This window comes from Carettochelys insculpta, chromosome 25 (genome assembly GCF_033958435.1).
Source record: "Carettochelys insculpta isolate YL-2023 chromosome 25, ASM3395843v1, whole genome shotgun sequence".
Taxonomy (NCBI): Eukaryota; Metazoa; Chordata; order Testudines; family Carettochelyidae; genus Carettochelys; species Carettochelys insculpta.
The window spans coordinates 6,829,761-6,967,250 of record NC_134161.1 but is presented as its reverse complement, the minus strand read 5'-3'; the positions used below and the strand labels follow the sequence as shown (position 1 = coordinate 6,967,250).

At 58.0% G+C, this 137,490-nt stretch overlaps 5 protein-coding genes across 10 annotated transcripts; 4 read left to right on the top strand and 1 right to left on the bottom strand.

The window, feature by feature from the left end:
* The first annotated feature begins 21,574 nt into the window (after nt 1-21,574).
* THY1 (Thy-1 cell surface antigen) lies at nt 21,575-31,684 on the top strand. Of its 2 annotated transcripts, none has more exons than XM_074976864.1 (4): nt 21,575-21,686; nt 26,261-26,346; nt 27,244-27,579; nt 29,331-31,684. In XM_074976864.1, the coding sequence occupies exons 2-4, from the start codon at nt 26,310-26,312 to the stop codon at nt 29,441-29,443; spliced, it is 486 nt and encodes a 161-aa protein (XP_074832965.1). In that variant the 5' UTR covers nt 21,575-21,686; nt 26,261-26,309; the 3' UTR covers nt 29,444-31,684. The 2 variants fall into 2 exon arrangements, with proteins under 2 accessions (XP_074832965.1, XP_074832966.1); XM_074976865.1 differs by lacking the exon at nt 21,575-21,686 and adding an exon at nt 22,287-22,306.
* A 6,099-nt stretch (nt 31,685-37,783) lies between these two features.
* On the top strand, nt 37,784-89,540 carry USP2 (ubiquitin specific peptidase 2). 2 transcript variants are annotated; one of them, XM_074977214.1, is made up of 13 exons: nt 37,784-37,852; nt 44,608-45,365; nt 64,597-64,647; nt 68,342-68,465; nt 82,500-82,611; nt 82,703-82,813; nt 83,842-83,906; nt 84,731-84,834; nt 84,924-85,004; nt 85,908-85,986; nt 86,226-86,333; nt 87,550-87,670; nt 88,076-89,540. In XM_074977214.1, the coding sequence occupies exons 1-13, from the start codon at nt 37,789-37,791 to the stop codon at nt 88,161-88,163; spliced, it is 1,866 nt and encodes a 621-aa protein (XP_074833315.1). In that variant the 5' UTR covers nt 37,784-37,788; the 3' UTR covers nt 88,164-89,540. The 2 variants fall into 2 exon arrangements, with proteins under 2 accessions (XP_074833315.1, XP_074833316.1); XM_074977215.1 differs by lacking the exons at nt 37,784-37,852; nt 44,608-45,365 and adding an exon at nt 57,871-58,092.
* A 4,186-nt stretch (nt 89,541-93,726) lies between these two features.
* Nucleotides 93,727-103,245, top strand: MFRP (membrane frizzled-related protein). The gene is made up of 13 exons (XM_074976734.1): nt 93,727-93,780; nt 94,655-94,781; nt 95,332-95,460; nt 95,799-95,954; nt 96,444-96,678; nt 97,664-97,794; nt 98,152-98,277; nt 98,815-98,891; nt 100,591-100,739; nt 101,225-101,532; nt 102,189-102,323; nt 102,646-102,773; nt 102,979-103,245. Exons 1-13 carry the CDS (start codon nt 93,727-93,729, stop codon nt 103,231-103,233), a joined length of 2,010 nt encoding a protein of 669 aa, XP_074832835.1. The 3' UTR covers nt 103,234-103,245.
* Nucleotides 99,917-134,999, bottom strand: RNF26 (ring finger protein 26). 3 transcript variants are annotated; one of them, XR_012642559.1, is made up of 3 exons: nt 127,923-130,442; nt 107,467-107,798; nt 99,917-100,389 (listed from the first exon to the last, which is right to left on the bottom strand). XR_012642559.1 is itself a non-coding variant. In XM_074977217.1 (2 exons), the coding sequence occupies exon 2, from the start codon at nt 129,845-129,847 to the stop codon at nt 128,336-128,338; it is 1,512 nt and encodes a 503-aa protein (XP_074833318.1). In that variant the 5' UTR covers nt 129,848-129,888; nt 134,968-134,999; the 3' UTR covers nt 124,258-128,335. The 3 variants fall into 3 exon arrangements, 2 of the variants coding, with proteins under 2 accessions (XP_074833318.1, XP_074833317.1); XM_074977217.1 differs by lacking the exons at nt 99,917-100,389; nt 107,467-107,798 and adding an exon at nt 134,968-134,999 and having other exon boundaries at nt 124,258-129,888; XM_074977216.1 differs by lacking the exons at nt 99,917-100,389; nt 107,467-107,798 and having other exon boundaries at nt 124,258-129,888; nt 130,359-130,449.
* Nucleotides 108,664-113,501, top strand: C1QTNF5 (C1q and TNF related 5). Of its 2 annotated transcripts, none has more exons than XM_074976944.1 (3): nt 108,664-108,793; nt 111,049-111,275; nt 111,830-113,501. In XM_074976944.1, the coding sequence occupies exons 2-3, from the start codon at nt 111,068-111,070 to the stop codon at nt 112,345-112,347; spliced, it is 726 nt and encodes a 241-aa protein (XP_074833045.1). In that variant the 5' UTR covers nt 108,664-108,793; nt 111,049-111,067; the 3' UTR covers nt 112,348-113,501. The 2 variants fall into 2 exon arrangements, with proteins under 2 accessions (XP_074833045.1, XP_074833044.1); XM_074976943.1 differs by having other exon boundaries at nt 108,712-108,793; nt 111,005-111,275.
* Nucleotides 135,000-137,490: the final 2,491 nt, after the last annotated feature.

The window sequence follows — 137,490 nt, the reverse complement described above, 5'->3', positions numbered from 1 at the left end:
GGCTGCAAGCTTGGAGAATCTGCAAGGGATACAGTGGGGTGCGTTTGAATGGGGGACCAGAGGCACGCCCTGTCAGGGCAGAGGATTTATGATGGAGTCTGAGGAGGAGACACATCTCTGAATCATAATGGGGAATATGTTGGGAACTGGGGTGGGGTTTGTCACTGGCAGACGAGGTGTGATTAACTACTTAGCATGCATTTGCTATTAGGTGCGTATTTTGTCTTCAAGCTCCAGCTCCCAGAGTCAGGGGATTGTGCAAGTCTCTTTTTCCATTTAAAAGGGAGAAATCTTGCCCTTGGGGTTGCAAAGAAAAGCTGAAAATGGTAAAGGCCTTACAGGTCCCAAAGTCAGAGACAAATTTAAGAAACCAGCTTATAGAAAGAAAATAAATCATCATCATCTCATGAGGTTTAGGCCAATGCCATGATCTGCAGAGTTGACAGGGAATGCCTAAAGTGTGCATGGGAGATGCACTTGATCTCTCTTGGGTGTGAACCCTTGAGCTGCAGTTGCCCCTTCCGGCTTCAGCATGGACGTTCCCTTAGCTTGACAGCTCCATGGGACAGGCTCTGTGATTTTTGTTGTGTTTGTACAGCACCTAGTGCAGCAAGGCTCTGGTCCTCAACTGGGTCTCCAAAAGTAGTACTGTCACCAATAGTGGCCTCTGGCTGGGAAGATTTACCCTGGGGTGGGGGTTGCCTCGGGACTGGCAGCAAAGGCAAGAGAGGCACAGGACAGCCGCACTGTCCTGGGCATTTACAGACAAATTCTGGGGTGGACCTGAAGTTTTCCCTTGCAGTTCCGAGGATTTGAACAAACGGATGCGACTCCCAGATCCCAGCACCCACTGAGTCATTTGGCAAGTGGGTGCTGTCAGAAGGGAGCTACCTGCCTCTGCCTGGGGCTGCCGGACCTCCCCACCCTCCTATCCCTTGCTGGAGACTGGCTGTGCCCCTGCCCACCAGAGGGAGTTGCACTGGTTTGACTGTGGGTTGTTTTTAAACCAGCCGAGTGGAACTGGTGCACAAAGCCGGCAGGAAGGCAGGGTTGTAAATGCTGAATAATTTAGGCTGCATTGAAAAAAGTCTGGTTTCAATGGAAATCACAGCATCTGCAAGACCTTTTGCACTGGTTTCGCCTGGCTGGTGTAAAGTAACTCCCTTCATTACATCGGTGTGACTCTGGGTGGCCAGGGGAGCATGCTGGTCTCTAGGCTTACCTTCCCCATCAGCTGAGATGTCCTGCTCTTCCAGGGGCTGTGCACTGGGTGTCAGCCTTGCATTGCTGATGAACCTTTAGCGCTGCGCTCAGTCCTGCTTCTCTCCTTCTCGCACCCGAGTCAAGGGAGCCAAACCCTCCAGTCCCTCTGCGAAGGGAAAGAAGCTTTTCAATTCAGAGTCCTATCCCACACTTCCAGCAGAGGTAGTGGTTTCTGGACCTGCTCGGCTGGGAGCTTTATACACCCCCCCGCAAGCAGTCAAGGACCCTGTGCTGCGGGCACCTTGGTCCCTGCCACATGCCCCGCCAGAGGCTAGAAAAAGAGCAGCTGAGTGAGGCAGCCTGCAGCTTTCCCAGCCCTGGCCAGCATGCCCTCTCTGGCACTGTGGCCCTGAGCAGTAGCAGGTCATCAGAACCACCCAAGGTGAAAGTAACTTACATTTCTTACAGGTGCTGTTGTAGCATAGCCTCCAGCGGGGGAAGCGGGTAGGGGATAGACAGGGCAGGGGATGATGGGGCAGTAGGACCACACCTGTAAGAAATATAAGAGCAGTTAGCATATCTGATGAAAAGTAGGACACAGGTGTGATCTTGGGTAACTTCTGGTGCCTTCCTGTGAGAGCTCATCATCAGCTCTTTGTTTGGGGGACACTGCAGGCCGTTGATATTTATTTTGATGTTTAGAGATGAGGACTTTTTCAGTCTTCTTAGTAGCCATTAGACCACATGCAATTAACTAAGACGCGGTGAGGAATCTGGGAAATTTGCTGTATTTGAAAGAATTAATAGAAAGTATGAATCATAGAATCCGAGGGCTGGAAGGGACCTCAGGAGGTCATCAAGTTCAGACCCCTGCCCAAAGCCGGATCAATCCTGCCTAAATCATCCCAGCCAGGACTATGTCAAGACGGGACTTAAAAGCCTCTAGGGCTGGAGATTCCACCACCTCTCTAGGCAACGCATTCCAGCGCTGCACCACCCTTCCGATGAAATAGTTTTTCCTAATAGCCAACCTACACCTCCCCTTCTGTAACTTCAGACCATTGCTCCTTGTTCTGCTGTCTGTCACCACCGAGAACAGTTTCTCTCCAGCCTCTTCAGTCCCCCTTCAGGAAGTTGAAGGCTGCGATCAAATCGCCCCTCACCTTTCTCTTCCGCAAACTAAATAAGCCCAAATCCCTCAGCTTCTCCTCGTAAGCCATGTGCTCCAGCCCCTTAATCATTTTCATTGCCCTCCGCTGGACCCGCTGCAATGCATCCACGTCCTTTCTATACTGAGGGCCCAGAACTGGATGCAATACTCCACATGTGGCCTCATCAGTGCCCAGTAGAGGGGAATAATAACTTCTCTAGAACTGCTGGAAATGCTTCTCCTAATGCACCCCATATGCCATTAGCCTTGTTGGCGACAAGGACGCACTGTTGACTCATATCCAGCCTCTTACCCGCGGTAATCCTCAGGTCCTTTTCTGCTGCACTGCTCCTTAGCCAGTCGGTCCCCAGCCTGCAACAGTGCTTGGGATTCTTCCGTCCCAAGAGCAGGACTCTGCACTTCTTGTTGAATCGTATCAGATTTCTTTTGAAACCATTGATGGACCCAAATTACAGACCAAGTGAGTGAAATAGCTCCTTTCGTTGCACCAATTTTGGTGGGTGAGAGAGACAAGTTTTCGAGGCAAACGCAGCCCTTCCTCAGATCTGATTGCTTGTGTTTGGACGTCACACAGCATCCACGTGCCAGGTGATGGACCCACGGTTTCTTTTGCATGTTCTCTGGCTTGTGGCCGAATGAGCATTGGTTTCACTGTAAGATCAAAAGCTGGTCTTTCACCAGGAGACGTGAGTGTGTTACATAGGCAGGACATGACATCTTTACCCTTCCAGGAGCTCAAGTCTTAACCCCGTTAATTTAAACTCCCTATCCCTTTCCCAGTTCTCAAGGCTGTGGGCAAAAAGCACCTACCCTCGCCCAGCGTGACAGTCCCCTTCCAATGCTTTATGAACATTGGCTTATGAATATGAATAATTTGGCATTGCACTCGACAAAATACCTCATATAACCGTGTTCGTCTGTAGGTTTGAGAACAACAAGAAGTCCTGTGGCACCTTGTAAATTAACAGATATTTTGGGGCATAAGCTTTCGTGGGCAGAGACCCGCTTCATCAGATGCATGAGTGGGGGGGTTTTCAGAGGTCTATTTAAAGAGTGGGGTCCCAGTAAGAGGGAGGGCCAGAGCTGACAAGGTCTATTCAGCAAGGTGGAAATGGCCCAGTATCAGTACTGGGTATCAAAGAGGAAAAAACAAGTTAGATCAGACAGGGGGATGTGAGCCTTTGTCAGACACTCACCACTCCCAACAAGGCAGTCAGGATCAGGTCAAATGAGGACTCCATCTTCTGCAGGGTGTGATTAGCAGGGTGCTGAGATCTGGCAGCTCTGACCTGGGCCTGTGTCCTGGATTTGGGTCCCAAACAGTTTCCTTCTCGACCCATTTAAATAGTGAAACTTGAGTCCTGCTTAGCTGTAGGTTACCAGTCATTTTAAAGTCCTACAAAAACGGTGATTTTCACCAATTCTAGTGCATTAGGAAACAATTCCTTAAACAATCATATCCCACCCCCTTTGCGGATTTCAATCTGGCAAAATCAGTTATGTAATAAACAAAAACAACTAAAAGCAAACAGAAACCATCTGGATACACAATAGAGAAGTGGGGACTGTAAAGGCAAAACAATAGACCTGCAGATTTCACAATCACAGCTGTTGATAAGTGGTTTCTTGCCAGACAGAATACTGTCAAACAAAGTTTTCTTTGAAGACCTTTTGACCTATTTCTTTGTGTGGTGAGGGTAGGTAGCAGTGTGCCCGGGAAGCTGAGCACTGGGGTGGCTGGCCAGCCAGGAGAGATTCAGGCGCTGCTCAGTTGATTACCAAAGCGCCCACAGCCAGCAGCGTGTGTTTCTACCGGTGGTGCACAGCTGCACCTGACTTGGTTCATGTCACAAAATTTATTCTGCATTTGGGTGTAAGAAATTAGGGGCTGCATCGGTGGCTACTATTCGGGTAGAAGCCCCTGTTTAACAGTCCCAACAGTGGTTTGTTTTTGTGGAATGTGAAGGTCTGATTTTCTGCTTCTTAGCTCATGGCTGCTGCTGTCCTCATGTGGCAGCTGCAGCTTAAAGGACAGGGCCTCAAACCTTAGAGGTCCAGTAAAAGATATTCCTGCACCCACCTTCTTTCTCTCCTACCCTGGAACCAATGCGGCTGCAATAACACTGCCTACAAACGGCTTAGAAATGAGCAGTGCAGAGTTAGCCAGAATGATCCATTTTGGAAAAGGTGAGCAGGTGTGGCCAGGATCATCCTTACGCATCCTTCCCCCCAGGTGACTTGTTCCCACGCCCAGCCCAGGGCCCCCTCTCCTTTCCCCTTCTCCCCAGAGGATGTTACCTGGGAGCGTCCAGGAGGGAAGGGGTTAACCTGGCTGCTGCGGAGGCTCTCACTCTGCTCCCTTGCTCGCTGAGCACGCCAGCCTGAGGGGAGCCGGGTTCAGGCAGGGATATCCCCAGGGGCCGAGGGGGCAAAAGGGGCAGCTGCCCCAGGGTGTGTGACTTGAAAGAGCCCAGAGCTCCTGGCCACAGGCGTTGCTATTACAATAGCATCCAGAGCACCAGGTCCTTTAAATTACCGCAGGAGCCCTGGACTGCACAAAGTAAGCGGTGATGAAGAGGGCTGGCGGAGACTAGCCCCCAGCCCTGCTCCCTCCAGCCAAGGCCATGCCGCTTCTATGTCCTGCAGCTGCCTCTCGTGCCCCCTGTCCAAAGCTCGGTAATTCCATCCACAGCCCTGGGCTCAAGTGGCCTGTAGCAGCAGATTACGGCCCCCAGCCCCATCTCCCGTCACCAAGACTCTCCCTAATTTGCGGCATTGCCAGGTGCCCCAGATTTTCAGATGCCCTCCACAGCCGCATATCCCACCTCTGGCTAGGGACGGCCCTGGGCATTGCCATATCTGTGTGGCCTGGTTCAGCCCAGGGGTATAAAAGGTCCCTGTTTCTTTGAGCAGAGCCTGGACCAGGACAATCTTCTAGTGGGCTTCACTGACTGCTCTTGTTTTCCATGGCTTAGTAGAGGGTGTGAGCAGTATGATGCCTTGTTGCGTAAGACCACTTGTTTCCTGGGCAGCTTTTATGTTGGGTGCTGATAAGTGGGATGCATTGAGTATTAACACAAGAACAGCCATAGTGAGTCAGTCTGATGGTCCCTCTGGCCCAGATTGTCCTGGTTTCTGACAGTTGCCCATGCCAGATGCTTCAGAGGGAGGAAACAGAACAGGGCAATTATCGAGTGATCAACCCTCTGCAGCCCAGTCCTGGTTTCTGTCAGAGGGTTAGGGACGCCCTAGGGGAACGCTTCCCTGACATTGAGACTCAGAGCGATGGATGGAGCTAGCTGTCTTAAGCTTGTCTAATCCCTTTTTGAGGCCAGTTACAGTTCTACCCTTCACGACATCCCTTGGCAAGGAGTTCCACAGGTTGCCCCTGCCCTGTGTGAAGAAATACTTCCTGTTGTTACTTTCAAACTGGCTGCCTATTAATTTCAGTGGGTGACCCCTCATTCTTGTGTTATGAGTACATAGCATGTCATTATTCACGGTCTCCACATCAGTCATGATTTTACAGACCTCTGTCCTTTCTCTGTGCGGGGAGGGACAGCTCTGTGGGGGGAGGGATAGTCTTGAGCATTGGCCTGTTAAGACCAGGGTTGTGAGCTCACTCCTTGAGGAGGCCACTTCGAGATCTGGGGCAAATGGATTCAAGTTAAAAAAAAACCCAAATCCATCAGGGATGGTGATAGGTCCTGCTGTGAGTGCAGGGGTATAGACTCAACGACCTCTCAAGGTCTCTTCCAGTTCTGTGAGATAGGCATGTCTCTTCCAAGCAGAACAATCCTAGCCTTTGTAGTCTCAGCATAAAGGCAAGCTATTCCATACCTTAATCACTTTTGTTACCCTTCTCTGCCCTTCCTCCAGTTCCAGCATATCTTTTGTTGAGACAGAGTGATCTGAACTGCATGCAGGTATTGGAGCTGTGGGAGTGCTCTGTACTTATGTAGTGTACTTTTATGTTTTTTGTCATATAATCTATCCCTTTCCTAGTGGTACTTAACATTCTGGGCACTTTTTTGGTCTCCTGCTGCAAGCTGAGCAGCTCTTTTCAGAGGACTGCCCACAGTGACTCCAAGATGTTTCTTGAATGGTAACAGCTCATCAAAACCCCATCACTTCATATGCATGGTTAGGCTTGGTTCCCGATGTGCATTACTTTGCATTAACAGTATCAGCATTGAATTTCATCGGCCATTTTGTTGCCCAGTCACCCACTTCTGTGAGATCACTTTGTAACTCTTTACAGCCAGCTTTGCTCTTTACTATCTTGCGTAGTTTCGTATCATCTGCAGGTTTTGCCATCTCACTGTTTACCCCTTGTTTCAGATCATTTATGCATATGTTGAACAGCACTAGCCCTGATGCAGGGCCTTGAGGGACCCTGATATGTAGCTTTATCCCCTGTCAATACAGACAATAAGAACATAAGAAGGACCAGACTGGGTCAAACCAAAGACCCATCTAGCCCAGTATCCTCTCGTGTGACAGTGGCGAACGCAAGGTGTCCCAGAGGGAGTGAAAAGAACAGGGAATCATCAAATGATCCATCCCCCATTGCTCGCTCCCAGCTTCTGACAACCAAAGGCTCAGAACACCCTCCCTGCCCATCCTGGCTAATAGCATTGGTAGCCGTATCCTCCATGAATTTAACTAGCTCTTTTTCTGACCCCTGTGCAAGTCCCTGACTTCACACTGTCCTCTGGCAAGGAGTTCCATGAGTTGTCCCTCGTGTGAAGAAATATGTTCTGTTTTGGTCTTAAACTTGCTACCTGTTAATTTCATTGGACTCCCCTCATTTTTGCGTTACGAGAACAAGCAAACAAAATTTTTCCCATATTCACTTTCTCCACACCATTGATAATTTTATAGACCTCTGCCATATCCCCCCGTCTCCTCTTTTCCAAGCTGAAAAGTACCAGTCGTATTACTCTCTTCATATGGCAGCTGTTCCAACCCCCAGTCATTTGCATTGCCATTTTCTGAACCTTTTCTGATTCCAATATGTCTTTTTTGGGATGGGGCGATCGCATGTGCATGCAGTATTCAAGGTGTGGGCACACCATGGATTTATAAAGAAGAAACAAAATGGTTTTGTCCTATCTGTCTCTTTGTAATGATTTCCAACCATTCTGCTTGCTTTTTACTGCCTCTGCCAGTTGTGGGGATGTTTTTTTCAGAGAACCATCCACAATGACTACAGGATTTTTCGTGAGTGGTACTTGCTAATTTGGACTCGAGCATTTGATATCTACAGCAGGGATTATGTTTTCCAAAGTGCATTGCTTTGCATTTATCAACGCTGAATTTCATCTGCCACTTTGTTTCCCAGGCAACCCAGTTTTGTGAGATCCTTTTATAGCTCTTTGCTCTCTGCTTGGGACTTGTCTATCTTGAGTAGTTTTGTCTCATGTGCAAATTTTGCCAGCTCACTATTTACCTCTCTTTCCAGATCATTTATGAATATGTGGAGTAGGACTGGTCCCAGTACAGACTGCTGTAGGGGACACCACTATTTTATCTCTCTCCATTCTGGAAACTATTTATTCCTACCCCTTGTTTCACAACTTTTATCCAGGTGCCAGTCCATGGCTATGTCTACACTAGCCCCTTCTTTTCAGAAGGGACATGGTAATGAGCAAGTTGGGAAGATGCTAATGAGGCACTGCCATGCTTATGCAGCACCTCATAAGCATAATAGCAGCCATGTGCAATTTGGTTTTAGAAAGAAGGGACTTTCAAGGTCCGGGGGGTCCTTTCAAAAGGCCCCTGTCTACGTGGGCAGCGCGATTCGAAAGCGGCACTTTCAAATTGTGCACAGCCGCTGTTATGCTAATGAGGTGCTGCATATTCACGGCAGCACCTCATTAGCATTTTCCCAACTCATCCATTACCATAGACATAGGCCATGAGTGGTCCTTCCCTCTGACTGCATGGCAGCTTACTTTGCTTGAGAGCCTTGGAGGAGGAACCCTCTCAAGAGCTTTTGGAAAACGCTAGCACAGTTTATGCATTGGATTCCTCTTGGCCATATGCTTGTCGATCCCCACAAAGAATTCTAACAGATTGAGGCATGATTTCCCTTTGAAAGAAACAAGTTGATTCTCTCTCCAATAAATCATGTTCATCTACATGCCCAACAATTTTGTTATTTACCATAGTTTCAACCCATTGCCCAGTACAGGTTGAACCTCTCTAATCTGGCACCCTCAGGACCAGACGAGAGAACTTGCCAGACCATGGGAGGTCAATGTTGTGTATCACGTTCCCAACACTTCCCCTGCTTACAGGGCTCTTGGAAGACATTTAGGGGTAAATTACAGATGAATAACAGCACAGACACTAAGAGCCAAAACGGGTGGCTGAAAACAAATTTTATGGGAACACAGGAAACTTGGCCACACCCATGATAAGTGGTCATCCAGCTACCTAAAATCATGCTGTATTACAAATGAGAGAGTTCCAGATTAGAGAGATTCAGCTTGTACTGAAATCAGGCTTACTGGCTTGTAATTACTGGGATCGCCTCTGGAGCCCTTTTTAAAAATTGGCATTGTGTAAGCTACTCTCCAGTCATATGGTAGAACGACTGATTGATTGATTTAAGCAAAAGGTTACACCCAGTAGTTCAGCAGTTTGATCTTTGAGTTCCTTCACAACTCTTGGGTGAATACCATCTGGTCCTTTTTAATGTTTAGTTTGTTCCCAAACCTCTCCTGTTGATACCTCAATCTGGAACAGTTTTTCAGATTTTTCACCAAAGAAAACTGGCTCATGTGTAAGGACAAGAAGTCCTGTGGCACCTTATAGACCAACAGATATTTTGGAGCATAAGATTTCATGGGCAAAGGCCCACTTCAGCAGATCATGAAGCAGGTCTTTGGCCGCAAAAGCTTATGCTCCAAAATATGTTGGTCTATAAGGTGCCACAAGACTTCAGGCTGGTTTTGAAGATACAAACTAACTTGGCTCCTGGGCGGGAATCTCCCTTAAATTTTCTGCAGTAAAAACTGCCACCAGGAATTAATTTTGCTTCTCCACAATGGCCTCCTGGAGTCTTCCTTCAGCACCTTGATTCTTTGGTGGTCCCGCTGATTGTTTGGCAAGCTTCCTCCTTTGGATGTGCTTAACAAAATCGTTGCTAATTTTCGTATCCTTGGGTAGTTGCTCTTCAAATTCTTTTCAGGCCTGTCTAAGTTATGTGTTCACCCTGACCTGTCAGAGGCTGTGTTCCTTTCTATTTTTCTCAGTAGGTTTTGACTTCCAATTTTTGAACTTTGTCTCTAATGGCCTCTTTTACTCCATTGTTTAACAATAGTGGCATTTTGGTTTGGTGCTATTATTGTTTGTTTTGATTTTTTGGGGGGGAGGAGATATTACATTTTATTTCAGCCTCTGTTGTGGTCTTCTTTAAAAGCTTCTGTGCAATCACAGGCATTCCACACTTGTTCCTTTTCATTTCAAATGCACACGACTCCTTTTAACTTGCTTCCCAGGCACTCCTGTGGTGCATTTCTTTATTTTTCCCGCTACAAGGACATTAAATTAAATTATGATGGACCCTATGGCCGTGTCTACACGTGCCCCAAACTTCAAAATGGCCACGCAAATGGCCATTTCGAAGTTTACTAATGAAGCGCTGAAATGCATATTCAGCGCTTCATTAGCATGCGGGCAGCCGCGGTGCTTTGAAATTGACGCGCCTTGCTGCCACGCGTCTCGTCCAGATGGGGCTCCTTTTCGAAAGGACTCCGGCTACTTCGAAGTCCCCTTATTCCCATGAGCTTGTGGGAATAAGGGGACTTCGAAGTAGGCAGGGTCCCTTCGAAAAGGAGCCCCGTCTGGACGCGCCGCGCGGCGGCGAGGCGCATCAATTTCAAAGCGCCACGGCAGCCCGCATGCTAATGAAGCGCTGAATATGCATTTCAGCGCTTCATTAGTAAACTTCGAAATGGCCATTTGCGTGGCCATTTCGAAGTTTGGGGCACGTGTAAACGTAGCCTATAAGTGATATCCCAATATTAATATGGTATTAGTTTGCATCTGGTATGGGTCGCACCAAACCCATAAGTAATCTGTGTCACTCATTCCTGGTTAAAACCAGCGATGATCAATAAATGGTACAATCAATTGAAGCAACTTAGTTTGATGATTGACAAGGCTCCATCTTGCTGTGCTGGTCCATGCTGATGTATTTTAGGGGAGACCCAGTCCTACCTTGATCTCCAGTGGATCAGGCTGCAGTCTCTCTCCAGAGCCTGCCTTTGAGATGGGTCGTGATGCAGTACCCATTCCAGCAAGGACAGGCTTATGCAGAAGCCTCCCGTGGGCAATTAGGGTGGAAGCAGTCAGCCAATCAGGCCCAGGCTGGGCCCTATAAAAGGCTGCAAGGGCAGAGAAGAGCTCACTCTTGTTCCATCCATGGAGCAGGAGGGACCAGGCCATCTGGGAAGCTAGAGAGCAGTGATGGTTCTAATTTAAAACTTTTCTCATTTCTTTCCTGGCCAGTAGGACTGACATGCTGCCCTAACTACATCTGTGCAGGAGCTGCTGCGGTCTCCCTTTAGTCTCACAGCTGGCCCAGCCTGAAGCAGCCAAGAGGCTGCTCCGAATTACCCAACTGGCAGAAGCTCATTAATCCTCGGGGAGGATTAATATAGTTCTGCACTGCCCGCCCGCTCTCCTTTCCCACTCTCTCTTATCACATCTGCTGGGCCAGGAGAGAGGCGAAAGGGGGAGAAGGGCTGGCACAGAGAAGAGGTCATTCCCTTCTGCTGACGGAGCTCTCTGGTGGGCACCTAGAGTCGGGCGACAGCCCCTTGGTGCAAACTGAGTGTTTGGCAAACATGGGTCAACACCGCCCGATGTCAGTGAGTCTTGTGAGAAGCCCTTAAGAGGGGGAAAAGCCCCATCACTGCTTCCTGGCCTCCCTCCTTAGCTGGCTGGCACTGCTGTGCCTCAAAACACTGAGGCAGTCAGCGTGTGCTGTGCACGCACCAGCCGCTCGGGCTGAGCGCCAAGCACGGCAGCCCCTCCCGCGTGTGCTGATGGAGCGAGTGCCCCTGCAGTTACTGGGCCTTGCCCGTGGCTTGTGAAGCCATTGACAGGAGCCAGATGCACGCTAACCACAGGAGCTGCTGCAGTGTGCAGTTATTACAGGGCGTCCACAGGGGAGGGCCGCAGGGAGCCGGGCCGCGCTGGAACTCTGATCTTTACTCCCTGGGTGGAGGTGGAAATGATTCCCGGGTTTTGAAAGGGCCCCATAAGTCAGTGAGTCTGACTCGCCTCAGACAAGCAGGAGAACATCACCCAGCAAGTCCCAGAGCAGGCCTGGATCTGGGGAGAAGACCTCCCCAAGGGTGTACCCTGGTGCTCCTGCTTCCATTCACCTCTGGCACTGTCAGCGTACTTGAGCAGCTCGCTCAACAGTGTCCACCAGAGGAGGATGTCCTGCAGGGAGTGGTCCAGTGGTGTTGGGGTGCTGCGGGGGAAGCCGTTAAAACAGTGAGTTGGTGGTTATTGGCTGCAGGAGAAGAATCTGCCTGGCAAGTAGCTTTTAGCATGGTGCACGCAGCAAATGTTATTAGCTGCCAGTCAATGAGGGGGTGAAGGGTGGAGTGCTCTGCAGAACACACCACACTGATGGGTGGCAGCACCTGCAGTGTCAGGCGAAGACCCAGCAGCAGGGCCTTCCCGCACAGAGGGCCAGGCCCTGACCTAGAGGCATCTGACCTGGAGGAGACGTCCCTGGGACAGCAGCACTAAAGCTCACATGCTAAAAACAGGAGCATTGCCCCATTGGAGGGGCTAACCGCCCAATCACAGACCTGCCCAAACCCTCGCCCCCACCCCTGTTCCATTGCTTGTGCCCTGGCAGCTCCACTTCTGTCTTTAGCGCACCAGTTCAATCAGAGCTGGAAATGACACCCTCCGCCCCAGTGTAGACATGCCATCCATTGCACTGATGTAAATCAGGAGTGACTCCATCCAGGCTCCTGGCATTGCCCTGGTTAAGGCTGACATAAGCAGAATTGGGAGACACTCATGGAGCCAGATACTGAGCTGGTGTGTTCCTACGGGGGGGAAAAAAAAACAAAACTTTTGGCACGTGTGAGAAAATAAGTCTGAAGAATGTAAAAACTGAATTCACCAACATGTAAACATGAACATGCACACAAAACCAGTGACAAAGCTCAATGTTTCCAATGAGATAGATGAGCCTGAGGCCCAGCAGCTGATCAAGCTGCAGCCCCCTTACAAAATGGCATGCCTTCACCCCGGCCAGGGGACACACCCCCACTTTTTACATCCCTGCCCTAGAGGACCTGGCAGTGGCTGCTGTCAGAGGACCGACGACTGGGCTAGGTGGACCTTTGGTCTGACCCAGTCTGGCTGTTCTTCCATTAATCCCAGCAATTATACTCTGGGTAAAGGATCAAATAGGATTCCCTTTTCTTTGGGTTCATCTGTTCTCCCAGGTGGTTTAGACTGCATCAGGAACTCCTTTCTGATGAGCTCCACTTACTTTCCCTTCCAACTGTCTCTTTACCTTACAAAACACACCAGCAGCCCTGGAGCGCTTTAAAGACTAACAAAATAATTGATTAGGCGATGAGCTTTCTGAGGGCAGCCCCACAAGAGCTCATCACCTAATCAATTACTTTGTTAACCTTTAAAGTGCTCTGTGACTGCTGGTGCGTTTTGTCAGAAGACATGCTATTCTACAAGGCTGCCTCTCTGTTGCTTCTCTTTATCTTGTCAGCATGCAGGAAGCAGCTGGCTGGAAAGTATGAACAGTTCAGGAAACCACGACTGTCCTGTCCTTCCCCCATTGCAGGCCATCCCACCCATCTTCCTACCTTGGTTTCCTTTTGAGCAGGATGGTTACAGGCAGCGTTTCCTGTAAGCTGAGAGCTTGGGCGGCCGCTCCGGAGAGGCACATTCAGCGTGGCTGTGGATCCTTGGCTCTGAAAGAGCTGTCTGTATTAAATACAATTTCTGGGTATGTGTCGCCATATCGTCTTCTCAAGTCACTTGAATTAGCTGCTCAGAAAAAAAAAGGCAAAAATCCTTCAGCTGTCACAAGCGCATGATGCAGCTGAATACACACTCGTGCAATACAAGTTCAGGCTACAAGTAATTATGTTCAATCACCTCTGTAGCGCTCCACTAATCAGATCTCAAGCTTCAGGGCAGTGTGTGGCAGGAAGGAATATCCCTCTCCCTCCTCCCAGCACAGCCCAGCCTGCCCTGGTCAGGGGGCATCCATGGGGCGGGGCAGGGTTGGGAGATGAGGCCAAGAGTGCCTCTCGCAAGACAGGCACCAGGGGACTGAGCTGAGGCCTGAGTGGCTGACGTTGTCCCAGTGGAACGCACAGAACAGGAGGAATCTCTCTCCCCAGTTAAATGCCCCCATTGTCCCGGCTCACAGTCATGGAGATGAGAAAAGCTTGGAGCCGGTGGTGATGCAAACCCAAATGTAAGGAGCAGCTGCCCAGCTTCTGAAGAGCACCACTGTGTGTGCTCCAGTGACACAGCTCAGCTCACTGCCCCACCAGTGCCCCCTCATGGACTCTTCATCCCCTCCCATCCTCTCTCCCTCCTCCTGTCTGGCCATTCCTTGTCTGACCCTTCTGCCTTACCCCTGCCTCGTTCCTTCTGCCATTGTGCTGGGAGGGTTACTCAGCAAATGTTTCTGGTCTTTTGTTTCTGTGGCTCTCTCCCCAGCACTGAGATGCAGCCAGCTCTGGGGCAGAACATGCAAGCACAGCACACAGCAAGGAAGTGTCTCGTTGCCAGTGGGAACTGCTGGTCTCCGTGCAGGTGAGAGTCCCAACCCCAGTGGGGCCACTGAGCAAGATGTGTGTGTCTGGCTCCATGCCCGGGAATGGGTGGGGCCTCGGGAGGAAGTTTTTGCTTCTGTTTGGCGGTGCCCTTGCACACATGGGCTGGTGCCCATAACAAAATGTGTTCCACACACGGCTGGAAAAGGTTAGAGGGAACATCCGTTCCAGGCCAGCACTATCACTAGGTAGCAAAAGCTGTGCAGCCATTGTGTCCCTAGGGAACGGCAGTGCATGGGGCAGGGGAGCATCACTTGCCAGCCCCGCCCACACAGGTGCAGAAGCGGGAACCACCAGCTTGACATAAGAGACCCGTGCTCATCCCGTCTCCATTCCTCCAGGCCCATCAGGCCAAGCCTTAAGAAATGGAGACCATTTTCATTTTACATCCCCTGCATCACGCCTGGCTGCAGGCCCAAGGGCTGGGAGAAGAGGCGGACAGCCAGGCGGGGAACAGAAGGATGCAAGCTGTGCTACATGCCGCTGCCAGGTGCCCCCACTTACAGTCCTGCAAAAGCAACAGGAGTTTGAGTTGCCCCCGGTGATGCCATTGGGCTGGTGACAATCGGCATGGCTACACCCACTTACGCCAGCTCTGCCTCTGCCCTACTGAGGGGGTGTCTGTTGGGATGGGGGCATTTATCCAGTAGGATCTCCGCTGCCCTGCATACAGGCTTCTCAAGGGAGCCCAGATGCCCAGGTGTAGAGAAGGCTCCGCAGCCCTAGCGGCCGAGCACAGCTTGGGCATGAGTTGGCCCAAAGAGGGAGGGGACAGCTGGCCAGGACGTTGCTTCCTCTCCAAGACTGTGCACCCCTGTGAATGCCCATAGTGGGCACTGAACGAGAGCCATAACTTGGGCTTCCCTGGGCTGCCCCGGAGGAGCACCAGAGCTGCTGAACAGGGAAGGCATACACTGCTTCCCCTCTGTCCTTGGGCTAGGAAGCATCTGCTGACAGTCAGCACATGCCTCAGCCTGGGTCTGCACCCTCCGCCAGGGGTTTGCTGGCTGGGTGTGCCACCCCCCACCTGGAGCTGGCTGCTGCAGCCTCCTCCCCCTCCTGGGCTTGCAGCAGCTGCGAGCGGGTGTAGAACAGTCAGGCTGGGCTGCATCCTGCTGGAGCGCTCCCAATTCATGCCTGGCTGTGGCTTTCCGCAGCTCTGTGGCTCTGGGGATGGCTTGGCATGCAGCTGCTGTGGCTCTGAGCGAGCCCCACAATGCACCTGTGTGCTGAGATTCATGGGGCTGGGGCAGTTTCCCTTATCCATCATAACAGCCCCATGGGGAAGCCCTCGTGGTGAGTTCTCAACTGGCCTGAGCAGCAGGAGGGGTTCTCCTGTTCCTTTCCAAGCCCTGGGAGCTGGTGGGATATGTCGGCACAGGCCCTCTGCGGGTGGACCCTGGGCACATGGCGGGGAACTCCTCTGAGAAGCAGCAGGGTGTGTCCCTCTTACAGACAGATGTAATATGTGCTGCAGTCCAGCTCAGTCTGCCCAGCATTCATGGTCAGGCATGGGGAAGCCACCTGGGTACTTCCCTTTCCCCCTTGAATGGGGTTCAGGGTCCCCAAGCTCTGCACCCCATCCGCAGGCAGGAGTGACTCTCACTCAGCAGGAGATCAGGGGGTTTATTAGCCAACGGGCACAGCATCGTACAGAGGAGTCAGTACAGCAGGCAGAGACAGCCAGTCCAATCCATTCTGGGGAGAGGAGGCCCCAAGGGGGCACCCAAGCAGGGGCCTTGACCCCGCCTTTGTCTGTCTGTCCAGACTAACTGCTTTACAACTCCCAGTTCCCATTCAAAACCCTCAGGCTTCACCTCCCCCTTTTGCTGCAGTACAGATGTGTCACCTGGTCACCTGGGTTGCCCTCAGCCGGAGCCCCACACCCTCTGTGAGCCCCACGCATGCATAGGTATCCCCGACTGCATCACACCCCCACAGCCAGCCCCTGGGCCAAGCACCTTTGTCTTTCCCCCAAACGGGTAGCAAAGGTGCTTGCACCTGCTCCCACAGTAGGGCAGGGGAGAGCAGGGGCATCTCCGGATCAAGACCCCAGCCCTAAGGCAGCCTGACTGATGGCTGGGGCATGCCAGCACCAGCAGGATACGAGTGACTCTGAGCCCCCTATGCAACCAGCATGGCAGAGACACTCCCCCACCCCTGCTGCCCTGAGATGGCTTTCTCCCGACAGGGCCAGGCAAGCAGGCAGCGAGGGAGAGGCCTTTTCCTCTGAGCAGGCTGGAGATGCGACCTTGGGCGAGAGCTTTGAGGCATGCAGGCTGATCTAGTCTTCTGGACTATCTGTCCCACCATCCCAACCCCCTCCCTCTCTGTCTGTCTGTGCCCTGGCCTGCCCCGCCAGCAGCAGACTTCTGCTGGGGGAGAGCTGCACCAGCAATTTGCTTTTGCTCTGTCCTGTCCTCCTTTGCCTTCTGTCTGGGGCTATTTCTCCATCCACCACCGCTTTAGGGGTACCTGCTCTCCCCCATTCTATCCTCACCTCTAATGCTTCAGGTCTGCCCCGCTGCCTTGGGCTGGCCTGGATGAGGTTCCTCCACTGGCTTGGGAGGAGGGACGACTGCTAAGCAGGCACCCTGCCCTCTCTCCTCCCAGGACAGCCATGTGCCGCCTATATAGAGCAACCTGGGGAGCTGTGACGAAGTGGGGTGTGTGGATGGATTTTACTCCCCTGCTTAGGGTGCAGGTGTTTCCTACTGTCCTGTAATAACCCGAGGGGGGTGCCTCAGTTTCCCTAGACACAGCATCGGCGCTTAGTGGTGGTGGGAGTTTTGGTGAGATGACTTCTCACCCGTACACGATGGGCCTCCCTGCGCTTTGTAACCCAGGCCCCCAGGTGACACCTTTCTTCCCTGAGAAACGGGACAAAGGCGGGAGGAGGGGCCTGGCTGGTTGGAATTGGAACTGGGCTGTTGAGTGGGGCAGTCTGGTCTGGCTGGAGAGGCAGGGAGGAAGGGGAGAGGGCCATGGCCCCAGCTCAGTGATCCTCTCTGGACCCCTCTCCCCGAGATGGATTGTACTGGCGGCTTCTGGTCCCTGTGCTGACAAGTCTGTTCTATGCTGTGTCCCTGTCGCCCCGTAACCCTCCTGTTCTCCCTGCTGAGTGAGAGTCACCTCTGCCTGCCGACGGGGTGCAGGGCCTGGGGACCCCTATACTCCATAACAGGGACCATTGCTGGCAATGTATCTACTCACTGTGCCAGTCCTGCTCTTTTCATCCAACACAGCCAGGAGGCCTGGGGTGGCTGCTGCTATTCCCTGGTATATGCAAAGGAGCCAGTTTCTGATCTGCAGTGAAATCTCCAACCCATAAACTCCTGCAAGAGCCCAGCATCCATATGGCTGCAAAACACCCAGTAATGGAGGCGCTGATTAAAAACAGACGCTGCTGCCCAGAAACTGCACACTCACTCCTGGCTACAATGCACTTGGTGCTTTTCACTTCCCATTCCCATGGCGGTGTGTTGTACTGCTCTCAAGGCTGCATTAGCTTGGGTTGTTCTATTCTGCTCAGTGTGCGCAGAGATTGTGGCTTGTGCATGGCCAGCCATGTGCATGTCGTGTCTGATTTTTTTTTATATTGCCACGGTATTGGCTCTCTTGTTTCTCTCTGTGCATTGTGCACATGGCTGCATGTTAAATTGCTTTGCATCTGTGCAACACGCACATGCCCAGGCAGGCGTGTTCTCTGTGGCCAACTCCTTTCTCAAAAGTTCACCAACATCAGTCACCTGTGGTCTTTGCCACAAGCTAAGAATTAGATTTAACAATAGCCCTGACTAGAGCTACGTCATGGCCATGTATCAGAGAGGTCGCCGTGTTCGTCTGGATCTTTGAGAACAAGAAGAAGTCCTGTGGCACCTTTTAGACTAACATATTCGTTGAAGCAGGTCTTTGCCCACAAAAGCTTATGCTCCAAAATATCTGTGAGTCTACAAGGTGCCACAGGACTTCTTGTTGTAACGTACGTGGTGCCCCAAAGAATCAGCACCTGGGAAGCCAGCCCATGTCTTGAGCTTAGATGTGACCTTGAGCCTTTACAAACACAAAAGAAGCCTCTGACCAGGCTTTCCCCTGGGCTTAGAGAGGACACAGGAAGTGGAGGTGAGGCTGGCAGAAGGCAGCTTGCAGCTGGCCAAGCGTTGTCAGGACTGATCACTGGGTGAAAAATACCTTCTATGGCAGCATCCCCTGTAAGCTGTACACTGGTGCAGCTGCTCAGGAGCGAATCAAAGGCCACCCAGCGGATCAGCAGAGCAGAGCGCCCATGACTTGGCTTTCAGTTCTACTGGGGGTGTACATTTGCCAGGCCTCGGTGCACATAAAAATTTATTCCACACAGAGTTGGAAAAGATAAGTGGGAATGTTGTTTTTCAGATAGGAAAATAACTTGCTAATAAGTACAGCCTAGAGAATGTGCTTTGACCTGTAACCCTTGTGTTTCCAAACCTTACACTGGCTTGTATTTGAATCGCTGTGACATAAACTTCAGTTGGGTTTTATCACAGGTAGGTGCCTTGTGTGAAAGAGTGTGTTGGACTGAGGTGAAACCACCAAAGTGGGGGCCCTGCTTCCCTGGAGGCAGCAGATTATTGCACAGGCTGAATCTCTCTAATCCGAAATCTCTCATCCGGCAACATCCATAATCCAGCACAATGCAAGTGAGAGGACGACTTATCACGGGTGTGCCCATGTTGCCACAGTCCCATAAAGTTTGTTTGCTGCCACCTATCCTGGCGCTCAGTGTTCTGTGCTGTTATTTAGCTGTAATTTACCCCTGAACATCTTCTAAGGGCCCAGTAAGCAGTGAACATATTGGTAATGCTGCTAGATAATATCAACCTCCAGTAGTTCGGCAAGTTCTCTTGTTCGGCACTGGTCAGGTCCCAAGGGTGCCGGACGAGAAGTTCAACCTGTACATGTTGCATGTCCAGAGGACCACAGGTCAGGTAGCTGGAGGGTAACAAATAGGTGTGACCTGCTAGCTTGCTTTAGGAGGAAGCAGAGCCAACAGAGTCCACACCATGGCACCTGCAGTTTCACCTGGTAAGCACAGACACCGGCCCTCTCACTATGGTTAGGGTCTACTAATTCACTCCACAGCCCTTGGGTGACACTGAAAAGCATGCCTGGGCATTGCAGATCACTGCCTGGTTTGTCGTGGTGTCAGTGCGTTGTGTTTGTGTGTATTCCTTACAGCTCTGGGCTCCCATCAGAGCCATGGATCAGCCGCTCCCTCCGCAGGGAGAGCTCTGCCTCTCTTCGGAGGTGTGCAGTTCAGACTCCCCTCCAGGGCCAATGAGGCCAACATCATCTCGCCCTCCTACCCTTCTCACAACAATGCTGTTGCAGTGTGCTTTACAGCCTCTGTCCCCAGCAAACAGCTGCCTTGGGAGTCCACAGCTGTGGAAAGACTCGCTCGGTCTAGCAAAAATCCTGCTGCTCAGCCAGCCTGCAAAACTCCAGTGCCAGGGTGGCACCAGGGTACCAGCCTTTGCTAGAGCAGAGTCTGACTTCCGTATCGTCTTTTACAGCACAGACTAGCTCAGTGGCTTGTCCAGGGGGGCCCTTGCAGGCTGGTCAGCTCTCGAGGTTGGTGCTGCCTCATAACATAGTTGTGGCCCAGGTGCAAAAGACCCAGCACTGTCCGAACTCTTCAGCTTTGCCAAGAACAGGGAGCGGCTCCTGTTTATGTGCAAGCCCAGCTGTGCCAAAGTGTTCTGAGCGCCTTGCTTGCCTTAGAGCATGCTTCACGGGTGCAAACTGCTGCTTGCCTGCATGGACTTGGGGTCGCACTGGTGCTGCTGCAAACCTGATGGAGCCCGATGGCTATGATGGAGGCAAAGTCTTTGTTACTTTCACGCCCCCCTGCATGTGCAGGACCATCCACCTGTCGTCCCAGTCCCTGTCAAATAGAGCGGTCTCAGGGCTACTCTATTTTATTCCCTTTGCTTCTGGTTAATGCCACAGAAACCTTCTATCACCAAAGCACTCTTCCCTCCAGGTCAGCTAGGCAGGTCCTGTGCGCGCACGGCTGCTTTTACACCGGCGGGCTCATGCAAACAGCACAACGGGGAACCAGGGCTTCTTGGGAGTGAAAACAGGCCTCTCTTCTGCCAAGAGCCCAGCCCGCCTGTGGGCATGAGATGACTGCCATGCTGTTGAGATGTGACACATTTGCACTGGGGAAGACCAACATTCCCATGGAAACCAGGGAAACGTCACCTCTTTGGAGGAGGGACCCAGCCATTGGCAAAAAGGGGCCCAAACAGACCTAGGAGTTGGGGGTGGCTGAGCAAAAGGCAACGGGGGGGGCGCGGGTGTGTGCATGTGTTTGTGAGCTGCCCAATGATGGAGGCGGGAGTGGGGGAGGGAGGGAGGGAGGGATGTGGCTAAATTAAAATCGATAGTTACCCTTCCCTGATATGGGGCTGCAGCAAGTGCAGCTGGGTGCTGCATGGCCTTTACCTTGCAGCCGGTGTTCTCAGTGCCCCCTTTCAAACACCAGACCTCCCTCCCCCACCGCTGCCTTCACATGCAGGGCGGGTCTGAGGCTCACTGTGCAGAGCAGCAACTGCCAACTCGAGGTGCAAGGCAGGGGACGTGCATCCACTCAGGTCACTTCCCAGCCCCTTTCCTGGGGGTGGGGGTGATCTCCATGGCCCTGGTGCTGGCATGAGGCTGGAGCAGTCCAGTTTACCCATCGACATGAGCCGGGGCCAGCAACCCAGTCAGCCTCGTCTCTCTGGTCAGCCAGGGCTCCCCTCCGGCGTGTGCCGTGGGGCGGCGTTGGCCTGGGAGGGCTTTTGCTCATTGGTTCTCCCTGTGTGCTTCAGCAGTCCGAGGGCACCAGGGTGTTCAGCCCATCCAGCCCACCCTGCAGGATTTAGGCCCTGATCCTGCAGGATGCTGAAAGCCCCACCCCAGCTGCCAGCAGGAGGCTTGTTGCATGACAGAGGCCCCCTGGCAGATGGCAGCATTGGGCTTTTCATGGCTCTGCCAGCAGCACCCTTGGTGGATGGGGGACGGACTGCGGAGAGCAGCTGGGCCCCCACCCCCAGGCTACACCCCACGTGGGCTGCCCTTCCCCTAACCGCCCCAGGCCCCGAGATACCCCACCCTGCGGGCAGTGGGCACCCTCATGGCAGGGGCTGCAGGGCAAGTGTGCTCAGCACCCAGGGGAGCGGCCCGAGCCTGCCAGACGCTGACAACAGGCCTGGGGAAGCAGCGAGCACTGCGGAGGCCCGGGGCAGGGCCGTCTTCACTGCAGGGGCTCGCAGGGGGCGGGGCTGGGCGGGCACCGCGCTTCTGATTGGCGAGGCGACCGGCGCCTCCCTTCCCCAAACGGCAGGCGCAGCGCGGCGCGCAGCAGAGCCCAGGGAGGCGCCGCAGCAGCAGACGGCGGGCGGAGACAGAGAGCGGCAGCCGCTACCGGGGAGGTGAGGCGCAGGCGGGGACGCGGCGCTGCTGTGGCGCAGCCCGGGCGGGGGGATCTGAGCCGGGCAGGGGCAGGGGCAGAGGCAGAGGCAGAGACAGGGCGGCCCAGAGAGGCGGGGGCGGAAGGGGCGAATCCGCACACCCGATGGTGGCGACGCCAGGGGCGCACGGCGGGGAGCCCTGGCGCGCCTCGCCGGCTCGGCTGCGCCTTCTCCCGCACCGTGACGCCCTGGGGCGGCCCGACTGCCCGGGGCCTGCCTGCGCGGGGAGTGTAGACGGCCCGCGGGCAGAGCGCCGGCTGCAGCCCCCGCAGAAGGACAGCGGCAGGGCCGGGTGAATGACTGGGGAGCGGCTCCCCCCCGGCCTGCAGCAGCCGCCCCCGGAAGCCGAGCGCCGGCCGTGGTGCCCTTGCGGCAGTGGCGAAGCGCAGCCCGGCCCAGCGGGCTCTGCAGTGCAGTGTTTTGCAGTGCGGTGGAGTCAGCGCGCTGCGGTTGCTCCGCGCCGCGTTGGAGTGTCTCTCTGCTCGGCCGGCGCGGGGCTGCAGGGCTGGTGCAACGGGGAGCCGGCAGTGGTGGGACGCAGCGGGGTGGGCGGCAGATTCTGGGAGCAGCCCCGGGTTGAGGTGGGGATCCGCTTCCTCCCCTCTCTGCCCCATCATCCCCCCCCGCCTTCCTCTCCGCCCCCGCCCTGCTCCTGAGTCTGACTCACCGCCGCTCCGCGCCTGGGAGAGGGGGGGCCGGATCCCTGGAAGCGGGGCCCTGTGGGGCCCCAAAAACCCTGGCGTGGAAATAACAGTAAACCCGGCCCTGAAAGAGCTGGGACCAGCTGGGGTGGGGGGTAGACCTCGGGGAGCAGGACAGCCGGGGGGGGCTGGAGGACCCGAGGCATCAACCTGCCAGACGCGCTGGCCATCAGGGTCCCCGGGCTGTGTGCAGAGCCAAGCGGGTGGCCCTCCCCATACGCCCCCGTGGGAAATGCTCTGGGGCCAGCTGCTTTGCTTGTTGTGCCCTCGGAGGTCAGTGCCTGCTGCTGGGGGCAACAGGGTCAGTATTTTGGTGAGCAGAGGCTGGCTGCTGGGCCAGAGATGCTCTCGTAAGGCCGGTCCCCTGCACCTGGGTCTCCCCTTTTTTTCCCAGCCAGGATCTGAGCTGTGTGCTCTGCTTCTGCAGCCCCAGGGGCATGAACACAGATCCCCGGCTGTCTCCCTGGGGACAAGGGGGGTGGGCTCTGGGCCAGGCTGAAGTCAGCAGCTTCTATTACCACACCCATCAGAGTGCTGGCTGAGATGAGAGCTGACCATGGCCAGAACTCTGGGGTGTCCCCCCAGCTCTGGGAGGCACATGGCTAGTGGTTTGGAGAACCCCAGGAGCCAGAACTCCTGGGCTCTTTACCCGGCCTGGCTACGGGCTGGCTGTGTCGCCTGGGTGGGTACATCCCCTCTCCGAACAGCAGGGCAGGTGCTGCCCGCCCTCTGCAGTAGCGCACCCGCAATGCTGCTGCTGACTTGTGGTAGGAGCAAAGGCATCCGTGGGCTTAGCTCGTTGGCGCGGGGTGTTTTCAGGCCCGCTGGGGCAGGGCCGGGCCGGGCCGGGCCGGGCCGGGCCGGGCACCTGAGGAACCTTGCTGCACATGCTCAGGGCGTGACTGCTGGAGGAAGGGGATGTTTTTATATGTAAACAGCCCAGTGATAAGGCGGTGGGGGAGATTGAAGGGTGTGTCCATCAAAGCGCATCGTCTGCTCCCGGATTCGGGGCTGGTTGGAGTGAGACTCGCATGCACATACATCAGCACCCCCCGGGGCCTGGGCCCTGCTCAAACCCGCCAGAGCAGTGGAAGAGAGCAGCCTGTGCTTGCAGCCGCGAGGGAACTGGGCCAAGCATCACTCCCACAAATATCCTCCTGCAAGGGCATCCAGCCCCATCCTTGGTGCCTACATCCCTTTCTGGCACTTACCCACCAGCAAACCCCCTGCCACACACAGATGGCTTGGGCTTCCCAGCCCCCACGGCTGCCCAGACAGCTCCCTTCACACACCATCCCTCCCTCTCCAAGCCGCTCCGTGAGTGACGCTGCTGCAGGGCAAAACGGAGGGCTGCAGCTCTGACTGTTGCTGGCCAGAGCTGGGGTGCAGCCAAAAGGAGAACTAGCAAGAGCCAGTACACATTCCTTCAGGGGCCCCCAACGAGGGACCTGCAACAGACGGGTGAGGCCAGGGGCTGTGCTGTCTCCAGCATGACCTAAAGCGCGAGTCCAGCCTGCCTGCAACAGAGGGACTGCTTCCGATGAGAGCTGGCCGTGGACCGCCAGGCAGGGAGGGGTGCTGCACTCGTGAGGTCATACAGCTTCTTGGCACAGCAAAGGGGCGGCTCTTTGTGGAGCTAAGCTAAGTGGAAATACCGCTGCAGGGAGGATGCAGGTAGAGAGGGGAGCAGGGACTGGAAGAGCCCCAAGGCTTGATCCATCCCTACCCCTGGTGGCTGAGGTTAGAGCTCTGTTGGTGGGGAGGGGGCAGGGCTCTGGGTGGGTCAGGAGACCTCTGGGAAGTGGGGGGCTTTGCTGCAGCTGGTGGGGCATGCAGAGGTAGCGTTTGCCGGCGCAGGAGAAAGGCGAGGGTGTGGGAAAGAGCAGTGTCATGTGCACCAAAGGGGACACGTGTGATCCCTGCAATTTGCAGGCAGCATTTTCAGGCCAGGGCCCTTCTCTCTGGTGGAAGAAAATGAGTGATGCCAACTCTACCCGGCACTCAGCGTGAGTGAATCGTTTGGGTCTTGGCTCGCTCGGGGTGGCTGCGGGAATTTAACTCCCCCGCTTTGGAGGGGCGCATTGTGCACTCTCTGTTCCAGCAGGAACTCACTCCCCCACATCCCACTCTGCCCTCCCTCCTTTCCCCTGCCCTGGCTCCTGCCTGCAGCCCCCAAGGCTGGAAGGCGGCTGCTCTCCCCACCACAGTGGTCCAGGGGCTGGAGGAGTTCTGTGCCTCTGATGATAACTAGGGATGTCCCTGTTCATCCCTCCCGCCCACCTCTGTGCATGCCCCAGTGGTACTCTTGCAAAGATACGATCCTGGTGCCTGAGCACTAGACCTAGCCAGACTGCATGGTCTCCTAGGCAGCACCTCCTGCCGGCTCAGATGGACCGTCCCGTTCCTGCCAGACCCGCCCCCCGCCATTGTGCACAGCCCTTCTCTCTCCTGTGCAAACACAGCTTGGCATGCCATGGGCTTGCATGTCCTTCCTACCCCGGTCCCTGATACTTCGGCGGAGGGTGTTCGCACTCCAGCCCCCCGCTGCGTCCCCATGACCCACGTGGAGCTGGATCGTCTGCTCCTGGGACCCATGCTTGGCTCTTTTCTGCAGTCCCCTGGCTTCCTGGCAAGCAGCTTAGTCATTCCCCTCCCAAGGTCTCTGTTGAAAAGGCTCTGAGGGTCACACTGGCCAAAATGGCCACTTCTCCCCTGCACACGCTGCAGGAAACCCAGCAGGAAATCCTGCCAGACACAGGATTTTTCATTCTGAGTTGTCGCCGCATGGCTGCCTTCCCGCCTCCTTCTATTGACTGCTGGCCCTGCCTAGCCAAAGCTCGGTGGGTCCGGCTGTGGCCCCGAATGCACGATAATGGTGCTCCCTGGCTGGCTGCCCCCGCCCTCTTCTTCTCACCCTGCCTCACTCCTCCCCGCTCAGCCTGCTGCCAGGGGTTGGGCCATGTTTTGTGCCTGGGGGCATGGAGGCGAGTCATGCCAAAGAGAGGAACCGAGTGGGCTGGATGTGTCTGATGCTCCAGGCCAGCCCTCAAGCCCCAGTTCTGTTCTGGAGACGGTGTGGGAAGACGCCAGCCTGCCAGGCGTGCCCCAGCACGGAGAGCGCTCGTCAGGTCAGACGAGGAGCCCGAGGAGATCAGTGGAGCTGGGTGTGGGGGATGACGGTGCCCGTGTATGTGTATGACCTGGTTTAATAGTGAGTGGCGAAGGGACTCATCTGCCGTGGGGACAAGCTCTGTCCATGGTGTTTCCCAGGGAGCCTCAGGGATTTAGGAACTGAAACGCTAGAGGCATTGGGGACACAGTCTGCTCCGGCTCCCTTGAAAAATCCCAGCCCATGTCTGTCCCTAGTGGCATCCAGATACCATGGTGAGCGGCACAACGTCTGTGTGATGAGGAGAGAGAGCCCCTAGCAAACACGAGTGTGTGGCAATGCCCAGGGCTGCGTGTGCTGCTTTGACGGGTGTGCATCTGCTCTTCTCTGATCGTGCGCACGCTCTGGCACGTTGTGTGAAAGTGGCACACCCGTCTCCCTCTTCGGTTGAGCATGTGGCCCTGGAGGACCAGCGCCAACGCCCCTGGAGGTCAGCGGGAGGCCTTCACTTGCTGCAGGGGCGACAGCTCATGTGCCGAGGGTCACCCGCTGCGTGCATCTGCGGTGGTGTGTGAGTGCACACGCCGGGCACGGAGCCTGTGTGTGCCCAGACGCCTGCGTGGGCTGGTGCAGGCAGCCCCAGGTGTGGCCACGTGCCTGCCTGCGTGTGCATCAGCCTTGCACAGATCTGTGTCAGTCACTAACCAGCATCTTCTCCTGCTCAGGCCCCTCTCGCTCTTCACCACTGAGGGCCCCAGCACAGAGGGCAGAGCCATGAACCCCATCATCAGCATTGCTGTCCTCCTGACAGGTAAGGCCCCAGGTGCGATTCTGCTGCCATCTAGCGGCCATGCTCCGAAAGTGGCACTAACTGGAGAGCCCAGACCTGGTAAATAAATAAATACTGCACTCCGGAGGCAGCCAGGCTGCCTGCGCCCCCCCGGGGGGCACATAACGAACCAAGGGCAGAGCTAGATGTGCGCAGCTGGCAACGCAGGGACCAAGCAGCAGGCTTTCCTTGGCCCAGGTGTGCCCAGTGGATGGTGTGATTTCACAGGACATAGCATCAGAAGGGACATTCAGAGGTCATTTTCTCCAGTCTCCTGCACTCGTGGCAGGACCAAGTACCCCTAGACCATCCCTGACAGGTGTTGTCTGACCTGCTCTTAACAACCTCCAGTGAGCTGCCATCCTGGGCAGCCTGCGCCTCATTGCATGGATGCGCTTCAGTGCAAGCGGCCTCAAAACGCAGCCCCCTCCCATAACAAAGGCGCTCATAAGGTACAGCAGTCACTGGTCTTCCCTCTGCCCAGCCTGTCTCCCTGTCCTCCTTTCCTCTGTGCGGGAGTGGCTGGTGGTTCGCAGGAGGGGGCTGGGTGGGCCGTGACGGCAGGGGGAGCCGGAGGAGGGCGAGTTACCACCTGCCATGCTTTGCAGTGAGCTCTCTGGGGTGGAAAGCACTGCTCTGGGGGGCGAGAGCTCACTCACTGGCAGCACGACCACAACGGTTAAAGGCAAGCTCCTGCTGCAGGCTCAGAACCCTAAATCTCAGCTTCTCGAGCATGCCTGGAGTCCAGCCAGAAACTGGCGTGTCTCCGTAGCCTGTGGAGTTCCTGCTGTCTCTTGTGGGGAGCCGGGGGAGCCGCTGGGGTGGTGCCTTTGCCTTTCTGCTCCCCCATCCCAGTCTGACCCTGTCGGCCTGTCCTAGTGCTGCAGGCTGTGCACTGCCAGAGGATCAAGGACCTGAGCGCCTGTTTGCTGGGCCAGAGCCTGCGTGTGGACTGCCACTATGAAAACAAGACGGCCAACCCCCTGACCTACGAGTTCAGCATGTTCAAGGACAAAAGGAAGCGGGTGATCCAGAGCACCCTGAACGTCCCTGAGAACAGCCTCAAGGTGCGGGCCAACGTCACCCAGTCCAGGAACCTGGTGTGTCTGCACCTGCACGAATTCACCACCGCCGACGAGGGCACCTACAGCTGCGAGCTGAAGATCACCGGAGACTACACCGGCGACCAGCTCAAGAACATCACCGTCATCAAAGGTGGGCAGGGAGGGGAGCCTGGAACCGCAGGATCCCCATGCCGGGCTCCGGGGCTTCTCACTGACTTCACGTTGCCCCGAGAGCCCCCTCGGCATGCCACCCTCTGCCCGCCAGGGCTGTATTACCCTGCCCAAGGCACCAGCCCACAAGGGCACTGGGTCCCTCTGGCCCACCTGCTGCCCTCTGCCCATGTAAGTCCCATGATCCTCTTAGATCGGGATGGAGAATCTATAGCCAGGCTGTGGCCTGCCTCGACCCAGCACATGCGACAAGGGGCTCCCCCAACCCCACAGCAGCACAAGCCAGTGCCAGTGACCCAGCCCCACGGGGGCACCGTGTCTGGCCTGCCAGTCCCAGCTCCCTGCTGTGGGGAGCCCTGCGCCTTGCAGGCTGGATCAAGGGCAGCTCGGGCTGCACCCAGCCCATAGGCTGGGCATGGCAAGGGGAGAAAGCGCCAGTGGGAGTGGCAGGGGCAACGCAGGCAGGGAGAGCTTCCCTGCAGCAGGCACCAGGCAAACACCCCAATCCCTTGTCCCTTCCCGCACCCTCCTGTCTGCCCACACTTCTCACCCTCTCCCCACCCTGCCCCTGCATCCTCCTTCCCACCCAGACCCTGCACTGCCCCCAATCCACTCCTGTGTCCCCCCTGCTCCCCCTCCCACCCAGACCCCGCCCCTAACCCCGTCCTACTCCCTGGCAGTGCCCCCCCACATTGGAACCTCTCATTTTTGGCCCCCAGGAGAGTGAGTCCGGCCATTTTCTGTGAAGGTTTATTTTCTCCTCCTCCCCACGTGGGCAGGGAGGAGTTTTGAGGGGGTTTCCTCTTCCCTGGAGTGTGGCCCTTGACCCAAGAAAGGTTCCCTATCCCTGTGTTAGATGAAGGCCTGTAAGCTCCCCACCATCCATCTTCCCACCTGGCCCAGAGATCCTAGGGCCAGCTGGGGAATGGGCCAGACTGAGCCTGGTGCCTTCTGGCTGCCTGTTCACACCTGGGCCCCCTCTGTAGTGCTGGCTGCTCAGGGCTCACATGTGGGCTGGGTTTGATGAATCTCAGTGGACAGTTGCTCGGGCCACGCCAAGATAACCCATTGTCGTTGGTATTAATTGGCCCCTTTTGCTACCCTGGCTCAGCAGAGACCACGGACTGAAGGAGCCAGGATTCCTTGTTGGGGACTCAGCCCAGACCAACAAGGGGGCAACTAGCCCCACCTCTGCCCAGCCTGTTCGGTAGGGAAGGGACTCCAGCCTCCAGGGCTGCCCATAGGGAACCCGGTGCCTGTATGTTTCCCTCTGGGGAGCAAAAGCACCCTGCAGCCCACCCAGAGTCAGGACTGTACCCCCCGATGGGCAGGATCTTGCCTATTTGGCTGTCGGGGTTGTGTTTTCCACTAGTTTGTGCTGGCCACTATCTGAGACAGGACACGGGTGGATGGAGCATTGACTGGATCCTTATCCTTTGTATTGCAATTGGACCGAGAGGGCCCCGGTCGAGAGCAGAGCCCCCCTCGTGCCTGGTGCTGGGCAGAGAGCGGGAAGTGCTCCCTGGCCCCAAAGAACTTGCAGTCCTGCTAGACAAGCCAAAGGTGGAGGGGAACAGAGCCCCAGGGAGAGGGAGTGACATGCCCAAGGTCACGCAGCTGGCCCCTGGTGGAGCTGGGGAGAGCCCAGGTGTCTTGGTGCCCCATCAATCTTCTCTCTCTCGGGATCTCATTTTTGCCTCTTTTCTCTCCCGCTCCCTCCTGCCCTGGCAGACAAGCTGGAGAAATGTGCTGGCATCAGCCTCTTGATTCAGAACACTTCGTGGCTGCTGCTCCTGCTCCTGTCCCTGCCGCTCCTGCAAGCTGTGGACTTCGTGTCCCTGTGAAGGGAACAAGCGCCCGGACCGACCGGCTGAGCCCCTCCCCTGCCCCTTCCCCGCCCGGACGTGGCCCTTAGCGAGAGGAGACGAAGAACGATTTGAAAGCAAGGAAATCTCTCTGTGCATATCTATATATCTGTATAGCTACCGATCCTGCCTGCCCCGCACTGCCATCCCCAGCTCACCACATGTCCCAAGCACGCAGGGGGGGAGGGTGTTGGGGTTCTAAGCCCTATTACAGGACCCGACGCATGGTGGCATTCCCTCGCTCTCCGCTGGATGGCACAGCTTCTTCCATAGCAAGTTTGGTTGGGTTGTTTTGGGTTTTGGTTTTTATTTTTGGCAGCAGGGGGAGCGCTAGCCTGGAGGGTGCAGCTTTTCTTGTCCTGCCTTTTGTGTTTTGGGGGGAGAGCCCCCCAGACCCCCAGACCCAACTCTGGCACGAGAGAGATGATCACCGCTTTAGGGGATGAACGGGGATGCTGAGCACCGCCCCAGCTGGGGAGCAGACGCTCGCTCAGCCGGGGAGGGTTGCCCTGTGTAAAGGCTTGGCCCGATGTGGGCAGCATCAGGCCAACAGGACACTGTGGGGTATCATGTGATGCCTTCACTTTTCACCACTGAGGAGCGGGGTTTGGCTTCTGCCTAGGGAGATGAATTGGATGAGCTCTTGCCCAGTTCTTTAACAGCCACATCGCACGCAGCCCCAGTGCTGAGTAGGACTGGCTTCTGCAGCGCTGGCACAGTTGTGGGGGCAGGGCAGCAAGGAGAGCCCAATTCAGAGACAGCAAAGAGTGCTGGATGCCTCCAGTGTGGGATGCAGGGATGGACGGGGAGAGGGGCACTGCCCTGATGCAGCAAGCGGAGCAGAAGGGTTAGGACAGAGGTGCAGCGGGAGCCCTGCACACGAACACCTGCCCATTGCTCAGCCATGCGCTGCTGGGCTCAGGCCCTCGCTGTAGAACAGGGGTGACAGTTTGCTTCGGAGTGGGGGGTGTAAATTAATCCCCCACCAAGGGACTGAGGCAGCCTGATGTCAAAGCCTGGAGTTCCCTTGGCATCAGCTAATCCCGCTCCACAGAAAGGCGGCTCCTTGCTGAGCGAGTGCAGCTGGGCGATGTGCTCGTGCTCCCTGGGCAGAGATGCAGGTGCTGGGTGCATCTCCCCCCCAGCAGGTGCAGGGCGCGGAGCGGGGACAGAAGGACACTGGGGTCAGTGGCAGGGAGGGAAGTGTCCTTTGCTCTTAAAGGAGTCAGCCTGACTGCCCCCTCTGGGCCCAGGCCAGCCCCTGTCCTCGGGGAGAGAGAAGCTGCACCACTGGGGGAAGGTGCTGCCGCCTGCAGTCAAAGCTGCTCTGTTTCCCCCCCACTGGGCCCATTCGTACAGCAGTGTCTCCCCCTGGTGGTCGCAGGTAGGCGGCAGGAGATGCCCCACGCCACAGGCGCCCATCTCTGCATGCCACCCTTCGGGACTGTCAAGTGAGACCAGCTCAGCGCCTGGTGCGGTTCCCTCCGACAGGCTAGGGCGGGATGTGGGGATGGTTGCAGTCCCCCCCGCGCCCTCCACCCCCCCGTGCAACAGCCTTGCCTCTGGTCAGGGGCTGAAAGGGCCGTGGCAGGTGCTGCTTGTGGACCTCGGTTTGCTGCGTACCAGGCCCAGCGCCCCAAACCACACCATGACCTCCAGCTTCCAGGGCAGCCCCAGCTCAAGACGGGTCTGAGAGCAGCTGGCATCGAGGCCCTCGGATGTGCCAGGGAAGACACTCAGCACAGGCAGCTGGGGCAGAGACGGGCGTCACCTAGCTGTCCCCTGAGACCAAGTGCCTCTTCCCCGGAGGGACTGGGGAACGGAGCACCACGGGCCCAGACCGTGCGTCCAGACTGACCGGGTCAAGGCCTGGCAGCTCACCTGGTGGAGCCGGAAGGGCTAACGGGGCCCGGCTGCGGGTTCCTGTAACGTGCCCCCTGCTCCCACGGGGTGCTGAGCTCGTGGGGCGAGTCAGGGCTGGCACAGGGGAGCTGTGTCCCTCCCAGGCACCCCTCGCTCGCTCGCTGGGCTGTGCGCTGCCCCACCCTGTGCATTCCCCCCGCCAGGCCTGCCCCCAGGGGGAGCGCAATGGGGGAGGGGGTCAGCGCCCCCCCAGCCCTCGCCTTGTTTCGTGAACATTTGTAGTGTTTGCACAGCTTGTACCCGGGGAGAAACCAAACCAGACCCTCTGCACAATAAAGCCCTCGGCTGCGTGTTGGACTCCCAGCCGCCTGCCTCTTTCTTGCAGCCTGGGCCTGCCCTCTCGCGGAGACAGGCGGCAGTGTGTGTCCTAGCACCTGTACGGCGGGGCGCTCCCCGCGGCTGGGGCTCAAGACCCGGCCCTGAGCGGGAAGCGGCGGGCTCGGGTTGCTGCGACCGCAGGGGGTCCTCTGGGGTGGGGCGGGGCTCCCCCTCCCGCAGGGGGTCCGCGCCGCCGGGCCAGGGCCAGGGCCAGGGCCGCGGCCGCCTCCCCGCCCTGCGTCAGCTGCGCCCGGATTGTGACATCAGGCTCGGCCGGGCCCAGCGGCTCCACCGCGGCGGCTCCGGCTCAGCCTTCGAGCCAGGTGAGTGCGGCGCGTCCAGCCCGGTCGGCCCCCGGAGCTGTGCGCATGGGCCTCCCGGCAGCGCCGGCCCCACGTGGGGGGGGGGATATTCAGCCCCCGGGCAGCGCCGGCCCCACGGGGGGGAACGTGGGGGTACTCAGCCCACGGGCAGCGCCGGCCCCACGGGGGGGGACGTGGGGGTACCCAGCCCCCGGGCAGCGCCAGCCCCATGGGGAGGGACATGGGGTTATCCAGCTCCTGGGCAGTGTCAGCCCCACGAGGGGGAGGGCATGGGGGTACCTAGCCCCCAGGGCAGTGCTGGCCACATGGGGAGGACATGGGGGTACCCAGCCCCCCAGGGCAGTGCCAGCCCCACAAGGAGGGGTCATGGAGGTACCCAGCCGCCGGGCAGTGCCGGCTCCATGGGGGGAGACATCGGGGCATCCAGCCCCCGGCAGCGCCAGCCGCATGGGGGGGACATGGGGGTACCCAGCCCCCGGGCAATGCCTGCTCTGGGGGGGACATGGGGGTACCCAGCCCCCGGGCAATGCCAGCTCTGGGGGGGACATGGGGGTTCCCAGCCCTCGGGCAGCACCAGCCCCATCGGGGGGGGGACATAGGAGTACCCAGCCCCTGGGCAGCACCAGCCTTGGGGGGGGGCATAGGGGTGCCCAGCCCCCAGGCAATGTCGGCCCTGGGGGGGGACATGGGGATACCCAGCCCTCGGGCAGCGCTGGCCTTGGGGGGGATATAGGGGTACCCAGCCCCTGGGCAGCACCAGCCCCACGGAGGAGTAAGCAGGAGTATCTGGGTGCCTGGGTCAGTGGCAGCCCCACTTTGGGGGGGTTGAGGGCGTGCCTGGCCCCTGAGCAGTGATGGCCCCATGTGGTGGTGCTCTCGGGATCTTGGCCCCTGGGGCAGTGGTAGCCACACCTGGGGGTGATCTAGGGAATGCCTGGTGCCCCCAGCCAGCGCCAGCCCAACCTGGGGCTCTGTGTAAGTGGAGGGCCTGGGGCTTGCGCCTAGCTCAGAAAATCTTTTTACCCCCTGCCAGAGTCATCTCAGCAGGAGGGGTGTGCCCAGCCCTGCCTTCCCTCCCACAGGTTTGGGTGGGCACAAGTGACAGGGCTGCTCCCCCTTCTCCCAGTAAAGGCAGCGTCTGGTCAGTGGGCGGCCTGGGAGCCTGTTTGCTTCATTCTTCATTGCCCCAGATCAGCCCCAATCTGCATGTGCCTGCACCAGGCCTGCAGCCCCGCGTGTGCGCTCGTGCCTGGCCTGCATATGAACACCCATGCCTTGCCTCACACCGGTGTGTGCACGCATACTCTTTAAGTGTGCCCTGTGTCAGTGAGAGGCCCAGGCCTGGGTCCTGCCCCCCACGCCTGCCGGCTGCCTAGCCATGGTGTCTGCGAGCTGGGCTGCCCAGCTGACTGGCCTGAAGAGGAGGCTCTCTGCACCCAGGGGGAGTCAAAATCCATTCCCCCTGCTCTGGGTGGAGCTGCCCTAAAAGGCCCTTAGCAGTAACCCAAAGATGGGGGGCTGGGCCCCATGGCAAGGAGTGAGGCCGGGGATTGCGTCTTCACGTACCCACTTTGCTCCGGGGGTTTGCAGTGAAGGGTTGAGCTTCTGTGTTGGCTGCTGCCAGCAGGAGGCTGGGGAAGGGGTAAAGCCATAGGTGTAGCAGCACCAAATAGATCCTTGGCATCATCCCATTGGTATTGCTGAGGTGGAATTCCATCAAGGGGAATTGATCCCTGGATCTTCTGGCCAGGCCCCTCCCCGGCTCTCCTGCCACCATGTCCGTGCAGCCCCTGGAGTACCTGCACCCCTCTCCCTGGAGGGGCCAATGGCTGAGCGTGCTAAAAGCTGCCTTGGCCCCATCCCCATCCAGGAGGGATGTCCCACGGCTGCCAGGCTGAGCCAATCAAGAGGAGCCAAGACAGCTCTGGTCACGGATGGCCGGGGGTGGAGCTGTTGTTGCTGGCCAGAGGATCCCTGGAGCACCCTGGGTGCCATGCAGCCCCCCACCTCCACCCCGCAAAGCCAGCCCAGGGTTGTGCATTGTCCAGGCATCCATTCTGTTGTGTGTCAGTTCCTGTCCCTCACTCCGCACCGTGGTCCCAGCCTGCCTGCCTGGTCCGTGGCTGCTCTGTCTCCTGTTCTGCTGCTGCTCCTCCTCCCAGCTGGGGCTGGGCGCCAGGGAGCTGCATTTCCAGGGGCAGCCGCCTGCCACTTCTCCTTCTCCACGCCTCCCGTTCCGTGATTCCCTCCAGCACCAGGCATCCTCTGCCCTTCCCCCATCCAGACCCCATTAGACCCACAACCCCCATCGCCGCTCACTCCCCAAACCTGCCTTTTTCCTCCCCTCAAAGTCCCTTCTCCCATTGCCCCAGCCCCCTCTCCTGGCCAGGCCCAGCCTCCAGGACCCATGACAGCCCCTCTGGCTGTGCTCCACGCAGCTGCCCCTTTAAGCCTCCTGGCTGCTGGAATGCAAGAGGAGGGCTCCAGCTCCCTGTGAGGTCAGATAAGACGCTATATTTATCTAGCCGGTAAGCTGAGCTGAGAATTTCTGCAGTGACTTACTCAGCCCCAGCCCTTAGGCTCTGCCCCTCCGGCCATTTCACCAGATCCCCTCTGTGCTCACTGGAGACGCCTGGCTCAGACAGGGCCCAGCCAGCTGCTAACAGGTGAGTGGCAGCTCTTTATTTTCCATCCTTCTTTTCCGTCCTAGAGCCAGTGCCTGGTGTGGACATCGGAGCAGCCAGAGCGTTACTCCATGACAAGCCACGGCCCTTCGGCCTTGCTGCCCCCCAGGCAGGTACGTATGGTGCTGCTGGAAACTCGAGGACGGCCTGAGAGTCCCAGGGTAGAACATGAGCTGAGAGGCTTCGGGGGGACTTAGCAATATTCCTCAGTGAGATGGAAGCTAAGATCTGGGGGCTTGGGGCTGGGATCAGCCTTTCTGGCCATGTTCTACTCGCGTGGCCAGTCATGTCATTTCCTTGAACTATGCTCGCTGCAAATCAAGTCTTGGTCCTTTTGGTTCCACCGAGCGTCAGACCGGTGCTGATTGGCCCAAGCTTTTCATCTGTGGATCTCAAAGCACACGGTGGGCGAATAATTGACTCCACTCATGTTCTTTTCCGTTCCCAGCTGCTGGCCGGGGTTTAATCCCCCATCGTTCTGCCTGTTTTCACCAAGGCTGCACAGAAGGGTTCGTAGCATGGGTTTTTTACAATGGGTGCTAGGGTAGAACTCAGCAGCTCAGGACCCGTGGAGATCAGTATTCCCTGTAAGCTCAGTGCTGGTGTGGCCCACCCAGGGGAGATTCAGGTGCTGTCCCTGCCAATCAGCAGAGCACCCACAGCCAGCAGCGTGTAAGCTGTGGGGCACACAACAAAATTTATTCCACCCACGGATGGCAAAAAGTTAGCGAGAACGCTGCCCGCCATGGAGAGTTAGCCCAGCTGCTGGGCGGCACGTGTGAAGAGAGTTTGCCATCCCCGTGCTGAGAGCCACCATTACAACAGATGCTAATTAGCAGCTGCAGCAGAGGAAGGATCGTCAGTCAGTGGCAAAGTTCCCTCTAATTTTTTCCATCCGTGTGCAAAATGAATGCGATGTGCCCTGCGGCAAGTACAGATGGGCTCCACCTCGTCAGCTGGGCGGCATGGGAATCTCTCCTGGGTGGCCAGCCAAGCACACAGCTTACTGGGAACACTGGTCAGCACTGTAAGCTGAGCACATGGGCAGCTGCCCGGAGAGATTCGGGTGCCAGGCAGCTGATTACCAGGGTGCCTGCAGCTAGCCTCAGTGCTCATAAAAATTTATTCCACACATGGGTGGAAAAAATTAGAGGGCCCTTTGTATGGGCGACCCAGATGTCGTTCCCTGCTCTGCCATAGATTTCCGGGGTGACTCTGGACAAGTCAGGGCCTCAGCAGTGTTGCCTTGGGGGTAATTCACTGGCCTGGGACTGAGCAGCCCCAAGGTCTATTCCCAGCTCTGCTGCTGACCTGCTGGGTGACCTTGGGGAAGTCACTTCACTTGCCAGTGCCTCAGTTTCCCCCTCAGATACCAACGGCCCTTGTAAAGCAGTGTGGGAGGTACGGCTGACAAGAGGTGGCGGTTGTAATAACAGTGCCCCCGGCTCCCTGAGGAGGTGGGGAGGGTTAGTGTGGTGAAGGTTGTGAGGTGTCCAGCAGTTCAGTGAGGGAGGCCGGAGACACAGAACAGGGCATGGAACTGAGCTGGACTCTGGTGCCTGCTTCTAGGGCAGAGCAGGGCACAGGTGGGGAGTCTGTCCTGTTGAGGTCCGCCTGGTTCTGTGGCTGACCGCGTCCAGGGGTGTCCCCTGCCGTACTGCGGCAATCCCTTGCAGCCCGTCAGGTCCCTGCTGTCTCCCTGAAGCCCGGTTGGTGGGGGGCTGGGTTCGGGCCGTTGGCAGGGAGCGTTTAACTGTGTTCTCCTCTCTGTTGACAAACTGCATCCCCTTGGCAACGCTCACTGGCCACCGGGGCAGGTCTGTGCTGATATTGGGAGCAGCCGTCCAATGGACAAATCAAACCACCAAGAGGAAGTGCTGGCCTGGCTCAGCCCAGGGGAGCTCTCTGCTCCTCCCCGGCCCCTCCAGGCACTGGGCAACACGCCCTGGAAGGGCTGCCCTGCAGTGAGCTAGTGATGCTTGTCAGCCTGGGGAAGGGAAGGGGGCTCTGTGAACTGAAGGGCCCATGCAGACATTTGGTCCCTCTGGGCCCTGCCCTGTGGCTCCTCTGAGATTAGCTGCTGTGGGTGTTTGCAGTCCAGCCTCGTTTTCCCTGCTGTGGGTTTGCAAAGACGCAGCAGGGTCACCTCTGAGTCCAGCCCAGCAGGCTGGCTCCCCTCACGCCCTCCGGCTGGCTCCAGGGAGACACCAGCCTTGTGCTTCCCCACTCTCCTGCCCCAGGAAGCGATCTCCAGGCCCTCATCAACAGGGGCAGGAGTCCTGGACAGCTGGGGGAGCTCAACCCCTGTCTGGGGAGCGGGTGCATGGCCTGAGAGGAGAACAAGGACGTGTGGGGTGATAAAGGAGGCAATGGGTGTCCCCTACCTTCTGGGGCCTTGCTGTCTAACCTCCCTCTGAGCTTTCCCCCAGGCTCCAGAGAGAGCACACGGCAGACGTGGCAGATATGGAGGCAGGACTCCTGGGTTCACTTTGTCCCAGTCCTGCCACTGATTTCCCCCATTAGCCCAGAGGCTTCATCTCTCTGTGTGTCCCCTTCCCCACCTGCTGGATGGGGTGGCCCTGCCTCCTGGGGACAGTAGCAGGCTGTCACCGGCATGGTCTGGTGACGAGGGGCACCACGTATGGGCAATATTGTGGCTAGAGAGAGACGCTTGGCCAGACGGTTTCTCAGCTCCCCTCTCCCAGGTCTCACGCTGCACTCTGCTTCCCTCTTGCAGCCCTGGGCCCCAGGATGGAGTGACATGGCCCTGTGAACCCCACCGGGAAGGCAGTTCTCAAAGAGGTGGCAGCCGTCGATGGTAAGCGGGAAGGGGACCCTCCCAGGTAGGGTGGGCAGAGCAGGTCCCATGGGGCAGGACTTTGCTGAACACAGAGCATTTCCCTGGGAGTCCAGATCTGTAGGAGCTGTCCCTCTGGTCTGGGATCTCCTGGCACAATTTGCAAGCATTGAGGAGTTAGCATATGTCCTGGGGCAATTACCCCTTCCCTGACCCCCTTTGGCTTCCAAGGCCTCGTGTTCTGTCTAAGAGCCGTTTTGCTGTTGTAGATGAGCTGCTATGTTCCACCCCAGAGGTGGCTGCTTTTTAAGGGTGAGGGAAGTGACCCCAGCATGCCGAAGGGGTAAGTCCTGCCCTGCGTTTATCCCCCCCACGTCCCTGGGCTTTGGCAGGGTGGCCCGGAGGCGAGAGTCTGGCAGGAAAGCTGCCTTTGGAATGCAAGTGGATGTCAGAGACACGGGCACAGTAGGGCAGAGCGAATAAGCCGGGGCTGTGACCACGTGCTCAGCCCACAGCCAGACAGTCCCTGTCACACACACCTGCGTGCCAGGACCTGTAGCTGGGGCGCAGCCAGGTGTCCGTTCGGGGCCCAGCACGACAACATCTGAGCTGGCTCCGCGCGTGGGTGGCAGATGAAGACCCAGCTGGGGAAGGGAAGCATCGGACCTGCCCCTTCCATTCCAAGCCATGCCACACCACTTCTGCCCACGAGGCCTTCCCCCCTGGAGCCAAGCAACCCCAACCCCCACTCAAACCTTCCTGACCACCTGGAAGGCTGGGGTGGCTGTGCTGTGGCCCCAGCTTTGCTGGGGGATGGGGAACACAGGCAATTTTGGGAAGCAATACCTTCTCTTGCCACCATGATCTGCCACCCTGCCTCAGGCGTGGCAAGCAGAGGGTCAGTGCTGTGTTCCTTTAGCATTTAGCTCATACCTGAGCCATGCACCCTGTGGTGGTGCTCCTTCATCAGGGCCGTGTCACCTGTGTAGCTACGATGCAAAATCCCCACTGTGCGGCTGCAAGCTCCTGCGGGGAGCCCAGCCCCATGGCCTGCTCACAGCAAAAGGGGCTGAGCTCCGGCAGGGAAGAGCTGGGCGTCTCACTGGAGTGTTTGCCTGCAGGGCAATTATTCACCCCCGAAGCCTCCTGGCCCAACAGGTTTGTGCGCTTGGGTTTGCTTTTGCTCATAAATAGTTTCCTACTGACTCCGGGATGACGGCTGTGTGGAAAAAGCAGGTCGCTAAGAGAGCTGGCAACCCGGCCAGAGAGCCAGTGTGGCTGGATGGGGCTTCACAGCTCATCAAAGGCGCTGGGTTAGAGCCACTTGGTCCCCCAGACGGTTGATATGGGGATGCGAATCTCAGGTAAATTCCTGGACCGGAGTTGAAGTGGTTCCACAAGCGAGGATAGATGGGGGCTGAGCCCAGCGTGAGCCGGACAGAGCTCTCACAGGTCTGCGTGTAAGCCTGACCGGGGTGTGCTCCCACCCTGCCTTCCGTCACCGTGCGGGCTGAGGCTGGGAAACTCATCTCGCTGGTGACTGGCAGCTCCCCGTGGCGTTGCTGGGCCTGGACCAATGGCACGCCGGAGCTGGGTTAGCACAGCAGGTGAAACGGCTCATCTCCCTGTGGATCTGTAATGTTCCCTCCGGCTGACTCCAATTTCACACCCGGCTCCGGCTCAGTTTCGCTCGGCTGCCAGTGGAAGGGCAGGAGTGTGTGTTCTCCGCGTAGGCGGTGCTGAAGGGTGCAGCTTTGTTTCACCGAGTCCCCGCCTGCGGGAGGTGCGGCAGAGACTCCGCGTAAGGGGCAGGGGTGAGTGCGCACCGGAAAATGGGGCCCCCCGACCTGAGTCTCACGCTGGCTGGGCTGCAGGGTGAGGACAGACTGGGGCTGACTGCCAGCCGGAGTCTCAGGGAGTTGGGTAGGAAATGGGAGCTGAATTTTGAAATGTGAGACCCTGGCAGTTCCCAGCCGGACGGCCCAGCCCGTTGGCAAGCAGGGCAGGTGGGAGAGAGGAGCCCCTCCTCCGGCGCGGGTGCAGGGATGGATCCTAGCTTCCCACAGCCTCTCCACAGCATCTGCTCTGGGAATGACCTAACCAGCTGAGCAGGCTAGGGAGGGATGGAGCCATCCGCTGGGTGAGGTCAGGAGTGCCTTGTGCAAAAAGTTTCTCTGCCCGCAAGTGGTTTGTCTAGAGAGACAAGGAGCTGTATGGGGGAGGCAGTGGGGTCTGGTGGTTAGAGCACAGGGCAGGACCTCTGCCTTCTTGTCCTGGCGCTCGGATGTGTGTGTGGGTTGAGGGGGGGGTGTCTAGTTGTTGTGAAGGCCAAGACTATAGCCGCGTTCAAGACAGAACCAGACAAATTGGTGGAGGACAGGCCCATTGGTGGCTGTGAGCCAGGATGGGCAGGAACGGTGTCTGTCAGAAGCTGGGACTGGGTGACAGGGCAGGGATCACAAGATGACTGCCTGGAGTGTTCACTCCCTCTTTCGGGAGACGGGATACTGGGCTGGACGGACCTTTGGTCTGAGCCGGTCTGCCCATTCCGATGCTCTGAGTGGTCGGAGCACAGAGCTCGGCGCCTGGCCTCCGAGAGGGAGTGCCCTGGGAGTTGGAGTCTCCTAAGCACTAGTCTCTGCTTTGTCGGTGACTTACTATGTGTGCCCAGGCCGGTGACCTCATTTCCCTGGGCTTCACTGGCTGCCCGGGCAATGAGTGTGCAAGCAGCTTCCTCCCTTCCTGGGTGTGGGCCAGCCCCACAAACAAACGGCTTTGCAAAGCGCTGGGAGATCCCCAAAAGAAGGCCCCGTGTGAGCCTGGGGCCTGGGCCACGTCCCCTGGGCTGTGCCCCGAGTCGAGCAGAGGCCAGCATGTCTGTGCTTGCCACCCGCAGCCAATGGACCAGGCTGGAGCCCGGCCAGGCGCACGGAGAGCCCGTCTTGGAAGGGCTTTGAATCAGGGTGGTTTCCCTGGTGACTGGAGACTCTTAGCTTTGTGAGCGGCTGTCTGTCCTGCAAGTGAAGGGAACCAAGCGACAGGGCTGGAGGAGCTACCTGGGAGTTCCCTCTGCCTCCCAGCCACCAGGTAAATCCCGGGAGCCGGTTGGGGACCAGCTGGAGCCCCAACTGGTGGAACTCCGCTGTGAGCACCACTTTGTGACCCGCGCGGATCTGCACCCAGAGCAGAATGCCCTCCTGGTTCAGGCCCATTCCTGAGGCTGCTCCAGCCTGTCCCTGGGGTGAAGCTGCTTGGCTGGGCTAGACAGGACTTGTACCCGAGTCTGGGATTGTGTTTGTTGGGGAATCAGCTCTGCAAGGGCTCAAGAGCCACTGATGGGCTTGGCACAGGAGTGGGTGTCCTATGCTAGTCGCGGTCGAGCCTGGGGACCCGGTTGTTCGTGAGCTGCTGGGATGTGGTGAGATGAACGTGGGCAAGCTCAGGGGGTACCCGGGGGAGAGAGAGCCTCTGGCATGTGCAGCATTCACCCCGAAGGGCCTTTTCCCATATCACTGCAGTGTGTAATGTGCCCTTGGGCACTGTGATGCTCTGCCACTGATTCTCCAGGCAGCCTTGGGCAAGTCGCTTGCATCGCACCATGGATAGAATGGGGCTAATGATCCGAGTGGGTGGAGCATTGGCTGAGCGTCTGTGTGATGCCTGGGGATGCAGCCCACCCAAACCCTGCTGTTCCACAGGCCCTGTGCTGTCTGGGCTCAAGTTCCCAAGGCTCGACCTGGGACAGCAGCCCTGCCAGGCATGCGGGCACAGGGGAGGCTCCGCTGGAGGCTGATCCTGGCTCTCCTTTGCTCTCTGCGCAGCACTGGCTTGGATGCAGCCCTTCCACATGGAGCAGAATGCTCAGGCCAGAGATGAGCCTAGCTGGCCAGGCCCTCCCCGGCTGCTGCTTGATTGCCCCCAAGAGGTGCAGCTCCCCCATCCCCACGAGGACAGCAGGCTGAATGGAGGCATTAGCTTCTGGGCAGCTGAGTTTCCCACTGTTCCAATGCACAGTCCCAGCTAGCCCCTGGGCCTCAGAGGGGCCGTGTCCTCGTGCTGCAGCAGCCACTGGGGCTTGGCCATCCGTGCCTAGCTCTGTGCTTGTGAAGGCCAGCAGCGCTTCCACCCAGCTTAGCACGCTTGTCCTGCAGCTCTCCTGCAGGCTCCGGGCCTCTGGCCACTCGCTCTGGCCGGGACGGTGCTTCGGCCCACTCGGCTGCGTGGGAGAGTGGAGCTGGCAGTTGCCAACAAGCTCGAGGATGCTGCCTCTGGGATACCAATGCCCAGGGCAAGGGCGGCGGGGAGAGGGGAGTCTGTGCTGCTGAATTCGTCCCCAGTGCACACCCGCTTGGGCTGGGCATCCCCTTGGCTGGCTCAGGAGGGTGGCGGGGGGGAGGGCACTGGCTGCCGCTGCTGGCTGCAGCCTGGAGTTTGTGCGTGGTGCTGAATTATTGATGGGAGCAGCTCGCTCTCAGCAGGGCCATGTGCAGTGGAGCAGAGAGCCTGCACTGGGCAGCCCCGGAACACAAGTCCTCACACTGGGGAACAGGCCCACCCTCCAGTCCCAAACCTTCCCCCGTTCTTCTGCCTGCCTGCTCCTTGCTGCCTGCCCCGTGCCCCTTTCCATCCATGCCCATACCAGCTGCACCGTCCTGCCCCTCCGCGTGACAGGGAAGGGAACACACCGTACCTTGCGGTCACATTGCACACACAGCTGTGAGACCAGCAGGCTCCTGCTAACACGGGTGCCATGGAGAGGGCAGGAGGGAGACAAGGACAGAGGGATGCCTCAATCTCTCTCCCAGGCTGGCTGCAATGACTCTAGGTGTGCCCATGACACCTGTTCATCTTCTCCAGGCTCCCAGTGCCTGGGCATAGGAGCCTTTGCCCCGGAAGGCGGCTGTGGGGTCCTGGGGATGAGGGGAAGGAGCTGAGACCAGGGTGAGTCGGGGACTGGCAGGGGCAGGACAGCAGCGGCTGGGTGGCCCATGGGAAGAGGCAGCATTCGCGGTGGAGGAGGATTAAGGCACAGAACTGGGGTTCACATCTGGGTTCTTTTGCTCGTTCTGCCATTGTCTCACCACATGACCTGGGGCAGATTGTTTCCCCTCTCTGAGCCTTCCTCTAACATGCCAGCCCGGAGCAGGGAGCCGGAACTCCAGGGTGCAGGGCTGGACTCTGCCGCCCATCAGATGATCTATCTCTCTGCCTTTTGGCGTGCCTCAGTTTCCCCACCTGCAGGAGGGTGCTACCACTAGAGATGGGCCTGACGCCCCAAACCTGCCTCAGCTTGGAGTTAGACACATGTCAGAGTAACCCTCACGTAGTAAAGCCAGACTGTTATTTCTGTTCTCCAGAAAACACTTCATGTTGTAGGGCTCCCAGGAGGGGGCTGAGGAAATCTTCCCCTGCTCCTAGGGGAGATTTTCTGGGGAGAAGAGCACGGGGTGACCTCTCCTCCACTGTTTTCTGCTTCCCTGGGGCACTGGGCAGAAGCAGGCCCTCTGCCTTGTGCAGTGCGGGACCCTGGCAGCTGTACACAAACCTGCTGCGAACCCAAGGCCCTAGCTTTCTCTCCAGGCTCCTGCTCTCCGCTGCCATCGGTCCCTGCAGCTGGGTGGTGTGTCTGCAGCACCCCCCTGTGGTCACTGTCTAATGGAGAGGACAGAGCTTCCCAAGCAGTTGTGAGGTTCTCACCCCCATTTGGGGGGGTCGTGGGGAGGAGGAGTGTGCTGGGAATTGGGGGAGGGCACTGCCAAGCACAAAGGAATCCCCCCACCATTGTGCCAGACAGAGTGGGGTCTCAGCGACCGATTCTAGGGGGGAACCTCGGAGCTGTAGATGGGCTGGGAATGAGAGCGGGGTTCGAGGTCCATTCAGTCCTTGGTTTCTCTGCCGAGTGCACCCAAGGGTCAGCAGCATTTCTGGTGGTGCTGTATATCCCCTGGGGACTGGCTTGAGACCTGACAGACTCATCTCCCATGTGGCCACTAAAGAGCTGCCAGCTGGGACCAGCTCTCGGTCACCCCCGGCCCTCCGGGCTGTCTTTGAACCTGGCAGAGATTAGTGAAGTCGTGAGTGACTGTATTATCTCTGAGCCTCACAGGTTACTGAGTACAGTGCCGTGGCTGTACTGGAGAAGGGAGTCTGGGTTATCCTGGGCTAATGATAGTACAAGAAGCCATAAATGCACATTATGGAGTTGCCCAGCTCGTTGTCCTCTGAATGGGCGGCTCTGCCAGGCACGTTGGGTCACTGGTGGCCCCAGACCCAATGGACAGTCCCGCGGAAAGGTGGGTTCCCTCCCTGGCAGGCGCTTAGTGCCACTCATGTTTGTAGCAGGGGGTCGCATGGCACAGTCTGGTCTGCTCACCCTCTGCTGAGTGCCTGCCCCAAATGGGAACTGGATCCTGTGCCACCCAACCAGTGGGGACTTAGGAGCGGTGGGTGTTCCAGCTACATTGGTGGCGGCGGGCTCTGGCACCCAGCTGTGCCACTCCTGGGCTGACCCCGGCCAGCTCTCAGGACACAGAACACCGACGTGTGTCCCCACTCACTCAGCACCCCCCACCCCAATCTGTTGCTGCCCGCCTCTGGCTGCCTGGCTCACAGCCCTGTTGGATGCAGCTGATGGAGGAGGCTTCAGGCAGCCCAGTCCCACTGCCGCGGAGTGAGCCCATGCTGCTGTGCGAAGCGTTTGGCCGCACCCGGCCCAGCTCCAGCCAGCTGGCACGCGGGGCATGCTGGGCCCTGGCCTCTCGCAGGCCAGCCCCTCTGGGGCCCGGCTCGGTGGGTTCTCCCCGTGTGCTTGGAGAGGGGTGTGGGTCACTCCTGTTTGGATATTCCGTCCCCCACAGCCATGTTGGCTGAGTCCCGTCCTGCCTCAGACGCTGGCTCATAGGGGCCTCTCCAGGCTTTACTCGGGACAGGGTGTGGGGCGGGGGGGAAGCCAGGTGCCTGGCCCCGGCCCTGCCTGTCTCCAGGACAGGGCATCCGGCCCGCCAGCTTCCGAGCGTGGGGCAGGCTGCAGGCAGCGGGTTGGGGCAGGTGCACCTCAGGGCAGGGCCTCACGGCACCCACTGTGCTCTTGCTTTGCAGTCAATGCCGCCAGCAGTGCCCCTGGAGCCCCCACCTCCAGGATGTCCCAGCTCTCCTCCCCCCTGAAGCGCTATGGAGACACCTCCCACTACCCAGCGACCTCCTACAGCAAATCCCCCACCAGCTACGGCTCCTACTCCTCTTACAGCTCCAGCTTTGCCACCTCTTACCCGGACAAGCTCAGCTACAGGCCGAGCCCCCCCAGCAGCTACCCGGCCTCCAGTCGGCTGCGGACCCCGGGTGCCTCCCCGACCAGTAGCTACGATGCGGGTCGGCTGGTGCTGCGCCCGGACTCCGGCCCCAGGCTGAGCGCGAGCTATGGCCACACACTGGCCAGGTCTCTGGGCAGTGGGGGCTTGAGCGGGGGAGCGTGCTACGCGTACACCGGCACCTCCAGCAGCCCCACCAGCTATGCGGCAGCCCCCTCGGCGCTCAGCCGCAAGAAGTCCAGCAGCCACTCGGACCTGGCGCAGGAGTTTGCCGCACTGCACCTCTCGGAGCCTTACCGCGTGGACTCGCCCACCCACGCGCCCCTCCTCGCCCGCAACCGCCAGGAGCTGTGCGCCCTGCAGAGCCTGTACCAGGCCGCCAGCCGCTCCAAGTACGTCAAGGAGTACCTGGAGTCCTGCAGCAGGAAGGGCGGCCGCAGCCCCACCCAAGAAGTGCTCACCCCCACGCTCCGGCCCGGCAGCCACTGCCCCAGCCAGCCCTGGGAGAGGAGCGAGAGCTGGACACACTCACCCGTCAGGGACTTCTCGGTAGGTGCTGCCGTCTCGCGCGTGGGGCGGGGCAGGGCAGGGCAGGGGCCAGACCCCTTGCGGGAGAGGGAGGACAAAGGCTCTCCGTGGGGCACAGGTGGAAGAGCAGGAGGTGTTGGGGGAAGGTCCAAGAACAGAGCAGCCTGAGCCAAACCCACTGGACAGCTGCTCCCCACCCCTTGGGCCCTGGGGAGAAGCCATCTCTGGAGCCCAGTGCTGTGCCTGACCCCACCCCCAGCTCAGTTCACTGCAGGGGGGTGGAAACTTGCCTGCCATCAGGGCAACAGGGCCACATGGTTGTGCACCAGAGAGGGCTGGACTTGCTGATGGGGCTGGCAGAATACACCCCTTGCCCGTGGCTGGCCCACCCTGGAGCTCTCCTAACTGGGCTCTGCAGCCGGGCCTGGCTCAGCTGCGTGCGATGGCTTGGTGGGCAGGGCACTGGGGCTCATGAAGGACCTGGCTTCTCTTCTCAGCTCTGTGGCTGGGTGACCACGGGTAAGTCGCTTCAGCCGTCCCCTGACTCAGTTTCCCCAGGTGTGTAAAACTGGCATCTGTGGCAAAGCGCACTGAGATCCGTGGCTGGCCGTGTTAGATAAGGGCTGGGCGGCGGAGTCAAACAGTGCCAGACAGTCAAACTGCTCTAAAACCCCTGGGGTCATTCCCGGACCCTTTAGCATCCCACAGGCTGCACCTTGCCCAGGATAGTCCCGGAGCCATGGGGATGGGTGGGCTATTCACACAGCCTCTGCACGTCTCCAGGGTGATAGGCCCTGGTCTCCGCACAGCATGCCCTGTCCCCATGGTGCTACTCCCTCGACCACCCTGCCCCGGGAATTCCTGCCCCCTCTGTGAGCAGGAGGTTAAGGAGGGGCCGCCGCAGCCGGGGCCTTTGCTCTCTCTGGTGTGCAGAGGTGTCGGCAGGACAGTGTCCGTGGTGGGCGCTGTTGCTCCGTCAAAGGCAGCAGCAGGTTTGAGTCTCGTCGGCACTACAGCCAGGCGGGGTTTGGCAGTTCGGCCTCTGCAGGAGAGAGCTGTAGGGCTGCTGCATTGCTATCTGCCCGGGGGGCCTGTGGTACAGCTTGACAACCTGCCGCCAGACCGGGCGAGGCAGTGTTGGGCCAGCCCAGAAGAATTCTTGGGGACACTTGGATAGCTCTGCTGGCTGGGGGAGCTCCCCCTCCCTGTGCGGGTCACCCTGTGTTGTGGCTGGGGCTGCAGGGCTGGGTGCTGAGCAGCAGACTCGTTGGGAGTTACTGGTTCCAATCCTCGCAGGGCCCAGGCTTCTCTGCTGCAGTGTGGCAGGGCCCTGTGAGTTTCCTCTGTGCCTGAAGGGGTGAGCAGCCAGGGAGGCAGGAGCAGCCAGTAGTTAGAGCAGCAGCAGCCGCAAGGGCAGGACTTCTGGGCTCCGTTCTCAGAACTCGGGCGGAGACAGGCAGCAGGACTCTTGGGTTCTGGTCTGGCTGTGTGACGCTCTGGGGGCCCAGCAAGTACCTGACCTGCAGCCCTGGGATTGCAGGCCGACGAGTCCCTCCCTCCTGGGGCGGAGATGGACTGGGTGAGCAGGGCCGCCCTGTTCTGCTGCCGGATGCTCTGAGAGCTGGGCAGGGAGCGGGGCGGGATGGGCAGGCACAGAGCACTGCACACGCCCGCTCGCTGTGTGTGCGCTCAGGTCAGGGATGCACTCAGACCCGGGGATCCTGCAGAGAGGCCTGGGCAGGGCCGGGCCCAGCCCCCAGTACTCCAACTGCCCCCTGGTTCCGAGGGGAACTGGGCCCGGAGCAGTGGGCAGCATGTGCTGGGGTATCGGGGTCTCTCAGCAGGCATTTGGGAGGCGTGTCTGGATGCGATGTCGTGCCCCGTGTAAATGTCTGGCCCCTCTTGGTCCCCAGCTCGAATCCAGCCCAGGCCAGCAGCACCTGTGGCAGGGGCTGGTCCGTGTGCCATGAGGGCACCGGCTCCGTCGAGTTCTCCCCACCGGGCCCCCTGGGCAGCGCGGCTAAGCACTGCGAGGGCCTTGCGGAGAGACCAGCCTCCCTGGCTGGAGAGGGGTGGTGGGGAGTCCCTGACCCCAAGCTGCATGGTACCTCTGGGTGGGGGGAGCTGGATTTGTGGAGCCTTTTGGCTTTAAACCACCTGAGCACCCTTGTGTGTCCGTCCCCTGCAGTCGTCGGAGGACGGGGCAGGACAGGTTCATCCCAGAGTGATGGGGGCTGGGCTCTGCTCACAGCACCTCTTGCTCCCTCCCACTGAGGAGGGGTTTGCCCCCGGGGGAAGCGAGTGGCGGGGGTGGGGGGCAGACTCCTCAGCACCCCTTCACTCCTGTGATCTGGTTCTAATCCCCCACAGGACTCAGCCTGGGACAGTGGGGGTGGTCCCCGTCCCAGGGCCCAGAGCCTGCTGGGGCAGCTCTGATCCAGGACTTATGGTGCCTGGCCCAGGCCCTGGCTGGAGTAGCTGGTTTCTGGCAGCCCCTGGAGCCGAGCAGAAAGTGGAGAGTCCATCAGATTCTCTGCTGAGTGCTTCCCCCAGCAGGCTCACCTGCTCCCCCGTGTCGGTGCACATCCAGAGACGTGAATGCACATGCGCTCGTGAGCCTGGACAAGCGTGTGCACAGCGCATTGCCCCTGCACGCACGCAGATGCGCTCCCGCATACCTACGCTTCCATGGGCATACGCACGCTCCTCACATGCCTGGGCGCACACCCTTCGCCTCCCTCTCCCTCTCCCTCCGCGGGCAGAGCTCCCGGGAAGAGGCAGGGCAGAGCAGAGCAGAGCAGGGTCACTGGGTTCTTGCTGTGACGTGCGCCACAGAGACTTCTCGGCATGCCCGGAGCCAGCCCTGGCACTGTTGACAAGCTGCATGTCTGTGTGCGTTCCCAAGCGGGTATTAAACAATTAGACCTGTTACGTAAATCCTGGGGACTGGAGCCTGGCAGAGAGTGCGAGACGGACACCGAGACCTGACGAGGGGGGGCTGAGCCGCACAGTCACACACCCTTTGGCTGCCGAGCCTTCCCATCTGCTCTAGGCTGTTGCATGGGCCCAGCCCAGCCAGACAGCCTCACTGTGCCTGCCCTGCCCAGCTGGGGGGCCAAACCCACCCTTCCCACTGCTGCCAGCATGGGCGTCAGCTGCTCTGGCTCTGCAGCCACGTACCATCGCAGCAACCCCTGTGCTGCCAGTTTCTGGGGGTGAGACGAGCCTAGCTGCAGGCTCTGGCCTGCTGGTCACAGCAGGCTGGGCAAGAGCAGGGTGGGAGGGAGAGCCATGGCCGAGCAGTGCATGGCCTGAGATGTCTGTACTGCAGCTACCCCCGCCGCCTCTGCCCCCAGCACAGTCAGTTCTTTGCTGGCACGGCCACCCAAAGCAGCCTGGCTTGGAAAAGGCGCTCCGGTGACATAGCCTGGGCTGGGCAGCGCTGCAGCTGGAGACACCCATCTACGGCGGCTGGTTCGGCTTGTGCCGCTCACCAGAGGAGATGTGATGGGGACAGCAGCCTGTTCCCGGAGCCCTGCCACACACCTCCCAGCAGCAGGAGGCTGGAGCTCCCTGCGTCATATTTCCCCCCGGGGCCGGGACCCTGCAGCAGATAGCAGAGCTCCCATGCAGGGCTGATGGGAGGGAGTGAACAGGGTGGAAGAAGGGGTCAGTTGTGTAAATTGAGTGAAATAGGAGGTGAACGTGCTCTACCGAGGCCTCGGATTTCTCTCCCGGGCCTGTTCCCGTGTGCCTGTCTCCTCTCCTCTCTCTGAGACGCTGGGGCTGCACGCCCTGGGCTCCAAGAACTCCCTGGGGTTGTTGGCCAGGGGTCTCCCTGGCAGAAGCTGTGCCTGGGAGCCTTGGCTCAGCATGTCCTGTGGCTGTGGCTCAACAGAACAGGACTGGGTGCGGCTGTGTGAGACAGTGGATCCATTCAGTGGCAGTGCGAGCCAAGGGGCTTTCTGGGCAGTGGTGCTTAGCTTGTGCCCTGAAGGGAAGGCAGCTTCTGTGTGGGGATTGCAATGTGATTGGGGCTTGCCCGGAGGGCTGCTAGATGTCAAGGGCTATTTGTCCACCTCGCTGAGAGGTTTAACCCCCCTGTGCCCACTCCTGGGGCCTGGGAGCAGCTCAGCGGAGAATCTCCGGGTCTGATCTCTGCCCAGCAGTCGTGCAACCAGCCAGGGAAGGACTGGGTCTGTCTGTGGGGCTGCACAGGCAAAGGGGCCAGGTTTCAGAGTCTCGGCCAGTGATCTACAGCCAGGTGGCTTGGTCCTTGTGACCAAGAATCCCCTGGAGCTTGGCGTCTCTTGCTGCTGGGACATCTGCTGGCTCTCCCTGCCCGAAGGCTCTCTTACGTCATGGGATGGGGCAGTCATGGGCTCTTGGTCATGGCTGAGTACAAGAGTTACAGGGCTCTGCGGCTGATCTGAAGGGGGACAGACTGGGGAAGGTGTGTGAAAATGGCCAGCTGTATCCTAGACTCATCTCCTCGGGGGGCCCAGCTGTCCTGCACCCCCGTACCTCCCCAGTCAGACGTCTCCCCGTCATGCGCTAGCCAGGCTGTTCAGGCAGGGGCGCTGCTGCTTTCTGGCCCTGCAAAGCCGGGTCTGTGCCCTCCCGCTGGGGGCTGACAGTGAAAAAGACCAGTCAGGGGAATGGAGGACTCACCGTTCCCTGCCTGGCGAGAGGAGGCTTTGCCAGCTGCTGGCTTCTTTTGTCCGTGCGTCGCACCATGGGCGCTCGCTGAGACCGGTGTCTAACAGCTCTGCCCCCCCACACCAACACTGGCTCTCACACCAGAGTGCATGCAGGCCTGCAGCTCGCCAGGGCTGGCCTCCACAGTAGTGGCACTGTGCTGGGCTGGGATCAGCCCGTCCCTGGTCTCAGGCTGAGGCCAAGCCTCGTTAGAGGGCACGGGCCTGGGCCAGCGGGCTGCCTGCACTGTCCTGGGCAGCTCCCTGGCATGGACAGACACCCCAACCCCCTGCTCCTTCTTTCCCCTCAGGCGTGACCCGTTCTATCCTTGTGCAGGAGCCTGGCTTAGGAAAGCAGAGGGGGCAGGGTTCTCTGCCACTCCTTTTCAGGTCTCTGACTCGCAGAACCTTCCATCCCAGGCTTCATGCCTCCTTAATCCCCCCATCTCCGACCTCCTCACCATCGCTTTCTCTCTCCTTTCAGCTCTCGCCTTCTCCCAGAGGGGAAAACGTCCCTGGAACCACCGGGGTGACCCAAAAGGTCAAAAAGCTTTGACTTTTTCAGAACTTTCTTATTTTGGGATTATTTTTTTTCCCATAGCAACAACTTCCGAACATTGATACAAAGTTATGAAATGTTTCCATTGGCCCAAATCGGCCTTTTTCATAAAAAAAGGCTTAATCAAAAATTGGGCCTGGGTCCAGCCCAGCTCCCTGTGTGTGGGGGAACAGATGTGGTGGTGGAGGAGATGGTAGTTGTTACCCATGAGTGGGGTCAGGAGGTACAGCGTGGGAGCAGCTGTCACAGCCTGAGGCTATGGTGGTCAATGGCCGTTTAATGTTCTCTGCTGTTTTCCGCTCTCCCTTTTTTCCTGGCTGAGAAGAAAATCTTAAAAAATAATTAAACTGCAAACACAAGCACCGGAAGCGGCTTGTGGATGAGGTGGGAGAGATGGCTCCATTAACCAGGAGGTGTGGGTCAAGGCCCGTACCTGAGCTGTGACTTTGTCGCTGTGCTTTCCCCTTCAATCTCACCCTGCACCATGTAGGATTCTGGGGAGGTGGAAATCAAAGGTCAGATGAGTTATTAGAGCTGGGAGTCAGGACTCCTGGGTTCAGGTCCCAGTGATGGAAGGGCAATGATGTCTGATGGCTAGAGCAGGAGCATGGCGTCAGGGCTCCCAGATTCTGACCTTGCTTCTGGCAAGGGGGGTTGTCCCACGGTTAAAGCAGTGTGAATGCCTGAATTCTATTCCTCATCTCTGTCATTGATTGTGTAATTGCAGAATTGCGTGCCTCAGTTTACCTCAACACTGAGATCAACACGCTTGCCCCAGCTGCAAAGCTTCGGTGCTCTGGAAGTCTTGGGTAGAGGGGCAAGGCCGTTAGTGAGCTCCCAAGGGAGGGGGGTTGGCAGGGTATCCTTAGCTTCCCAGCTGCATTGATAGAGCTTTTGAACTTGTGCTGCCCCATTAACTGCCCAGAACATCAGGTAAACTCAGTGACCGGTGGCTGCAGCCACCCAGAAAATTGCTGCCAACCACACATGCTTCTGTGTGAACCAGCTCTTGGGACTGGCCTGCAGCCAGTGTCCAGACCCATTGCCCTCTTATGCTAGCTGCGTTCTTGGCATCCTCTGCTCAGGGGCTGCACCAGGGCCACGGGGGGAGGGGTTCAGCATGGGACCTGCCCTGCCTTGCCTCCCACAGCAGCTCAGGGATGGGGGTTCTGCTCCTGGGATCACGCAGAGTCCTGCTACGTTCTCGTAGTACAGAGGCCAGTTGTCAGCTGACTCCAGGGCCAACTCTCTGGATTTCAGCAGCCACCCCATCTGTGTGGTTAGGGCCCTCTTACCCCTCTGGAAGGGAGGGCCTGGGCAAGTCCTCATGTAACCCCCACCACCCGCTTGGGGGTGGGGCATGGGGCAGCAGCGGCTGCTCTGCTGGGCAGCGTGTGCTCTGTAGTGAACAGCAGCTTTCACCCCCTGGGGTCAGACTGGAACCAGTGCCCTGGAGGAGAAGGCTCCTTCTCCCATGCCTCACCCACCCCAGCCAGCCAGTCCTCTCCACCTGGAACCAGACTGGAGCTACTCCCACTGGAGAGGAAAGGACCCGTGTTCTGCTCGCCAGCCCCTGAGTCAGGTCCGTGGTGTCTCTTTCTGACTTGCTCCTCGCATTGCTAAGACGGGCCCTTTGGGACCTGGCTCTGGCGGGGAACCTCCTCCAAGCTCTGGGGAAGGAGATTGGTCGTGCCCCTGGTTCTAGCCTTGGGCCGTCCCTGATGGCGGAGCCTCATTGCAGAGCTGCGCAGGAGCGTGAGTTTGCAGGGTGCGAGCTGGGGTCAGGAGGGGAAAAGGTTCACCCCCAGGCGCTCCATCCCATAGTGATCCCTGTCATGCTGCTCGACCTGCTGATCCAGAGCAGCCTGGCCCCTGGGCACCACCTGCCCTGAATGCTCCACAGAGCTGCATTGGGGTGTGCCTGCCTGGCTCCCCCGCAGCGCTGGCCCAACTGACCTCTGGGCCTGGGTAACAGCAGAGGGAGAGGATCTAGAATGGTGCAGGGGGCGTTGGGCTGAGCAGGCCAGAAGGAGGTCAGGCACGCAGCTCCCAGGCCACCCCTCTCCCTTTGGGTGGCTGAGAGCCACCAGCTGACCTTCCAACCATGGCCTAGAAGGTGACGTTGGGGCACGTGTGCCCCCTGCTCTCTGGAGCTGCTTGGAAGGCCTGTGTTGTCCCAACCCTCCACACGCGCGCGCACACACAGAGATTTCACGGGGTCACCTCACGGACTCCATGCTTTGCACTCACCCTGAGTGGATGAACGGCAGCTCCCCTGGGCCATGCCCCTGCCCATCCAGCACCTCTGCTCACTCCCCGCAGGTCTCACGACATTCCTGTCTGCGGGGAGTGCCGCCTTCCTTCCGAGCTCACCCCGGGCTGGTTGGGTACACGGCCACCATCCTCCAGCTTTGTGCCACGTCGTTTCCCATGCGTGGAGCTCTGCTCGCAGGCTGCATGGACAGCCCCTCTGTCACCCGCCCCTTTGAACCTGGCTTCACAGGGCAGGGCTGGGTTGACCTGGTCTTCCCAGCATGTCTGGTTTTGCACCGTATGTGCATTCAGTAGATTGCGCACGTGTGCAGACTGAGTTTGTGTGTGTCTGTGTGTTTCTTCCTTTGTGCTCAGTTTGTGTATATACAGTATACTCTCTGTGTGTGTGTGTGTGTGTGTGTGTGTGTGCACAGTATATTTAAGCTTGAAAAGATTAGATTGTTGTTGGTAAATGCTGATTTCTCCACACACGCGCCCCAACCAATGAAAACAATCAGTTTAAATGCACAGACAGGGAAAGGAAGGAAAATGCTGCTGGCGACTTTGATCGGAAGCTATGTGCTTTCCATAGCTTGATGGGATGTTGACCACTGTTCCCTGTAAGCTGAGCTTTTGGGTGGCCACCAGGAGAGATTCAGGTGCCGCCCAGCTGATGAGCAGAGCACCCACAGCCACCAGCATGTTTCTATTGGTGGTGCCCATCTGCACATGCCTGGGTGCACATAACAGAATACAAAGCTTTAAGTGTCTGAAACTGACATTCAGAACATGCTGTTCCCCTCCCTACAACTTCCCTTCACTTTGAACTCTGAAACAGATCTGACCAAATGTAAAAGCTTGAAAAGAACCAGGTTACATAAGAAGAACTGGATCCCACTACGCCTATGGCTGTGAGGTGCCGTGTGCAGGCCCCGGCGGAGGCATTGTGTACGTGCATGTGCGCTGCGGGCTGGGAGTTGGGAGTGATTGTAGCCATCTGTGGCCACCCTGTGCCTGGGTCTGTGTACAGTGTACTCTCGGGGTGTGTATATATACACACACAGTGTTAAGTGGCTGTCACAGGTTGAGGGGAAACCTAACTCCCCTGCAGATGGATAACTCTGCAAGGCCCTGGCGTGGGTATTTTTAAAGCTGCCAGAAATAGTGCCCTCCTCTCATCCTCCAGCCCATGGTTAGCTCCCCCAGAAGCTTCAGTCTGGGGCCGGGGCGGGGGAGGATGCCTTTGATTTGGAGCAATTAGCATTTAAATAACAATCACCCAGGGTCCCTTCTATCTCTGGCTCCAGGAGTTGGGAGGAACTTCTGGGCTTCACCCCATGTGGTTATTAGGACAGGGGCGGCTGCATGCTGGAACTGAGCCACTCACGTGAGCCATCCCGCTTAGGCTCACACAGCGTCAGCTGGAGGCTTGGAAGCCAGTTTGGGCCAGGCAGGAGCTGTCCGGCTGTTCTTCCAAACACCTAGGAGGAAAACATGCCGCGGCTAGTAATGGAAATGTACCCAGAGCAGAGGCCTGATGGAGGGGGTACTAATATAGAGGCAGACCCTTGTACTACCCAGCCATTCAGCCTGGCGGTTAACAGACAGAGCAGTATTGCTAAGACTCAGAGCCTGAACACACCCCAGGAGTTCTGATTCACTGCCCAGCTCTGCTTCTGCCTTCACTGTAGAAACTTCAGGCAGGTCACTGCCCTGCTCCATACCTCAGTGTTTCCAGCTTTGAAATGGGGAGAATGATATTTGCCTGCTTCACAGTCAGCTCTCATGGGATACAGTAATGACAGGCTCTTTATACACAGATCAGACAAAAACTGGTGCCTCTCACTTCTGCTTATTCCATGGTGGCCAGGGGGAGTTTTGCCTGAGTAACAGCTTCAGGATTGAGCGTAGTGTTGCACAGGTGCGAAATGTAGCAAATCCGTGGCCAGTTGGAAGTGCGCAGTAGCTGTCAGGATAGAATCCGGTTCCTCCCGTTAGCCTAGACCTATCTTTCTGAGCTGAAGGAGAATCCCGATTCATTTTTGGCAGTATAGATCCTATGGCACACAACTGTGCAGTTCTGATTTAATCCAGCAGAGGACGGCAGTACATGGATATGCAGGAGGCAATGCTACTGTTTTATTTCTGTACAATGTTACTATTTTATTTTAGGTCCAATGATGATTAAAATGGGATTAATGAGTCTTAGGAGCAGGGTTTGTTTCCTGGAAGTGAGGAAAAAGAGAGAAAATTAGAAAATAATTACAAAAAATACAGAGACCAAAAATATACGGCATGTGAGAAATAACCGTTCAGCTCAGTTCACTGAGCCTCTGTTGGCACAACTGACTGTCTTCGTGTTGTCAAGCCATAAAGAAAGAGACAGCGCCTCTCGGATCTCCAGAAGAGAGTACAGGTTGAACCTCTTTCATCTGGTACCTTCTGGACCCGACCAGCGCTAAACCAGAGAATTTGCCAAACCACGGGAGGTCAATATTGTCTAGCAGCATGACCAACATTTCTGCTGCTTGCTAGGCTCTTAGGCTTACATTACAGCTAACCAGCAGCACAGGACACTGAGAGCCGGGACTGGTGTCCGTAACCAAACTTTATGGCACTGTGGGAAACTTGGCCACACTTGTGATAAGTGGACACCCAGCTAACTAAAATCATGCTGGTCCACAGCTGTTGCCAGACGAGAGAGTGGAGGACTAGAGAGGTTCAACCTGCTGTACAGTCTCCCAGGAACAGAACTACACACCCCGTGGGCTCGTCTCCGCACACAAGCTGCAGTGGTTTCATTTAAACTGTTTGGAAAACTGATACAAAGCTCTGTGTGGACACTCTTATGGCCATTCCATCACTTTTGCTTGCGCCTCGTAAGATCCCTCTCCTTGAAGAAGTTGCACTTGGCTGACCTGAATCAGCTTCCCAACCTGCCTAGTTCAAGGAGTGCAAAAAGCAGGGTGCTCAGTAGAAGAGGGACTTCTTTGGGGTTTACTTCAGCCTGTTCCTAATGAACATAAGCTAAAATGTACCAAGCCTAGTTTAAACCTAAGACCCACATGGCGCTTTGCACCAGCTGAACGAAATGGTTTAAAGTTGCACTTTAAGTTATATTGAGGGCACTTTCCCTTGTCAGCAAACCCTGGCGCTGACAAAACTGCTCTCAGCCAGTTCTTAGTCCATGTGAGTGTCCACACTGACAGAGTGGCCATGGTTTGAACCAGGGGTACTGTACCCTGGGGGTGTGCAGAGGTCTTCTGGGGGTACAGCGACTCATCTAGCTATTTGCCTAGCTTTACGTCAGGCTACATAAAAAGCAGCAGCAAAGTCAGTACAAACTAAAATGCCATACAATGGCTTGGGAACACTGCTCTTTATACTGTACTCGGGTGAGCAAACTTTGTGGCCTCGGGGTACCTCCTGCATGGAAACATGATTGCTCATGACATTAGGGGTTGGGGTGAGGCTCCTGCTGGATGTGTGGCCTCTGGGTCAGGCTGGGGACGAGGGCTTTGGGGTGCTCTGAGCTGGGATCAAATGATTCTGAGGGCAAGGGATGGATCAGGGCTCGGACAGGGAGTGAGTCAAAGGAGGGTGTCAGGGATGTGGGCTCCAGGTGTCTCCCCCAAGCAGTGGCCTGTCTCCTTCCAGCTCCTACATGGAGGATGGCTCTGCACTGCGCCACCTCTGCGGCCTCCATTGGCCATGGTTCCCAGCCAATAGAAGCTGCAGAGCCAGCACCTGGGGGCCGCCTGTGGTGCCCCCTGGCTGCCCCGCCACATAAAAAGCTCCTGACCCCTCTCCCCAGCAGGAGTTCAACACAACAGCCAAATTAAAAGTTTTGGCAGGCCGGACACAGCCGCAGACTGTAGCTTGCCCATCCCGTACTGTACACTGAAATGTAAGGAGCCAGTTTCTGTTCCAGTTGATTTATTTTATAATGATAGGGTAAAAATGGGAATGTCAGCAACTGGTCTGTGTGAGCGCACTGGGCCATGTTTGTAGCTGTCTGTCTGATTTTGGAAGCAAGCAGTTTTTCAACGACATGAAATTTGGGAATACGTGGGACCAGTCAGCCTCCTGCAAGGGGCACAGCAGTCTGGAAAGGCCGAGAGCCTTTAAACCTGCTCAGTCTGGGTTTATGTGACCACATCTCCTAGGCGCGCCAGTCCTGGCCTGTTCCATGAGGTGCAGTACAGACGAGGGTCCTTGCCTCCAGAGCTTCCCGTTGCAGGCTAAACCAAGGGAGAGGAGCCCAGGTAGGGAATTTGAGGGACGGGGGGTCCTGGAGCACTCCCAGCCTGGCTCCCCCGGGGTCCAGGCTGCCTCCCTGTGTGTGTATCCATCCCAGGCCTGGGGACCCAGCTACAGACCCATGCTGCAGGGCCTCTGCTGCTGGCTCCATACCCAGGGTCCTGGCTGCTGTCCCACATGCTGGGGCTCTGCTAGGGTCCCAGCCAGTGTTCCCTTGACTTTTTTGCCATCCATGGGCAGAATAAATTTTGTTGTGTGCACCACCAGTGGAAACGCGGGGTGGGGGGGTGCTCTGCTCATCAGCTGGGCGGCAACTGCTTCTCTCCTGAGCAGCTGGCCAATCGCTGAGCTTCCAGCCACCACTGCTCCTGGCTGCCGGCAGTGCCCCGGGGGGGCGCTGCTGGGCCCCGTGCGCTGGGGGCTCTGCGCCCAGGCCCCGGGGAGGGCCGATTTCATCACCCCCCTCTTGAAATGTCCCTGTCCCCCGGTGGGGACAGACAGACAGACAGAGCGACCCCCGGGGAGCCAGTCCTGGCCTGCACGTGGGTGGGGGGAGCTGCGCTCTCCGCAGCAGCGCTCACGGGCCGCCCCCCCCCCGCCACCTGCCGAGGCGGCTGTGGCCCTGCAGCGCCGCCCCACGCGTGTCCGCGCGGCGGCGTGGGCGGGCGGGCGGAGGGAGGGAGCTCTCGGCACCGCCCCCGAGTAACGTCAGAGCCCGGCCAGCGCCGTCAGCAGCCGGGCGGGGCGGGGCCGCAGCCGGGAGCCTAGCCCGGGGCCAGCGCGCAGCCCGAGTCCCCACGTGCCGGGGCGCCCCGCGGGGATCCGAGGCCGGGCGGCGGGCAGCATGCGGAACTCCTACACCGTCACCGTGCCCGCCGAGCCCCACGCCTTCCCCAAGGAGCTGCGCCCCGGCAGGGCCGCCGTGCCCGGCTCCCTGGTGGTCTCCGCCTTCGTGGGGCTCCTGCTCAACAGGACCAAGGTAGGGGAGCGCTGGGCTGGGCTGGGCTCTGCCCGGCGGGGCTCGCGTGCCCGGGCTGCCCGTGCGCGGGTGGCGAGTGGCCTGAGCCGTCCCCGGGACCGCCACAGGTACCCCGGGGGGAGACCCACCGGGCTTCCCCCGCTGCTGGTGCGCCTGGCTGGCGAGGGGTCAGCGCGCTGGCACATCAGCCCCCCCCCCCCCCCCGGCTTGTGGCAGGTGCTGGTGGCCGGGTGGGAGAAGGAGCCGTTTCGTCGCCCGTCCGCTGGTCGGGCAGTGCTGTCTAGTGGCTAGTGCGGGGAGCCGGGAGTCAGGGCTCCCCCTGGCTCCGACTCGCCGTGTGACCTTGGCCGAGTCGCTTCCCCTTCGCGTGCCTCAGTGTCCCCTTCGGCTCAAAGAGCCACACTGGCCCCTCGCGAGGTGCGGTCAGGGCCGAGGCCGGCTCGTTGGGCTAGGGGTCCCTCTGGGTGCCGTGGAGGGCCGTGCCGGGCGGGGGCAGGTTGGCTCCTTGGCTGGCCGGGGTGAAGGGAAGAGCAAAGGGGGCGTGAGGCTGCAGGAGCTTATGTAAGAGCTGCCTGCTCTGGAGTGGGTCCCTGTGTGGGACTCCCCCGGGGCTGCCTGGTGCTGCTGCGCCCCACGCTCTGCTCCAGCAGGACTCCGGGCATGGGAGGCGGGTCCCTGCAGCCAGCCCGGCCGATCTCCCCGGTCCGGAGAGCCCCGCGTGGGGACAGCTGGTGTTTTGCCTGCGCTGTCCTTGCTACTCAGATCGATTTCGCCCACCGGTGCCCTGCCTGCCTCCTACATAAAGGCCAAGGCGGGGGAAGGGGATTAACCAACATCCGATCGGCGGTTGGGGAGGGGGCAGCCCGCTGAACAACAACTGTCCAGCGCCGTCAGGATGCTGCCCAAGGGGGCTGCAGGGCAGGCCTTAGGGGGAACGGCTGGTCTGCGAGCTGCCCTCTGGCTGCTCCTGCTCCATCCATGGCCGGTGTCCCAGGACAGCCTGGGCAGGAGTACAGGCTGTGGGGGGAGCGCCCGGCTACTCCCATCCTCGCCTTTCCCCAGCTGGAGGCACTGTGGGGTGCTGGACAGAGGCTGCAGGCTGCTCCCGTTCTGGTGCATGTGCCACTCACCTTGCACAAGCTCCTGGCCCTTGGCTGGGTCGTCTCCTGGGAGGCTCCGGGCTCCTGAGTCTGCCCTCGAGGAACAAGCTCTAGCCCATGTGGCGGGGGAAGGTGGGCATATGTCAGGGCCTCAACTGCTAGAGAGCAGGAGAGAATCAGCCGATGTACCCCACCCCAAGCCTGGCCTTGCCCTGCCCCTGCCTGCTCCACCAGGCGTCCCCTCCTCCTCTGGCCTCACCGGCCCCTGTGCTGAGGGGCGGTGGCATCGGAGGTTTCCCAAGCTCGCCCTTGGGATTTCAGGGAAGTAAATTGCTGGGCAGGCTGTGGAGGTGGCCCACAGCAGGAGAGGCTTTCTGGGGAATTCGCCGTGGGGGGTGGAAAGTGGGGGTTTGGCACCTCAGGGCACATGCCAGGGGATTGGTCTGGGCTGTTTAGTGAGCCTCCCACCCCACCTGCTCCGTCCGTGCTACCTCTGCATTCCTCCCCGGCAGATGTCCCATGGGCCCAGCCTCTCTGGTGATGCGCGTCCCTGGCTGTACAGTGGGATACCACTTATCTCTGCCATAATATCAGTCCCCATTGATAAGGACACAGACCCAGCCAATTCCTGCAGTGGTACAATGACCTGGGGCAGCATGCAGTCGTGCCCCCCTCACTGCCCCCTCTCCTGTATGATAAGCCAGGAGGCCACTGGTCAGTTTTTCCGTAACCATCTGCCAGATTAGTCACTACTTTCTGGGCCTTGCACGAGGTGCCCAGCGCCCTTTGTGTCAGGGCGCTACTGATGGGAAGCTTGCAGGCTCTGGGTGCCTGCTGGGCTGTGGCCAGGAAGCTGCATGAGGGTGTCTCCTGCAGCTGATTGAGGGGCATGTTACCCTCAGCTGTGCCAATGTATCAGCGTTAGGTTCAGAAGCAGCAAGAGCCTGTCGGCGCTTCTGTGAGCGGCAGCCCCATTGCAAGCTTCTGGCTGGGCCCCAGGCAGATCCCTCTCCCCCTTGACCAGGCCACGCCAGGGCTGCATTAACCCATCATAGGCTCTCTCGCAGCAATGGGAGAGAGGCGTCAGCCAGCCCTCCTGCCCCGTCGCCTGGGGACAGGGAGGAGTGAGCCCACGCCCTGGGATTTCTCACTTCGCTCTCTGTACTGGTGCCGGTGCTAGGCACCCCATCGCAGACGTCTGACTGTGCCGGGAGCATCAGGGTCAGAGCAGGAGTTGCGCTGAACAAGCGTCCAAAAAGGTGAGGATCTGGGACCAGCAGGGCACTGCTGCGTGGAAGCTGGCGTGGCTGGAGCCCCCTTGCTTGCAGTGCTGGCACTACTGGGGGGCAGCCAGCTCCCGCTCCGGGAGCCCTGGTGGGGGAGTTCAGCTCAGGAGGCTCCTGATGAGATTATGCTCCTCCCACCCCTGCCCAGTTGCCTTGTTTGTAAGCACGGCAAGGGCAGCAGGAGGGAGGTCCTGGGCGTGGGCAGCCTGCGAGGGCAGCCTGGCCCTGCTCCTCATGAAGACAGCCTGTGACGCCCGCGCTGTCACTAAGCAGCATGTGTAATTGTAGCTGGGTTATTTTGGGCTGTTGCTGGGGCCTCCCACACACACACACACCAGCCGCTGCTATTTTGGAGCTGCTGGCACAATGCCCTCCTCCTCCTCCTCCCCTTCCTCTCGCCGCCGGGATGGGGCCCTTGTGGCACTGCCATTAAGCTCATATGGAACGCGGGGTGGGGGCAGGATGAGGGGGAGTCACTTCCTTAACCCCCTGGGTGCTGCATTCCTGCTGGCATCTGGAGGACTGCAGAGCCACAGCCCAACCTTCTGATGTGAGAAGGGGAGCGCCGACACCTTGCACCCCAGGCTCCCGGCGGGGCGAATGGTGAGAGCACAGGGATGGGATTCTAGTCTCCACTCCAAGAAGGAGTGCTGTCTAGTGCCTCGAGCACAGCACAGGAATCAAATACTCCTGGATTCGATCCCCAGCTCTGCCACCGACTCTCCGTGGCTGTGGGCAAGTCCTTTACCCTCCATGTGGTGATGTTCTCCACCTGTTTGACCCTATAATTCTCCACAGCCATAGGTTTGGCTTCTGGCCCCAGCTAACTTGGATGCTTGCCACTCATGTCTCTGCCTGCCCCTTCTCTCTTCCTTCTGATAACATGGCCAGGAGAAATGTCACTTTTAACTTCTGTTATCCAGTTGCTGGAATCTGTCACTTGTCTCTTTGCTTTGCATGAGATGCCTCTCGGCTCTGGCCATTGTAGCTGGGGTGACAGGGCATTGCTGGAAGGGAGCTCAGGCAAACACAGACCTGCTTGGCAGAAGCAGAGCAAGCTCACTTTGACTATTCCTAGCTGGCAGTGTCAGGGCACTGCTGTGAGGAAGCTCGCAGCGTCGTCACTCTGGGCGGCAGTGTCAGGGCACTGCTGAGAGGAAGCTCGCAGCATCGTCACTCTGGGCTGCAGTGTCAGGGCACTGCTGTGAGGAAGCTCGCAGCATCGTCACTCTGGGCGGCAGTGTCAGGGCACTGCTGAGAGGAAGCTCGCAGCATCGTCACTCTGGGCTGCAGTGTCGGGGCGCTGCTGAGAGGAAGCTCGCAGCGTTCTCACTCTGGGTGGCAGTGTCAGGGCACTGCTGAGAGGAAGCTCGCAGCGTCGTCACTGGGTGGCAGTGTCAGGGCACTGCTGAGAGGAAGCTCGCAGCGTCGTCACTCTGGGCGGCAGTGTTGGGGCGCTGCTGAGAGGAAGCTCGCAGCGTTCTCACTCTGGGTGGCAGTGTCAGGGCACTGCTGAGAGGAAGCTCGCAGCGTCGTCACTCTGGGCAGCAGTGTCAGGGCACTGCTGAGAGGAAGCTCGCAGCGTCGTCACGCTGGGCGGCAGTGTCAGGGCACTGCTGAGAGGAAGCTCGCAGCGTCGTCACTCTGGGCGGCAGTGTCGGGGTGCTGCTGAGAGGAAGCTCGCAGCGTCGTCACTCTGGGCGGCAGTGTCGGGGTGCTGCTGAGAGGAAGCTCGCAGCGTCGTCACTCTGGGCGGCAGTGTCGGGGCGCTGCTGAGAGGACGCTCACAGCGTTGTCACTCTGGGTGGCAGGGGGTTGGCACATTGTGCTGTTGTGCTGAAGCAGTCTGGGTTGCAGTTTGGTAAGGGTGCTTTTGCCACACAACGGAGTTGCAAAGATCTGATTGCCTGACACTTGCCCAGCTGGAGTGTTTACAGCTGGGTGGGGCTCCTCTCTGCTGCCCCTGTGTGGAAAGTTTGTCTGCGAGGGTGAAAGTAGTGAGCGAATGTTTCTTTCACTTCCTAGCTCAGCCCTAGAGGCAGTGGGGATCCCCTGCCTGGGGCCCTGGGGCTGGCTGCGCTCCTTCGCTGCAGGTTGCGTGGCTCCTTGGCCGCACAGTGAGTTTGTCTCCTGCGCGATAGGGTAGGAAAGGGTTAATATCCCGCTTTTAGCAAACAGGGAAACTGAGGCACGGCAGCAAGCAGAGATTTGCCAAAGGCTGGGGAGTGAGTCAGAAATTGGACCCAGGAGTCCTGGCCTCCCATCTGCATGCTCTGCTGGAGCTCAGCAGGCTGGGACCCACTCCCCACAGGCTGAACCTTCCACTTTCAGGTTGGCAAAGGGACATGCTTCCCGTTGGGTCTCGTAGAATGACAATGCTGTTAACCAATCAGAAAGGAGATAGCACAGCTGATTGGTATTTAAGCACCTCCCCTTGGGCTCCTCTGAGTCCGGCTGCGCTCCCTGAGTGCTTCAGCAACAGCTTGCTCAGGACCCAGGAATCCCATTTTAACTCTCTCGCTCCCCGCCGCAGTGCGGACAGGCCTGGCCCGAAGGGGCTCGTTCACCTCCACAGTGCAGACACGCCCCGAGGGATCTGCTCAAGGCCACACCAGGAGTTTGAGGCAGATCTGGGAACCTGTGGCTCTCACCACTGGACCATCCTTCCTCACTCGCAGGGTGGATCTCTCCGGGCTGCAGCCTGGGCTGGCACTGTGCCCATCAGCTCAGCTGGAAAGCTGCGTGGAGATGGCCGTCACATACAGTTCTCCGCCCCTGGGGAGCTCTGGGTGCGAAGGGGAGCGGAAGGAGGCAAGCGAGAGAGGAAAGGCAGCCCCGGGACTTTGAGCCCAGGGCCAGTCCGTGGCTGAGCCAAGCTTTGTGTCTGGAGGAAGCTCTCTGGACTGTGCCCTTGGAGCAAGGTCTGAGGAGTCCTGAATTACTGAGATCCAGGGAGAAAATCTGACTTCCCCCTGCCGCTGCTGGCCTGCCCGCATCCCTCACTGAGCTGGGCCCTGCAGGGCAGCGCTGGTCTCTCACAGGCTCCATTGCAGGGTGGCGGAGGGAACAGGAAGGCTCTGGATGCTCAGGCGACACTGTAGCTGAGCACAGCTTGGCCATACTCCTCTGAGTAGCTCAGTTGGGTCCCACTCAATCTGAACCATCAAGCCTGGGGTGGCAATGGGGGGCGGTTCTGGCCCATCTCCACCTGCAGAAGCCACTGCAGTCTGCACACACATGGGGGTAGGGGGTGTGAACTGTGGCACTCGCAGTGCTTTAAAGGGGAGGGGGATCCCACCTTCCTTAGCTTATGCCTCTCACCTCGCTGCAGGCTGGAATGTTTCTCTTGGAGTCTCTGCTTGGCCATTGGGGCAATAATCATCCTCGGCAATAAGCACCCTTGTCCACCCTGTTAGCTAGGAATGACTGTAGGCCAAAACGCACAGGCCTCTGCCACTCAAGTTGAAGGAGTAACTCCACAAGGAGGTAGCAGTAGTAGGCTGTTACCCTGTACCTTTGCCAGCCTCTAGAGGGGGCCACTGCTTCGTCAGCCAGGCTCCTGCACTCGCATGGTTTCCCAGGGTGTTCTGGCAGTTGGATCCCTCATCGCCACGGGGAGGAAGAGCGCAGGTCACGTTGCCACCAGGGCTAAAGTCCCCCCTCAAAGGTGCAAGTGGGTGCAGGAGATCGTTCTCTCAACTCAGTGGTAGGCGCTCTTTGAAGTACTGTTTTAAATGGCGGGTGTAGCCTGAGTAAAGAACAAGAAATTGGGTTTCCTGGGTCTCCTTCCCAGCTCTGTCACTGACTCACCATGTGACCTTGGCCAGCTGACACCCCCTGGTGCCTCGGTTTCTCTGTCCATGACATGGATACAGTGACACTGGCTGGTGCCTCCAGGAGGCCGTGGAGATCTGAGTCAATGAGAATCTGTAGAAGGCTGTCTGTTGATTTACTTCTTGTCTAGATCATCACATGGATACTCAGAGGGGGCTACAGTGGAGCAGGATGGGTGTGTCCTCTGCCCCAGCTCGCCTGTGTCTGCCAGGGGCGCTAGACCAACTACCTGAGAGCTGGCGAAGCCCTGCCATTGATCAGTCTCCTATGCTGTCTCTTTGCAGATCTCCAAGACGGTGCAGGGTCTGACCGGCCTCCGTAACCTTGGAAACACAGTAAGTCTCTTCCCCGCAGCCTGTCTCTTCTGGGCACCCACCCCGAGCAGGGTTTCCTCACTCCCTGCCTCCTTCCCATGTGCTGACAGGGGTCACCCAGAGGCACGGTCCCTGAGCTGACCGCTGCGTCTCTAGGCAGCCCTGACTGCTGGGCTGGTTTGTCAGGCTCCCGCACACCGTCGCTGTCATCCACCCACACCCTTCCCCAGTATGCATTACGCAAGGGACTGGCCCCCGGCCCCACCCACCACCCTGATTCCTGCACCCCTTGCTGCAGAGAGCATTCTCAGTTCCTCCTCCGGAAAGGCTGTGGGTAATGCTAGGAACTCCCTTCCTGGACCTGACAGCGGTCTGTCCACCCACCTCTTCTGTCACCGCTTCCGGCAGCAGCTCTCCCCACACCCTCACTTCCGTGCCACTCACCCACAGAAAGAGGAACCCCAAGCAACAGTGGGCAACTCCCCACCCACAAGCTGAGAGCCTGGGGTTCTCCCACACCCACTCCCCAGGGCTTGGAGCGCAGAGATCCCCAGAACTAAGGACTCTGGTGCCTGCTCTGTGCTTTGCCTTCTCCCTGCTGGGGAAGCGTTAACCCCAGGGCCTGTCTGGAGATTTCTTTCCTCTGTGCCTAGTCAGCTGGTCCCAGGAGCTGGCATCATTACATCACAGCCCAGGCTTGTTCACAGATGCTGAGATATATCACACCTACTGTTTCCCCTTTCTGCATGGTTTGTTACCCTGTCAAAGAAAGATGTGAGCCTGCTTTGATGAATTTGTTCCTGACAAATCTATGTGGACTGTTACCTTGCAATCTTCTAGATCTCTCCAAACTGATTGGTTATTTGCTCCATTATCTTTATGGATACTGAATTTAAGACGAGTAGTGTAGAATTAGGGAATTATTGTTCTGAATCCCCTTTTGGACAGGTACTGTGTACACTGTCTTCCAGGTGCTCTTAGAGATAATCGTGAATGGCTCAGAGAGCTCTTCAGCCAGTTCCTTGGTGTATTTCAATAGGCCCTACCTACTTCCAAAAAAATCTGACTTGTCTAATTCTTACCTTGTTCTTTCCCAAGTTCACCTCAGATCCTCCCCCATTTATCCCAATGCTCACTGTGTTAGTCAGCCAATCTCTGCTGACTATTCTGATGGAAACTGAAACCAGAAAGGCATTTAACACTTCAGCCATGGCTGGGTTTTCTGTTGTCTTTCCCTCCTCATTGAGTAATCTGAGCTTGAATCTAAGCCGTCCTTGGTCTTCCTCTTGCTTGTAATACAGTGATTTTTCAGCCTGTTCTCACTTGCAGATCCTTCACAAATTTTGAGTGGAGGTGCAGACCCCTTTGGAAAACTTAGCCATGGTCTGTGAATCCCCAGCGGTCTGTGGACCAGGGGTTGAAAACCACTGGTGTCATGAATATGTACAACATTTTCTTGTTACTTTTTCTATCCCTAGATAGTTCCAGCCCATTTTGTGCCTTGGCCTTATTTATTTTGTCCATACATGTTTGTTTTGGGTTTTTTTGTGTGTTCACACAGGCGTACTTTACTCTTGTGCCCTTAATAGCATTGCCTTTAAAAAACTGCCACCTCTCCTGAATGCTTTTCCAGTAGATTTGCTTCCTGTGGTTTCTGGCCTACGAATTCTCTGAGTGTGCTGAGGTCGGCCTTCTCGAATTCCATTGTCTTTACTTTGCTGTTTTGCCTCAGAATCGTCAACTCTGTCATTTCATAATCGCTGTTGCCCATGCTGCCTTCCGCCTGCAAATTCTCAGGTAGATCCTCCCTTTTTGTCAAAATCAAACCCAGGAGCACCTCTCACCTCGTCACTTTCTCCGCTTTCTGCAACAAAAGTTTCTCTCCAGTGCATTCCAAGAACGCCTTGCATGAGCTGTGCCCTGCTGTTTTCTTTTCCCAACTGATGTCTGGCTAGCTGAAGTCCCCCATCACCAACAAATCCTGTGCTTTGGGCGATTTCTTTAAAAGCATCATCCACGTCTTCTTCCTGGTTAGTAATGTGTTGTAGACGTCACCCTTGTTTTTTACCCCTTTTATCCTTACCGAGAGGCTCTCAAGGGGTCTGCCTCCCACTTCTGTATCAAATTCAGTGCAAGTGTAGATATCATTGGTATTCAAGACATCTTCTCTCTTTCTTCCCTGCTTGTCCTTCCTGGGTGAGCTGTACCCTTCTATATCAATAGCTCAGTCATGAACTTTCCTCTCTAGTTTCTATGAAGGCTATTATGTCATAAATGTGATTGTTAACCAGGATTTCCAGTTCTTCCCATTTATTCTCCACACTTATTTACTTATCATGCAAGCAGCTAAGATATGCTTTCGATTTTCCTTCTGTATACGCACTTGTCCCTCCTTTGTCTCTACTCTGGTTGTCCGTGTTCCTCTCTGAATCTGATCATTCAGCCAGGTCTCCACGTTTTGGACTTATCCATGAGCTAGTTTAAAGCCTGTCTCCCTGGGCTGGCCCAACTGTATCTGAAGACACTCCTTCCCTTCCTGGTCTGGTGACCCTGTCACTGATCAGCAGGCCTTCTCAGAACAGCATCCTATGGGCTATGAAGCTGAGCCTTTCCTGGTGATAGAGCTGTGTGTTCACTCCAGGACATGTCTGTCCATGCCCAGGCCCCTACCCTTGACTGGAAGAATTCAGGAGAACAGTGCCTGTACACCCAAATCCTTCAGCCCTGTCGTCGCTGCCAGTGTTCCCTGTAAGCTAAGCACTTGGGTGGCCACCCAGGAGAGATTCAGGTTCAACAGTGTGTCCACGGCCTGTGTTTTTATTGGTGGTGCATGTCTGCACACACCTTGGTACACATAACAAAATGTATGCCCTCCTTGGATGCCAAAAATTAGAGGGAGCCCTGGTCACTGCTGATGTGCTCAGGCCCATAGCTTCTCCTCCTCCTTTTCCACCTTTGGGAGAGATGCCAGGGCAGTTTACAGATTTCTTCTCCCTGTGACAGTGGGTTGGGTGGGGCATTGCCAGAACAAACCAGCTTCCCCACTGTTCCGGTGCTGTTTCCCACTTCCTGGTGGCGCTGTTCATCCTTCAGTGAATCCTCTTCCTGTGCACAGATGCGCTGCAGCCTGAGCACCACCTCCTGTAGCTCACGCCCTGCTTCCTGAGAGATTTTAGTAAGGGATATCTCTCACGCAGGATGGTCCCCTCCCCGCCCACACACCTGTCTCTGAATGGGAAATGCAGGTCCTGAGCTCTGCAAATGCATGCAGGAGCTAGGTAAAGGCACCCTAGGCTGTGTTCTCCGTCTAGGTGGAGGTGAGCGGGAGGTGTCAGGAGCATTGTTGGCCTCCCCAGACTTTGCTGGTTTTATTTATTTTTGTATTTATTTATTTTTTTCCTTCCCAAGCTCCCCGGTTTGCCTAGGTTCTCAGCCTGCAGGCTGCAGACAGGTCCGGCGGAGTTCTACTCCACCTTTGGCTGAGCGTGAGGCGGGATCCCCAGATGGTTCTGTTCAGATGGGCCCTCCCCCTATCTGGAGAAGGCTGAGCGCCCCCTGCTGTAGATATGAGATGATCCATTTCTCCCGTGCCCTCCAGGGATGGGGTCTGTAACACCCGCAGAGGTGGGCTTTCCCAGCGCTGGCGCTTCTCCCCCACTGCTGGGATTGTCCTGTCTCCTAGTGCTATGGTTTTTCTTCTGCCTCCCCCCCACAGTGTTTCATGAACTCGATCCTTCAGTGTCTGAGCAACACCAAGGAGCTCCGGGACTACTGCTTGCAGAACCAGTACGTGCGGGACCTCAATAACAACAGCCGCATGCACACTGCGCTGATGGCAGGTAAGGGGAGCCGGGGCATGCTCCCAGGCCTGCGAGAACCCCATATTCCCAGAGCTCCACCTGGCTCATCCCTTTGGCTGTGGGGGGCTGAGCCCAAGCCTACAGCTTGGCTGTTCAGTGCAGCTTCCCTCCAGCCAGTGATCCCAGCCTGAACGGGGCTCACTGCCCTCCAGCTCTGGGTCACGTGGGCCTGGTGTACTAGGCAAAAGAAGATTTTTCTCACAAAAATCCCTGGCATGCAAGAGTCAGGCCTCTCATTTCCCCCACCAGCCCTAGTTCTGTGACCCCTTTGCCACACCATCACTAGTCTGCCTGTCCGGACCCTTATGGGGCACTGTGGGGTCAACCCATCAGTTAGAAATACTTTGTTGCCACCATATGTTCGCCATCTATGGGTGGGCATCAGCAGAGTGTTTGTAAATGCTGGACATGACATGACGTGATCTGGAAAAGGTTCCTTGGCACCCAAAGTAGAAAAATCATAAAATCACAAAAAGAGCCGTGTCTCAAAGATACAGTCTCATTGTGTCAAAAACTGCCTGAAAACTTCTAAATGTAACTGCGAATGCAACTATGTACTCAAAATAGCTCTCTTTGGAAGGTCTGGGACATATTTAGCCCCGGTAATATATTTTATACGTTTTCCTGGTATTTGTTTGTCTGTATTTAAAGGGGAAAAAATCTGGAGTCATGTGATAGTATGAGCTTGTTTATAGCATGTAGTATATCAAAACATTAATCATTATTTGTAGAATGGACTAGTTGGGGAAAAGGTTTTCTGTGTGCTATTTTTATAAGTTATGCAGCTGATCAGAGCTCTGCCCCAATTATAAACCGTTCGCTGCTCAGCTGCAGACAGACGCATAAAACATCAAGCTATAACTGTAATTATCTTGTTACTGTCACTGAATGCGATGGCAATCCATGGGAGCCCCTTATAGAACCATCCTGACTCTTCACAAGAGCTGTGGAATGTCTTGGCATGTGCTCTTATGTAATCCCTACAAAAAACTACAAGCTATTCAGTGTCTAATGCAACAGCCCTCTGAGCTCCACTGACTCACAAAAATAGCCTTAGTCACTTGCAGAGCATTGAAACGTTTCTGCTCCCTCGAGAGTCTCTGCTGAGTTCAGTACTCAGGTGCTGCACTCGCCCCATCGCGTTGCATGCACGGGAGCACACCAAATCTGCCCGACAGCGGCAGCTGCACCTTTGCATTGCACAGGAGCAAAACAGCCACCGTGCACAAAAGAGGCGTCCTTTGGAGCAGCATGTGAGGGACAAGCAGTCCCATGCTCCCTGTCACTCAGGCAGTGCTTACCAGGCACTTAAGATACAGCTGCATAGTTTCACGTGGGCAAATAATTGGCATATTTCAGGTGCTCCTGGAGAAAGCCAGGGTTGAGTGCAGTTTCTCACTTGCTTTGTTCTTCCTGGCAAACATCTCATAGCCCACGTTGTCCAGCACTGCTGATACTATGGACAGGACCAGTGAGACAGAGCCTGTCACTGCAGGTGGGCAAGACTTACAATCCTGCAAGTGACACTGAATAAGGGCTGCTCATTCAGCTGCTGCTGCTTTTGTCATGAGCACTCCAGCTGTTCCGGTCTGTCTGCCATGAATCAAAAGTAATGGGCCTCCTTAATAAAGCCAGCCGTGGGCAAAGACGTAGCTCCCTTCCAGGCAGACGTATCTTCTTTGATGCGTGACCGTGTCTGAGCCTTTCTTCTCTTTGGCCTGAGAACAGCTCAGCTGTAGGTAATGCGGGTGTGCATATCAGGCACAAGCAGGTTGCTGACCTCACACAGCAGAAATTTCATGCTTCTGCTTGGGATGGGAAGAGATCACCTCTGTTCCTGCACAGAGGTGAAGGGGAATGAGCAGCATTCAGCCTGAAGGTCTCTCTCTGGCCTCTCCATGGTCTGATCAACTTGCCGCTCCACCTCCTGGTCCACCACGCACCGCTAGACCTGGCCTCCGGCCCATGCTGCTACCGAAAACAAGATGTGAAGTGCCAGCTAGCACAAGGGGGACACACAGATGACAGCAGCATTTCCGCAAGCCTGAGGGACCCCCCCGTCATGATAGCCCGTGACCCGTATGCATGTGATGAAGCGGGTCTTTGCTCACAAAAGCTTATGCTCCAAAAAATGGGTTAGTCTGTATCTATAAAAACAAGAAGTGCTGTGGCGCACTGGAGACTAACATGGCTACCCCTCTGGTACTCAAAACCCAGTGATCCTAGAGAGCCCTTTGCAATCCCTTCTCATAAGAGAGAGGGGGAAACTGCAGCAGGGTCCTGCTCCCTGCACAAAATTCTGTCACTCACCCACCTTTCTCAGAGCCTTGCCCTGTCCTGTCCTTATTCTCCATTGATTCTCCATTACCAAGCAAGCAGAATCCACATGCTCAACACAGGACCCACGTGCACCAATTCTGCTCAGGTAGGCAAACTTTCCCCAGTGGCCAGGCAAGGTTAAGCTCCCAGGGAGGCTGGTTGCTGCACGTCATGGTGGGGCAGAGGATTCGGGGCAGCTCTGATCTCAGGCTGTACCTGAGCCGAGAGTCCCTTTTCCAGGCCTTTACTCTCTATTAGTCTTTTGTTCCCTTTTTCGGCTGGTCTCCTGCATGGGCCATGGTTAATTGCAGGAAAGTGGAGTCCTGGTTAGCTATACCTTAACCTATTATTTTACTGACATGTTACTAACCAATTCTAACATACTTTAATATAAGGATTCCTCCTATCTACTCCAAATCAGATACCCATGACAGCTTATTACCAAATAAATAAATGGTTAGGCTTTAAGGTGCTCCAGGACTGCTTGTTTTCAGTTGTATCCCAACACCTTTACTGATTTAGACCCAACACAATTAATACTACAGCAGGCAGAAACTGTTTCTGAACCAGACTGTGATTGTACAGAAAACAATAGGTAAGCATGGACCCTAATGATAGCACAATAAAGAAAGAAGGATTTCATAACTACCACCACCATCCCCAACTACTGATAAGTATTTTCTTGCCAGACCGAATGTTATTAAACAAAGTTCTCTTTAGCTATCTTAGTAGCTGTTTCTTTACCTGGTGCCAGTAGGACAGGATCTCCTTAACAGCCTGAGATGACACTATTTTAATGCAGCATAGCTGGAATGTGATTCCTGCTTTTCACCTCACAGCTGCTGCTCTTTCAGTCAGGCTGCAGCGGAGGCCTGACAATATGTGTCTTTAGAAAAAGCCCTTATCTTTGCAGTCCCCCATGTCACAGGTAAGACTGGAGAGGGAAGTAGCAGTTTGCAAAGCCAAAAAAAAAAAAAACACTTCACGTAAGGGGAAGTGCTGAAAGAGAGCAGGCTGCGGGTAACCCAGAGGTACCAGTACAGCTCAGAACCCACAGAGCTGAGAGTAAAAAACCTTGAGCCTAATCACTGACCTACAGAGGGAGGTTAGCTTGAGGCTGGGCCCAAAGTACATTTAACTAAAGGACAGCAGCCTCAGCAAGCAAGAAAGAGAACAAGCTGTGGGCTTTTACAGGTAAGGGACACACCCAGGGTAGCCACAAACCCCCCCCCACCACACTCTAAGCCCACAGGCAGACTGCTAAGCTACAGAAGAAACTTAGAGCAAAGGCTCTTCTAAACAGCAGTTCATTAAACTAGAGGGGCTTCTGCAGGCAGGAGGGAAGCCAGTCCCTCATCACCAGTGGAGGTGGCATGCACTCAAAACTCTCCATTCAGCAAGTAGAAAGCAGAGCCAAACCCATAACAGGCACAAGACAAAGAGGTTCTTTGACCACTGCACTACTGAGAGAATTGAAGAGGAAGGGCTCCCGAACTAAGTTTTAGCTTCCGTGGATCAGGGTCACCCCTCTTTCTCTCCAGGGCTGTCTAACCCTGACACATACATAGAGTACAGCAACTCCCTCTTCCCACGCCCACCAACGGGGGGGCAGGGACAGGGGATGTGAACTCATCATACCCATAGGGCACGAAAGAAACCTTCACCACTCTCAAGAACAGCAGTTTTCAACCCATGCGCTGTGAGCACTGTTCAATGTGCTGTGAAATTTCTGCTGAAGCTGCTCCGCTTTCAATAAATATGTATTGGGCAAGGCATTGACTATGGAGTCTTGTCTGGTGCACTGTCAGTGTCTGTGCCTAGTAAGTAGATGCTACAAGTTCAAGTCCTGGGGCTGTCTGTTATTTTTCTTGATCTCAGCATTCAGGTGAAGTGTCTAATGTGCTGCCTCCCTGTGTGCTTTCCCTGGAGGCTGGGCGCTGTCACTAAATAATTATATCGTTATTGAACCACTCACCGATTCTGACTCTCCCTGGAGTCCAGCTTCTTCAGAAAACTTTCAAGGGGCCAAATACCATCATAGTCCAGCAGCTGTGGGCACATTTCAGAGCAGAGAAGACGGGGCTGGTCCCACCTCAGCCAGCTGAATAAGAAGCTGAACTAGCATTGGCCACCTGCTGAGCAAACACCTAAAGCACAGGGCTAGCAAAGGCTTCATGGCATGGCTGTGGACCAGTGACGCGTTAATGAAAGTGGGCCAGCCGCCAGCACGGCACAGCATAACTCCCCCTGGGCTGGCCCTTACTTCAGTATCGGGGCTCAGACCTTAGATATTGCAAAAACCCAGTCAAATCCCCGCTCTGCAGCAGGGGGTAGGAAATTGACCCAGCCTCTTCTCCAAGCAGGTACCAGCCTCTGGGTCAGGTCTTGGCTGAGACTCGCTCAGCTGACTTAGGGGGCCTAAACCAATTATTGTCAAGCTGTGAGGGACCAGTGCCAGTGGAGCTTTCCAGAACCCCACAAAACCATCCGCCCTGTGGCCAGTGACATCAGCTGAACACCCCACCCCACCCCACCCCCAAAACGGCCACTGCCTCCAGCTAGAAGGAGGTTGAACGCTTCATCACCCCAATCCTAGCGGCTGTGTCCTCATTTGATACCTGGCCGTGCAAAAATTATTGCATTGGCCAGGTCTCCATACGAAATGCACGTGACGACTCCCCACCCCCGGCCCCAAACCCGTGCATACACTGAACCTTCACAGTGGGTCAAATGTGTAATACACACACACACACACACACACACACACACACACACACACACACACACACACACACACACACACACACGGCATATACTGAAACAGCACAGCGGTGCACGTATATATACACACACACACACACACACACACACACACACACACACACACTGAAACGGCACAGCGGTGTAAGTAGAAGGCAATTACCCCATAATTGGGCTCCAGCGCCTCATTTGACAAGACACTGTGCTAAACTGATCACAATTTCATGCTCCAAGAACCCACACTACATGCGTGATATGCACTGACCTCACTTGCACTCTCTGGCTGCAAATTGAACCCCTCTGACCTTTCAGTGACCCCCCCCCCATTGGCCTCTGTGTCCTCATTTGATCCCATTCTGGTTAACTCCTACTCAGTTACCTTACAGTGAGCCCCAACCAGACTGGCACCCTGCTCTTGCTGACCTCATTTGACCTCACTGGCATCAAATTGAACCCTGCTGACCTTTCAGTGACCCCCCTAAGTGGGCTCTGGATTCTCAGTTTACCCCTCTGTGTATCATAGTGTCTGTCCATAACCCCACAATCCTCTCAGCCCTGCGGGCAGTGGAACATGCCGACTGCCTTCCAAGGCAAGGAAGAGAAAAGAGTGAGTCAGTCAGGCTCTCCGAGCAACTCACCCACAGTGGCTTAAGCACAGCCGAGGCACAGGGCCGCGCCCCTCACCAGCTTGGCTAAGGGTCCATCATGGACTCCATTCCTTCCCCCTTTCTTCTTGTCTTTCTGACCCCCCTCTTTAAGTATGGTCCTTCAGGACCTCCCCCCAGCAGCCCCTTCCACAGGCTGGCGGCCTGCCTGTTGTGTAATGAAACACTGCCTGGGGTTTGTTACACCCCCACTGATTTCAGCAGGGGACCCTGGTTCTCATGTTGGGAGAAGGGAGTAACGCTCCAGTGCTTATTCACCCACCGCATCACCTTACAGTCCCCTCTCCTATCGAGCCCGAACTGTCTCTGTTCAGAGCTGGAACGCGAGCAGCACCTGACCTTGCGTCAGTGGAGAGGGACCCAACCACCAAGTGAAAAGCTTCTGAGGACCCCGCTGCCTCCTCTCCCTCGGCTGATTCGCGTGAGGGGCATCTCACAGGTCCCTCAGCGGCTGACACTAAACCGTCCAGGTTGGTGCCTCAGTCACCTGTGGGGTTCCTTGCCAGAGAGCCCACGCAGAGGTGGGTACCCAGCACAAGAAAAGGCTGGTTCAACTGCCTTTCCCTGAGCTACAGAGCAGGGATTTGACCGGCTCTGTGCAATCGCAAAGGCCTCAGCCCTGATTCTGAAGTAACAGGCAGCCCAGGGAGGCTCAGCGCCTGCCAATAACTAGTCATTAGATCACTGCAGGCTGGTTTCTGCTAAGCCTTCAGTAGCCCTGTGGTTTCATTGCTTGCTTATCATGTGGTTGTTGCTAGTTCAAATCCTTCCTCTTCCAATTAACCTGCCATTTCCCTGTTGTGGAACTAACCTGCTGCTGCACCTGAGAGGGAGCCTGTCACACTTTACTTATGGCGGTGCAAGCAGCCCTGTCCAGTTTACTTGTTGGAGGTGGGTGAGAGAGGAGGGTTCAAAACCCCTTGCTTCTTGTGAGGGTGGGACTTGAGCCTTCACAGCCTGCCTCTCAGGTGAATGGGCTAAACGCGGGGCATGGAGGCAGCCCTTGGTTGGTGTTTTTGCTCCGTTTTCACTGTTGGTGAGGGAACACTATCCTCCCCACTTGAGGTTCTCGCAGAGTCTGGGTTGGTTGAGTGGCTCAAGCTGGCTCTTGTTTCCAAAAGGTCAGTGGTTCTAGCCCCCTCTTTTCCTTAAAAAGGAGGGAGTTGATCCTGGGTCACGTCTCTCTCAACTGAATGCCCCGAGTGCTGGGTGGGCAGTTGTCAGAGGCAGAGACTCCTTTGAAGACAAGCCACTTTCAGCAAGTATGAAGTGAAGACTGGGCTGCCCTGTTTCTGTAGCTCTTCCTCTAGCTGTGTGGTTCTGAGCTATATCCTAGCAGCCTGTGTGGTGCTGGTTCAAATCTCCTTTCTGCTTGGTGAGTGTAAATTGGCACATTGTTTTCTCACTGCTCAAGGGCTCCACTTTCACTACATATTAACTGGAGCTGCAAAATCTCTCAGAGCCCTCTGTGGAGTAGGGGGTTAGGGTACTTGCTAAGGATCCAAGTGCCCCTGGATCAAATCCCCACGGTACCTAGTAGTAGGTGTGGAAAGAATAGCTGTGTAGCTTGTGGGCTGGCCATTCAGAGGGCCTCTTGCTGCTTTTTATAAAAGAAGTTTTGGTGCTGAGCAGTAAAACCCCCTCTCTCTAGTCCACCGTGATTGGGATACAAGCCCAGGCTGCAGCCTGCCCCAGGGCACTCCCCTGCTCTTTTGAGGGGTGTGAACTGGGGTGGCCACCTCCTGGGAGAGAGTCTGGGGAGCGATCCTTGTCCAAGCCCCCTCCCTTTCCCAAGAAGACAATGGCCTCTGGGGAAAGAGAGGGGGCTCGGGCAAGGATGGCCCCCCACAAAGGACTGTCGCCTAAGAGGCAGGGGGTCCCAGTGCAAGCCCCTGCGCTGAACAGGCAGCTGGGGGGCTTGAACCGGGATCTCCCACAACCCAGGCGAGTATCCGAACCACTGGACTAGAGAGTGGAGTTAGTAGCAACTCTAGCTCAATGTGTATTTATCACAAGCAGAATAGCTTCTACAGGAAAAAACACTGGCAACTCAGTGGCCATTACAAGAAGGAGCCAACAGAGGTAGAAAGTACGATTCAAAGCAGCATCTCCCCCACAGCAGGGACGTAGCCTGACAGCTGGCCAACCTCAGAGCCTGCAGTGGAAGCCTGCCCCAAATATTAATTGAGTTATCATGAAATGCCTTGGACAGGTGAGAAGAGTGGCACTTGCCTCCGCCCCCGCCCCACACACACCCATACTGCCCCAGAAAGATCAGGAACCATGTACCAGGTGCCCTTGGATATGACCTGCTCTGCACTAAGGCATAGAACTTAATTGCCATCTACAGCGGGCCCTGCATGAGCACAAGGCCCAACTACCCTTTTATTCAAGTGAAGCAGCTTCAGCAGGCAAGAGAGAGACGCATCACCCCAGTACCACAAAAACCAAGCCACATGCACGCTGTGTAAGACACAAACCTCTGTTAGCATCACCAAAGGCAAGAATTAGGCCAGACATGTGGCCAAGCCACCGCTCCATCAAACAAGCAAGGCCTCATTTTTTGTCCAAACCATAGCTAATTAACAGGGAAGAGCTGCTACTTGACTACACAGCCCAGAGCTCCTGGCAAGGTCTTCTCCAAGCCTTTGTGAGAGCAGCTTTGCACAGAGCGCCTACCCAGTGGATTACGCCAGAAGGAGTTAGACTCCTGTACCCAAACAGGATTTAACTCAAGTTGAACAACTTCAGAGTTAAGAGCAAGGGCTCCTAAGACCCCACCTACCCCACTGGAGCCAGAACTTTCACCCTCTTGGCAGAAGGGGCTAAAAGCAGAGCACTCTTGCAGTTCTCTGTGGAGCAGACACAGAGCCATCGTCTTTACCTGGGCCTAACAGCCTTTAATTAAACCAGAACAGCTCCACTTGGCCAGAGTGAAAGTGCTCCTCTCGCTGCGAGGCCAAAGGGTGCTCACCGGGTGGTAAGTGAGCCTTCTTCAGATCCCTTCTCCTCCTCTGGCAGAGGGGAGAGTTAAGAACACCAACAACAGCTTGTCACAGATCCATTGTTCATCTAACCCACCAGCCTGTCCTCAGTGGCAATGAACAATAAAGAGCAATTACATCAGCCCCTCCTCAGAGATTACCTGGGTCATATACTCAGCACTGGACAAGAGAGTGAGGGTAATAGCGGGCCTGGCCCTGAGCCCCTGTAACTCAGGTGGAAGACTTTCAGCAGGTAAGACAACCCCCTAGAGAATGGTGAGAGCTCAGGTACAGTCCAACCCACAACAGCCCTGCCTGAAACTCTGAGTCGAACCACAGGACTCGTGGGACAAAGCAGCATGGGTGGGCTCAAAGCACATTTAGGAAAAGAGGAACAGTTTCCACAGGCAAAAAAAGCCCAGCCCCACAGTCTAAGCTGACACCACCCCCCCACAGGGAGGTTTGAACTCACCCATTCCCTCCTCCGCAGCACATGGCTCAGCCACCAGGCTAGAGTGGAAGAGACTGCCAATAGCTCACCCCATCAGCATTCATTCAAGGGGAGCAGCTTCCAAAGGCAGGAGGACAGCACCCCTTCCACCGTCGTGCCCCCTTCAGTCCACAAACACTGACCAGCCTTCGCAGCACGGCAGAGGCCTGCTGTACCCTGTTCTCCTGCCTTCCGAGCCCCGCTGCAGAGAAGATGCTGGACCCACTCGACACCCAGGACAGGAGCACAAAACCAGGCAGCTGTTCCCAGCTGTTTGCAACAGGTGCAAGGGAGCCAATCCACTGTTCTCACCTGCTAGACAAGCAGCCGAACGCCAGCACGGTAGAGAGAAGTACAGGCTTTTGTGGGCTCTAATAAAATTGCATTACAGGGGAGCAGCTTTTGCTTCTGAGACCAGGCCGTGCCGTCAGGGCATTCCTCTGGGCTGCTGGACATCCCTCTGCCAACCCCTCCCTTCGCCCCAAGGAAGGGGACTCTATTCCGTGGTTCTCGTTTCTTGGAAATGGAACTGCTTCTTCTTCCTTTTCCCTCTTCAGATCCCTTCTTCGTAGACTCCTAAGGCTGGCAGGGACCTCGGGAGGTCATCGATTCCAGACCCCTGCCTAAAAGCGGGATCAACCCCAACTCAACCATCCCAGTGAGGACTTTGTCAAGCCTTCTTCTGTTCTCATCAGGCCAAGAGGGAGAGGGAAGGCAGGTCCCTCACATAACAGCTGAGGGCCCCAGGCCCCGGGCAAACATTACCCAGGAGCAGGGTTGCCAACTGTCAATAAATTTACGGACAGTCTGTAAAAAATCGGCCAAAATTGGGCATGTCCATAAGTCCATAAAAAATTGTAGGTGTCCATAAGTTTTGTAAAAATGCAATAAAATTTTAAAAACCAACAATTATTCTACAGCGATTAAATTTCTTCTGTGCTGCTTCAGCCGTTTTACTGCCGGGCAGTGGAAATTGGACATTGTCGCTCAATGGTCGAGGTGACGTAACATGAATCACGTCATCCACGTGATGTTATCATCTTCGTTATCCTGCCGAGTTAGAGTCAGCACATTGGCAGCACGACGAACTCAGGGCAAGTGAGTTAAATAGCGTGCTGCTCTTGTGATGTGTGAATGACAATGCTTACTTTTCACTTTTGGCTGTTTATGTCGTCTTAACGTACAGTCAGGTCTCATGATTCGCGAACTTAATGTTGGTCAATTCAAGTATTCACGAGCGGCCAAGCTGGGCTCCAGGGGTAGCCACAGTTGCAAAATTCAACATTCACAAGGGTTCTCAACACGGAACCCCCGCGAATGTTGAGACCCTACTGTGGTACAAAAATTATGTCCATAAAAGAAAAATTGTCAATCCATAAATTTTCCCCATTTTGTCCCTCAATGAAATTTCTATGGGTTGGCAACCCGTCCCAGGGGGCCTCCAGCACCTCCTTGTGGCTTTTTGGGGCAGCATTCAGCAGATCCTGAAAATGTCACTGGGCATGGTCTGGTCCCCTGACTCCAGGAGCAGGGGTTCCCAGCTGAAGGTCAGAGGCAGAGCTAAGCCTGGCATAACTCAGCACATCTCTCTGCAGCCTCTCCCCATGGGTAGCGGAGGCAGCTTGCGGCTTAGCTCGCTGGCTTTCATGGGTCGTGTTCTTTGGCCCCTATGCCTCCCCAGTCACTGCCGATGGAGTCCGAGCACCTAAATCGGTTGCAATGCTCTGGCATTCACTAAAGCCAAGAGAGGTGTGAATGGCTATGCTTTGTGAATGCCACAAGCACTGAGGTCTGGGCAGGCAATGCAGAATAGTTACAGTAACACACCAGAACACTGGCAGATGCCAGGCTGGAACGAATGGGACTCGCCCCTGTGTTAGACTTGTTACAGCAGGTATTAGAAGCATCCCAATGGGTTTAGATTTTATGAAATGTTTGTCAATTGCTGGACGCGTTAATTTTGCACATCATATCTGTACTCTGTGGTATTCGGTAACGTTTAAGGGTTTGCACCGAAATCCTCGGCAACTGTAAATTACCAAAGAGGAGGAAGACATCAGCCAGTGTGAAACTCGTGTGCAGGTGTTACCTTCTGCCCAGCAGAGAAGGCCCATCAGCAGCAGCTGACTTCGCAGAACCTTAGAGAGCATAGAAGACCTCCTTGATTTCTCCTCTCTTTGCAGCTCAGCTGCGGCCCTCAGCTTTTTTTCCCATGCTGCTGAAAGCTGAAGTAGAGTCACAGTCACTGGCAGCCTGAATGTTTGGCAGCATAAAACGGATGTCCGTTCCCAGCTCCAGAGCCCCTCTGTGTGTGGGAGTTAATCTCTTCTTTGGGCCAACGACAGTTTTCAAGTGGAACTCATCTGCCTCCAAAGAACGCAGAACATCTGAGTCCCAGCTGTGTTTACTCTGCATGTTTGCTTGAACAAGATGCAAGAACATGTGAATCTGCTTCTTCATGCTCCGCCTCGCGTGCTGGTGCACAGTGGTCACTACTTTCACTGCTTGTGCCATGTGGTGAAAGCCACCATCGGGGTATGCTTCACAACCGGGCGTCTATCTCTGTTCACACCTCATGATGCAATCACCCAAGAGAAAGCTTGTCGTGTTAGATTTATTCTTTGAATTCCGTTTCATCTGCAAGCGCTGCTTTGGAAACGGTGTTAACTCCAAACTTCTTGCCTTTGGACAGTCCCCCAGGGGCTTTCTCCTGGGATTTGACTGATTTTCCTTCTGCACAGTTGTCACCAGCAACAGCCATGCATTGACATTTTAGTCCAAGGGTAACATTCAGCAGCTGACCCAAAAGTTTTGCGCTTGGTGCTGTCAGTACATACCGTCTGCAGAGGCATCATGAAGTCAATGATAGCTCAAGTGACTCATCAGCTGCTGGTAATTCAACCACAAAGAGATTTTTCTCCAGCTCTTGTTGTTGCTGTTTAGGGTATCTCTAAGGCTGTGTCTACACTAGCCCCTCCTTTCAGAGGGGCATGGTAATGAAGCACTTGAGCAGATGCTAATGAGGCACTGCCTCATTAATGCAGCCCCTTGTTAACATAGTGGTGGCCCCACACGCTTCAAAAATGCCACCTTCAAAATGCACACTGCCCATGTAGCTGGGGGCCTTTCAAAAGGACCTCGACTTCAAAAGCCTCTTCTTCCCATTCCTCACTCTACAAAGACTCGTGCCCATTTTGACCAATTTCAAAATAGGCCTGCTGTGTAGCCATACCGTTTGGCTACGTCTACACGATAAAGATCTTTCGAAAGAAGGCCTTCTGGAAGGTCTCCTCTGATAGAACTTCCCTTGAAAGAGCACGTCCACACACAAAAAAGCAGATCAAAAGATTGAGGTGCTCTTTTGAAAGAGAGCGTCCACACAGCGCTCCTCTTTCAAAAGAACGGGGCAGGGATCGAAAAATCCAGCACCACGAGGACTGCTCTTTCGAAAAAACCGGCCCGCAGAGCCTCTAACCACGTTTTCAGCTCTTCCTGAAACGGGAGCGGGAGAGTGCTTTCGAAAGGAGCACCGTGTTCTTCCAATTTACTTTCGAAAGAATGCTTGTTGTGTGTAGATGCTCTGCGGGATATTGGAAAGAGCCCCTTCTTTCAAAAAATATTTCAAAAGAACTTGCTAGTGTCGATGCAGGCTTAGAATGTAGGAGATGACTGAAGCACCATAGATGCTGGCTTCCATAAAGCTGTCTTCAAACCTGCATCAGACTGCCTAGGTGATCCAGGAAAGCCACTGAACGATGCAGGCCTCCCATCTCAAAGGGCTCGCTGTCACACTCAGCTTGATTCCTCCATTTAATCAACTGTGCTTTGCAGTAGGTTGCTTCACCATGCACAACACAAGTCCAGTCCTGGGTCCAGAGAGCGGAACGTACCCTGAAAATATTCCACCATGGTGTACGCAGAAATCATTGCGCCATAGCCGATATTCATAACATGTACATAGGAGACAGAAAATCTTCTCCGGTCATCCATTCTGCAAACAGTATATATTCTGATGCGTTACCTGGTACAAACAAGCTCATATTGTTGTGTGACTACAACCAAAGGCAGAGCAGCATGCGAAAATGTATCAAATACATCATTGAGGCTAACTACTTCCCAACCTTTCCACCACACTGCTATTTTGAGTGCAAAACTGGGTAGGCTACCACATTCACAAGTTTTCTGCCAGTTTGGGTCAATAATAGACCCTGTTTCTTCGAGTTATGGCCTTTTTGGTGATTTTATGATTTTTTTTCAAACATTACATGAGACGAAGTAACTGCTCCACTTCCAGCAGCTGCAAACACCCAAGTGATAACCACCAGATGTGTGCCAGCATATGGTAGCAACAAAACTTTTGTAGGCGATGAGCCACTCTAACTCATTAAGGTGACCCCTTGTAAAATCTGGCTGGCTGACTGCTCCTCCTGCAGGGTTTGGCCTGGCAGGATCTCCGGGTGTGTCTCCATGGCATAGTTATTTTGGAAGAACGTCTGCTATTCTGAAATATCTTAGTGAGCGTCTACACAAGACAGCCACTGTTATGAAATGATTTTGAAATAGCAAACGTCTTTTTTCAAATTTGGTAAACCTCGTTCTGTGAGGAATAGCACCTGTTCCAGAAGTGAAACTTCAGAACAGGGGCTGTACACACAGGGAGTAGAGGCTATTTCGAAATGAGCATCCCAAAAACGGGACTGACCCACCGAAAACGGGATGGATGTTCACCCTAGCCAGGGACTGGGTTGGAGCGAGAGGCAAGCCCTGGTAACCTTCCATCTCTCTCCCTTGGCAGAGTTTGCAAAGCTGATCCAGCTGCTCTGGACTTCGTCCCCCAACGAAGTGGTGAGCCCCTCGGAATTCAAGACCCAGATCCAGAGATACGCACCTCGCTTTGTCGGCTACAAGTAAGGCTCTGCCGCAGCCGAGGCTAGGTGGGGCGGGGACGCCTCGTGGAGCCCCATGAGAGGTTCCTCACCCTTCGTTTGTCTCTTCCAGCCAGCAGGATGCCCAGGAGTTCCTGCGCTTCCTTCTCGATGGGCTGCACAGCGAGGTGAACCGGGTGTTGGTGCGGCCCAGGTCCAACCTGGACAACCTGGACCATCTCCCGTAAGTGAGCAGTGTGGGCGTGGAGAGAGCCAGGCCAGCGCAGCGACTGGTACCTCCCACGCAGTGCCCAATGGAGCAGCCTCCATCCATCAGAGCCCTCGGGCAACACTCCTTGCCAGCGGGCTCCATCCCTGCCTGCATATTTCACCAGCTGAACCCAACCCTGGAGCACTGCCTGGGCCACCTGTTCCTTTGGGGGCAATTCTGAGCAAGTTGAGACATGGGGTGGCAGGAAACGCCCACAACACAGGAACCCAACTGGGATGGGGCGTGGGGCAGTGGTCTCTTTAATTGTTTCCATCCATGCACAGAATAAATTTTGTCACGTGCGCTGAGGCCTGTGCAGAGGTGCACTACCAATGGACACACAGGCTGCTGGCTGTGGGCGCTCGGCTAACCAGCTGGGTGGCATTTGACTCTCTCTTGGGTGGCCACCCAAGTGCTTAGCTCACAGGGACCACTACATTTACTGCCCTGACCTGCAAAAACCAGAGCGCCTGGGAGTGAGAGGGGAGCCCTTCCTCCCACGCATTCCAGCCCTCGCCAAGTCAGTTGCTGGCAGCCTGGGAACAGCCCGGCGTTCTGCGTGCCTGACCACAGGACCGTCAGTGGGGGTTGGCAGCAAAGAGCTAGCCCTGGCATTCGCACTGTGCAAATCCCAAACGCATGACATGCCCTGGCTTGAGGCACTGGGGTGGGGAGGGCCTGGCCTCACCACATACTCAACTCACGAGACATCAGGGGCTCCAACCATCTTTGAATTCGGGGAGGCTAATGCAAAGCCCGATGGCCCTTGGTACACCGTGTTCTTGAAGGCTGGAGACCCCCTGGCACGGGCCAGAAAAACTTCTCCAGCCTCAGTCCTGGACCTGTGATCCGATCCAAAAAGGGGGCGGAGGCTGTGCTCTGCGGTTCCCTCCTCGTCCCGACGCCTCTGCCGGCAGATGGCAATGCAGTTCAGGGCTCGGCAAGGCTCTGGCCCCTGCAGGCGACTCTCACCGGCTCTGTCTCTTCTTTGCCCCCTGCAGCGACGATGAAAAGGGGAGGCAGATGTGGAGGAAATACCAGGAGAGAGAGGACAGCCGCGTCGGGGGTGAGAGCCTGGGAGCCATGGCCCGGGCAGCGGGTGGATGGAAGGGTAGCAGAGCCTGCAGGGGAGGGTGGAGGGGAGATAAGTGGTTGTGGGGGGTGGGGCTTGAGGAGTGGGTGTGGTCACAGGATCTGGGGGTTAGGACAGACACATTATGACATTAGTGCACTGGGAGGCCAGGGACATTGGATAAATGCCTTGGCTCGAGATGGGACGCAGGCAGCCAGCGAGACCAGCGTGTCTCAGCCTTTTCTTATCCAGTACCCCTTTTTCAACAAAAATTGTCAATACCCCTAGACTTCTCTTGTGTACCCCAAAGGGTCTGTGTCCCACCTGCTGAGAAACAGGGCCCTAAGATAATCTGAGGTCTTGAAACGAGTGCTAGGCAACCATTCCAGACTCCTGACCCCGTATCAGGAGTCAGAGCTGCTTTGCATCCCACCAGGTTACGCCTCACTTAAAAACAACTTGGTTCCACAAACATCAGAAATCCGCCAGCAGCAGAAAACTCGCTGACTTTCTTCCATCTGCTTGTCCAGTCAGTGAATTGGAATAGAAACGTTGTCCTTACATTTCAGCCTAAGGCAGATGAAGCTGTAGAAACAAGTCGCTGTCCGAATGAACTGTTAGATCGTACTGACTGTACGAGTGGTTTTGCGTCGCCTGTGTGTACAGCTAGGCAGATCTCTAGATGAGTTGATGCACCCCCGGAGGACGTGCCCCTGGCTGGGAAACCCTGGGCTGGACCCCATGCACCCAGCACACAAATGGATAGACGAGCAGGGCCCTGCTGTCTCTCACCCCCTCCCTTTTGCACCCCACCCCAGATCTCTTTGTCGGGCAGCTGAAGAGCTCCCTGACCTGCAGTGAGTGCGGTTACTGCTCCACGGCCTTCGACCCCTTCTGGGACCTGTCCCTGCCCATTGCTAAGGTAACGCCCCTGTCCCCCACCAGCTGCTCAGCTTCCCCTCTCACCGCCCGCCCAGGCATGCGCTGACCTCTGCTTGTTGCTCTCCACAGAAGAGCTACGGCGAAGTGACCCTGTTGGACTGCCTGCGTCTCTTCACCAAGGAGGATGTGCTTGATGGAGATGAGAAGCCGGTGAGGGAGGGAGGGCCAGACAGCCAGGCAGAGCGATGGAGGTGGGGATGGACTGGCAGAGTTGCAGGGAGGGCTGGCTGGATGGATGGATGGAAAGAGGAAGGGAGGGAGGGCTGGATGGACGGACAGAAGGATGGACAGGCAGGGATGGAGGAAACGGTGGACAGACAGAAGGCAGGAGGTGGGGTGGATGGGCAGAAGGATGGAGGGAGGGAGAGGTGGATGGACAGGCCGAGGGAGGGAGGGAGGGACAGACAGAATGATGGATGGACAGGGATGGAGGAAGGGATGGAAAAAGAGTTGGAAGGGGGAAGGGATGGATGGACACACACAAGGACAGAGGGAGGGAGGGGTGGGCAGACGGAGAGAGGCTGGATAGACAGGGACGGACAGACAGATGGACGTAAGCATGGACAGACAGAAGGATGGTGGGAGGGAGGAAGAGATGGATGGATGGGCAGACAGAAGGAGGGAGGGTGCGACAGACAGACGGGCAGACAAAAGGAGGGAGGGAGGGAGAGATGGGCAGAGGGACAGCAGGAAGGATGGGCAGACAGGAGGAGGAATGGAGGTAGCGGAGGCAGACAGACAGACAGGCTGCTGTTTAAGACCAGGAGGTGCAGCCCAGAACTCACCCCCCTGCAGCTGGTGGCCTCCCCTCCCCCCTGCCCTGCACTCCCGGTTTGGATCGAGCCATTGCTCCACATCCCAGCCCAGGGAACCACGCTGCCTCCCCTCAAGCTGGGCCCATTTTGGCTCCGGCCTCCCTCGGCACAGGCACAAGTCGGCACGTGCTTGAACTGGCCCTCTTCCCTGTGGTTCGCCTGCAGGGGCTTCCCTGGGGCCCTGCCCCGCCGGTGACGGCTCTCAGGCTCCCCACTGACCCTGCTTTGCCTCCCGCAGACGTGCTGCCGCTGCAAAGCCCGGACGAGGTGCACCAAGAAGTTCAGCCTCCAGAGGTTCCCCAAGATCCTGGTGCTTCGTATCCGTCCGGCTGGCTGGCCAGCACATGTCCTGGGGAGGGACCATGGAGCAAAGGGCTGTGGGCGGGGCTTTCCCACCCCCAGGGACCAGCAGATCCAGCTGCTGCTGAGCGGGACATACCAGAGGGAACCTGGGGCCATCCCAGGAGGCCAAAGGGCTCTGTGCTTGTCTCCTCCCCCCGACTCCTACCCATCCCTCTGTCCTGGCTCGGCCCCCTTTCCTTGACTCTGCCCCCAGACCTGAAGCGCTTCTCGGAGGCCAGGATACGGGCCAGCAAGCTCACCACCTTCGTCAGCTTCCCGCTGAAGGACCTGGACCTGCGGGAGTTTGCCGCGCAGAGCTGCAGTGAGTGCGGGGATGGGAGACAGCGGCAGAGGCACACCCATCCCACGGGGAGCGCGGGGGTGTCGCGAGCCAGCGTGCCCCAGCACCTGGCCCGCCACCCGCGTCGGCTGAGTCCCCGCCCTCAAGGCTCCGGAGGATGAGCGAGCAGCCGTCCCCGGAGCCGTCTCTTCCCGGCCAGGCTGCCCCTCTGCGCTCCTCACCGCGTGCCTCTCCCTCCTGCTCCCCCAGCCAATTGCCTCATCCACTCAGTAACCGCCGCCCCCGGCAGAGCCTTCCCCATGCTGCAGCCCCCTCGAACCCGACCCTGGCACAGGGACCTCGGCCCCTGCTGGGCCACCCCCAGCACAGTGGGCTTTGCCCCCCTGGGTTGCCAGTGCGCACATCCCTGTCACAGAGCCGGGGGCTAACCAACCCCTGCGCCCCGTCCACAGTCTGATGTGACTCACGCAGCAGGGAGAACAGGAGGGTTACGGGGCGACAGGGACACAGCATAGAACAGACTTGTCAGCACAGGGACCAGAAGCCGCCAGTACAATCCATCTCGGGGAGAGGGGGTCCCTGAGCTGGGCCCTGGCCCCCCCACTTCCTCCCTGCCTCTCCAGCCAGACCAGACTGCCCCACTCAACAGCCCAGTTCCAATTCCAACCAGCCAGGCCCCTCCTCCCGCCTTTGTCCCGTTTCCCAGGGAAGAAAGGTGTCACCTGGGGGCCTGGGTTACAAAGCGCAGGGAGGCCCATCGTGTACGGGTGAGAAGTCATCTCACCAAAACTCCCATCACCACTAAGCGCCGATGCTGTGTCTAGGGAAACTGAGGCACCCCCCTCGGGTTATTACAGGACAGTAGGAAACACCTGCACCCTAAGCAGGGAAATAAAATCCATCCACACACCCCACTTCGTCACAGTCCCACAGACAAGGCCTGGGTACAGTCTCTACCCCCAGGACTGAGTCCTGCCCTGGCCCACGCCACGCCTTGCTGCACCCCTCTGCCCCATGCCCTGCAGGGCACCAGACAGGGATGGACACAAGTGGTCGGGATCATTAGCCTTGTGTTCCAGGGAAGGAAACTGAGGCACGTGGGAGGGAAAATGACGCAACTAAACCACAGTCTCCTGCCCACCTGTGACCGCGCTCCCTCCCCCGTCCATGAATAGAAGCCAGTAGTCCTGGCTGCCACCGTCGCCTGCTCTTGCTAACGGCTGGGTTTGCTCTGCAGACCACGCCATTTATAACCTGTACGCTGTCTCCAACCACTCGGGGACCACCATGGGTGGCCACTACACAGCCTACTGCAAGAGCCCCGTGTCTGGCGAGTGGCACACGTTCAATGACTCCCGGTAAGGCTGGCACCTGACTGCTCAGGCACAAGCATACCCAAGCCCCCCCAGTGTTGCCAGGCATCTGTGGGGACCAGCAGGAGGCAGCTCTGTGGATGTGGGGCTCCTCTGCCTCTGGGTGTTCTGGGGGAGATCTGCAGAGGTGGGGTGGTGGGGGAGCTGTCTGGGCTCTGTGGAAGATGTGGGGTGTGGAAGATGTGAGGTGATCTGGAGCTGCACAGGGTCAGGGGGTGATGGGGGGGAGGTTTGGATGTGGGGTGATGGGGGAGCTGCCGAGGCTCTGAGGGTCGCGGAGGGCAGCTGCGTGGATGTGTGGTGTTGGGGGGGGGGCTCCTTGTCCACCCTCCCCAGATCCTGTGTCCACCCTGCCTCTCCCATGCTGTGACCATCACTTTCTGCCTGCAGCGTCACCCCCATGTCCTCCAGCCACGTGCGCAGCAGTGACGCCTACCTGCTCTTCTACGAGCTGGCCAGCCCATCTTCCCGCATGTAGCGCCCGGCCCCTGGCCGGCCCCCCAGGAGCCCAAGAGACGCAGTATTCAGGCAGCCCTGACTTGGGCGGGGAGTTGGACTCCTCCGTTTGTCTTTAAACGAAACCAAGACCCAGAAGACAGGAGAGACACCACCCCTCGAACAGGTCCAGTGCCCTGGCCGGGAAGGAGACTTCTCCTGCCTGGAGGCTTGATGCAGTGGAAGGTGAAGAGAACCAGAGCCACAGGCCACTGACTGCATGGACACTGGACAGAGGATGCCCGCACAGGGGCGCCTGGTGGGCTCAGACAGCTGCTATTGGCTGTGGGGGGCAGGAGCTGGATTTTTAGCGTGTTTTGTTCTTTTTCTTTGGTGTGAAATAAAAGCCGAGGGGCGCAGGGGCGTGCCTGTCCCGTTACCTCCAAGCAGCAACCCCCGCCTCGCCCTGGGGCAGAGACAAGCGGGGCGTGGGACCCAGGAGCGCCTCCATCTCATCATGGTGGAGCCCTGCCGCTTGGAGCCCGCTACTGAGCCTTGCTGCAAGGGAGCCCCATCTGCAATTGCACTATGGAAACACTGCGGCCGCTGTCTGGCCCACCCGCCTCCGCTCACTACAGCCGGGGGCTGCTCCACTCCGCCAGACTGTGCACCCGCAGCTCGTCGCCCGCTGGCTCGGCTCCTCCCATGAATTCCCGACTGGACACACCCTGGCCAGGCTGTGGCCCGCCACGGAGACCAGGTTTGCATGGACGGAACCCTGTGGTGCCACCGTTCTGCCTCTCAGCGATTCGAATGGACTTTTCTCGGGCCAGAGCGCCTACCCCAGGGTTTGCTGGGAGCCGCCGGGGAGGAGGGATTCTTTTTGGATGGGACTGACCTGCTTCCCGTACAATGGTGCCTTAAAATACCCTGGGAGCAGGGAAGGAAGGGTGTGTTCCCATAATCCTCTGGGGCATGCTCAGCCTATGACCCGGGAGCCGGCTTTGAGCGGGTGTTCTTTGAGCCCCTGGCAATGGAGAGCAGCAGCCTTGCGCCACCTGACACAGCCCTCCCCCCCCAGCCGTGCCCTGCACCAGCCAGGAAACTCAAGGGCCTTTTTAGCCTTTTTTCTAATTTATTCACATCCCCTTCCCACCTCCAGGGCATCTGGCTGCAGGGGGACAAACCCCACGAGACCCACAGGCCGAGCAAGGTTGGGCCTGCCCCTGTGGGAGCATCCCAGCCCCTTTGCCTGCACGGGCCCGTGCTCCGCCCCAGCAAAGGGCTCCTAGGGCTGACACTGCTTGGAAGGGACATTTTGCAACCGCACAACAGGTTCTCCGTTCAGTGGAGAGGCCCTGCTGAGTGGGAAGGGGCAGGGGGCAGGCTCGCCGGTATGGGAGCAGCCCAGCCTGCACCGGGAGGGTGGGAAGGGAGGGCGGGAGGTGCCGGAGCAGAGCCGGGTTGGTTATTGCTTGTTTACTGTGTAAGCAATAGGGGGAAGAGAGGAAGAGAGCCAAGTACAAGGGAGACTTGTACAGAAATAAATTTTAGCTTGAACACCATCACTGGGGCTCGGCTTCATTGTGTGCGTCTCGGCTGGGGGAGGCAGAGGACCCAAAGGCCCAGCTCAGAGGCCTGCAGCTGGGGTAGCCCATGGGCTGGCCCCACGAAACAAGCTGCAGGGCAACGGCAGCTCCAGCTGGTTCGCCTTGTCAGACGGTGCTGCCTCCCCTCCCGGCTCCTCGCTGCCCCTTCCTGGGCAAGATGGTGCTGGGCTGGGGGACGGGGCCTGGCTGCCCAGAGTGCCCGAGATTCCCGTTACCCCTCGAGTCAGGGCAGGGGGGAGAGCAAGGCCACTCTCTGGCAGACCTGCTAGAGCCTGGCTTGGGCAGCACAAAACAGCAGGAGCTGTGACACCCCGCTCGCTGCAAGAGGGACCCTGGGCTGGCGCAAGCAGCAGAGATCCTGGCGCATGGCAAAGCTCTGCTCCGTAACACCCTGCCCGCCCTTGCTGGCCAGCCACTGACACGGCCCCTGCTCTGGAGCTTTAAGCCTTGGGCTGACACTGCCTCTGTCCTGGCTTCTGCAGCTCAGCTCTACCCAAAGCCCCTGAACAATGAGCCTTTTCTCTGCTGCTTAGGAACCGAGAACCAGCTTTGCCTTGAGGGGCTGCAGGAATGTGCCCGGCTGGGCTCTGGCACCACGCACTAGGGAAACGCTGCACCCAGCCAAGTGTAAACAGGGCTGGGGGAGACAGGGCTGGAGCTGAGCATGAGGTGAGCTGAGGGGGCCATGCAGAGGGGTTTCACTCTGGCCCTTCGCCCCAGCTGCCAAGTGCAGGAGAGCTGGGGAGGCCTGGCGAGAGAGTTCGCACATTCCGGCAGCGAGGGAGGGGATGCTCGTTTGCACTTAGGCTTGGCTGGTGAAGCAGGGTTCCCCAGGCCCTGCCTTCACCCCTCCAGAAGGACAATGCCACAGCCCAGCTGCCTGCAGGCCAGCCACTGGGGACGTCCTGAGGGCTTTCTGCATCAGCTGCTATGGTGGAGCTGGGGGCAACCAGCAGCTACAGCCAGGGTCAGGTGTGGGGAGGGACTCCAGGCCATGGGAAAAAGCCCCTGCTCTATCTCCCCAATCAGGCTCCATCCCGAGTCCCCAGTAGGCTGCCCTTGACCCAGCAGCTGGGTTCCAAGCCGCAGCCATCCCTGATGCCCTCGGGCATAAAACCAGAGGTGGACCTCAGCGCCCATCTGCAGCCACCAGAGCAAAGGAGCAGAGGGCTGGGAGCGGGGCCGGCGGAGCTCTACACCCCCGTGGTCGTGGTGACGGCTAAGAGTCACGTCGGAAGGCATGCAAGCAACTCCGGCGCTGCCCTCTCCCGGGCAGCCAACGGCTCCAAAGGCGGGTCTGAAAGTGGGATAGCAGCACCTAAGCTGGGCCCCTTAGGCAACAGTAGCCCCTGTCAGAACCTCGCCAAGTCGTCGATGCGTGCCTCAGTTTCCCCAATAGCTCTGACCTATTGGCACAGCTCCACTGGATCTCTGCTCCATCCCCTGCCTGGAGCCATCACTAGAGAGAACCCCTGCAGGGGGCAGAGCCCCACGGGGGTCTCGCTTCCGCTGGACGGTGTAAACCATGCAGCCTCACCCCTCTTCTCCTGATGCCGTGTCCCCAGCACTGCTGCTTCACGGGGAGCTCGGGTCAGCGTATCTGACTGAAATCCTCAGGAGGAGACCTGGGGCCCCCCTCGCCCACCCACACATTTCACCAAGCGTCTGCAAGGACTCAAGTAGCATTGTCAAAACAGTCCATTTATTTGGCAGCTGGAGCACAGCCCAGCACCTCAGCGTACCTGCAGGCTCGCTCACAGGCCAGCCAAGCTTTAGCAACCCTGTCTCCGCGCTGTGTCACCTCCTTCCTCAGCTCCCCGGCGAACACCCAGACCCCTTCCGACAATAACTTTTTTTCTTTCCCCCACCACCGCCACTGTTCCCGGCTAGCCGAGCGCGTGGGCAGCTGCCCACGAGAGATCGAGGTGCTGCCCAGCTGATTGGCAGAGTGCGCACAGCCAGCAGCGTATGTTTCTATTGGCGGTGCACATCTCTATGTGCGTTGGTGCACATAAAATTTATTCCTCCCATGGAAGGGAAAAGAAAGAGGCAACTCTGCCCGCCACCGCCTGCCCAGTCCCTGGCTCTCCAGCTGGGCATTCTGCTCAGCTTCCCTGCAGGGGAGGAGGGGAAATCCATCTGCCTCGGAGGGCACTGGTTGCTATGTCCTGGTGATTGAGTTTGCCACGTCCTCTTCAGCCCAGAGGAGTCGGCCGCCTCTGCTGGTCTTTTAAGGGCCCGTGCCGGGATCAGACAGGGGTCACACCTGCATAGTCTTCCCCAACACCCCCAGTAACCAGGCACAATAAGGGGAAAATGAGGCTGCCATTGGCTAAACACAATTACAGAAAATTCCCTCAACACCCCACTGGACATCACCAGGGTGGCTCAGGCTCCATGCATCACTGCAAGCCAGTGGCTTGAAGACGCCCCTATAGACTGGGCTACATGCTAAGCATATCTCCCCGTCGCCCACGGGGGTGCAATCCAGACCAGTGAGAGATTCAGTCACCACCTGCCTTTAACCCTGGGGGCCTCCCAGCCAGACTCCCCCTCACAGACCTTCCAAAGGTCCATGTAGAGTCGCAGCCTGGTCCAGCCACACTCTGGCTTCCAGAAGCCTAAATGCTACTAGCAGGATGACCCCCTGAGACAGGATTCAATCCCCAGCCCAGCCCTCTCCTGAACAGTTCAGGCCCCCCGGGGGGTTTCCCCAGCATTCAGCTTGTGGCTCAGACAGGAGCTCCTTCCCCACAGCGCCGGGTGTTTGGGGTTAAAACCAAAAAACAGAGGTAGGATGCAGTGAATGCAAGCAGCAGACGAGAGCAAATGCCCAGCTCAATGTCACAAGTGCTTGCAGCTAAAGTCTAACAGGCCAGCTTGGTTTAAGAGAGTCTCACCCCACCCCGCCTTCCAGCCAGGCTTGGTTAAGTCCTCTCCCGGAAGCCTGAAAGTCCCTTGGTCAACATCATGTGGGGGTCTCTGCCCCTTTTATGCTCCAGTGAACCCTTGGGTTGGCCTCTGCTGATGGTCCCCTGGAAAGCAAAGTTTCTCCCAGACGCGGAGGAGGCAGCGTGGAGCTGAGTGGTTACGGGGCACCATGCTCCTTGCCCTTCTTGTTTGTTGAAGGGCCTCTCCCTCTGGTTTGCGCCATCTCCCCCTGATGTTCTGAGGGCCCTACTGACCTCAGCTGGCGCACAGCACAAGTGACCCCGTTCCTTTCTACCCGGACGCCCGCCAGCACCTTAGCCCAGGCAGGCGGTGGCATCCTGAGCACAGGCCAGCCTCCTGCGGGGGACTCCAGAACAGCACACAAAGTTTTGATACCCGAGTTACTCGTTTTCAGAGGATTCCCTCCCACGGCCTATTGGGCACCAGGGTTACCACAGTGACGCAAGGGGTGAATACTGGGGCACTTGCCACCGCAACAGCGCCAGCGTCACCACTTCTGGGGAGGAGCACGGCAGCTGCTTCCCAGCCCACAGCACCAACCCCACGCAACACGGCAGAGGCAAGGCAGATCATCACACCCGCTTGGCAGGGGACCCCGCCGTGCATCCCCAATCTGGCTGCCTGAGCCACTGGGGAGCAGCAGAGAGAGCTGGCCCTTTAAGAGGCCTTTTTTGCCAGGCCAGGGGATGTGACCTCAAGATCGTCAGCTGAGTTGGATTAAGGGGTGGGGGGGGTAAGTGCCTTGGGGTTTGTTTAAGGCTTTTAGAATTCTTTCACTCCCAAGCGTCTTTCCTGCCCTCAAAGCCCAGTCCATTTCCATTCCCTGCAGCAGGGCTCACCTGCTCAGGCTCCCAGGGCCCAGCCCCAGCCCTGCAAGAGCCACTCAGGCCGGCCTGGGGAAAGACTGAACCCTGGTCGTCTGTCACGGTGAGCAGGAGCTACCATGCCCGTGGCACAGGGGCCATGGGAGGAAGCCGGGGTCCCCCTGATCCAGAGGACAGGGGCGGAGTTCTAGCCAGACCCTGCCAGCAGCCACCCCCCACCATGAAGGACTTCACTGAAATCGCGCTGTGCCCCGAGAGGCTGGAGCAGAGTAAGGTAGGGACGGCGGTAGGTGCTGCTGGACCGGGAGCTACAAGGGGTCTTGGCCTGTCACAGCCCTGCCCCCAGGGGCAGAGTCCCCTCCCAAGCCCTGAGCCCCTAGGGCCAAGTGACCTGCACCACTGCTTGCTATGCAGCCCCTCTCCTGGTGCCAGCCCCCAGCAGGGGTTCATCACTCACCTTAGGGCCTCACCCCTTTCTGGTCCAACGCTCCGCTCTGACAGCGGCTCGTGCTGTACCCTCTGGTTCTCCGGGCTCACGCTGCTTTCTCTGACTCAGCCCTTTCCTCCTGGATCCACTGTCCCAGGGCCGCTCCAGGCCTTCCAGCTCCAAGGCCAGGCCCTGTACCACTTTCCCCGCAGCAGGGAAGGGGAACCAGCCCTGCCCACTGCCCCAAGCTCCAGCCCAGGGGCCCCAAGTCCAACAGGTACAGGCTGGTTGCTCCCAGGCCCCATGGCTATTGCCCTGGACTCCCCCAGTTGACTGCCCTATCTCCCTGTCAGCACCTGCAGCCTGTCTGCTCACAGCTTCGCCCCTCTGGCCAGCCCCTCCTCCTGGCACCTGAACTTCATCTCCCATTCACCCTGCTCCCCTCCCCTCCCCTCCTGGGGCAGTAGATGAGGTTGATTGATCTCATTTCACCTGCTCTGCTTTGCCTGGGGCAGAAACACACTCTCCCCCTGTAGCTCCTGCTGAGCTCTCCCTGGGCTATGCCCCTGCACCCAGCGCCATCCCCTGGCACACTCCTGCTTCCCTAACGGACATTACCAGCCCGGACCCCCATTAACAAGCAGCCCAGCGCCCCCCTGCAGCCCCACACTGCACTCATGTCCCTTGCTCAGCCCCCGCGCACCTGCTCTGTGTCTTGCAGATGGAGTTTTGCAATCCCATCTTCGAGCCCGAGAGCGAGGGGGCTGGCTGCGCGCCCCCTGCCCCGCACCAGCACCAGACAGAGGGGGAGAACAGGAGGGGAGCTGCATCCCCCTGGGATGGCCTCGGTACCAGCTGCCCAGGGGCCAGAGCACCCGTTAGCACTGCTGAGTGGGCGGCCCGTGGAGGACAGTGAGGAGAGATGGGGGAGCCTCCAGCCAGGGGGAGATGGGCCGAGCAGACCCCTGGGGTCTCCTGCTTTGCTAGTGAGGGAGCAGCCCTCAAGCTGGGGCTCCCTGCACTCTATGCATGCCAAGGAGTGGGCCCTGTGCCCCTCTGCAGCTCACTCCAGGCCCTCCAGTTGCACTGCGTGTACCACAAGCGCCTGAGTGTGAGCAGCAACCCCGAGGCCTCACCCCACACAGCGCCAGGGCCAGGGGATTGGGTACCCCAAGGTGCAGCATTGCTCCCTTGGCTGCAGGGGTCCTGGGCTAGTCCCCAGAGCCACATCTCCCACCAGAATCCCCTCCCCAGCTCCTCCAGCCACGGGGATCCTATCGCCCTGCCCTTAGCATGGTGCTGGGCCCCCCCCCGGCCTCTCCCCCAGGGTCTATGAAGGAGGGGCCCTCGGGCCTGCTCCCCAGTGACCCCACGTGGAACGCAGAGCTCTCCCCGCAGGCCAGCCGCTCTGGAGCAGGGTGGGCCGGAAGCACAGGCCAGACTGCAAGTTCTCCTGGCTGTGCATGGCGCTGATGAGCACCTTGCTCCTGCTGCTCATCGCCTTGCTGCTGGGGATCGTCCTCTCCCGTGAGTACTGGGCAGGGGGCGGGTGGGGGCTGCCTGACCCAGCTCCAGCCTTCCCTGCCCGCAAAGCCTTCAACGCCGAGGGGCTGGGAGCACGTGCTGGGGGACCCAGCGGGCCTTGGCTGCTGCTACCCTCACCCCACCCTGGCTCCCCGTGATCCAGCTGGGGGCAGAGGCAGGATTCCCCCCTCCTCCAGCTCTGAGGCCCCCACAGGTGGGCTGGGGAGAGCTCAGTGCCGAGGAGAGGGGACAGCTGCAGCCTGGGGCTCCCCCAGCGTCTGGTCCTCGCACCACACCCGGGGCCAGTGCCTGAGCCCTGCCCTTGGCTCTCCCTGTGGAAGCAGAGCAGCAGTCCTGGCGCTCGGCCACACCTTCCTCAGCGACTGCATCCGCCCGCCACCGGGAAGAGGCCGCCACCACCCCTGCTGGCCCGGCCGAGCCCACGGCCACGGCGCCACCGAGAGCGCCGCCACGCCCAGCCACGACGCCAGAGCCCAGTGAGTGCTGGGCGCCTGCTCGCAGCCCCCTCCCCAGGCAGGGCACCCAGAGACCTACCCCAGCCTGCTGTCCACAGGAGGGCACCAGCCCCTCAGCCGCACCCTCTGGCACCAGGACAGTACAGGGAGCCCCATCCTCACCTCCCTGACTAGCCCCACGTAAGCCCAGCACGGGGAGCAGCTAGGAGAGGGGATCTCCCCCACTCCTGTGTCTGACTAGGACGAGCACAGTCCTCCAACCCCCCCCACAGCTCCCCCCAGGCTGGGGCACAGAGAGGGGCCCTTCCCCCACCCCACAGCTGCCCCCCCCAGGCTGGGGGCACAGAAAGGGTCCTTTGCCCCACCCCACAGCCCCTGCCAGGCTGGGGGCACCGGGGGGGGGGGGCTCCCACTCACCAGCTACCCCCAGGCAGATGTGGGGCAAGAACCTCTCCTGGCAAAACCCACCATAACACCTCCCTCTCCGGTGTGTCTTGTCTCCTTGTGCAGCCTGTGGGGGGACCCTGCAGGGCCCTGAGGGCTCCTTCAGCTCCCCCGGGTACCCCGTCCCCTACCCGCCCAACACCCTGTGCATCTGGCGCATCCAGGTGGAAGAGGGGCTGACTATCCAGCTGAGGATCGAGTCTCTCAGCATGGAAGGCACGCGGGGGTGCCTCTTTGACCGGGTGGAGCTGTACGAGGAGCAGGGGGCGGACAGTGGCTCCCCTTGGGGAGGGACTGCCAGGTAGGGAGCTGCTGGCCGACGAGGTGAAGCACAGCCTCACACCCCAGCTGGGTCTCACATGCCCAGCCCCGCCTTCCTGGGGAGCCCCAAAGAGACCCATGCCGAGAAATCGCCCAGTCCCCTCAGCTTGGGGATTTGGGGACTTGGGCACTGGGCCAGTCAGGGGCTCCCCTGGCTGGATTCTTGCCCAGGGGGAAAGTGCCTCTTGCTGGCCCCTCTTCTGGAGCACGTGGGGTAGCCCAGGCCCCAGCCCCGCCCCCCCCAGAAGTTAATCACAAACCAGACTTCTGCTCTGCCCCAGGCTCTTGCCAGTCTTGGCTGGCCATTTCCCACCAGAGACCTGCCTAAGCCCCTCTGGCCCTTTAAACCTCCCTCCAGCTGGGCCCTTCCTCTCCAGGGTGGGCTTTGTGCCACCATCACAGGAGCCCAGCACATGGGGCCGTGGGTCAGGGTGGGGGCATGGGTGGAACTGGGTGGAGGGGAGCTGGCACAGCGGGGACGTGGGTCAGGGTGGGGGCATGGGTGGAACTGGGTGGAGGGGGGCTGGCACGGCGGGGCCGTGGGTCAGGGTGGGGGCATGGGTGGAACTGGGTGGAGGGGAGCTGGCACGGCGGGGCCGTGGGTCAGGGTGGGGGCATGGGTGGAACTGGGTGGAGGGGAGCTGGCACGGCGGGGCCGTGGGTCAGGGTGGGGGCATGGGTGGAACTGGGTGGAGGGGAGCTGGCACAGCGGGGCTGTGGGAATCAGCTACCACCTGCAAGAGCAAAGTTTGCCCCCTCTGCCCTTGGGCCCAAAGGGGAGCCCTGGCCTGGGCCTGTGGGCTCTCCCTGCAGAGCAGCGCAGCAGGGTGGAGTGGAGGGAGCCCAGTGGGGCTGTCCTGTGCTCCGCTGCTGCCCCCCAGCCCCAGATCCACACCCAGGTGCCCCCTTCTGCTCCCTGCCCACCGCTGGGGCCCCCGGCTGCACCCGCTTGCTGCTCACTGCAGGTTTTGTGGGGACGTGGCCCCCCCGACCATCAACACCAACTCCAACGGGCTGCGCGTCACCTTCGTCTCGGACAACAGCGTGGGGGCGCCGGGGTTCACCGCCCACTTCCGCGCCATTGCGCCCAGCAACAGTGAGTGCAGCCCAGGGCTGCCCTACCCCTGCCCCGAGCTCTGCCCAAGGCTGGGACACCTGGTCTCTCCCTCAGCCTGCAGGAAAGGGGGGCAAACAGGCGCAGAGCCTGGGGCGTGTGCCCGCGAGAGGGAGGGGTCCCGCTGAGGCCTTGGCATGGCGGGTGGGGGGGAGGGGGCTCTGTAAGACAGCTGTTCAGAGCTGGCCCCGCAGGCTTTCAAGCAGTTGAAGCCCCAGGGGAAGGGGCACCGGCCCTGGGCAGGCGGCTGCTGAGAAAGGGGCATTGCCAGGTTCCCAGGCCTGCGCCGCGCTGGCTTTCTGCAGCCGCCTGGCTTCCTGGCCCCTCCATCCTTCCTAGGGAGCTGTGCCTGGGACGAGTTCTTCTGCGACCAGGGGCGCTGCCTCCACCTGGCCTTCGTCTGCGACAGCTTCCCCGACTGTACGGACAAGAGCGACGAAGCCAACTGCAGCCTGACACACAATGGTGCGGGCTGCGGGCGGCCGCCAGCTCGGCTCAGAGCTGGGGTGGCCGGGCTGGAGAGGGGGGTGGCCGGGCCAGGGATGGCACAGCATGGCTCAGCGGGGTGAGGCTCTGGACTGGCCGCACAGTGGGGTATCGGGGTCAGGACTTGGGCACAGCTGGCCAGCAGGCGGCCAGGCCAATGACAGCAGCTCACCGTGGTGGGGTAGGTGAGGTCCAGGCCTGGCAAGCCAGGGGATGCTGTGGGTCAGAACTGGGAGGCATGAGCAGGGCTGGGGGAGGGAAGGCCCATAGAGTGGGGGCTGCGTGGGGTGGGATTGGGAATTGCAAACAGAGGGAGAGAGCAAATCCCTCCCCAGGACAGGCGGAAATGGTCTTGTCCCCGGGCTGCAGGGAGGGGGCCCCTGGGAAGCCAGGCTGCCGGGCAGTGTGGGGTGGAAACGGGGAGCGCCCGTGGGGTGCAGGACGGGAGGCCCAACCAGCAGGTGCAGCTGGGTAAAAGCAGAGCTCTGGCCCTGTGGCCTCTCTCTCCCCTTCCAGAATGCGGTGGGTCGCTGACCGGCTTGGAGGGGCACTTCTCCACCCCCAACTATCCCCAGCCCTACCCGCACCAGCAGGTGAGGGGCAGCAGCCGGGGGCAGCAAGAGTGAGAAGGGGTGGAGGCTGCAGGGAGGTGTGACACAGGGTCAGCTGGCACTCAGGGCAAGGGACAACCGCTGTGCAGCCAGAAAGGAGAAGCCAGGTCTACGGAGGACGGGGGAGGTGGAGAGGGTCAGATCGCCCCTCTGCTGTCCACGCCCCAGCAGCATGGGGACTTCCAGCCTCCCATCCGGAGGCAAGCAGTGATTTCATGCCCCCACCACGCATCAGGCACACTGCTCTGGGAGGAGCCCTTCTGTGGGGCATTCCCCCTTCAGGGACACACACAGTCATAGAATCCTAGGGCTGGAAGGGACCTCAGGAGGTCATTTCGTCCAGCCCTCTGCTTCAAGCAGGATCAACCCCAACTAAACCATCCCAGCCTAGACCTTGTCAAGCTGGGACACAAAAACCTCCAGGGCTGGAGATTCCAACACCTCTCTCGGCAATGCATTCCAGTGCCTCTCCACTCTGCTGGTGAAGTAGTTTTTCCTAATATCCAGCCTACACCTCTCCCTTTGTAACTTCAGACCATTGCTCCTTGTTGTGCTGTCTGACAACACTGAACAGCTTCTCACCCTCCCCTTCACAGCCCCTCTTCAGGAAGTTGAAGGATGCTACTAAATCACCCTTTAGTCTTCTCTTCTGTAAACTCAATAGGCCCAAATCCCGCAGCTTCTCCTCATAGGCCATGTGCTCCAGCCCCTTAATCATTTTCATTGTGCTCTGCTGAACCTGCTCCAGCACATCCACATCCTTTTTATACCAGGGGCCCAAAACTGGACACAATACTCCAGATGTGGCCTCACCATTGCAAACAGAGGGGAACAACTTCTCTAGATCTGCTCAAAATGCTCCTCCTAATGCACCCTAGTATGCAATTAGCCTTCTTGGCTACAAGGGCACACTGTTTACTCATATCCAGCCTTTCAGCCACCATAACCCCAAGGTCCCTTTCCATTGTACTGCTGCTGAGCCAGCCGGTCCCCAGCCTGTAACAATGTTGGGATAAGCCACTTGGCTTCCACAGTCACCAGGACTGAACCTTGGAGCCATCATCCTGCCCTACGGCGAGCTCCCTGCAGCGAGTGCTCCTGGGGGGACCGTGCCCCTCAGGAAGGGCAGCGATTCCGCTTGCACTGGCCCAGCCGGTTTACTGGATGTCGGGAACACACCACAGACAGTCCCCCGGCTGACATGCAGAGAAAGTAATAGCACAATGAATCTGTGCCCACTCCAGCACCCTCTGACCCCTTTGGAGACCCAGTCTGGGCATGGCTCCTTCCCTCCCAGCAGCCCCTATTGAAGCACCCTACCTGGTCCCTGCTCGGTCCTCTGTGCTTGTTCCCCTGCTGGTCACACCCCTGTCGGTGCCAAACGTCCATGCAGTTGCGGGGGGCCATTGTCTTCTGGGCATCTCTGTGGGCAAGGGGCCCCAGGCCGCGAGGTGCCAGACACAGCTGGATCTCTGGGTCTCTGCAAAAGGGGGCACAACCTTTTCCCACCACTTCGATAACCACACACCCTGCCGGGGAAACTGAGGCACGCCCGCTTCATGCAAATTACCATGGAATAATTCCTGTGCCATCCCTCCCAGCCTGCGCCCAGCTGGCAGTTCCCCAGCCAGACTGGGTGAGGGGTGTCCGGCGCAGGCTGACGGGTGCGGCTCTCTGTCAGCTGTGTCTCTGGCAGATTGCTGTCCCCGTGGGCCACGTGATCGACCTGCGGTTCCACAACTTCAGCTTGGAGCCGGCGGCGGACTGCACCTTTGATGTTGTGGAGGTGCACGACAGTGCCGGCGTGGATGCCCCCAGCCTCCTGGGCAGGTCCGCACGCTTGCAACCTAGCAAGCTGCAGCTGGGTGCAGGGGACTGGAGGAAAGAGGGGGAGCAGGGCTGCCTCGCACCGCCACCTCTCCCTGCCTGACTGAGTGCCTCCTGCGCCAGCGCTGGGGAGACCCACGCCTGGCCTCCCCCAGACCCAGCACTAGCTGGCTCCCAGCCGCCACCCATCCCCAGGTGCTCTGCGAAGGAGGGGTGGGTGGAACAGCTGGGAAAGGGCACCCCAGCCTCCCCCGTGCCAGTCAGTGCCCACCCAAGGCACTAGCCAGTAGTCGGCACACGCTGCGGGGCTGCACAGGGAGGGGGCATTTGGCACTGGCCAGCCAGAGCCTCCCATATCTTGTCCATCCCCGGTCTCCATCTCTGCTGCTCTCTTATTCCCCCACCCCTCCATCTCACTCGCCTTTATCTTCATCTCTCTCTCTCCCTGCCCAGCCCTCTCACTCCCCTCACAGTGCCTTTCCCCGCAGGTTCTGTGGCTCCCAGCTGCCCCCTGCCCTGACCTCCTCCCGGCACGTCATGACCGTCTTGTTCATGGCAGACGAGGGCGTGGCGGATGACGGGTTCTTTGCCACCTACCGGGCCCGGAACGCCACAGAAAGTAAGTACCTGGGTCTCCCACGCACCTTCCCCGCCAGCCGAGTCTTGCTCCAGCTGGGCGGCACAGCAGCCCCTGCCGAGCTGACCCCATGTGCTCTCCCCAGGGCGCTGCACAGCCGTGGGTTCCTCGCCAGCTCCGAGCGGGGCATCACATACAGCGAAAGCAGCCTGGCTCTCGGTTGTTGTGGGATGAACCCATCTCCCCCACACCATCAACCTCCCCCCACGGCAGTGCTGCTCCTTCAGGCTGATCCCAGGGGAGCTTTGCTCGAGGGGGTAAAACAGCTCTGAGGGGCTGACCCTGGGCTGGCCGGACACCCTGGCGCTTCTCAGCAATGAGCCGCCTGCAGCTGAGACCGAAGTGATCTCATCCCTCCCCGGGCTGAACAGAAAGCACCAGAGCCCAGAAATCTGAAGTGACAACCCAGAGAGCCTGCTCCTTTGCCCTCTCCATTTGCCACCCTGTTGCCCAGGGGGACTTGGCCCCGGCCAGTGCAGTTGCCCTGAAGGCAGATGGGAACAGAGGCCCAGGCTTGCCTGTCTGGAAAGTGACGCCAGCCCAGGGAAGAGGGGAACTGCTGCCGCTGTAGCTCGCCCGGCGGGTGGACACTCAGTCACTGTAGGATAGCACTGTGCACCTGGGGATCTGCTCCAGTGACCACGGCTGTTTCACTGGACACCGGCCATTGGAATTAGTGCCCGGCTGCTAACAGGTGTTCGGGTCCATGCTTCCCTTACCGTAGTTCCCCGGCAGCCCACGACTGCATCACCCCATCACCGTACTCGGGTGGTTACCTGATCGTACTGACACCTTTCTGGCTGCTCGCCCCCCAGAAACATGCAGCCCTGCGGAGTTCTCCTGCCCAACCGGGGAGTGCCAGGTGCTAGAGGTGCTCTGCGATGGCTGGCACGACTGCCCAGGCGGCAGCGATGAAATCAACTGCACGGGCGTCTTGCCTCCCAGCATCGGTGAGTAAGAGCCCCAGCTCAGCCCAGCTCCCGCAACCAGCACCGCTTGGCCGATGGGGTGGGGGGCTGAATCCGACAGTGTCAGGTGGAGCTGGGTGGCTCTCAGCCCAGCGCCCAGGGAACATCTGTCCCTACACTCCGGTGTGACCCTCAGCTCAGCCACCTACTCGGCTGGCATCCAGGTTGCGGAGCCCAGAGGTCCTGCGAACAGCATCTCCAGCCGGACACCCCATTTCACCAAAGTCCTAACAAGGGCACCTCCCTGCTCCCCGGCTCAGTCACCTTCCATCCCACTGGCCTTCCTCCTCCTCTCCTCCCACAGCATCCTCCTGCCAGCCAATCCAAGTGGAGATGTGTTTGGGCCTGAACTACACCACCACCTCCTTCCCCAACATCTGGCTGACCATCCCGGACCAGCAGGCAGCTGCAGCCATGCTTCAAGATTACAAGGTGAGCCCAGCCCAGGGGCTGAGGGGGGAGCTGTGCTGCCCGGCGGGGAGGGGGGGCCAGCCAAGTGGGACACCCCCACCCTCAGTGGGAAGCGAGTGGGCTGGGGGTGGGTGGAGAATTTGCTTGGGAGGGAGGAGGGGACTCGGGGTGATGGACCATAAAGAGGCTGCCAGCAACGGGGCTCACTGCTCCCTTCTCCTCCCAGACCCTGATGGGGCTCTCCTGCTACCAGCACCTGCGCTTGCTGATCTGCAGCCTCTTTGTGCCCTGGTGCACGCCGGCCGGGGGCGTCCTGCAGCCCTGCCGGGCCGTGTGCCTGACGGCACAGCAGCGGTGCCAGCCCGCCCTCAGCCTCCTCAGCCTCGACTGGCCCATCAAGTGCGACGTCCTCCCGGACTCCAGCGACCCTGGCGAGTGCTTCAAGCCAGGAGGGGGCGGCCGCGCCAGGGGCGCGAGGTGAGGAGGATGCGGCCCTGCCTCCGAGCTAGGCCGACCCCTGGAGAGGCCGTGGGGCTCAGCAGCCCCCAATAAAGGTGCCGGAGACGAAACCACCCACTGGGAGACTGCTGCCCCTTAACTCCCCGTGGGGTCCCCTCTGAACAGTCCCCCGAGAGAGCCGCCAGAGCAGGCCTACAGCACGGGCTGCTGGGCTGGGATCCCCCCATTGTACAGCCACAGCACCTTGGCCTCAGCCCTGGGGTCAGCCAACCTGTGCCGCCTTCTCATCTCCCACCCCCACAACTCCTAGCAGAGAGGAAGGGGACCCTCTGCCCTCTCTGCCGCGCCCCCCACCCTCCTGCCCCCACAGTCTACTTCCTGCAGCAAGGTGACAGCGCCGAGCTGTTCAACCCAGGAGCGGTACCCACCACCTCCAACATAAGGGCCCCCCAGGGTCCCCACCCTCTTTGTCCTGATGTCTGTGTGGCCAAATGTCACGGAGGCAGAGGTGATTCTCACTCAGCAGGGAGGGTTACGGGGTGACAGGGACACGGCGGATAACAGACTTGTCAGCACAGGAACCAGAAGCCGCCAGTACAATCCATCTCAGGGAGAGGGGCCCCGAGGTGGTCCCTGAGCCAGGGCCTGGACCCCCGTCTTCCCTCTCCAGCCAGACCAGACTGCCCCACTCAACAGCCCAGTTCCAATTCCGACCAGCTAGGCCCCTGCTTCCACCTTTGTCCTGTTTCCCAGGGAAGAAAGGTGTCACCTGGGGACCTGGGTTACACAGCACAGGGAGGGCCATTGTCTGCATGAGAGAAATCATTACACCAAAACGCTTCTCACCACTATACACTCAGGCCGTGCCTAGGGAAACCGAGGCACCCACCTTGGGTTACCACAGGACAGCAGGAAACACATGCAACCTAACCAGGGGGGAATAAAATTCTCACACACTCCCCTTTGTCACACCATTGCCTCTCGCCCACCTCCTGCTTGGTGCAGGGTGAGACCCAGCGCTGTGTTAATACCTGGCCTGTTGCAGGGGGAAGGCTGCTTTTGCGGACTGGGTCTGGGACTCAGGAGAGTGGAGTTCAGCCCCCAGCTCTGCCACAGACTTCCTACATGCCTCGGAGAAAAGAAAAAAACAAAAATTCTGTCACAACTCAGAGTTCCCCATCTGTAAAATGGAGGCAATGCTACTACCTTACCCACTGGGTGTTCTGAGGGCCAAACCACAGCTACACGGGGGAGTGTCAGGCCCTGTAGTGATGCAGGGCCATGGAAGGACCTAGGTAGATGAAGAACAAAAAGCACCTTAGAAACAGTACCATCTCCAGTGTCACACGCATCTGGTACCCACGCCTCTAACGTGGCATCTCACCTGGGCAGCTGGGGGCTTTGCTGGCCCGGCGCCACACAGCTGTCTTTCTGCCTTGGCCGAATGCCACTTGTCCACAAGTGGAAGTGTTAACTAGCTCACCGTGCACACACATGGGCTAAGGCAAGACCCAGCGCACTGTGTCCCACTTGGCATGGCTGTGTGTGTCTAACAAACAGCTGCAAGACTCAGCAACTCCAACCTTTCAAAGACTAAGCTGGCCTCACAGCCTCCTGAGGGGGCAGGTCAATTGTACACCCATGTCAGCACTGCGGAAACTGAGGCACGGGGTGGGGGTGTTATTTGCCTGCAGGGGCCAGGCCAGGAGCAGAACCCAGAAAGTCCTATGCCTGGCCTGGGTGGGCCACTGGAAACAGAGTCCTAAGGGGTCTGTGGACGAGGAGCTAGGGAGTGAGATAAGAGCCCTTGTCTCTCTGGGGCAGACATGGCTCTCGGCAGGGCAGGGCTGAGATTGTTGGGAAGATCAGAAAGCCCAGAGGATAAGATCTTGTCCCCTTTGCTATCCAAATCCCTCCCATTTCAGGGGTGGGTGGAAGGGCTTCCTGGCTCTGCATAGGTCTGGGCCCCTCTCACCGAGAAAACAGGGGAGGAATTCCCCACACTCACTGTGATTTCTGACCCCCACCCAAGCTGGAGAGGGTGGGAGGAGCTCTCCAGCAACCCCAGGAAGTGGGTGGTGGATCCTGCTGCAGAGCCAGGGAAGGGCAGAAGGCTGGAGCTGCCAGCTGGGTGAAGAATCCTGGCCTGACTCCTGACCGCCGGCCACTGAGGCTGGCTGTGCCACAAAGCCACAAACAAGCTTCTCCTGGCCAAAGACAGCCTGCGGGTGTCCCGTCGACTGGGAGGCTTCGCAGGCCAATGTGGCTGGCTGAACACCACCCCTGGGCTGCCACCCGCTCGGCTGGGGATCTCAGCTCAGAAGCACACAGAGGAGTTAGGCTCAGAGTAGGGCTCCCGCCCGCTCGTGCACAGCACCTGGGAACCCAGCGCCAAGATGTGACCGTATCTCACCCCCTCTAGTGCTCAGCAGTACCTGGGAGCGCCGCACGGAGATGTGCCCACATTCCACCCTCAATGGTGCACGGTGCCTGGAAACTCTGGCACTAGGACATCACTGCCTTTCCCCCCCTCGCACACACTAGTGCTCAGCAGCACCTGGAAGCCCTGCACCGAGATATGACCACATGCCACGTCCCGCCCCACGCCCAGTAGTGCCCAGTGCCTGGAAACCCTGGCACGGAGACATGACTGTGCTCCCCGCCACACCTCACCAGTGCGCAGCCGCACCTGGGAGCCCCGTACCAAGATGTGAGTGCACCTGGCCCCTCTCCCATGAGCGTGCTGCAATAGGGAACCGTGCCACCAAGGTGGGAGCCTGGCCCCTCTCACACCTGCCACAAGCACACAGCCAGGCACCGAGTCGTGACCACCCCAAGCACATGGTGCTCAGGCACCCAGATGCCAAGCTATAACTGTATCGCTTCTCCCTCCCCGGCCTTCGCCTGCCCAGCCTAAAGCTCACCTCCCGGGGACCCCCCGGCCCAGCCCAGCCCAGCTCATAACATCACTGCTCCCCCCACTCCCGTACAGCACTGGAGATAGGCCCATGTCTCCCCCAACAGCTCAGCACCTCCAGCTGCCTGTGTACATGGCAACAGCGCCTTGTTGCCAGAAAACCGCCCCACGCTGCTTTTCCAAGCCAGCCCGTCCCACTTCCGAGGGAGGACAGTGGGGCAGAGGGGGGCTCTACCCCTCTCTTTGTTTGGCAGCGCTTGGACTGTTGCCGACAACACTTCAGCGACAATACCAATACTAAAGCAATAGATGTCTGAGAACGGACATGATTTCCAGTAGCGTTTGCGCGCTTTCCATTGCCCTCTGTTGCCTCTGGGTGGCCGATTCCTGAGTGGAACCTGCAGCATACTCTGGTGCGGGGCAGAAGAATGGGAGCATGGGGTGTGTCAAGGGGCAGGGCAGAAAGCTCATGAATTGGGGAGTGTTTTCTGAACTGACTGGGAGTAAGCATGGGAGGGGTCAAAAACTCTACGGAAGTGCACCTGTGTGGAGACCGTCCATCCCGAAAACACCCCTCCCACCACTTTCAAACCCTCTTTGTGCTCAAGTCACTGCTCACGAAGAAGCCCAAGTAAGGAACCACCTGGGGTAACAAGCCCACCAGAGCAAAACCCTGCGCTGGCAGTAGCGGGGGCGAGAGAATTCGTCACTGATTTACTCCTCGGGATCCATGAGGGCGTGTTACTGGAGTCAGGGCTGGTGAAATCAGGCAGATGGACCGTCCCCACTGGGTGTTCTTGGTACCCAGAGGGGCTGCCTTTTGCTTTAAGAGCTCAACAGTCGACAAGGCCCGTTGAGTCCCTCGCCTCTGCCAAAAGGAGGCAGTGTTACCGAGCAGTTAGAGCAAGAGCAGGCCTGGGACTTCAGGGGTCTGTGCCCAGCTCTGCCGCAGCCTGGCTGGGTAAATCATGTAACAGCCCACTGCCTCAGTCTACCCAGCTGTAAAGCGAGGTTGCTGAGGGTGATCTGCCTTCCAGGAGGGCTGTGAGGGCCCGGGTATGACTGAAAGCACAAGACCAGCACAGCCTATCGCTGAGGTTAACTCCTGCCAGAGGGGAGTGGGACTTCCGGGAGAAGAGGACATCTCCCCCAGGGGCAGCTCCAAGGAGAGTCACAAACTCACAGGGCACACAGCCCTCTGCCTGTCGGTGTCCCCAAGAATTTCCCCTGGGCCCAGGGACCCCTTCCTGCATCCTCATGCCAAACAGAGCTGGGGCACGAGCCCCTTGTGCTCTGCTCAGGGCTGAACTGAGTTAAATAAGAGTTTCAGAGGCTTACCTCGGGCGCCTTGTCTCCTGCACCAGCTGCACACGCCCCCACCGTGGTGGCCCTGGTATTTCAGCTATTCCCAGCATTGCTTCTCCACATCCCTCTGCAGAGCTGGCTGTGGCCTAGCCCCGGGGCTTGCAGGCACTCATGGATCAGCCGCAGCTCCCGTAGCACAGCGTACTCGAAAGCCATGGAGGGACAGGGGAATGGGGGCTTTATCGCCAGCCTTCAGGCGGAAAGCTCCAGGCTGTGGGGATCAGGCACGTCGCAGGGTTCCTAGTGTTGCTGCTGTCCATCCAGCTCGCTTGCTGTCCAAGGAGAAACCTGCAGCCACCCAGGAGCTGAAAGACAGAAAAGCGAACATAGGCCACATAAAGGGTCTTGCAAGGCCCCTGGCACGGCCAGGCTTTGGCCGCTGTGTTTCACTCGGTACTGGAGAGCGTTGGGTGCTGCGCCAGCAAGGGTGCGACACCAGCCTGCGTGTCGTGCTGATGGCTGCCTGGCACGTGTGTTCGTGGGTACGTGCGCAGGGCCCGTGATTTTAGAGGTGTTGGTCAGTCATGTTTGTGTATCCCGTGTGGGCTTGCTGCTCGTATGTGCGGCATGACACTCGGCACAAACGGGCACACTCAGCGTCTGGTGCACGTGGGGCCCGTGGGTGCAACAGTTGGTGCCTCATTCCTCCACTAACCAGCACCGAATCGCAGCAGCCCTCATGCCCTTTACTCTGCCCCTGCTGTGCGGCTTGGCTCCCAGCGTTCTCCTCCAAGACCTTCTGCAAAACACCTGCATGGCCCAGGCACCCCGGTGCTCCCCTCAAACAGCCGTGGGGCTCTGCCGGCCTCGCATTCCCCTTCTTTTCCCCAGCCCTGACACTGGGCTCCACGCCGCCCAGAGAAATCACCACACAAATGAGGCAGGCCGGCTCTGGCACGGCGAGCTCTCCCCACGGCACAGACAGGCCTGCACTTCCCCAGTGCCGGGAGCGGACACATTCATGGCTACTCCTTTGATGCAGAGGATGCCAGTGGCCTCCTTCACCCTCCGCTTCCCTGTTCCGCCATTGCCCTCGGCGGCTCCTGCCGGACTACGGGTTAAGGGGGGTTTCACCTCCATCTCTCCCCCTACTGGTTACAGCATTTCCGACACTGGGATATTTTTCCCCTCGGCTTGTAGCTCTTGGCTGTCTCTGGAAATCACTGATTTCCTTCGGCGCTTGGGAGGAGAGACAAGGAGGGGAAGGGCGGGGGAAAGACAGCCGGAGCTGGAGTGGACAGGAAGAGCTCACAGAAGAAAGGGACCGAAAGCAGGCGCAGCAAGAGAGCCGGGAGACCCAGTAAGTGAAGTTCACCAGCTCCATCTGCTCCTCACCAAGCTGGCTGTGTGGCCACAGGCACCAGAGGGGCCTGGGATTTCCCTGAGCAATGGCTGGGCCCGGGAGCTCAGCTGGCTCCTGGCTGCAGCCGTGACACATTCCAGCGGCGGGATCTGTTTTCCTTCTTTCCATTTTACTGGGAGAAAGTTGCCGGCAGGAGCCCAAAAGGGGAGAGACCTGCCCCCCTTCCCAGTCCCCTCCCCGGGGAGCCCCGCTCATCTGGGCCAGGCCAGGGGAAGCCTGTGTGGGGTAACGCAAGGGAGGCCCAGGCGAAAGCGAGTTGGAGAGCAGCCCTGCTGGAGGACCAGGAGCCAGGGGGGCAGGGTTGTTACTGGCCTGGCAGGCAGGGGCAGCCCCACGGGCTGGGTTCTGGCTGTGCTGGGAAGGCAGGCAGAGGCTGGGGGGGGTGTTCCCGCACATCACAGCCTTGGGGAACAGAATCGGCACCCCTCCCCCATCCAACCCCACCCACCTAAGGCTCTGGGAGGGAGTTTGGGTGGGGGAGGGGAGGGGTGCAGGCTGTGGGAGGGACAGTGAGGGGTGTCAGCTCCAGGATGGAGTCGGGGTGCTGGGTGCAGGTGCTGGGACAGATTGGAGAGACTGGGGGCCTTTAAAACGGCACAGGGGGGACAGGCAGAGCCGGGGCAAGCCCAGGCCCCAAACTTTGGTAGAGCCTGACCCAAGGCCGGGCACATCCTTTGGCCCCGTAGAACTCACGCCTGCACCCCTGTCCCTGGGAGTGGTGATTCAACCCCTGGGGACACCCCGTAAGGCAGAAAGGGCCCCGGCCTCCTGCCCCGGAGAGGGGAGCATCGGAGCACAGCTGTCACCAGCATCTGAGCAAATGCAAGCTGGGGACTCAGAGCGCGGGGGGGAGCGGGGAGGCAAAGGGACCCCAAGAGGGCAGGGCACAGATGTGTTCCTCAGCACAGCCCTCTACGCACCCACACCACACTCCACAACTCACAGCCCTCCATGCACCCACCCACCCACACCACACCCCAACACACTCCACGGCTCACAGCCCTCCACACACACCACACTCCACAACTCACAGCCCTCCACACACACCGCACCCCAACACACACAACAGCTCACAAACCTCCACACACACCACACCCCAACACACTCCACGGCTCACAGCCCTCCACACACCACACCCACACACACACACCGCACCCCAACACACACAACAGCTCACAAACCTCCACACACACCACACCCCAACACACACCACGGCTCACAGCCCTCCACACACACCACACTCCACAACTCACAGCCCTCCACACACCCACCCACACACACAACAGCTCACAAACCTCCACACACACCACACCCCAACACACTCCACGGCTCACAGCCTATAACACACCTAACCCACAATCACTCACACGCCCCACAGCTGACAGCCCTCAATACACCCAACCCAAAACGACCCACACACCCCCACACAGCCCCCAGCATGCCCCACACCCACCTGCACACCCCTCAGATCACGCCCCACTGCTGCTCCCACCCTCCACAGTTCACACCCACAACACAAACACATCCCCCAGCTCACAGCCCACACCGCACTCAACCCAAAATCTCCCACGAACCACAGCCCATAACACAACCCACATCCGCAACACAAATACACCGCAAAGCTCACAACCTGTGACATCCCCTCCACACACAACATACAACCTAACAACCCCAGCCCACAACACACGCACACACCCCACAGCCATATACTCCAAAGGTCACAGCCCCAACCCACCCAGCTCAGCTACCCACCCACACACCCCACAACTCAGGCCCCAGGATGCTCCCCACACACCTCGCAAACCAAGACATGCACACTCCACAGCCCATGATGCCCTCCGCATCCAGCTCACAACACACCATGAATGCACCCCATGGCTCACAGAAGACTCTCCATACAACTCCCTCTCACGCACACACCTGGCCCGTCTAGCCACCATTCCCAGATACCTGGCGAGGAGCAGACTGGGCTGCCCAGGCTTGTGGGCCGGTGTGCCATACCTCCTGCCCTCGACCACGTCACTGGTCCGTCTAGTCCTGCACCCGGCATCTCTGGGCCCCAGCCTCAGGCGTGTCTCGTGGCATGAGGGCAATCTACAGCCCACAGACCTTAACCAGAGCTCCCAAGCTGTCTCCTTCCCCTCTCAGCCTGCTGGAGGCTGGGGAGACAGAACGGCTCTCTCCACTCCCAGCCCCTTCTCAGCAGCTGAGATGAAGCAGCTCCTCTTCTTCCTCGGGCTGATCGTCACCGCCACCCAGATCGAGGACAACAAGATCCCCAGTCTGTGCTCTGGCCAGCCTGGAATCCCGGGGACCCCCGGTACCCACGGAAGCCAGGGTCTTCCTGGCAGAGATGGACGGGACGGACGGGACGGAGCTGCTGGGATGCCAGGAGAGAAGGGAGAGATTGGACAGCCTGGTAAGGAGACCTCCCTGCTGGGGAATGCACTGGGAATGGGGTGCAGCTCCTGGTGAAGGAGGCCCCTGTGAGGCAGAGGTGGGAAAAGTACCCAAAAAGTTACTTGAGTAAAAGTACAGCTGCTGGGGAAGCAGGGGGCTGGCTTACGTTCGAGTTACTGGTGTCCCTCGGGAAAACTCGTTAAAGTGCACACATCACATCTTGATTGTGCTCAAGTAGCTAGAAGTGAAGCAGCTGCACTTCTCCTCCAGCAACCTTCCAGGCACCCCTCCTCCCTTCTCTGTGAGCTGGGCCAGTTGGGTTACCCAGCCAGCCAGCATGCCAAAGGGGCAGGTGCAAAACGGCTGGGTCACAGGGGAATAAATGACAGGCCGTACAGCTGAGCAGGCCCTGTCTGCTGGGTTTGGAACCCACGACATGCAGCCTGGGGCACTGATCCCGCGGCAAGGGGTGTCTCGCGAAGCAGCTCCAGAAAGGGCCAGGCCAGGCCGAGCCAGCGGGTTATGAGTGGCCCCTCTACTGTCCCCTGCGATGTTCTCTCTCCTCCCCCGCAGGAGTGCCAGGTCCCCGCGGGGACAGCGGCAGCCCCGGCATGAACGGCCTGAACGGGGAGAAGGGGGCGCAAGGGGAGTGCGCGGTGGCACCCCGCTCAGCCTTCACCGCCAAGCGCTCGGAGTCGCGCACCCCGCCCTTGGCCGACCAGCCCATCCGCTTTGACGTGGTGCTGATCAACGAGCAGGGCCACTACAACGCCGACACCGGCAAGTTCACCTGCGAGATCCCCGGCGTCTACTACTTCGCCGTCCATGCCACCGTGTACCGCACCAGCCTGCAGTTCGACATCATGAAGAACGGCCACTCGGTGGCCTCCTTCTTCCAGTTCTACGGCAACTGGCCCAAGCCCACCTCGCTCTCGGGCGGCGCCCTGGTGCGCCTGGAGCCAGAGGATGAGGTGTGGGTGCAGGTGGGGGTGGGAGACTACTTCGGCTTCTACTCCAGCATCAAGACAGACAGTACCTTCACTGGCTTCCTGGTGTACTCCTACTGGCAGAACTCGGCCGTCTTCGCCTGAGCCTCTGGCAGCTGGCGGGGAGGGCCACTGAGCAGCGCAGGCCCCTTGGTGTTTGGCCCACCCCCATCACGCCCCCTGGGGAGGGAGCCCCAAAAGGCATCGGGGTCCAGCGTGGTGCTGGGAGCCAGGACTCCTGGGTTCTTCTCCTCTGACGCTTCCCACTCCTGTGTACGGTGGGGATAACAGGGCTTCCCTACGCCAGGGCAGGACGCTGGAAGGATTCCTTAGTTAGTGCCGCATGAGGGCTACCTATTCTTATTATCACTGGTGCATGATGTCTGGGCAGTCTCAGCCCAGCAGGGCTCTTGGCTCCCCAGGGCCCTTGCTGTCTGTGCACAGGAGGTGCAGAGACGTAGCTATTGGGTGTCACTCGCCATAGCCGTTCAGTATGGAAGCAGATTCCCTGCGTGTGAGCGCCACAGCCCTGAGAGACTGGCCAGTGTTCAGGGCACAAAATCCCTGGGATCCATGGAGCTCACTTTCCCCCTATCACGGCAGAGAAGCCAAGGGCTGGGTGGGGACTGGCCTCCCAGCCAGCTGCTGGGGCTGCACCCTCCCTGACTGGGGCATTTATCACTCTCATTAATAGCTTCCAGCCCTCGAGGTTTTTAAGTCCCGGCTGGACAAGGTCCTGTCTGGGATGACTTAGTGGGAGTTGATCCTGCTTGAAGCAGGGGGCTGGACTCCATGACCTCCTGAGGTCCCTTCCAGCCCTGTGATTCTGTGATTCTCAATGCTCAGGCCTGGACAAAGCCCCATGCAAGGAAGTGGGAAGAAGATCCGGACAGATCCCCATTTCCTCCCGGGGGGAAGGAGAAACCCCCTGTGATGCCAGTTACAATGGCCCAAACCCTGCTCCCACTGAGAGCTGCCACTTCACAAGCAGCAATCCCTGCATGGCCTGGCTCCCCCAAGCACTGTCCAGCCCTGTCCAGAGCACACCTTGCATAGGGCCAGCGAGTGGAAGCCCCCTGGTAGATAGGTGGCAGCTCAGCTGCACAAACCCGCCAACCTCACCTAAGCTGTCAGCTGCTGCCCCGGGTCCAGAGACCACCTTGCTTTCATGCCAGCCAGACATCGCTCTCAGTGTGTGTACGATCTCCCCCAATAACCCTCAATAAATGGGCTCTGAACTGCTCGTCAGCCTATGAGCTGTCTGCTCCGGCACGTCTGACCGTGTTTGGGTCCTTGTCTGTCCCCCCACCCCAGCTCGCATGTCGTGTGCCCATCACGGCATGTCTCTGGGCATTGTTTGCATGCTCGCCAGGGCCCATCTGTCTGATATCAGCTCCTGCGCACGCTTCAGTGTCGTGTTTTCTGTGCTGTGCACGACTAGGTGTGCAGGTGTCCTCTCTTAATGGCACGTCTGTGCACGTTAGCCCGGGTCGGCTCCTGTCTGCTCTTTGGGATCCAAGTATATGTCAGCCTGTGTGCGAGTCAGGGCTCGTCACGTGCCTCTGCTTCCAGGCAAGTTTGGGTGCCTTTTCTGCCTGTCAGGACCCGCCAGCATGTGTCTTCTCTTGCATCCATCCACGCTAGGGGAGGTGGGCTTGTGTCAGCGCCCATCTGCTTCTCACGCTTCATAGCTGTGAGCCAGGCTCTGCTCCCCCTCGAGCCCCTGGAGGCCATTTGCAAAGTCCCTGTGCTGGAAACAGAAGACTCAAGCCAGCCGGCCACCCCTGCTTTTGCTGCTCATGCTTAGGCACCCGGGAGATGTACTTATATCCACGCCAGCAGCTATGACTTCACTTAGGTGATAGCTGAAGACACCCGTCCTAGCCCTGCCTAGCAGCAAGCAAGACCTACGGCATCACAGCCTGTGCTCTCCCGACTGAAAGAGATGGGCTTGTTTAGTCTGGAAAAGAGAAGACTGAGAGGGGACAGGACAGCGGGTATCAAGTACCTAAAGGGGTGTTACAAGGAGGAGGGAGGAAAATTGGTCTCTTTGGCTTCTGAGGATAGGACAAGGAGCAATGGGCTTAAACTGCAGCAAGGGAGATTCAGGTTGGACATTAGGAAAAGCTTCCTGTCTGGGTGGTTAAGCAGGTGAATAAACTGCCCAGGGAGGTTGTGAAATCTCCTGCATTGGAGATATTTAACAGCAGGTGAGACGAACACCTGTCAGGGACAGTCCCCATGGTGTTTGGTCCTGCCGTGCGGGCAGGGGACTGGACTCGAGGACCTCTCAAGGTCCCTTCCAGTTCTAGTGTTCTTCAATTCTATCTCCTTGTCCTACGTGCTGGAAAAGGAAGATGGACCCATTGCAGAACGCCCAGGTAACCCTTACCTGCTACTGTCCCCGTTCCCACCTGCTCAGGCCACCTCTGCAGCTGTAGATATCCTAGCTCCACCCCATAGCGGCCCAGGGAAGGGGTCTCATTCTGTAACAGGCCTTTCTCACATCTTGGTTCGAAGCCTTCCCCACTCCACCCCCGGGAAGCAGCTCCAGGCAGGCGGGTTGAGCTAGAGCAGAAGAGACAGGAAGCCCCAGGTGGCAGCATGCATGAGCCTGTGCCCCAGCTGAAAGCAGCAGTCTTAGGGTGGTGCTGTAGGTGCTGAAGCCCCTCTAGCACAAGGATGGGGAAGGGGCAAAGTACTGGCCCCTCGACAGGTTTCTACTAGCAGGGGCAGAAAGAGAGGGACTCAAGCCTGGACGCCAGCGGGTGCCAAGCCCTCCTCAGTGAGGGAAACCAGGGGAAACTGAGGCATGAGGAGAGGCAGCAACTTGCCCAGGACTGCTCAGGGGAGTCCTGCCAGGATTCCCAGGCATCCTGGCTGCCTGCTGCTTGCGAGAGAGGGACGGCGGGAGCATGGCCCATTCACGGACACCTTTGTCAGGGTTGCAGATGCCTGTTCTTGGGGGCAAGGATTGTCTTCACTTGCGCCCAAGGCAGTGGTAAGACCACTTGCCTTTGGGCTTTTTTTGATTCCCCTTTGCACCTCAATCCCAAACCACAGCCACACTGCACAGCCGCATGGAGCCCTCTCTCCCATAGGGGCACCACCTCCCCACGGGGGAGAGCTGTTGGGCAAAGCATCGATTCAGCAGCGCCAGGCAGATTAGCCCAACACTAACTAGTGCTGCTTCTGCTCCATGCCAGCCGGGTACAGCTGTCAGGACTCTGGGGTTCTAGTCTCAGATCATTCATGCCTCAGTTTCCCTTCTGCCCTGTGGGCCTTGTGGGGGCTCGCCCTCCCCAGAGGGCTGCTGGGAGGACGAGCGGAGTTGACAGCGGCCTCGTTCTCTGCACTCCAGAGCTCTTCGAGGCACTGTTTCCTCTAACATTCTCCATCCACACACGGAATAAGTTTAGAAACACAGGCTGCTGGCTGTGGGCACGCTGCTAACCAGCTAGCTGGCATTTGATTCTCTCCTGGGTAGCCGCCCAGGCGCCCAGCTCTAGGGAACACTGCAAGGCAGCATGGCCTGGCTCCCGCCTCACTGGGGGCAGGAATTGCTGAGGCAGCACTTTCTCATTTCCCTTCCCGCTGTCCCACCGCAGATTTCCTGCGGGCCTGTTGTGATGGCTCAGGAAAAGGCCCCTATTTTTAGCAGCAGGAGGGAGAGCCCTCTGCGCCCCTGGAACCGGTTTCCCACGTGCTCCTGGAATGCATCCAGCTGGAAGCTGCTTCCTGTTGGTGTCAGCAAGCAGAGGGGAGTGCAAGTTACTCTGGGCCACGGGAGCTCCTTGGGGGAGCAAGCACACCCCACAGGATTGCAGATGTCCCCAAGGCAACAGCTGTGCTGAGCCACTGCTGCCCAGACAGGGAACAGAGCCTGGGAAGAGACAACCCGCCTGCCTGCCCTCCTCAGGTGCTGGCTGATCTGTTCAGTGAGGCTGTGCCTGGACAGGAGACCGAGGGGGCTTAGGAAGACACTGCAGGAGGCAGTGCCCAGCTGTCTGCATGCAGCACCCAAGTGCCAGACTGGAAGCTTTATACACCTGGTGGTGGAGAAGTAGAGCTTAACCCTGTCCTCTCAAAGACAGTCCCAAGGAGTAATTCGGCTCAGGAAGGAGCCTGGCCCACGGGGCAGGAGAGAAATTGCCAAGGTGGGGACTTGACAGGAAGAGGGTGACTGGCCAAGCGAATGTAAGGGGGGGAGCTGGGAAACAGGGACCCTGGGCTGTACCATCACCCAGGGGACAGAGACCCAGAGTTAGACATTGCACAAGGGGGGTCTGGGGGCAGGACTCCGGGGGTCTGTCCCCAGCTCTGGGAGTTGGAAGTTTGTGGGAGCAAACAAGCGAGTGCTCAGACTCCTGACTCCTGTTCCCGGCTCTGCTGTGGCCACTGTCTGGGCACAGGCACCTTTTGGGGAGGGTTAGAGGCAGAGGTGAAGGGAAGCGGCTGCGCCCTGGTGCACGGCTCCTGCAAGAGCTGGCGGAGCTGCAGCAAAAGCCAGCCAGCTGGGAGCTACTGAAAGAGCCGGCAGGGCCCTGAGCCTGCACGGAATTGTAAGTTACTGTCACCCCTGGGCAGAGGAGAAGGATGAACCGATGAAACCCAAAGGACCTGTTCCCCATCATCGCCTGTGCCATGCAGCGCTGCGGTAATGGCCTCGCAGCTCCACAAGGGGGCGCCCCTCCCCAAGCACACCCATGAGCAGGAGGGTAGCAGGGGGTCTGGGGGAGAGGGCCAGAGAAGACAGCCAGTCAGCAGGGAAGCGGGGGGCTAATAGGAGGAGATCTGGGCAGGCGGGGAGAAAGCAGCAGAGTGGTGGTATATGGAAGCCCAGGCCTCAGCCCAGGTCACATCAGCCAGTGCAGCACAGCCGGGCAGGTCCTGAGGCTGCTGGGCCCCAGCACTGCAGGCTCTGAAACACACTGGTCTGGGAAGAAGCCTGGGCCGGGGCTTCCAGCTGTGAGTGGGAGCCAGGACTCCTGGGTTCTACCAGCCTCTCAACCGGAAAAGCCAGACGCTGGGCCCTGCCTGGTCTGTTGTGCAGCACCCCCTGCAGCCAGCCCTGCTGTGCACTCCCTGGCCTCGCTTCCCAGAGCCCCCGCAGCAACGCCCAAGAGGCAGAAGGAGCCTCGAGGAAGTCCTCAGCCACGGTGAACACGCCAGCCCTGCTCTGGTTACCGGCCCAGCCAATGTGCTGCCTGCCAGGAGAGGGGCTCAGGTCATTATATGGGCTCCCCCTGCCTCCCTGCTGGGCTTCCCCAAGGCCCAAGCCAGCACACACCACCCCACTGAGTTGGGGGGAGCCCTGCCAGGGAGCAGGGGCAGCTCCAAGTGCTGCAGTCCCAGGTCCCCCCGGCAGGAGGCGCTGCAGCCAGACTGGCACAGGCACACTGCCCCAGGCGAGCACTGGGCTGTTCTGCTCCTAGGCTTCCCCAGCTGGAGGAAAAGGTGTCTCCCCTTCCCCTCCATCCGAGCCAGGGACTCCAGGGGCTGCGCCGAGGGCTGCGCTAGCGGGCAGATCGCCCGTCTGCGGAGAGGAAGGCTGGGCAGAGGGAAAGCCCCCAGAGCATCCCATGGACAGGAGCTCCCCCCAGGGACCTGTCACGTGCCGCTACCAGGGCCGCAATGGGCTGAACAGCCCCCTCCCAGCTGAGTGCCACGGGGGCTCGCTGGTTCAGCCCATGGCTGGAGCAGCACCGCATCCCCTGCTATGTGGCAGGAGACCCTTGGGATGGGGCTTTGACCACCGCCCACAGCAGGAGGGAATACGCCAGCCTGCCCCTGCCCCTGCCTGGGGGCTGTGTGAGGGCTGGGTAGGGGCCCTCTCATGGGCTGCTCGACTCACCGCCAGCGCGCCTGGGCGTGAACTTTGCGAGGCAACACCTCTCCCTGAAAGGACTCTCCACCGGTCCTCCGGGCCTGGCTCTGCCAGCACCCGACCACTCCAGCTTCAGGGCCTGGCCCCCAGTCAGCGCTCTGCAGTTCCCCTGCCAGGTGGGGCACGTTCCAAAGTCGCTCAGGCTGCACCACCCCAGGCAGCTGTCTCTGTGGGTGCCCCTGCCCAGCAGCAGGGACCCTGTGACAGACACACAGCCAGGGGCTCCCCTATCCCTGGCTTACAGCCTCCCTCACCATGACCGACTCCAACCCCTCCTCTTCCTGTCCAGCTGAGCCTCCTCTCTAATTAATCCCTGCTCCTTGCTGCAGCCTGGCCAGGCAACTGGGCCACCTGAACCCTGTCAGCCCTTGTGCGGAGTGCGCCCTCCTTCGCAGGCGGGGGAGCTGCATGGGCTCTCACAGCACAGGCTGTCACCCAGAGCCCCGCTTGGCTTGCGTCTGCCCCTGTGGGTACAGGTCGGAGGAGCCACCTGGCAGGTCTTGGGCATCCTACCTGAGTCCCTCTCACTGCCCCTGGCCGAAGCCCCCTGGAAAGGGAGCACAGGACAAAAGCAGCTCTCCTGCTGCAGAGGTCTCAGCCACAGGGCCCTGAGAGCAGGGCTAAGGGCTGACCACAACAGTGAGAGCAACCGTCTGGCTCCAGCCGCCATGCCCTGCAGAAGGGCCGGGAGCCGCTCTGTCTAGCTGCTGATGTCAAATGAGCCAGAGGCCAGGCCTGACTGGCAGCTGTTCGTGTCCAGTTGCTGCTCAGTGGCCCCTGTGGAAAGAGCTGGGCGGGTCTCAGTCCAGGTCCTAGCAGCCGCAGAGCCCTTGGTCCTAACTGGGCCTGAGTCACGAGGGGGCCAAGGGGCGAGTGGGCCAGGGAGACACATCTCCTCTCTTTCCCCAGCCGGGCATCTCCTCCAGCTCAGGGCTGAGGCTGGTACAGCTCCTGCTCCCCAGCAGGGCCTGATCTTGAGCGAGTGCTGAGCCCTTGTAGCGACCAGGGAGCTCAGCGCCACCAACCGCCACCCAAAATCATTGACCGCGCTTGAAAATCCTGGCTGGAGCTCCAGGCTAGCTCTCTGCCCCGACTGCCCTCCTGGGAGCAGGCCAAGCACCAGCCGGGAAGATCTCGAACCAGACATGCAGGAGTCGATGGGCCAGCTAGGGGCTGGAAACCAAAGCCCTACCCAGCCTGGGGCTCACCCACTCGGCATCCCATGTCCATTTACAATGCTCCTGCCTTACCACAGCCACAGAGTGAGCAGCCAGGGGCCTTCTCTTACCCAGAGCTTTGCGTGCTCCAGAGGGCAGGGTCCCTGCCCAGGGGATGTGTTGTTGCAGTGTGGCGCTGTCTCGTAATCAGAACATGGGGAAGGCTGGTTCTGGCACAGTGCAGTCTAGTGGTTAGAGCTGGAGATTAGGGTTTAGGGGTCTGGGCTCCATTCCCACTTCTTCCACTGCCTTGCCATGCACGGACAGCTCCCTGCCTCAGTTTCCCCATGGAGAACAGCAGAAGGAAGGAGACTTCTGGGACTTCATGGGTTAATACGCAGCGCTTTGAAAGCCCAGGGTGATGGACGCCCCAGCGAGTACATACCGGCTGTGCCAGGCAAGAGGTGCCCCAGCGCGGCCCTGAGGATGGGGTCTGCCCCTCTCTCCCCGCAGCTCTGGCTGCAGTGGAGCAGTCGGTGCTGTAGCCGGGGTGGTTGCAGCAAGACACAAGGAGGCTGCTGGGTGTTTGCTGCCGAGCCCCAAGTTCCTTAGCAGCTAGACCAGGGCTGGTTAGCAAGAGCCCCAGGGGTCCGATTAGCTCTGACAGCAGCACCTCCTTCCTGGAAGCGGCTGAGGACAGCCGTGGGCTTACAGCTGTGCGGGTTTACTCAGGTTTCCGTAAGCGGAGCCTCCTGGAGGCTAAATGGACCCACAGATCGATGGCAGGCGCTGCCGGGTCTTGGAGATGGACAGGCCTCTCTGGCAGCGGAGCCCAGTGGCTATGCTGGGGTGGGGGCTGCAGGGGGGTGGAACCTCACTTCCAGGAGGAGTTGGCAGGGGATGGGCAGACAGGAAGGTGGGGAAGCCCCTGGAGCAGCGATGTCCAACCTTTTCCACCCCAGGACCCTGGAATCCCCCTTCCCCCTAGCAATATGGGGAGGGGAGCGTGGCCACAGCCCCCAACACCTGGCTGGGACCCCGTCCCAGCGCTTCGGCTGCTCAGAGCTCTGCTCAGGACAGGTGACCTGCCGGCTCCCCTTGCTGCACAGCAGCAGCTTCTCCCCCTGCCCCTCGCAGACGTGGGCCTGAGCTGCAGACGCCGCAGCCTGATGCTGGACACGCCAGCTTGTACCGAAGGGTTTGGTTTTGCTCCTTGCAGCCATGGGGCCGCGCGCCAGCCCCATCTGCAGGGTCTGCATTCCCACCTCCCCAAGCTGGAGGGGGCTGGCCCTGGGCTCTCCCTTCTGACCCATCAGCAGCTGGCAGAGCCTTGTCCTGGATGCCAGATGGTGCCACCCAAGAGGCTTCCACGCACATTCCTGACTGCAAAGAGCCCTGGGTGGCCCAGCTGCCATTGTCATCAGCTGCCCACAGCACCACTCATCGGCCTCCCTGCTGGGCGGGAGAGAACCTGCCTTGTGGCTGAAGAAGGCAGGACGGGGAGAGCAGGTGGCTGTGGCTTCCCTCCCCCGCGCCCACCGCCCCAGGCTGTCAGGCAGGGTGAGCACAGAGCTCACCCTCTCATTAAAGCTGGGCCCTGGCTAGACTCATAGAGTCCTGCTCAGGCAGGGCAGCCGCTGCTCGCGAGGGGGGTCACCCCCAAGGCGTGGGAGCAAGCAGAGCTGCAGCCCACCCAGGTGGAGTTTGCATGTAACCCGTGACTGTAGCCGGGGTACAAGAGGTCGCATGACCCGCCCAGTCCCTCCTTTGCCCCTTGAGACGGTTGGTGCCAGCTGAGGATGGATCTGGGAGGTGCAAACCAGGAGCAGGGCTGAGACCAGTGAAACTCAGTCCATGCATGGGGCACCTCACCACAGCTGGGAATGGGCCAGTGACCCAAGCCTGACCCACTGAGCAATCTCGGCCTCTGCAAAGCCACCTCCTCTGGTCTCCAGCCTCTGCCTCCCTCTCCACTCACACCGCCCAGGCCCTGGCTGCACACAAGCTCCAGGCCGTTCTGCAGGCTGTGGCTTCTCAGCCTCCAACTTCCACACGTGTTCCAATGGGGAGGCACCTTCCCTCCCAGCTCATCTCCCTTCTGCTCCTGCTGGCTGCTCAGAAACCCCCAGCCTGGCTGGGCTGCAGCTGCCAGGCTAGTGGATGAGAACGGTCCCCAGGCAGCTCTGGCTCCACCTTCGGGTGCAGGCATGTGCCAGAGGCTGAGAAGCCCTTTGCGGGGGATGAATGGTATCCTGCTTGCAAATCTGCCCTGTTCATCTTCAAACTTTGCACACGGGGGTCAATACAGGGATGCAACCGCCTCTGGGGAGTTGCACCATGGCCAGCGCACGTCAGAACAGTGCAGGGGGTGGACTTTAGCCAAGGTCCCCAACTCCTACCATCAACACCAGGTGCCGGTGAGCGCCAGTACAGAACTGCCCCCGGCCAAAGACCCCAGCTGCTACTGTTCCAGGGTGGGGGCATTGAAAACCACTAACCCATGCCCTGCCTGTCAGATGGCAACCTGACACGGGGCTGAGGTGGACTGTAAACAGCTCTTCCCACATGCCACCAGACCCAGGCTGTCTCCAGCCTGGAGATCCCAGGCTGTCCCACGTCTCAAGCAGGGGAACCGTCAGGGCGGATGGGCAAAGCTGCACCCCTGCTCGTGCTTTGCCTAACCATGCTGGGGTTTGCAGCACTGGCCAGAATGGGCCCAAATCCCCTGGCTAGCCTTGCTCTGACCGTCCCAAGGGGCATGGGAGAGCTGGCTGGGATCTACTCAACCCATGACAGCTGTTTGCACAGAGGGACCCCAGGGCAGAGTGCTCACCCCTCAGCTGGTCCTGCCTTCCAGCCTTCGCACTGGGCAGGCCTTCCCAGCACCCAGAGTTCCAGCTCCAGGCCCGTGAATATTTCACAAGCCCTAACACAAGGTACCTTTTTAACAGCTGCTTAAGCTGCCACTTAATGGGTGAGTTATGAAGGGGAAAGGTTGAGTGCAGGTATCAATAACCCCGTGCGCTGCCTGAACACACTGTGAGCAGGGAGCAGCAGGAATGCACACTTGCATTTTTCTGTTAATAGCCTGCTGTAATAGCCAGGGAGTCAGTAAAACCACCCGCCTGATGGCTCCTCGGGGAAACGCTGGCCTTCCAAAGCCAGCTTTCTGCTGCTGCATGTAATAACGGGCCTCAAAGGGCTGCAGGAGTATGAGTCAAAAAAAAGAACTTCCCTCTGCTAGGCCAGGAGCGGCTGCAGGGCGGGTAGGGAGAGCACCACCAGGTCCCAACACATGGCGTTTCCTTCCCATAAGCCATTCACCTGGCTCCAGAGGCCGGCACTGGTAGCAGCTGCAGAAATAACCAGACCCTCAGCAGCCCTCCTCTATTCCCTGCTCTGCTGTGGTTTAGCGCCATAGGCTTGGACAAGCCCTGTAGGCTCTGGGCTTCGACAATAACCTCGAAATGTGGGGCTCTCTTTCGGGGGTGCCTAACAGGCCGAAGTGCTGAGCCCACCCACTTGATGCTTGATAAGGCGCTGTGGGCACTGAGCCGCTCTGGAAATTGGCGGGTGTTAACCACTGGTAGGCACCCTGAAAAATGTGGTGCTTAACCATTCACTGCCTCAGTTTCCCCAGCAGTGGGGGGGGGAGCTAAAATTCAGAGCTACGAGGTGCTGTGCACGTGCTGAGAGATGAGTGGGGGAGCTCTCCCACCTCAGTACAGCAGAGAGAAGAGGCCGTGTTAGAGCCAGCTGTCTCCCAAAGGAATACTGACCTGTGGAGTGACGAGAGCAGGGACTGGGAGCCAGGACTGCTTGGGTCTAGCTCTGGCTTTGGGAGGAGTTTTCTATTGATCAGAGCTGGGGAGCCTGAGCTTTCGGATCCTTAGATCACGTTCCTTGCTCTGGGGCGGAGGCTGTCGAGCGTGTGGCTCAGGGAACTGGAGGCCAGAGCTCCTTCCCGTTTCGGGGCTCTGGAATATCCACAACAGTTCAACCACTTCTGGGTCGAAAAGCAGCAAGCATGTCGTGAAGGCTAATCCAACAGCCCCTGCACTTTCATGGACTTCCCTTCCATACAGCTTATCTCCAGCCAGTTCTCCCCACCGCCCAAGGCCTGATCTCTGTGTGCAAGAAGATTAAGCGAAACAACTGACATGAGCGAGGGAAGATGGCTGGGGGGCAGAGATCCCGAGGGGGAGCAAGGCTGTTTCTTATTCCCTGCTCCTTTTGCCCCCACAAAGGGGAAGTGGGAAAGAGCAGCAAAGGGAGGGTGTGGGATCAGCGTAACTGACAGCCGTGGCTGCGCTCGTGGCCAGTTTCCCCAGTGGAAGTTGAACTGTGTTACACCCGAGCACACTCCACCACACCCTCCCCAGATCTACACAGGGCCTGACCGTACGCCCCCGCCAGAGTTCCCTGAACGCGGCGTGCCCAGGCAGCCACAAGAAGAGCTTCGGGGGCTGTCCCGTTGAACACCAGAGCTCCCTCAGCCGGCAGCATGACATCCGCGCAGGCCTCAGCGCACACATTTGTTCTGAGCACGGATGGAAAAAATGAGGGGAAACACTGCCCCACACTGTGCCCCCATCACCCCCTCCTTGCTACTGCACAAGAGCACGTCACATTCCTGATGTGCCCCAACCTTGACACCCCCTCCCCAGGTCTGCCTAGGGCCTGAGCTCTCCCCAAACTGCCCCACCTCACCCCCTCTGGCTCAGTGCAGGACCTGAGCTCTGCCCACCCCACCGCCGCCTACCCTGCTCTTCACCCTTGCGGTTTCCCCTCAGAGCTTGCTGGCCGAACGGAGAGGTTCCCTGCAGCTTACAGCCTGGGAATTCTGGCTGCAGGGCTTTCCCCCTTCCCCACAGCCCAGAGATGAGCGGAAACAAAGTCCAAAGCCAGTCTCCCCTTGGAGACTGGGCTCTCCCCCAGCCAGAGCCCTCCGAAGAACAGAGCCACGGGTAGTTTGGCTTTCACAAAGGAGACTTTAATGGCAGAGTCAGGTTCATAGTGCAAAGAGTTAACCATAAAACGCAGAGCTTTTCTGGACAGCAAACAGCAGCTCCTAAAAAGGCAGAGACTGACTTTTCAAACATCGCCAGAGTGGGCTGGAAGGGAAGTAGCACTGGGCTCTGGGAACAGAAATCCCCCAGAAAGTCTGATACAAAATGTTCTCCCCCAGGGACCGGGTTAGAAACGCAGGCGTCCAAAATAGAGCCCTGAAGCAGGGCAGCCAGAGAGGGTCAGTGAGGGAGCTGGCTTGTTACAAAGGCACAACTCAGGAGGGTCTGGCTAGCTTTCCGAAGGGGGCAGCTTAGCCACACAGGCCACTGGCTGCTTCCAGTGTCCAAGGCAGATGGCTCAGAAGTGGAAGGGCAGGTAGAAAGCCTTACAGACAGCACACCTCCCTAAGGGGCCAAAAAGCCCCCTGGGCCAGATCCTTCTCCAGCTGAAGCAGTCACAGCTCTCTGCCCTTTACACCCGCTGGCCCCTGCTAGCATATTAGCCTGTGCTTGTGCGATCTGCAGCATGAATACCACGCACTTGGGCTTTCAGCGATGCAGCTGCTGCCCCCTTTGTTATCTGATATGGTCTCTGCCCCCCGTCACTCAGCACTGGTGCACCCCTGGGGGCTGAAGCCACCAGAACCAAGTGGCTGGGTCAGCACCTGTGCCCACCAGCAGACCGCTTCGGCCCCTCCCCCCTCCGCATCGCTCTCCTGCCGGTTCAGGAGTCTCAGAGAGGAACTGAGAGCCAATAAGCGTTGTAAAGAAAATAAGGAATTCGCCTTGGGATCGCAACACACCCCCTGCAGCGGCTGCTAAGGGACTGGCTGGACCGCGCCAAAAGCAACTTGGGAAACAGACTGCCGCAGGGGGAGAGGGAAACCTTTCCGAATACGAGCCAAGTGCAAGGTTTGCAACCCGAGGGTCAGAACAGGCCTGGTCCACATGGCACCCGGGGCTGGGTGGGCTACAAGAGAGGGCACACATTGATTCAGTGGCAGCTTGCTGTCGCCACCCCAGATTTTCAGTGTAAACAGCTCAAAAGGGGCAGAGATGGGTATTTTTCATCCCCTTGCAGGAGGCACAACACAGCGGCCACTGAGATGCTGGTCAAGGATTCTGTCTTGTGTGCATCAAAGTTGAAAGCAGCATCCTCTTATGTCTCAGGGGCCCCGCTAGCAGCACTGTCGCTTGCAGCTTTCCAGGTCAGCATCCTAACCTCGCAGGCCTCTCCCCTGCCCGGTGATGCTCCATTCTGAAACACAGCCACGTCTTGCTTAGCCTCCCAGAAAATATCAAGCACCCAACTAACTGGTCTTCCTATATGCTGTGCAGAGCAGCAAACTGCCCGACCCACAGGAGAATTATTTGGTTCTGGCCTGCATGAAGGGACCACCCCACCTAATGCTGTGGGGGGCAACCTGCACCCCGCAGGTCACCTGCGGCCCAGTGGAGCTTCACCTGTGGACCACGGACCCCTGCAGCTGCCCCTCTCCCCCACACGCCTCTCACACACTGGGGCACTGGAACCTCATACTTCCTATACCTCTCCCTCCCTCCCAGGGCTCTGTCCCTGCTCCTTCCCCTCTCTCCCAGAGCTGAAGCACCACAAATCAGCTGTTCACGGGATTCCAGCTCTGGGAGGGAAGGAGGGGGAGGAGAGGGTACAAAGTGCCAATCAGGAGATTTCCACACTCCAGAAGTGCTGGGAGGGAGGGAGGGGAAGGAGCAAGTGAGTGCGGGGCTCCGGTGTCCCAGCAAAGGACAGGTGCCTGGGGGAGGGAGGCTGCAGCCCACCCACTCTTTGGGGTTTCCCATTCCTGCCTTACAGAGACCCATGGTAACTCCTGCACCCCATGCAGTCCAGAGGAATTTTCCCATTGGTCTCAGTACAGCCAGCATTTCACCCTGAGGCTGTAACACCATCCCACCAAGCACTTATAACTAATCGGTTACAGTCACACAGACTAGCCCAAAACATGCTTTGACAGTGGAATTCTGCAATGTAAACAAACTCGTCTTATCCTCCCCAAGCACTCTCTGGCCCCATTTGGAGTTAAAGTAACTATTAATTATTTAGTAGCTAGAGAGAGAATATAAACATCTCTCAGCCTCTCTTCTTGTGGCCCGGGGGCTGCACAGCACCAGCATCCGGGAACACGAGAAGGTTTTAGTTTCAATATACTATTTGCCAGCTGACTGATCTCTTGGAATTGTGCTGCTTGGCCAAATGCTGACGGCCCCTCCAGACATCCCAGATCAGAGACGCCTGCTCAGCTTCCTGGAGTCAGGGGGCGGGGTGGCACAAAAGCAAAGGAAATCTCATGAGATGTGTCACAATTCACGCCATCAGTAAAACATGCCCAATATAACCCCACTATATGCAAGTATAGCTTCAGCGTTCACAGAAAAACTTGCTCCCCAGAGCTGGCATGTCTCAGAGGTGTAGCCTTAGGATTGGGCGCGTCTCCCGTCAGAGCTCACCCCTTCATTTCCACCCCAGATCAGGAGAGAGTTGAAGCCAATGCTCTAAAGCAGTCTCGGTGAAGGCCAAGGGCTGTGTAGGCCATGGACAATCAAGTCCCTTCTAAAGGGGACTCTCTGAGTATGGAGGGAGGTACAGGGAGACGTGGATGTTTGCATTGCTCCTGACCCATTCTGTGGATACACGGAGGCTTGACGTTGCCAGGGCTGTTAAGAAAATAGTACATTCACAAAAGAAAAACTTCAAAAGGGAAACAGACCCAGGTATCCTCTCCCTCACTCATTCCCTCTCCTTTGGAAAGAGCTGTATGAGGAGTCCAGAATGTGCTATCTTGCATAGGTGATCTGTGCTAGCTGCATGCCAGTGAAGCCAGAGAGGTGCTGACTTAACTCTATGGTAAGCTAAACCAGGAAGAGTTTGTGTTCATCCCAGTAGTCACATTTGGGTTCTAGCCTCTCTCACACAGAGGTGGGGCCCTGAGAGAAGTGTGTAGGTGGGGGCGGAGGGAAACGAGCTGGAAAATCCCCACAGCCTAGTAATTTTTCCCTCTGCCGCACCAGCTTTTGAAGGGGAAAAAGGCAAAAAAGAGCCCAGACAGCACCAGGATCCAAAATAGTGTGATGGTTTCTGAAGGAATGGTTAAAGATTGAATAGTGTGGCTTTCAGCCACGCCAAACTGAACAGGCCTGCTTTTGTGGCGAGCACTAGCCTGTCTTTGGATCAGGCTTGAAAGATTCACTTGCTCACTGGCTAGAGGCTGTAGCCCAGCTCCTCAAAAGTATTTAGATGCTTAACTCCCATTGAAATTGATAAGTGTTAAATGCCTCAATAGCTTTAAGAATCTGGGCCTCTGCCTTGGGGATCCAAAGCGAAATTGACAAGACAGCACTGTAGTTGGCTGTGAAACCGGCCAAGAACTTGTCAATTTCACTCACAGGTTGCAGGCCCTCAGCCACTCAGTTCTTTTCCTGCCCTCCTACGAGAAAACAGGAGGGTAAGGAGGCACAAGAGCTCCCTCTCAACAGCTGAGAGAAGAGGAGAAATGCCAAATTTTCAGCTTGTCACTAGCCAAGCTTGCCACAAAAGCCCTCCCTTCTACTATAGCAGAGCTGGAATCCCAGAGTTTGCCCTCTCCTTACCAGGGCACTGCCGACATCTTTCACAGCAGACTTTGGCTAGGAGGTGTCTGGAGCCTTTTCCAAGCCCTCCTTTGGATACTCTGGATGATGCACCAACAGAAGAAGATTCTGCACTCCAGAATTTAAGAAGTTTCAGCTGCCAAGACCTTTCACTCTGTTGCTGAGATCAGCTCTTGTGCTTTCCAGAAGCAGTGGCAAGTGACATCGTTAGTAAAACAAAGCTTCTCTCATTCTGTTTCAATGTCATTGCTGTTTCTTTGGAAAACTCCATGTGGCACAGACTGGGTTGAGCTGCTCCTGGGTGCCTAGCACACAAAGTACCACTACCACGAAGCCAGGGTCCCTGGATTCTCTTTTGCTGGCTGTCCCACTGGGAAAACCCAGTGAAGTCTAAATGAAGTAACACCCCGAGCTCATAGGTACACATTGAGAGTCTGCAGTATCATCTGCCGGCAGAGCGGGCAGTTGCGCTGGTAGATGGCCTGCTGCAGTAGGATTTCAGTGCATTCTTGGCAGAGGCACAAGTGCCTGCAGGGCAGGAGCAACACCGTCTTGGTTTGGTCCTGGCAGATGACACATTTTTTACGTTCTTCTTGTTCTTTTAGGAGCATCCAAGGGTCATCCTCTGGAGCAACACCCTCACCGTCCTCCTCTGAAGCATTCAGGTGCTCTTTCCTCAGAGGTTTGGCTCGCGATGTGCTGGGTCCCTCCCCTGGAGTTGGGAGGCGCTGTCCTGCTGTGGCATATCGACCAGAGGCTGGCTGCACATTTGATCGCTGCTCAGTGTTTATGTCATGTTGGTCCCTATGTCCTCTGCCTGGCAGCTGCTGCACCTGGCGGGCAGCACCCGCACCTTGCTGACTAGCTCCAGGCAGCCCTTGTCTTCCTTGTTGAGGTCCTCCAGGAACAACTGCTCTATGAACGGCTGCAGCCACCCCTTGCCTGCTTTGGTTAGCCTCCGCATCTTGTGGCCTTTGATTGACCTGCTGGTTTGTTGCTCTGCCTCCTCCGTTCCAGTTGGCCATTTGGAAACTCCAGCCTGCTACCCTGCGCCAAGCCTGGGAGCTCACTACCATCCCCAGGGTCAAGAGCACAATCTGGTAGAGACGCCAGATGTCCCGCCGCAGGCGCTGGTATGAAGGCAAGGTGTTCAAGTATCCTGACACATGGTTTACAAGCGTCCTTGTCAGCTCAGGGTTGAGAACTAAGGTGGTGACAGCAACAATGAGGACCAGTAACACTAGGCCATAGATATTCACGAAGAAGACATTAACCAGGAGCTTGCTCATGGACCCCAAGAGCTCAAATGCCAGCTGGCAGGGTGACCACAAGAGAATGCACATGGCAATGGCACTGCTAGACATGTGAGCAAGGAAGGCAGCCAGGAGATCTGTGACTCTCAGAAAAGGGATGACGAGGGAGTCCCACAGGGCCAGCACCAGATTCTGGGTGCCAATCAGGCAGATGTTGATGATGCTGTTAACAAAATAGGCGAAGAGGCTCATGATGATGGTGAACACTTCACACACCTGCCTCAAGAGTGACTGGCCGGAACCAAACAGGTTCCAGAGCCCTCGGTGCACAAGTTCTTTGCTTCTCAGGACCACGTGCGAGAACAGGTGCCCCACTACTTTCAGACTCTCCAAGCCCGAGCAGAAGCCTCGGAACAGCCCGGCGACCATTTGAATCGTGCCCAAGGCCAGGCAGCAAAGTGCTTCCACGAGGGACACCAAGGAGAACAAGGTCCCATTCCAGCACTGCATCACACCAGCCACCAGCATGCTGGGAAGGTTATAGATGACCGTAATAAGCCAGACCAGTACGGAGACCAAGGTGGAGACCAGGAAGAAGTTCACATCGAGCAGGAAGCCCAGGAAATCCAAGCCCATCCCTACGCCGTTGATGACCAGGAACACCAGATCCATGGCTCGGGACCCGGCGAGGGTGGTCTCGGGGAGAACTAGAGCTAGGAGATGGAGAAGAGGAGACGGGTCAGGCCTTGAGGGGAAAACTGGGGGGCAGGGCTGGTTCCCGGGGGCAGGAAGGGTCCTGCCACGCGGGGGGCGGGACAGCAGGGAAGAAAATCTTCTGGTGCCTAAATGTGCTGGGGGGGCGGGGTGATACTTAGTGTATCCAGGCCCTGGCGGGGGTCCCCTGCGACCAGACTGGGGGGCTCAGGGAGGGGTCCCAGTCGGGGCAGGGGTGTGAATCTCGGGGGGCTGGGGGTTCTCTGGCTCCATAGGGGCCTAGTGTGGGGGGCTGCCAGGGGCTCCGTGTATCAGAGGGAGGGACTCTGGGGGGTCCCTGGGAGAAAGTGGGGGGTCCAGGCTCCTACACCCTCCCCGCCATCGGCGGCTCCTTTCGGCGCCCCCCAGGAGCCGGGAACACCCGGCTGGGCGATACCATCCCTTCGCCGCGGGGGGAGACGCTCCTCACCCGGGGACCCCCGGCTTGTTCCCCCCTCCCGCCCGCGGGGGGGCTGGCCTTAGCCACGTCCCGAGGCTTCCTCTGCGCGGATGGGCGCCGCCATATTGAGTGGGCGTGGCTGGAATCCGGCCAATGGGCGTCAGGATCCGCCCCCTCCGGACTCTGATTGGGCCGTTTGAAGGATTCCGGGACGGAGAGGGCTGTTTACGTTCTGACGGACGGGGCGAGGCCGGTGGATCCGGAGGCGTCTTTGATTGGCCGATTGTGTTTCTCCGTGGGCGCGTGAAGCTGGGACCCTGCTCTGGGCTGAGGATTTAAAGGGACAGTGCCCTAACCCGGGCCGGAGCAGCTGGGTGGTTGTGTTGTGTTGTGTTGTGTTGTTGTGGGCTGGGCTTGGGCAATGCTGCACCCAGGATCGTGGCCCATTCCCTGGCTGGTGCCGACTGCAGAGCCGTACTGGTCAGGCCCACGCCCCACAGCATGGCCAGTGTCCAGCGCCAGATACTTTTGGGGGGAGGGAACAGGGCGGGGCAGTTAGCCAGGGACCTGCCCCTGTCTCAGCTCCTGGCTGCCGGAGGTGCAGGTGCACCTGGAGCAGGGTGCCCCGATGCCACAGCCAATAGCCACAGATGGACCTACCCTCGGTGAACTGACCTCGGCCAGACATACGCCCGTCCTGCTGCAAGGAGTGCCACAGGGTGACGGCACTGTGGGAAGAGCACTTGCCTTCTGTTGCCGAGCTACCTGCTGCCTGCTCGTTTCCTGGGTGGATCCCTGATCCCTGTGCTATGGGAAGGGTCAATAATACTTCCTGACTCACTTTCTCCACAGAACAAAAAAGCAGTCAAGTGGCACTTTACAAACTCACAAAATAATTTATTAGGTGGTGAGCTTTTGTGGGACGGACCCACTTCCTCAGCCCACAGCCAGACCAGAACAGACTCAATATTTAAGGCATAGAGAACCAAAAACAGTAATCAAGGTTGACAAATAAAAAAAAAAATTATCAAGGTGAGCAAATCAGAGAGAAGAGGGGCGGAAGGGGGGGAAGATAGATCAGATTAGATTAGATACTTAGATACAATCTAATTCTTGACTCCCCCCCTTTGGCCCCTCTGCGCTCTGATTTATTCGCCTTGATCATTTTTTTCTGATTTGTCCACCTTGATTACTGTTTTTGGTTCTCCGTGCCTTAAATATTGAGTCTGTTCTGGTATGGCTAATGTCTGAAGAAGTGGGTCTGTCCCACGAAAGCTCATCACCAAATAAGTTATTTTGTTAGTCTTTAAAGTGCCACTGGACTGCTTTTTAGTTTCGATAGTACACAGACTAGCACGGCTTTCTCTCTGTTACTTTTCTCCACAGAGTACCCCCTCAGCTGAGTGCTTGTGCGGCCACCCAGGTGAGATTCAAATGCCACCCAGCTGCTTAGCAGAGCGGCCACAGACGGCAGTGTGTGTTTCCACTGATGGTCCACACCCGCACATGCCTCGGTGCTCATATGGGAACGCACAGGGGGTCCATATGCTCACACACACACACACACTTACCATCAGCGCAGTGCTGCGCCCAATGAATGAGGGGGCATTCCTGCCTTTCCCCCAAGAATTGCAGCTTGAGAGCAACATGAGCTTCCTCGCTCACACTCCTGTCGGGCCATGCCACTCCAGGGGTGGAAGGGCAACCCTTGCACTCACTGACAGTGGTGCGTGCGGCACTTCTACAGGAAGAGGCAGATGGGGACAGAGCAGGAGTGGGGCAGAAGCAGAGCACGGGTGAGGCAAGGGTGAGGGGGACAGGGATGGGGCAGAGGCACATGGCTGCACCCCCCACCCCCAGAATCCCCACACCAGTTGCCTGTGGGTGCACATAAAATTTTACTACACACATGGATGGAAAAGATGAGATGGAACACTGCTCCATATCTGCCATAATTTTATAGACTTTGGTCACACCCCACACCTCCAGTTGTCTCCTTTCCAAGCTAGACAATCTCGGTCGTCTTAATCTCATTCAAGGTGAAGTGCTCCATGAGAACCCAGAAAATCCTAAGTGGGGTGCAGAGGGTTGTAACCACCCATGAATCCAGAGTCTGAGCTCAGTCAAGGATTTCACTGCATTTCTTTATTGAGGTGTTGAGTAATTAATTTAAGCTCCCTGGCTCCTTTTTTGGAAGTGCTGTGCAGGTTTCCTCTCGGGAAAAGGATTAGTTCTTGCATGGCCCCATACAATATGTGCAAACTGCTTTGTCTAAACAATCTGTTCCGCCTTCCATTTGTGGTGGCTCTGGGAGTTCCTTCTCTGACCTGAGGAAGAGCTCTGAGTAAGCCTGAAAGCACCTCTGTCTCACCAACAGAAATTGTTCCAATAAAAACATTACCTCACCCACCTACTCCCTCTCAAATCCTTGGGCATACAGGGCTACAAGGGCACTGTCTAATTACCCGTAAGTTAAGTACTGTATGGTTCACAGTAGGCTCCATCTACAGTCTGAGACGAATACGAAGGAAGGGTAGTGGAATCTTCTGAAAATCAGAAATTAACAGGAATTTGGAAATGGAGGGGACAGGAGACAGCCTGAGATTCAGATGAACATCGGAGGTCGGATCTCATGTGTTTGGGAGGAACCCTGCCTGGAGCCCTTCACCTCGGAAGGAAAGTGGCACGGACTTGGCCTCATGAAAAATAAGTTCTTGTCCAGGCTTGGCTGAAGATACTATCGTAGCAGCATCCTTCCGTTGTATAACCTTCTGCTTCTGCAGCAGGTCTCTTTCAGCTGCATCTTCCTTTATAGTTCCTCCTTGGTGACCTGCATCCATCCGAGTCTCAGGATCTTTCTATAACTCCCCTCACACACCAATACCCTTCTCTTCGAAACTTTTCTTATCACCCGCATCCCACATCCGTACAACGTGATGCTGAAGACACACATAATTGACACTCAGCTTTAAGCTCATCGCTTTGCTTTTCCAGATCTTATCCATCGCTGTCAGACTCACTCTTGCTTTCACTCTTCTAGTCGCTATTTCCTTCTCACAGTCTGGATCATCTGTTATGTTGCTCCCCAGAGATGTGAACTTCTCTACGCTCTCTAGTTCGAACCCATCTACACTGATCTTCCTTCCTATTTCCTTCTCTCCAAATACCATTGCTTTTGTTCTACCCGTGTTCATAATCAGTCCATACCGCTTCCCTTCCTCGTTTAGCATCCTCACCATTCTCACCATTCATTCCCACCCAAAAAACCCCTTTTATTGCCCCCAAGACAAGGGCGGCTATCCCTCTTTGCTCTCCTACCTGAGGAGTGGTACCTTCCCCCAACCCGTCCCCCAAGCCCCCAGACAAAGGCCATGACGGGATATGTAATCACCACAGTATGGCTGTGTCAAAGAAGAGGTGCCCCTAATTGTACCAGAAAAGGCTGCAGCAGGGCCACTGGCCTCCCACCTTGGTCATCCTGATCGGGCCTTCTCTGCCTCATCCCTGCACGTGCGATGCAAATTCTGATGGGACGGATTTCCCAATTCTCAGCCCTCTGCCCCAGCAAGCTCTGCCTCTTCTCAGGGGCGGCGGGTAAGCAGCCAGCAAAACAGATGTCAAAACTGCATTGCTTTTAATCACCTTCAGCACAATAAGGAATTAATATTTTTAACATACAAAGAGTGATGCTGGCCAAGTTCCTCTGGGCCAGCCTAGACTGCACAGGCAACCGCTCATGTCCTGCAAACTCTTCCTGGCAAAAACCAACCCATCCTGCAATACAGCTGCTGGGGTGGGGACGGGAGAGAAGAAATTATGTGCTGCAACATTCTGCATTGTCTCTCCACATTCTTCGCCTCTCACCCCTGAATTCCTGGCCCCTCCTCTATGCAAAATAGGTGGGGGAGAAGGGTGCACTGCAGGGGAAATTACAGGTTACTTTTGACCTTAATATCATGTCTTAGAACAATCTCCCAGCTTCAGTTTTGTCCTGAATGCAAACGGCCACCTCTAGCAGCCGCCCTGATCACTCCGCTGGGGTTTTCGCCCCAGTGCTTCCTGGGCTGCCCCAGTGCGCTGCTGGGGTTGGGTTTTCCCGGGCCGAGGAGATGTCTGTGTTCTGTTTATGCAGGTGTCCTCTCTCTAAAGACCCAGCTCTCTGGGAGAGGGAGGTTTTAATAGATTTAACAGAACTACTGAACTAGATGCTCCCATCTCAGGGCTGCTTGTTAGCATGCTTCCCTGCCTGCCTGCCCTTGCCCAGTGCTCTGAGAAGCCCTGATCCTGTGGCAGCGTCAGCTGAGACTGAGGGTATGGCTTCACTACAGGGGCTACTGACCCTGCTGTGATCGCTCTTCTGGAGTTTGGTTTAGTGCGCCTGATAGGGATGCGTGAAATCAAATATGCAGGGCACCCACATTGGTGCTGGCATTCTTGACCCTTGTTAGGAGTAAGGGAAGTCGACAGGAGCAAACACGCCCATCCACCTCCCTTAGTGGAGACGGTGCAGAAGCCCGAGTTAAGGGACATCACCTCCAGCTACATAATTCATTGATTACCTAAGTTCGACTTTCCCCTGTAGCGTAGACCTGCCCTTATACAAGATGCTGGTGCAAGACAGCGAGAGAGCAAAGCTTACCTGCAAAGACAGATACAGCTGTCCCAGGGTTGCTTTCTTTGACCCTTTCACCTGCACCTCCTTGGGATTCCAAGTTCCCTAACTAATTAAAGGGCAGCAGTTCAGTGACATGGAGATCGCAGGTCTAGGAGTTAGGAGGTCTGGGCTCTACTCCCAGCTGCATTGCTGGTGTGCTGATTGATCCTGGCACAAGTCACAGCCTCACATCATGCCTCAGTTTCCCCATCCGAACAAACTCTCCACGATCTGGCAGAATGGGTTAGGCCTGTCTCTGAAAATGAGGCTCGGGCTTGCTGTACGTTGTTGTGGAAAGAGGTACTCACAAGGGCTGGGCAAGACGGTTTCTTGTTGTCGGGTCTGTTCAGGAGCTCTGCTGGCCCTGGCCTCAGTTTAGGAAGCGTTCATCGTGGAGAGAGGCTGACAGAGGGGAAGCTTTGCTGATGTGCCCAAAGAAAGGAGGACACCAGCTCTGACCATCTGCATACTGATCAGGGCCCTCTGCACAATCAGGGCAGCTGGGGCCAGGGCTGCTCTGCAGAGAGCAACCTCACCCTGTGCCACTAATTATGAAGTTCCTCCGAGGAACGCAGGAAAGTGACACTGGCTCTCCCTGCGGTGCCCTGTGTGCCCTACAGGCAGGTTTGCAGCTGCAGCCGTTCCCGCTGTGCTTGGGAATATTTTCAGCCTTCGTAAGGTCTGTCAGTGCAGGAAGGCGTGGCTGGGGAGGAAGGGAAGGCAGAGAGCCAGGTGTTTGGCGAGAGGGGAGGGCGTCCCAAGCATGATCTGCTGGCAGGGCGCCTTGTATTCAGCGGCTGCTCTGGGGTAGATTTGCAGAGCGATTAAACAAAGGCAGGAGAGCGGGTGAGGTGGTGGGGAGCCACAGCTGAGGCCTCTCTTGTCCTGGACGCATGTCTGAGAACCTGCTGGGTGGGGGAAGGACTCTGCGCTTCCTGGAGCCACATCCAGTCAGGCTGAATGAAGCAGAAGTGGAAGCTGCATCATCAGCTGCAGGCTGGTGCTGTTGATGGGGGACCCCACAGAGCAGTGAGCAGAGGCCTGCAAGGGGACTGGAGGGAAGCTGGGGCTCTGGCATTGTGGGTCAACCTGTGACCTCAGCCTCAGGGATTGGGGCAGGAACAGGGCTGGTGACAGACTTTGCCAGGCCCCCGGTGCCCTCAGGGCTGCCTGGACCCCACTGTGTGCGGATCCTGAGGTGAGCTTTTTGGATGCTGCTGCTGCTGCTGCAGTGGCCGTGACGGCAGACCTGAGCCCTGGGCGCTTTTAAACCCCAGCCCAGCTGCCGCTTCACGCCCCCCGGCCCATCAGCAGCCCATGCCAGAACCAGTGGGTAAGTGCCAGGGCTTGACGACCAGCTGGTGCTGAGTTCTGTTCCGGCTCTCACACCAAGCCCACCCCAGGGGTAGCGTCACCCCAGCAGCACGCTGCAGCCTCCGGATCTTCTCTCTGAGACAGCGATGCTCAGAGAGCGGAAGGGGGGCAGGCTGGGGACTGTCCCGGGGCATTAACTCGCCACTCACGTGCCTCAGCAGAGCCGGCCTCCAAGTGGTGTGAAGCCCACAAGTGACGTGAGCGTAGTGAGTTCTCAGCCTGGTGACAGGTGAGGTTTGTGCTTGTCGCAGGAGCCCTGCACTGGCAAGCACAACTGGCAGTGACTGGGCAGAGAAGCAAGACAAACAGGAGTGTCGGGTGGCGTGGGTGAGGCTGGAATACCAGGGATGAGGGGGCCTGCAGGCCAGGTTTGAGGTGCCCTGTTTGAACAGTGGGGGGGGGGCAGGCAGGGGCTAAGATGTATTTACAGAGCAGGGTGGGGGCGGGAGGCAGCTTGCACACTGCCTGCCTGCGGCATTGCCTGGCTCTTGCCAACGTTATCAGCTTCTCATCACAAGCACTAAATGTATGGCCAGCTTCCAGCTCCCCCTGCAGTCAGAGACACCCACGGTCTCTGGGGCTGGCAGCTGAGGCTCAGCGCTGGCCGCTGGGAAGGATGTTTTACTTTAATTCCCCACTAGCTAAAATAAGCCCCGTGCCACCCTGGCTGCGTCAGGGGCTCACCCCCAGGGGCTGTACTGACATTCCAGGCCCTGGTTCCCAACGCAGTGCTCCACTCTTCCCCCCCGCAGGTTAAGAGGTTGTACAGTAAACAGCAAGCGGATCCTGACCCTCCTGGGGAGATGCATTCCAGGCCCATCCGGCTTTGGAGCCGGGGCCGACAAGGTATGAGCAGTGCGTGCAGACCGAGAGCCCAAGGCTTTTTAAGGAAGGGGAAAGCAGCAAACTGCATGAGCCATGGGAAAGCTATCCATGCGGCTGGCTCCACTCCTGGGCAGTGTTCCCTGCAAGCGGGAGCACGTGGGTGGCTGTCCAGGAGGGAGCTAAGTGCTGCCCAACTGATTAGCAGAGCACCCACAACGCCCACAGCTGACAGGGTGTGTTTCTACTGGTGGTGCACATCTGCACACGCCTCCGTGCACGTAACAAAATTTATCCCCCCCATGGATGGGA

Bases quoted from the DNA above. Each gene is read 5' to 3' on its own strand.
- MFRP (XM_074976734.1), top strand. From the start codon at position 93,727: ATGAAGGACTTCACTGAAATCGCGCTGTGCCCCGAGAGGCTGGAGCAG. The intron at 98,278-98,814 runs GTGCGGGCTGCG...CTCCCCTTCCAG, and splicing joins CTGCAGCCTGACACACAATG to AATGCGGTGGGTCGCTGACC. The intron at 101,533-102,188 runs GTTGTTGTGGGA...CTCGCCCCCCAG, and splicing joins CGAAAGCAGCCTGGCTCTCG to AAACATGCAGCCCTGCGGAG.
- RNF26 (XM_074977217.1), bottom strand. From the start codon at position 129,847: ATGGATCTGGTGTTCCTGGTCATCAACGGCGTAGGGATGGGCTTGGAT.
- USP2 (XM_074977214.1), top strand. From the start codon at position 37,789: ATGTTCCACCCCAGAGGTGGCTGCTTTTTAAGGGTGAGGGAAGTGACC. The intron at 37,853-44,607 runs GTAAGTCCTGCC...CTTGCTTTGCAG, and splicing joins GACCCCAGCATGCCGAAGGG to TCAATGCCGCCAGCAGTGCC. The intron at 87,671-88,075 runs GTAAGGCTGGCA...TTCTGCCTGCAG, and splicing joins CACACGTTCAATGACTCCCG to CGTCACCCCCATGTCCTCCA.
- THY1 (XM_074976864.1), top strand. From the start codon at position 26,310: ATGAACCCCATCATCAGCATTGCTGTCCTCCTGACAG. The intron at 26,347-27,243 runs GTAAGGCCCCAG...GGCCTGTCCTAG, and splicing joins CATTGCTGTCCTCCTGACAG to TGCTGCAGGCTGTGCACTGC. The intron at 27,580-29,330 runs GTGGGCAGGGAG...CTGCCCTGGCAG, and splicing joins GAACATCACCGTCATCAAAG to ACAAGCTGGAGAAATGTGCT.
- C1QTNF5 (XM_074976944.1), top strand. From the start codon at position 111,068: ATGAAGCAGCTCCTCTTCTTCCTCGGGCTGATCGTCACCGCCACCCAG. The intron at 111,276-111,829 runs GTAAGGAGACCT...CCTCCCCCGCAG, and splicing joins GGGAGAGATTGGACAGCCTG to GAGTGCCAGGTCCCCGCGGG.